General features: G+C 39.4%; 5 protein-coding genes and 2 long non-coding RNA genes across 9 annotated transcripts; 5 read left to right on the forward strand and 2 right to left on the reverse strand.

The window, feature by feature from the left end:
* The first annotated feature begins 1,082 nt into the window (after positions 1 to 1,082).
* LOC109203682 (uncharacterized) lies at positions 1,083 to 6,661 on the forward strand. The gene is made up of 3 exons (XR_002063439.2): positions 1,083 to 1,390; positions 1,489 to 1,644; positions 6,236 to 6,661. It is a non-coding gene; the product is annotated as an uncharacterized LOC109203682 (long non-coding RNA).
* A 13,437-nt stretch (positions 6,662 to 20,098) lies between these two features.
* Positions 20,099 to 23,186, forward strand: LOC100696237 (ladderlectin). Of its 2 annotated transcripts, none has more exons than XM_019363421.2 (6): positions 20,099 to 20,627; positions 20,698 to 20,733; positions 21,883 to 21,992; positions 22,096 to 22,230; positions 22,577 to 22,688; positions 22,826 to 23,186. In XM_019363421.2, the coding sequence occupies exons 1-6, from the start codon at positions 20,558 to 20,560 to the stop codon at positions 22,891 to 22,893; spliced, it is 531 nt and encodes a 176-aa protein (XP_019218966.1). In that variant the 5' UTR covers positions 20,099 to 20,557; the 3' UTR covers positions 22,894 to 23,186. The 2 variants fall into 2 exon arrangements, with proteins under 2 accessions (XP_019218966.1, XP_003459283.1); XM_003459235.4 differs by having other exon boundaries at positions 20,107 to 20,618.
* A 7,282-nt stretch (positions 23,187 to 30,468) lies between these two features.
* On the forward strand, positions 30,469 to 41,818 carry LOC109203514 (uncharacterized). Its single transcript, XM_025905020.1, is given in 7 exon segments — positions 30,469 to 33,397; positions 33,400 to 33,813; positions 33,816 to 34,375; positions 39,258 to 39,312; positions 39,473 to 39,532; positions 40,853 to 41,119; positions 41,385 to 41,818. Coding segments are annotated over 7 exon segments (4,719 nt in total).
* A 4,471-nt stretch (positions 41,819 to 46,289) lies between these two features.
* LOC102076688 (uncharacterized) lies at positions 46,290 to 47,056 on the reverse strand. Its single transcript, XR_268049.4, has 3 exons — positions 46,865 to 47,056; positions 46,545 to 46,771; positions 46,290 to 46,464 (listed from the first exon to the last, which is right to left on the reverse strand). It is a non-coding gene; the product is annotated as an uncharacterized LOC102076688 (long non-coding RNA).
* Positions 47,057 to 60,340: 13,284 nt separating this feature from the next.
* On the reverse strand, positions 60,341 to 71,210 carry LOC102076758 (butyrophilin-like protein 8). The gene is made up of 6 exons (XM_005464662.4): positions 70,598 to 71,210; positions 66,268 to 66,618; positions 63,980 to 64,193; positions 63,182 to 63,246; positions 62,512 to 62,628; positions 60,341 to 61,055 (listed from the first exon to the last, which is right to left on the reverse strand). Exons 1-6 carry the CDS (start codon positions 70,644 to 70,646, stop codon positions 60,397 to 60,399), a joined length of 1,455 nt encoding a protein of 484 aa, XP_005464719.1. The 5' UTR covers positions 70,647 to 71,210; the 3' UTR covers positions 60,341 to 60,396.
* A 1,982-nt stretch (positions 71,211 to 73,192) lies between these two features.
* On the forward strand, positions 73,193 to 79,843 carry LOC100696502 (butyrophilin subfamily 2 member A2). 2 transcript variants are annotated; one of them, XM_019363437.2, is made up of 7 exons: positions 73,193 to 73,255; positions 75,289 to 75,388; positions 76,186 to 76,527; positions 76,713 to 76,790; positions 77,400 to 77,681; positions 77,759 to 77,849; positions 78,172 to 79,843. In XM_019363437.2, exons 2-7 carry the CDS (start codon positions 75,343 to 75,345, stop codon positions 78,221 to 78,223), a joined length of 891 nt encoding a protein of 296 aa, XP_019218982.1. In that variant the 5' UTR covers positions 73,193 to 73,255; positions 75,289 to 75,342; the 3' UTR covers positions 78,224 to 79,843. The 2 variants fall into 2 exon arrangements, with proteins under 2 accessions (XP_019218982.1, XP_005464720.1); XM_005464663.4 differs by lacking the exon at positions 76,713 to 76,790 and having other exon boundaries at positions 73,194 to 73,255.
* Positions 79,844 to 89,343: 9,500 nt separating this feature from the next.
* LOC100695187 (aggrecan core protein) lies at positions 89,344 to 99,367 on the forward strand. Its single transcript, XM_025905024.1, has 16 exons — positions 89,344 to 89,423; positions 89,518 to 89,595; positions 89,701 to 89,751; positions 89,998 to 90,107; positions 90,208 to 90,342; positions 90,711 to 90,822; positions 91,163 to 91,189; positions 92,535 to 92,659; positions 93,880 to 93,942; positions 97,437 to 97,464; positions 97,540 to 97,611; positions 97,699 to 97,749; positions 98,341 to 98,450; positions 98,537 to 98,665; positions 98,772 to 98,883; positions 98,986 to 99,367. The coding sequence occupies exons 2-16, from the start codon at positions 89,535 to 89,537 to the stop codon at positions 99,066 to 99,068; spliced, it is 1,269 nt and encodes a 422-aa protein (XP_025760809.1). The 5' UTR covers positions 89,344 to 89,423; positions 89,518 to 89,534; the 3' UTR covers positions 99,069 to 99,367.
* Positions 99,368 to 102,186: the final 2,819 nt, after the last annotated feature.

The following is a 102,186-nucleotide window of genomic DNA, read 5'->3' on the forward strand; positions in this document are numbered from 1 at the left end:
GCATCCGCCTGCACGGAGCTAGAAGCGCAAAAGCTTAGGGCTGTTCGATATAACGATATATATCGGATGACGATAGAAAAACGTCTATCGTTTCATTTTACGCTATCATTTGTTTCGTGGTGTCGCAAAATAAACTGTTTACGGCAATATTTTTTCATTATTTTGATGGTCACTGTAGTGGCTATATTAATTTCCTAAAGTTCTCTCTTTCTCTTATGTTTAATACAACCACACTACAGACGGACAAGCGCTTGTTTGTATGCGTTGTCGTTAGCAACAACGACGGTAAAACCACCTCGTGTCCGCTTGTTTATTTTCCACATAAACCTTTCACAATAAAGCTCAAGATCCTGTTGAGACTTTTCAAAATAAACTGAATCACGTGAAAGATGCAGAGTATTTACGGATGAGAAGCAAAAAAGAGCCGTCAGGTGCTAAAAAATAAACCTTAGACTCAAACGTTAGAACAGGCTTTTCCCCGCAGCACGCTGTGTAATAAATACTCACAAAGAAAACGGCGGGTGTTACAACCTATGTCTAAAAATGTATCGTTTCATGCATCAGTTAAAACACTCGACTCCAGGTACGCGACGCCCAGCTGGAAACACTTCATGCAAGTCGAGCTGCCCGACATTCACAGAATTTACAGAAAATGTTACATTTTCGTGATTTATATCGTTATCGGACGATAGATGTCTTAATATCGGGATATGAGATTTTGGTCATATCGCACAGCCCTACAAAAGCTGTTGTGGAAGTTCAGTCCTGTTATGTGTTCAGCCACGGAAATTATATATTCTGTGAAGAATATCCTGGTGAGTCTCGAATTATGCAAATTGAATTGTGATTCACAGTCCGGTTTCTGTTTTATAAACCAGTCAGGATACGATGTTTGTCAGAAATGTGATTGTAAATGCTGTTAACTATTGCTTAGCTGTGTTAGCCCTGTAAAAAGTATGCTAGCGTACCCACATGTGCTCCCTGGGCTAATGTGCTTGCATGTGAGGTTTTAGCTAACACACCACGTGAGACAGTTTTCATGGTTCATTTGATTTGCACTGAAATGTATTTTTGTTCTTGATATATTGTTATTGGTCAATAAGATCTGTTAGATGTATGATATGTAAAGACAGAAGATAATACTTTAGGACATATGACTTTATTTTTATTTAATTATATACAAATGAGATTAGGGATGATTTGTTGGTAGAGATACATGTTTTATTTTACAAGTGAAGTGATTGCTCTCCAAATTTTGTGCAGGCTGTTTTTTTATGTGTTAGAAATCTCCTGCTAAGGACCGAGCGGTGCCATCTAAAGACTGGATGCCACTGGAGATGTTTGCAGAGGACGCTCTCAATCTGAAGGTCACCTGTTTCCTTGGAGGGTGGTAGGATACAACGATTTGCAATTTTTTTTAAAGGATTAACATTTTACTGAGATCTCAGGACACTTTATGTTGCTACTTTTTCTGTATTCTTGGGTCAGACCTTCTGGCATTCACACACAGCAATAAACCAAGAGAACACAGGTTGCTGGTGAAAGGACAAAGGGGAAATACTGGATATCAGCGGCAGAGAAGGCAAACTAGCAGCCACCGCATGGTACAAGGTGGTGCATTCAAGGAGCGTCAGCATAGACATGGTGAGTTCAATGACGTAGGACATATCAAATTGCACAGCGAAAACACTATCAATAAATGAATCACGACACTTCAACCAAACAAACAAAGTGAAAACAGTGGGCTTTCTAACAAGCAGATTCCAGATGTTTATTTTTCATTTGACTTTAGATGACAGATTACTGTGTATTTGATTATTCTGACTACTCAATAAAAAAGGGTGACACCTGGATTGATTTCAACAAGGTCTATGACTCAATGCCACACATGGATCCTGGAATGCCTAGACCTATACAAGATCAACAGGACCCCAAGAGTCTTCATCAGGATCTCAATGGGGATGTGGAGTGCAACACTGGAGGCCTACTTCAAGCCCATAGCACAATTACCATCAAGTGCGGGATCTACCAAGGGGATGCTCTGTCCCCACTGCTGTTCTGCATAGACCTGAACCCCCTCAGTGAGATCATTAACAAGCCTGGCTATGGATACTGACTATGGACTGGAGCAATTGTCAGCCACCTCCTGTACATGGATAACGTCAAGCTGCATGGCAAGAGTTAACGAGACATTGATTCACTGATCCACACCACCAGGATATACAGCGATGACATCGGAATGTCGTTCGGACTGGAGAAATGTAGTTGGATGATAACGAAGAGAGGAAAGGTAGTAAGAACTGAGGGGATTGAACTACCAGAAGGCAACATTGCAGACATAGAGGACAGCTACAAGTACCTGGGATACCACAGGCAAATGGGAACCATGAGAGGCCGCTAGGAAAGCTACATCCACCAAGTACCTGCAGAGAGTCAGGCAAGTCCTGAGGAGTCCGCTGAATGGTAAGAACAAGATCTGGGCTATCAACACCTCCGCCCTGCCCGTGGTCAGGTAGCTTGCTGGGATAATAGGCTGGCCAAAGGCCAAATCCATCACCCTGAGGCTGTATGCTAAGTGGAAGGAAGGAGGCCAGGGACTGGTGAGTGTCAGCACCACAGTCCAGGATGAGACAACGAACATCCACAAATACATCAAGAAGATGGACCCAACTGACCGCGTGTTCAGTGAATAACCTAGGGCAGCAGAAACCCAAGAAAGAGGGGGAAGAGGAGGAACCATCATGGAAGGTCAGGCCCCCGCACGGTATGTACCACCGGCAGATAGGAGGTGGCTAATATTGATCTGATATCCAGAAATCCTACCTGTGGCTGGACAAAGCTGGACTGAAAGACAGCACAGAGGCACTAATCATGGCAGCACAGGAACAAGCTCTGAGCATAAGAGCCATAGAGGCTGGGGTCAATCACACCAGGCAAGACTTCAGGTGCAGGCTGTGTAAAGATGTCCCTGAGACAATGCAGCACATAACAGCAGGATGCAACCTACTAGCAGGCAGGGCATACATGGAAGAAGTTGCCAGCATAGTATACAGAAACATCTGTGCAGAATATGGCCTGGAAGTCCTGAGGTCAAAATGGGAGACGCCCCCCAAGGGTGGTGGAGAATAACCAAGCTAAGATCCTGTGGGACTTCCAGATATAGACGCACAAAATGGTGGTGGCTAACCAACCGGACATAGTGGTGGAAGACAAGCAGAAGAAGACAGCTGTAGTGATAGATGTATAGATGTAGCGGTTGACAGCAACATCAGGAAGAACAAACACAAGACGTTTGAGAAATACCAAGGGCTCAGAGAAGAGCTCGAGAAGATGTGGAGGGTGAAGGTAACAGTGGTCCCAGTGGTAATCGGAGTACTAGGTGCTGTGACTCCCAAGCTAGGCGAGTGGCTCCAGCAGATCAAACAACATCTGAGATTTCTGTCCAGAAGAGCGCAGTCCTAGGAATAGCTTAGATACTGCGCATTATCAGCTTATTGTAAGGCTACTGAAGTTTTAAATTCTGTAACAAGCTAATATAAACTTTTCACATTATTTAAAATATTATTAAACAACACCAGCCACATTATTTATATTTATAAATTAAGAAGTGTTGTACTAGTATAAATTTAAGGATGACAAAAAATAATTTAGTATTTAAGTTCCATTAAATTTGTAAGAAGCAATATTAAAAATGGTAAGTTACCACAAAATGTATTTTCATGTAGCTGAAATTAAAATGTTTATGTCAGTGGAACTGTATCATTTAGTTATTGCTCAGTCAGAAAAATCAAGTTATTCCATGTACAATGTACTTATAATGACTAACTTGCCCTAACTTTGTCATCTTAAGTAAATTGTACATAGTTTTTCTAATGCAAGAGTTTTGCATATTTTTTTTTTTTTTAACTCTGGGAACAAATTAGATTGGAATTACTAAATATATTAGCTAATAAGCATGTGCAATGCAAATTTTCAAAGTAAATTGTAAAGCATAGTAAACTGCTACAATCCTGGTATATTTTTTCTTAACCCTCTGATGACAACCCTACCCTAACACTGTATTTTTGAAAAGGGCAGAAAGGACCCCTTAAAAAAAACAAAATTTCTTTCTTTAGTTTAATACAAATGACAACCTCAGAGGTTTAAAATAATTAAACAATTCAGAATACAGTTCTTCTTTTGCTCAAATTCTATTTTTAATCATTAGTTGAAAAAAAAGAAAGAAGTCTACCTAGAAGTCTTGTATAACTTTGTGCATCTTCTCATTTATTTCACAGTGCAAATGCATTTCCTCATTTAGTATGTTTTCATGCACAATTCTTCTTTTCTTTTGATAGTTTTAGTCCTTCCTCTTTGTCTGTGAGACAGAGAGCTAAAATAGGCTGAGAAGTGTAGTTCAGAATTAACATTTCGATAAAAGATTAGATTAGATAAAACATTATTAATCCCTTGGGTGGGTTCCTCCGGGAAAATCAGTAATACTTGTTTGTAACACAATGTATGAACTCATTTAAATGAATTCTTGGTTTCTGCTAGAGATGGACCAATCCGATATTACGTATCGGTATCGGTCCGATACTGACGTAAATTACTGGATCGGATATTGGAGAGAAATAAAAAATGTAATCTGATCCATTAAATATCAAAAAAGCACCTCAGAAAACTTGCGACACGGCGTAACTCGCCTCATAACCGTAGCACGTCGGAGCAGTATGCTCATGTGATTGAGCAGCTGTGTGTAATTGTAGCCTCGCTACCAAACCAGCATTTCATCTCAGAGGGAGTGATCCCAGAGAGAAGTAAAGCAAGTGTGTAAGTTCATCTCTGAATGTTTGTAAAGCGTACCCACATTAAGCTTAACAACCGATACATGGAGCGACTGCATCTCTCTCCCTCACCTTCCTGCTGCTACTTCAATCGTGAAACTTATTAATGATCAGCTGATCGGCTTTTCTGTCGCAAGTCCATCTCTCTTCTTTGTTTTTGGCCCAATTTGCACCAGAAAGAGGAAACCAGCGGCTGAACAACAGCAGCACGTTTAACCTTGATAAGCTGTCGTTAGAATTTATTTAATATTACTTTCTAGACCAGGATCCTTTTCTACGTAGCTGACGGCTGGTAACTGTGCAGGGGCGGATCTAGCAAAGTTTAGCCAGGGGGGCCAATAGGGCATTAACAGGGAAAAGGGGGGCACAAAGACATACTTTTCTTTCTAATTCTCATTTAAAATGTCTAGCTTTTAATAAATAATTATCTGAATCTTACACCCAAAGTTTTAATCTGATGTAAAATGTATAGAAGTCCATTACTGTATATAGTAACTGTTAAGTCTAATATACCCTAGTAAGCTATAGTACTTTTTCCTTTGGGAAGATACCATCTGTGCAGTCTGCAATTCTGTTGAAGAAAGATGTTGAATCTATTTAATTATTCTTGAAAAATAATTTATTTCTGTGCATTGTTTTTCACACTGCATCAAATTGAAGTTGATTACGTCGATTAAGCATCATGAGGCGGAGGGTGGGTGGTTCCCTATTTTTTTTTTGCTGGGAGTTTGCAACCCTATTAGTTAGGTTGCTTAATATTTCTGCTAAGTACTCTTTAAAATACCAGAGTAGGGAGGATGGAGTAGGTTTAAGTTTATTAGATTGATCAGTGTTGCTGAACTATGAAATATTTTGGGTGCAGTGTATTTTTTACATACAGGTATAACAGAATAGCTTTCGTGTTGTTGTTTATTTAAACTTGAGTATGAACTTATACAAAATGCAGCAAGATATTAAAAAAAACAGTTTTATTGATTAAAAAACTCACTATATCGGATTCATATCGGTATCGGCAGATATCCAAATTTATGATATCGGTATCGGACATAAGAAAGTGGTATTGTGCCATCTCTAGTTTCTGCACTTGTTCTATGTAGGATTTGAACAATCCATTTCAAACAACACTCCAAAATAGGAAAATACATATTCAGTTACACTGTAAAATCTAATATTGTGTTTAATTAAAAACATTAAGTAGACTGAACTCAATTTTTATCAGTTTGTTATTAGAACTCAGTTTAAGTAAGTTACCAGTACTTTTTATTCAAAAAAGCTGATCAGCTCAATTTATTTGCATTGTCTTAACTCAGAAAAACTAAGTAAGCTGGAAATTTTGCTTCTCAGTGCAGAAGGATAAAACAATGTGGTTTGAAAATGCCACGTCACTACATTCCTCCTCCCTCTCACAGATCAGTCCGCATGTTCATGGTGCCAGCATTTTTTCTGGAATACGCTGAGCAAACCTGGAGAATCTTCAGCTCAAGAGATTATTCTTGTCGTTGCTGTGGATCTTTACCTGATACGCCGATTTGGTGAGTACATGTTTACTGACTTTGTGGCTTCCCTTAGGTTAGCACCAGGTTTATGAACTTGCTAGCTAGCTAGTGTTAGCCTGGTGTTGCTGCTGCTTCTGGACTCATGTTACTTAAAAAATAACCCCACAGCTTTAAAAACCCTATATAAAAATCTGTCTGTGAAATCTTCTGTTGATTTTTTGAATTAAAAAACGATGCTCCAGGAGTTCGCTGTTCTCGCTGGATCTAGTGAGCCTTTACCTCCCGGTCAGCTGTCGCACTGGTGGGTAACGAAGGTATCCTGCTCTCCTTGTGTGTGTATGCTACACAATTCAGCAGTAGCCTAACTCCACTTGAAATAACGCGCAAAGTCAGGATGTAGCGTCCAACTCCTTTTAATTAGTAAGTATTTCCTCATGGAGTAAAACTGAAATACAAATAACATAGCTAAAATTAACTTAGCATCATTAGCACAACAAAATTAGATTCCAATACACATCCATTAGCGTTAGCACACAACTACTAAAGTATTCATCTACAGCAAATATTTCCACAAAATATACATAAAATACAATCCTACAATTCAGTACAAATGAAAACTTACAGACGGTGGTGTCGATGGCACAAACAAAAGGCAGATGTTGCTGGATCAAATTTCCCCACATGTGATCCGCTAGGAACTAAACAAACATGGCTGACTTCCCGTCACTTCCCGAAACTGGTTTTCAAAATAAAACGAATTTCAAAATAAAATTAGCTCACTACAAAGAGCGCCTATATTGCAGTAAAATTAAGAGCGGAACAGAAGGTCTCCGAAAACGTCGGAGCAGTTTTCCATATATGTGGTATCTTAATAAACTTAGCAGATATTTGAACTTTACACAGCTACATTCCCAGATAGCAAGGCGACATTGAATTGATGTTGATTTTTCATCCTATCCGTCGTATATGGTCGGGGTTGAAATGCCAATGTTGTAACAACGTTGAAATACTGTGGTAAACCGACGGTCTTACTATACGGACGTTGTAATGATGTTGATTTAACGTTGTTTTTTTGTCATTGATATTTGATCTATTTGTAGTCGACCAGGCGACAACAACAACTTCGAGAAAACGTCTATTTATAGTTGACCATCATTCGGCGCCGGCCACCATCAAAAAGCCATCGATTTGTAGTTGAGCGTTAAATTGCATTGCAACTGAGCGGGTATAAAGTACCGGAGAAAGTGGATTTATTGATCTTTTGTTATCAATGATTTCTGGTCTAGTTCACCAGCTTTAAAAAATCATGTCGATGTGCAATTTGTGTATAGTTGACCGGGAAATTAAAGCAGCGATCACTTGGACTATTCCACAGCACCCCTCTCACATTGGTACATCCCTCCAGGTAGCCATTGTCTTGTACAGTAGAGCGGGACATTTGATTTACTCTCAGCGGAATTGACTGGAGATTGCAACAGTTCATGCACTGCACTGGCCTGCACCACAATTAGTATAAGGTAAGAATGAATGAATTTTGTTCTATTCGTTATTTCCACGGTAGCATATGAATAACAGTAAAAAAAAAAAAAGTCGTAAAGTACAGTTTCGGACAAAATGTGGGAGCCAGAAATTGTGTCTACTTTCATCTTACAACCCGGCAACAAATAAATTGCACTGCGAACAAAGTATATCAACAAAGAAAACATTTTCGTTTCATATTTTGCCGTTATATTCCCTTACAAAGCTAGCTTTAACGCTTCGAGGGTTCCTTTGTTCTTGCCGTCGCCTCGGCGCTTGACCCAGACTTTCGGTCTGTAGTTGCTTTTTAGCATAGTACTACAAAAAATGGTAAATCTGTGATATATGATTGATAAACGTAAAGTTAACTGTATAAACATGTTCAATGACTTTGTTACTTTTAATGATTCAATTCGCACTCAATTCAAACTTTACGTTGCACACTCACTTAACTTGCGTTTGCACCTTTTGTCCACACGTAAACTGCGTTTCCGCTAACTGAAAACTGAGATTTTTAAAGACGCCTGCCAAGGTGGATATTTTCGAAAACCACATTTACGTGTGGACGAGGAAAACAGAGAAAACGCAGCGTCAAAGGTCTGCGCCTTTTTTGACGCCACACTGTGCTATTAATTATTATTTAGTTCAGTCAATAGATCAAGTTTTGTAGTGACTATGAAATATATTGTAATTATCTGTTTCCTGTTTATCCTAGACAGGGCAAAAAAAGACTCCAAATTAAAAAAAGATGAAAATGAAAGACTGGTGCATTGTGCAGTTCAGCACTGGTGGTACAGAAATAGTCCCTAGTTCATGAATAAATGGGGAGAAATTGTCATGGTCTCCATATCCTCCGCAAGACACATTCAGGATCCACGCCGCAGTAAAGAGGAGAGTTCATCCTGGTGCAATATGGCTCACCTATGCACCAGTCCGACTTCTAATAAGCCATGGTGGGTATCATCTGGATTGGTGTTGTATAAATGTAACAATAAGAAGTTTTTCGTGTCCTAATTTTTGTCTGGCCATACATTGTGTTTGTACTTCCAGACACATTTCACGAAGCAGAACGCAGTCTTCAGAAATATCTAAGTGAACACTGTGATACGTCTGACCTTCAGTCCGAAGCTGAAACTCAGACCAGTCATAAAAGAAAGCACAAGTAAAACTTTTTTTATTCACAAACATATCCTTGATTGCTAAAAATTTACGATCTTGTCTTTTGTACATATCTGTGATGCTTGCATACTGCAATATCACCACATAATATATTCCAAAAAGTGGAAGTTTGTAAACTTTTTAAAACTGCAAAGCCGTGTACACTTGTGCACTTCAAAAATTCATTGTATACTGTACCTTCTTGCACATCTCCGTTTCCTGTGTGTGTGTTAGTATAAATCAAACTGTAACTTTAGGAAATAATATTCCAAAAGCACATTTGTAATTACTTATGACCGTTTTCAACTTTTTTTCTTTAGACCGAATCCCCTGTACACATATAGTGACTCAGAGGATGAGCAGCCCACAAAAGAATGGTTTCCCCAGGCACCTCGAGTGAAAATACCAGGTAATAAAATACTGTCTAGTGTCTTTGTACATATCTGTGTGTGACACACGGAAACTCTTTTGCCAAGTTGTCTGTATTCCTAAATACACCTTTCACCACTCTGGCAGAACACACAAAACGACACAACTCTGCGATCTCCCCAGCATGCAGAGTCTGATGTCGAGGCCTTCCCTATAGATGGTATTTATAGATATAGATAGTTTATTTACACCTACAGGCCAGTGGACACTCTTTCAACGATGAGGATGTACACATCCTGGACAGGGAAGAACGCTGGTTTGAGCGCGGAGTCAAGGAGGCCATTTACATGAAAAGGGAAAGACCATCTCTGAATCGAGGAGGGGGCCTAAGGGTACATCTTTCGCCATCTTACAATGCTGTGATTGCAGCCATTCCCCAACTCTCTGTGAATGGCCATTGATCAGTGTTCTTTGATCAGTGGGTTTTGGTCAGTGATTGTTGATCAATGGTCATGGGAATTTGCATAATTATGATTAAGGAACTGACCTCACAGCCCATTGTTCCTTCAGTGGGCTGGTTTCAGTCATTATGCAAATGTACTGGTTATAAGGTTTGGGGAAACCTGCAGTCAGCTGAGACTGAAGAAGTCACTTGGATGAGTGACGAAACGTTTTTCCCACAAAACGCTACGTCCAGATCAGGGTTTTAATAGTTTTGCAATTTTCATTAGTTTTTATTTTTATTTCGTTTTGACTTCAGATTTTCAATTTTATATTAGTTTTAATTAGTTTTTACCAATTGTTTGCTAGTTTAGTTTAGTTTTTATTTTTTTGAAAATCCTTAGTTTCAGTTTAGTTTTGATTAGTTTCAGTTATAGTTTTAGTTGTGTTTGCAATAAAGTGTAACAAAATCCCAGTTTCATCATATCAGTCATTCTCTTCTGCTTATCCTTGGGTATGTTGCTATTCCAGCTACCATACCCTGCACCCTGGACAGGTCGCCTGTTTGTCGCAGGGCTAACACGCAGAGACAGACAACTCACGTTGCCACCTATGGGTTCTTTAAATAAATAAATAAAGGCAGATGAACAACCATTGATACCAGGCAACTATAAAATGTATATCTTGGCCCCAATGAGACTATTAACTCTTGCAGCACCGGGTATTAAGGCAATTGACTCACACAGTTATGTAGATATCCCAGTCCTGTTGTCTCGGGATGCATCACGCTGCCTTGCCTGGGGTTAGCTTCTGTTTCTGGGGATGAGGGTTGAGTGTGCTCCCTTACCTTCTCCAGGTAAGCTAGATTAGCCTTCTTGTGTGAGCTTTTCAAGTGCACTTTAAGGTTTGTGGGATTTTTTTCCCTTTAGAAATGTCCCTCATAATTTGTCTCGTTCCACTACAAGACACTTGCTTTATCCAAAACAGTCATATTCAAAGTAATCCCAAATTGGACTCTGGCGCTTTCTCCAGACTTTTCCTGACATGATTCTGCGCGTGGACGGAGCACCAACACAGACGACTCGACTAACGTACTTGCCACCTGCTGGCATAATGAGACACAGCAAGAAAAAAAACCCTGGAAACTAAACTTCTTTTTTACCCTTGACTATTGTATGACACGCACACATCAACGAAAACTCAACACATTTTTGCTATAAATTCAGTTAATTTTAGTTAGTTTTGTGAACACTCATTACAGTTTTAGTTAGTTTACCTTTTTTTGTTTTCATTTTTATTTCCGTTAACGAAAATGTTTTTTCACTTCTAGTTTTCGTTATTTCGTTAGTTTTCGTTAACGATAATAACCTTGGTCCAGATGAACAGATTCAACTTTTGGAGATATAGATGGTATGCTTTTAAAATTATTTTAAAGCTGAATCACAATGTCATTGTACTCTTATCTTCAAAACACCAGTTTATACTCCTGAATGTCATCTTGTGATTTGTTTTTCTGTAGATTCCAGAGAGTCTGTGAGGCCACTATTACAAGGCAAGTTTGAAAATCTTGGAATTTCAGATTTTTAAATGGTAAATGGCCTATATTTGTAGAGCGCTTTAACTAGTCCCTAAGGACCCCAAAGCGCTTTACACATTCAGTCATCCACCCATTCACACACAATTCAAACACTGGTGATGGCAGCTACATATACAAATATCAAATATATGTGACAGGCAAAAACCAGTAAACACTTTTAGCAGTTAGAACAGCTTATACTTGAATGCAGAATGTTACACCATCACTTATGGATATATTAGTTTTTCGCCTCTCACTGCTTAAGCCATTAATCTTTCTAGAATTGTTCTTTGAAACAGATGCGACCTCACAAAAGATGTTAACTATGCTGTCAGACCTGACCAGAGCAGTTAACGAACTCCGTGAGGAGGTCAGAGCCATCCGCAACACCGGCTGCAATGAATCGGTAGATGCTGGGGTACTGCCTCTGGATTGGCCCTTGCACAACATTGAAGAGCTAAATAATGCAGAGGCAGCTCTTCAATCACAAGAGGCAAATAAGGCAATGGTAAGTATATAAAGGTTATGTACACTTTGTAACTATAAAGTGTAATAGCTGTCAGATGTGATTTAAATGCATAACGACGGCATGTTGATTACACACACAAGCACTTGCATAAACATTTAAGACATGAGACATGCTAATTCCATCTCTTAAAATGTGTCTATAGGTGAGACGCTTTGCCTTGATTGGAGGGACCACACTGGAGGTGCGAGTCCGCCGTGTAATGGCTTATGCCATTACAAACGAGCTGGCCTCGGTACTAAACTGGGCAGGGAAAAAACCAAGGACCAGACAAAGCAAAAAAGGGTATTTAAAGATACAGCGCTGTGCAGATGCATATTTGGTAAGTTTTACCGTTTATTGTAGTTTTATGAGCCTAAAGTGAACAATAAAGGGATCGATTGATCTGCTGGGTGCATTTCACATTTCCTATGTCCGGTTTTTGCTATATTACTTTGTCTTTTTTAATAACAAGACTTTCATGTCCAGTTAATCTGGAGATGGAGTCTTTGGTCTTCAGCTTATTTAGTCCTCGGGTTGTAGTTTGTACAGCCCGACGACCCCATGTTTATTTTGTTTTAAAGGATACACGACACACCATGCTAAGACTTATCACTTTTTCCACTCATAGCTCTTTGGGAATCAAATGTGGCAGTTTGCAGATTTACGCCTGGCGACTTTCATGTTTATCAGCCTGGGAGTTTACATACTTTCTCCCCGCTGAAGACAGTTAACAATAGCTTATTCATGTGCTCTAATTCACTTTTTTTCTTTGTGTGTGTGTGTGTATTTTTGTCCTAGATGGCCTGACACAGCAGTTAGGGGCGAACTCTATGTCCAAGTTTGTCTTTGCACAAGCAGTCCAGAAATGGCTCCGATACGCCCCAGATCGTATGGGTGGCGCAGGACGCACATCATCCATCCCCATCCCGGAGTAAAAACTAAAAACTTATGTGAAACATATAAATTTAAATAGGAAACTGTCTTTTAATAAAGTATTTGGCAAACGAAACATGTCTATTGCCCTTTTTTTGTTTAGTTTTTTTCTCTCTGTTACATCACATGCAATGCTTTCTGATTTTAGGATATTAATATTGACATGATATATTGTGAAACATTTGATTTTAATAAAGGGTGTCCAATTTGAGGAATAAGTACAATTATGTGTTTAGGTGGTTTAAGTATCTATGGAAACATGCAGTAGTTTAGCATTGGTTAAAATACCTATGAAGAAAGATATATTTCCAGTCATGATTTAACTGTTTTGATAAAAAGCAACTGCGAAAGAGGTGGAAAATCAACACCATAGCTCAACAGTGTTTCAATATCAGAATCTGACATTGTTTCAATGTCAACAGTGTTAGAAAATATAACGTCGAATCAATGCCAGGTTTCAACATTGACTCAACATCAAAACCTGACGTTGTTTCAACATTAAATAAGGGTGCAAGAGTGACGTTAGGTCAACGTCACACTTCAACGTTGATTCAATGACATCGCCTGATATTGACTCAACGTTGTTTCAGTGTTTCCTTGCTATCTGGGTTCTCGCCTGAAAATATCTTAAAAGTTTATTTTGTGACCAAGAAAGAGAAATAAGAGTAATATAAACCTAAGTTTCCTTCTGGGGAAAAGGAGGACGCATTTGTCGGAGCCTGTGTATGCGGTCTTGTGTGTACTTGTGGTCTCGTGGACCTGTGATACGTCAGAGACCAAGTACTGTTCCAATTCAAAGTACACATCAAGCCGAGAACACAAAAAATTCCAGCATGTCTTGTAATTCTACAAGACATGCTGTGTAAGTAAACAAACAACAACAGGTCCGCATTTATTCAAAGATCATATCCCACAAACTTAGTTTAGAGGGTCTACACTGTATATAGTGAAGTATATAGTGCTCTTTTTAAAAATATACATGACATTATTGTGTGTGGGGTGGTGGTCAGGGCTATCCAGACTGACAAGTGGGGCATTGAATGTCACCTCTCCGGTGGGGAGAGAGCCTGAGATCGTCTAAATTGGGGTCCGTTCTATAGTAAATGCAGAAAAAAATGTTTTAAGAAAGTAAGTAAGTTCGTGTTCCAAAAAATCTGATTGTTTGCTTGCAGGACACCAGGAGAGATGAGTCCTCCGTCACAGATGGTTGGTCAGTGAAGATGGTCGCCTGCAGGTTCAAGCTCATTGCATCTCCAACCCACATCCACTGCCACTGTACACTGAAAAAAAGGCCATGTTGGATTTACTTGATTCAATAGTGGACATCGGTTGCACACAAATGTTTTGCTGTGCCATTGAGAGCATCCTCACTGGATGCATCACCACCTGGTATGGCAACACCACCGCTTACAACCGCAAAGCTCTCCAGAGAGTAGTGCGGTGTGCTGAACGGATAATTGGAGGTGAGCTTCCCTCCCTCCAAGACATCTACAGGAAGCGGTGCCTGAGGAAAGCGGGGAGGATCATCAAGGACTCCAGTCACCCCAGCCATAAACTCTTCAGACTACTTCCATCAGGAAGGAGGTTCTGCAGCATCCGGTCCCGTACCAGCAGACTGAGAGACAGCTTTTTCCACCAGGCCATCAGACTGGTGAACACGTCATAGACACCTCACCCTCACTACTGGAACTTCAACATTATGCACTCCATACTGTACATTAATGCCACTGTTTTGCACATACCTACCTCTGTATATTTTATATTTTATATATCTTATTTTATTGTTTACTCTATTTCATTTGTAAAACATGTATATACACACTCACACACACACACACACACACACACACGTAGAAAAACATATTTAGTACACACATTCAGTAATGTATATACCTTTATATATGGTACATATATTTATTACTTTTTAGATTAACCATTTTTATATTTTGCTTGTTGCACGTTATTGTATTTTGCACAACTCTGTTGCTTGTGAAGCTTGCACACAAGAATTTCACTCGCATGTACTGTACCAGTGTACCTGCACATGTGATGTGACAATAAAGGTGATTTGATTTGATTTGATTTGCTTTGGCAGAAACTTAAACAATTGAGTTCAATCAACACAACTTTTTCATATTCAATAAACCTGTGCATTTTGTGTTCATAAAACGCGATTGAAACATGTTTAGATGAAGTAAGTTGAGCTCTTGGAATATTTTAATCCTTCACAATTTTGTCATTTTATTTCAACACTATTCAATAACTTTTACCCCAATACTATTTGGTCACTTAAATACTACATGTTCTCTTCATATTATATAATGTTCAACAAAGTCTAGATCCTGGTTACCATAAAAATTGAATGGATGTACAACAACTACCATCCTCCTATCTTTATCCTGGTTGCAGGGGGGGCTGGGAAATAACCCTGAAGTGATAGGCAGGGTACACCCTGGACAACTCATAAGTCTATCACAAACAACCATTTGCACTTACATTGACAGGTAATTTAGAATCACCAATTAACCTAACTCTGACAACTGCATGACTTTTAACTGTGGGAAGAAACCAGAATACCCAGAGAGAAACCAGTGCAAACTAGCCAGACTGTGGATTTGAACCCAGGATCTTTTTACTATGAAGCAACAGCACTAACCACCATGCCACCAATCCAGACTTAACAAAAGCAGGAAAGCTATGATTTCAAGGCTTGATGCAGAATTTTTTTGTACGTTTTTGTCCTTGACAGGTTAAACCACAATAAATAGCAATAGCATACACGTGGTGTGTGTGTAATTGTCTGCCTCTTATAACTCCAGTGATTTTCCTGCAGTTTGACATCTCGTGCGATCTTGTGAATTTCATGAGTTCAGCAACTAACCACTCTTACTAGATTGTACCATGTCATCTCAACAAGAACAAGTTGTTGGATTTCATACAGATCCTTCATGATTTAATTACGTTTATAGAAACATGATATTATTGTGTTTAAATTACAAGTTAGACTTTTTTAATGTAACAACCACCCAATTTGCTCGATTTGACTAAGATGGATGCCTTCCTGAAACCACGATCCAAAGCGTACGAGACTGAAAGTTATTGACTTACTTCACTCGAACATGATATGCACAATTTAATCTAGCCTCTCTGCATATCATGTAGTTTCTACACTATATAGTTACACTTAACTTTAAAGCATGAGGCAATTGTGTTAAATACACGCAAGTTGCTTACATAAATCCAAGAGCTGGCCAATCCCTTTTTTTCAGTGTACTTAAGGGAAGTTAAAGACTTTCTTCTGCACTTATATTTGGATCACCTCGATCCATGACAGTCATTCGGGCAGTACTGCCTGGACTGGAAACAAGCCATCCTTAAAATATTACAACATACCAAACTCCTGTGTTTGAATGCAAAACAAATGTGTTGTTTAAACTAGAGACTGCACTTGTGACTAAACAATAAATACATTTTATTTTGATTTTGTAAGTAATGTAAGTACAAAACAAAGTTGTGGAAAGCCTAAACTTAGTTTCAGAATAATTAAATCTGAGACTTTGTTTCACTGTAAGATTATAACAACGGTGACAGTATAATTGTTTGTTGTTCAGCAGAACAGTGTCCAGTATGTTGGCTGTTATACTTTTTTGCATTTGAAAATAAAAGTTGGGCTGATTGTAACATCATTACAAAAAGTTTTGTTATTTTTTTTTACTCATAATCAGGTTACCACAAATTGTTTTTTTTTTTAATTTAGTTGAACTTGAAATGTTTGTCAGTGGGTAAACAATTACTATTGTACAGTCAGAAATATCAAGTTATTCTTAATACTGCATACTTGCAATGAATAAGTTGTCCTAACTTAGTCATCTTAAGTAAACTTTACTCAGTTTTTTTTTTGAGGCAACGAGTTTGCATAGTTTTTTTGAGTTCTGTGAACTAATTACATTTTACAGTGTAAGTCCAGTTAAGTTTTTTGGACATTGACACATTTTTATTTTATTTATTTTACTTGCTTTTTTTGTATTTTTGCCTCTGTATAATGCAACACTGAATTTAAACAAAACCATGTCACTGAAGTTGTGTTTTCTTCTTCTTTAATATACAAAACATAAAAATAGGGTAGGAACTCATGTAGGTCTGTGACTTGAAGATAAACTATCTTGGTTTCATCAGTTATCTGACAGCTTTGGTAACATTTTGAAGAAGTTGGAGTTTTTAAAACCACTCTTCAAAACTGAAGTTGAGACATGTCACAAGAGTTTTGGTGGTATCTTTACCACATCACTTTTAACTGTGTTGACAATGGGTACATAAATGTTTGTGAATTTAGTTTTATTATGCTTTAAAATTTGTGATAATTTTGTATGAAACACTCGTGCACTTGAATTATCACACTGAATCTAAATCATACTGAACATCACTGGGGAAATTTTGAATAAATTCAGTTTCAAAATTTTTGCATACTGCACAAACAGTCATGACGATCTTTGTCTTTCTTAAAAACACTGGATGCTACAGCTCATATAATTAGACCAATTGTAGTTTTGTTTTGTTTTGTTTTTGTTTTTTTGTTCATAAACACAAAACGCCCTTAAGCTACATACACAATGACTACATTTTAATATCTGGCACAAAACCACATGGCAGCTGTAAAAAGCTCTTTAATCACTCTTTTACTGGAAGTGGAAATGAAGGCTCACAATATCTCTTTGTATTGTAGTATATGTAGCATTACAGAAAAATACTAAATGATTAAAGCAGACAAATAAATCCAAACACTCATAATGGTTAGTTGAAGTAAAACAGGAAAGACATCCACTGAATTTACAGACACAGACTCAAAGACACGGGCTTCACACAGAGACAGGACTGACTTGGAAACAGAGGAAACATAGAGACAGGGATGACTAGACCAACACTAGACAGGAGATGTGGGACCAGGACAGGCACAGAGAAAACATGGGGACAGAGACTGAATGCGGAAGAGTGTCAAAATTAAACACAAAGCACATGACAGGTAAAGAGACACAGACTAGATACTGGTGGTGGGCAGATCGATCCAAATATAGATTATATCGATACCAAGTCGGCATCGGTATCGGATCGATACTAGCCTGGTGAGATCGATTTTTTACTTTAAGTTCTGCTCTTGTTTGCAATGCTGTGCTTTCCGCAAAGACGGAACAGCCAGGCTCCTCCTCCCTTCTATTGTGTTTAGATGTTGCGCTGTCACGTGACGTGACTTAGACGCTTTGGGGGTTGTTAAGTTGTTTACATATGATTGATATTTTCACCAGTTGTTTTTGTTGTTGAGAATTTTGATTTTAATTTCATAAAAAACTAAACTTAACTAAACCATGAAAATGGCAGACCCATTTTCATGCTTCGCAGCGTCATTTATTCTTACAATAATCACACAGTTGCTGTAACAGTACATTCAGCAGCTGCAGCTCTCCCGCTGCCAGCCGTACACATCACCAACAGCAACACAAGCAGAGCACAGGTTTTAAGCCGGCGAGGCGTGATTGTAGATGCGGTGTAGGTAGGTGAGTCCATCTCACCTGCAGCAGCATGGCAGACCAACCACAACAATAAAGCATTTTCTATTTAATTATAAACTTTGTCCTAATTATTTCCTGGGTTTTAACTATTTAATAATAAAAAAAGGAAACACCACAAAAAACACTTAAGGTCATGAAAATTAATTGAGATTTAGTAATTCAATGACGCATCCACCCTATTTATTGAAAAGTATCGATATCGGGGATACTGGCCCGTATTTACTTGGTATCAGATCGATACCAAAATATGCAGTATCGCACACCACTACTAGATACAGAACAAAGGGAGAACCAAAACCTAAGAACTAGAAAACCTAGCAGAAGACATAACCAGAATAAAACCGAAACATAAGATGGTATTAATTAAAACAAAAACACTGAGTCATCAGACTCAGGACCATGACAAATAATACCTTTATGTTCAGTTTATTTGGTATAAAATTAAACCAAGATTTCAATGTTTGTTTAGTTTAATGAGTTACCTTAAGGCAATTTTGTCTGCCTTTCAAACAGGCTTCAAGGGAGGAAGCAGACTGTATGAGGACACTGCAGACAGACCCACATCCCAGCACCAGCATGAAGTCACTGTAAATTCTAATTAGTTCCCAGAATTAAAAAAAAGAAGAAAAAAAGAAGAAAAAAAGAAAACTCCATGCCTCAAAAATAAGATATTTTTGAGGCTTAAGATAACATTTCTATCTTATTACTTATATCTATCTGTCTATCTTATCTTATCTTATCTTATCTTATCTTATCTTATTAATTCTGAGTGGGGCACACTAAGCACAGAAGGACCTACAGGGTGCCCATTGTGCATGTGCAGGATACTAAAGAGCCACACTGTAGTTCTGTGCAGTGTAATATCATTGTGGATTGTGGATTTTCATTAAACTGGCTTTGCATTCCTAGGCTGTCTCATCAACCTTTATAGCTTTTTGGGATTTTTTTGTGGGGTTTTTTTTTTTTTTTTTTTTTTAAATTTTGGGTCCCCTTTGGGTGCAATTTTATGACAGTGTCTTTTAGATCTTCACCTACATTGGTTGAGTTAAGCAATCAATCTTGGCATGTTCAGCTCTTCAATGTTCTTATATTGACCAAATATTATGATTCTATCACGTTGCCTAGCAACCCATTGTTTAGAATAGAATAGAATAGAATAGACCTTTATTATCCCACAGATGAGAAATTTCACTGTTACAGAGCTCTTATGGCAAGGGAAAGATAAGATATAAAGGAAGGCACAAGTTGTCCTATATACATAAGCAACCAAAATTCGAATATACAGGTAACAATGTACAGAATATGTATAGAAAAAAATAGAAATATTGTACGGACGTATGTATAAAATGTACAGTAAACAGTCAGGCAGGTGGGTCAGATGACCAAAGGGATGTTAAGCTGTGTTATAGAGGCTGACGGCTGCTGGTAAGAATGACCTGCGGTAGCGCTCCTTCCTACACTGTGGGTGTAAAAGTCTACTGCTGAACGAGCTGCTCAGTGCTCGTACAGTCTCATGCAGGGGGTGGGAGGTGTTGTCCATGATGGATATTAGCTTAGACATCCTCTCCTCCCCAACCTGCTCGATGGACTTCAGCGGACAGTCCAGGACAGAGCTGGCCCTCTTGACCAGTTTGTTGAGTTTCCCCCCGTCTCTCTCTGCCATTCACACTGTACATTAGCACTGTATATATACTCTGGACATGTTTGTATAACAAATCTTGTTATCCGATGCCTGATTTTTGTTTTCTTTTACATTAATAGTGGCCATTTCCACCATAAATGCATTTAGAAAAGGTGCAAAGAGATACATAAAAAGTCAGTACAATGCAGTGGAATGCCACAAATCCCACAAAAACAAAACAAACAAACAAAAACAGGAAAAAACAAGCAAAAATATGTGGTGTTGATTAATAACTTCATAGCTGGATCAAACATTCAAAGCTCCGATCTTACTTTATCTAAAATGCCATTTCTTTGTGTTTGGCTGTGTCACTTCCTCATTTTATGATAGATGCTGAGATAAGAACCTGTATATATTATCTGTGCTTTCCCTTCAAAGTTTGTAGCTACAGGCTGATACTAAGAAAGAAGAAGAGGCGGTCATTCTGCATCCCCTCTGCCACACACTTTCTGATGTTTCATAACTTTGCTGTATCATCTGTATCACCATGAAGATGTTTCCTGTGTGTGTGTTTGTTTGTGCTGTGATGACTCTGTCCCATGCTGCTGGTGAGTATTGTGAGTATTTCACTGTACAGTCTTATTTGTAAATGGTGGCAAAAGATTCAACAAGTGTCCTTTTTTTCAGTTCTCCCTGAAGGAAGGACTGCAACTAATCAAACAGGTCAGTCAGCATACTGCAACATTTTTGCAAAAAGTTTTTGCCTAATTATATAATCATCTGCAGTTACATAACATGATTTTATTTTCTATTTACATGATGTCAAATGGCTTAAGGATTTAACATCAAAACATGTTATTTCTATGTCACCTTATTGGGTTAATAAGAAAGAAAGATATACATGAATAAATAAACAAATGACAAGAAAAAATACATCTTTAAGATTTAGATTAGTCATAAATTGAGGAGAAAAAGACAAACAAAAGAAGGGCAAATTTATGAGAAAAAAGAAAAAAACTGTGTACAATGATGGACTACAAATAAATTAAAATAAAGGCAACTAATGTATAGCTTAAACTGGCATAAGGAAATGATTCTCTTGCTACACAGAATTTAGAGCTCCTACATTCTGATGACAATACATTTTTACACATTTGTTTTTTCTTGTTAACTTTTCATTGTTTCATGTAACTTGGTATTTGTTTTCTCTAAAAAAACAAAAACAAAAAACAAAACATTAGCTTAATGTTATTTAATCAGCAGTGTGTTGTGAAATCTTACTTTTTATGTACCTCAGCACTGTAACTATGTGCTCTGCTACTTTGTGGTTGAGTAAACGCTTTGAATTTGGAATAATCACTTACAACTGATTTGTTTAGGAGCATCTATAAGGTAAGAGATTTAATGAATTGGCTTCTTGCAAAGCTGGCATCCTATTACTGTATCATACCTGACTTCAATGAAGTCTTTAGAGTAACCCATCCTTTTACAAATGCTTGTAAAGGCAGACTGTAGCATTGCTGATCCAGATATGGACAAAAATCCAACCATGCAGTTTGAATTTAAAAGATACTGAGCTGAGTTGAAAACAGTTCAGGTCATGGAAGTTTAGAGAAGTTGAAAAAAGAAGGCAACTGGACTTCTTTAAGTTTGTGAAGACATTTCACCTGTCATCCAAGAGGCTTCTTCAGTTCAGCTGGACTTCTTCACAAATCTAAAGGGGTCTACAGTTTTGTTCTCTTTCGTAAACGATATGACCCAAACACAACAGGAAGGTTAAATCCACATCTGGGTTTGAATTAAGGCTAGAGAGTGGAAATGTTGATCTCTCGTGGAAAAACCCAAAGTGTACAACTCATAATTTTCCCCCAGTCAAAAGGCACCTGGCCAAGAGGTCTACTGATTGTCCTGGTGGTTGGACTCTGTTGAGTGGTCGCTGCTTCCTCTACGTTCCAGGACCCATGACATGGGCTAAAGCAGAGGTAGGTTTATTCCATTTGTATTGTCATCAACACTTGATTGATCCATATCCTTTTACTGTAACTGAGTCCAGATGTTGCTCCATGCTTTCCATCTCCATTGAAGAGAAACTGCTTGTCCATGGGGGCCAACCTTGCATCTGTGCACAGCATCACAGAGTACCATGGGATTCAGCACCTTATAGTGATTGCCAGTCATGGCTACCAAGAAACCTGGATTGGAGGAAGTGATGCACAGGAGGTATTTTGTTTAGCCTTACACTATTTCTATTAATTTATGTATGAATGACTCTGAACTAGACCCTCCCTGCTATTTTAAATGAATATATGTAAAGCCTACAGCAGGGAGAGTATTTACAATGAAAGAGATAATAGATTAAATCTGAAACAGCATGGAAGACACCTGAGGTGGAGGTAGAAGATGTAGAGAATGCAGAAACAGTACACTGGCTAAAGCAGCTTTAATAATGTATCTGTGAGATATGATGTGGGCTTGCATTAATGATAGCTATTCTGCTGGGACAGTGGCTAGACTTGATGATTTGGTGTGAATAAAATCTGTGCTATGCGCAATTTCTCTCATCTAGGAGAATGCCTGGTTATGGACTGATGGAATGAGTTTCCAATATTCAAACTGGTGCCCAGGAGAGCCCAATAATTTAAGGCGCAACCAGCACTGTCTGCAAATTAACCATAGCGGTAAACCAGTACATAACATTTCACAGGATTTATAAATGTGTGAAATATTTTTAATGATAACAAGTAAAGGTCAAAAGGATTGTCTCAGGTTTTGATTTGTGTAGAATTTTGCTGATTTCTGCTTTTGGATCTCACAGGTTCCAAGTGCTGGGATGATGTAGGGTGTCAGGTACATCGACCTTCTGTTTGTGTTAAGAAAATGTGAAATTTCTGTCAAAATACACACTGTTTGGTGTGCAATGACTTTTGTTTTTCTTCTTCATTTGGCTTTACAATATGTGTTTCATCTTTTGTCTGTAACAAAAAATTTTTGCAACAAAATAAAAAGTCTATGTCATGAATAGTAGCACTCCCAACTCCAGTACTCAACCCTAAATTTTAAACTGTGGAAAAGTAGTTGTGAATCTTTCAGTAAAAAGTATTGCTCATCTTCGCACATTTTTTCTCTGTAAACTCTTCTTCCTTTGCAATAATAAAACTCTTAAGCAGTGTGTTGCATCACTTGTGTTTTAGTAATGTGTGTGTGTGTGTGTGTGTGTGTAAAGCCACTTGTGTGTGAAAAACTCAAAATTTGGTTAGCTTTTTTTAAATATACATTTAAGAAAAACTATATATCTATGAGGGAAAACCTTGCATTTGTGCACAACATCAAGGAGTATCATAAGATTCAGAAGCTGATTATGACTGCTACACATTTATACAAACCAACCAGGATTGGAGGAACTGATGCACATGAGGTGTGTTTATCATTTAAAAATGATAAAAATTTCTTGAGATGCAGGGTGTCATAAAGTTTGAAACAGGCATCAAAGTACTATTGTTAAGACAATGTGACAATGTACATCAAAGGCATTGCACTTTATAAAACAGATAAACCTAATTAAAACGGGCACTCACTAGGAGACATAGCGTGCATGGTGCAGCCGGAGGTCAGAAGTGTCACTTTTTCGGATAAGTGAACGCACAACATGTCAGTCCTGGAGGTTGCTGATGGGGACCGACTGCTCGGTCTGGTATTTAGCGCATCTGGTATTCTCACCAATCCCTCACTGTGCCCCGCTCATTGTATTGGCCCATGTGCCTGTTCATCTTAGCCTCTATGATGCCTGACAGGAGCTTCCATGTGGTACTAAGGCAGGTTATTGGTCTGCTTCTTGTGGCTGTTCAACTTGTAGCTGCCGTGGTGTAGATCAGCTTGTTAGTCTCAGTAATGGTGGCTGTAGGTATCATCTGTAGTGCTGCATTCACATCATCTCGCAGATCTTCCGAGGTAGTCTTGGTAACTGGCTATGGAGGATCCAGGTTTCACTATGACTCTGTCTTAATCTCGGGTGGGGTTGATGATATCTCCCCCCTGACCTGTCGTCCTGGCTCCAACTTGCCGTAGCATGTGTTTTGTAACTCTTCAATCTCTAACTGTGAGAGCAGTGCCTTCTTCCGAATGTTGGAACACTAAGCTACTAGTTGTTTTACTGTCAATGTGGATGTTGGGTAGCGAAGATTCCACAGGTCCCTCATCCTATTCATATAATCTCTTCTGCCAGGGTTACTTGTGTAGTAGCATTCCAACAACGCCCTATTTTCGTCTCTTGCCCACCAATGCCTTCTTGTTCCAGTAGCCCACTTCTCATCAGGGTGCCGTGGTTCCTCAACACCTGACGCGGACCATGTTGATCCAGCCGGCATGCCTTCATATTTATCTGTTTCGCAAGAAGATGTGGAGAGTGAAGGTAACAGTGGTCCCAGTGGTAATAGGAGCACTCAGTGTAGTGACCCCCTAGCTATCTCCAACATCCGAAATCTCTGTCCAGAATAGCACAGTCCTAGGAACAGCATAGATCCTCAAGCTCCCAGGCCTCAGGTAGAGCACCCAAGCTTGAAGAATTGATCACCCACAGGGTCGAGAGGGGACTTCCACCCCCCACGGGCAGGTGGGTCAGCAGGTGGGTTTGTGCTGATATGGACGACACGGGCGGTTGCCCAGGGCGGCATCCGGCATCGGCAAAAGAAAGTTGCTCGCACCCATGCTGCCCCGACATCATGCCAGCGCATTTTTGGGATTGCATGGGCACCGATCGGTTTTCTATCGCCCATTTGCAAGGAGTAAGGGCGCCCTCCGTTTGCGAGGTGCACCTGCTGCTTGTGGCACAGGGAGGAGAGGGCGGGGCGGCGGGGATTCTCTGGCTGGCTGAAACAGCACCTAATAGCAACTCGCAAAATAAAACAAAATAAAAACAAACCAACAAACATGAAAACACCAGACATTATGATACAGACTTATAATCTGCACTTAATGTACCTTTGCATTTAATTTTTTTCCTAAATTCTATACGCGAAGAGTGAGCGCGACAGCCCTCGGTGCGCCTGCTTACTGCTGTCAAAGTACTGAAGTCAAAGTAAACTTTATTATCATCTCCGCTACATACAGTCCAGTATATAGAGAGACGAGACGACGAGGCTCCAGTTACAGCAGTGCAAGTAAACAAACAATAAATATAAGAAGAGTAAGAAAATAAATATACACTTTAGGACTCGGGGTAAAGGGATCAATAACAGTTTAAAATTTATAATTTACAGTTTGATGATTTAAAGTCTCACACACAACCTGTCAAAAGCAGAGGGGGCCGGCTGCTTCCAAATAGAGCACATTTCATTCATAATGATGTAAATCCAAGCCCATTATGTATTCATGATTAGTTCCTGGGTTGTGCGAAATCCCAGAAATACACCCTAGACAAAGCGAATCTGTGAACTAAGCTGTAGGTCTATTAGGTTATGTTGTGGTGATCCCCGGGTTGGGGGATGGGTGTTCATACTGTAGCGCAAAATTAAAATCAATGGAAGATGGACAAGAAAAGTTCAAAGCCATCAGCTGCTCAGTTTAGAAAAAAAAAAGAAAAGAAGAGGAGGAGAAACGAGCAAAAGATACAGGTAAGCAGATGTGTCATTGGATAATGGCAGGTCATTCTGAAACAATCAGAATCAGAATCAGAATACTCTATTCTGATTCTTCCCTAAGGAAATTATGTGGGTTACATCTGCTCCAAGAAGAAATGGTAAAAATAGTAACAGTAACAGACTAAACTCCAAACAATACAATATGTTACAGATTTTACACATTTAAGAAATAGCACTAATAGTCGTTTGGGGGTAGGGGGTGCCAGAGGGAGTGTTCGCCCAGGGCGCCAAACAGGCTAGGACCGCCACTGCTCAAGTACTTTGAGTTGTGTCTGCTTCTGGGTTCATTCCTGTGCTCCCTGTGACAATTATTACACTATTGCAAAAAACTGTAAATCTGGCATAAAATAACATTAATGTTATGAAAGCACATTTTTAAAAGTATTAACACAATAAAATATTGATAAAAATACTCCTTTATAAAGACATCTATTACTATGATTGAATGTGTCTCATTGCCACCTTCATTTTTTTGTTTATTTGTTTGTTTGTTTTAATTTTAGTACAAGCTAAATTACACTACCTTTAATAGACACGCTGATCCACTGTGTCCATTTCAAGCTTTGTCTCTCCAAAGTGTAAAATGTACATGTATCCAGAAGCTGCAGTATCACCATGTGGAACTAATGTGTTTAACCCTTTAAAACCGGTCGGAGCGGGCACGCTCTGTTTTGCGTAACTATTTTTAAATCCCGGTAGCACTGCACCCATGTAAGCTAGCGCAATAATTTTTTTTGCATATGAAACCGGAGGAGTTGTACTTACATCTCATGCCGTCAGCTTGTCCTAGGTCACAGTTTCCTTCCACATATGGCTTTGCAAAAACTGCATAAAAAGCGCTTGGAGCAACAAAAACATAATATTCCAGAAACACGCTTTGCCGATCCGATCAGCTGTTCATAACACTTCCTAGGTTGGAATAGACGTCAGCGCGAACTTTCGCATGTCCGCCATGACCTGCCCGAAACCGGAAGTGACGTCATTTTCGCGGAAATGTAGTTTTTTACCATCAGGGCCTCATGAGCCTGTACTAGTGTTTTTAAGTTATCTTTGACTTTATGACTTTCTGTGTCGTTTCTGGGATGCTTTGGACTCATATTGCACTGCTGGAAATAGTGTATTTTGATGTATATGCTGCTTTTTTGCAAATTTGCACTCTAATATTTATTTTCGTTTTTCCTGCACTATATAAAAATTGGTGTATTTCAAAAATAAAACTATGAAGACACTCAAAATAAATTTCCTGTGGTGGGAAACTGTTTTGTGCAACTTTTTTGTATTTACAGTTTTGAGGGATAAGCCTCTTACATTTCTCTAACTAGAAATATATGTAAAAAAAAAAAAAAAAAGATTTTAAATTTTTTTGTAGTTTATTGCACTGTTTTGCAATTTATGTAATTACTATGCACTTAATGCATACATATTATTAAAATTCGGGCTATAATGGTTGCATTGATGTATAGCAACTTGAAATGCTCCCAAAAATGGCACTACAGCATGTAAAAATATAAAGATAAGCTCTGGCAGACTTGGTTCTATGGTAGGTCTTAAAGGGTTAAAACCAATAAGTCTGTAGTTAGTAAAAAAACATTTGAAGTACACTTCAGTTTTCTTCATTGCTAGAAATGATTAAGCTAGGTGGCTTATATGTATTTACATGTAAATGTGTTAATAATGTCTTTTTAAATGTTTTCTCGTGATCACTTTCATGTTGGCTTGAAATAAAATGTCTCCCTCTACTGGTGTTGCAGCTTACTGCAACTTCTGCATGTGTGTCCATTTAACACAAAGGGATAAGTGTGAAATGGACAGAACAGGGAAATACTATTGGGCAGTGGCATGTGGTGACTTTCAGAGAAAGGCAAGCAGAGATCCCCACCCCCACCCCACCCACAAATACATACACAAACATCTTCCTCCAATATTTGCCAATTTAACAATATTTTGGATCAGATTAAAACTATTTGTGCTGGCTATCTCTACTATACATGGACATCTTCAGCTTTCTGCACTGTGCTGACTGAAGAATTGTAAAATATCATTACTACCATAAAAGTTGAAGTACTGTTTCAACTTCATAGCTCAAGTAAAACTAAAAAAAAGTATCGGCTGTCAGAGGGCTGGGTCTGTGACCGAGCATTTTGAGTTTATTTTATATTTTTGATTTTATGTTAGATTGTAATAATATTAAGTTCTTGTGTTGTTATTTAGTTAGGGTTTAGTTGAGTGACAGTGACAGGCCTCTAGGTGAGGTGATGGTGGTTTGAACTGGAGTCTTTGACTTGTGGTGAATGGGAAGAAAAAAGTCTGTCTCACTCACCATAGGAAACTGCTCTGAAGGAGAAGAGCAGCGACATGGGGAGGCTCGCTTCCTCTTGGTGGAGAAAGCAGGGAGAATGTATGATTGAGCCACCTCGAGGCGGAAGAGCCGATTGGTTAGGAGGCAGGCGGACGAGCAAGGAGCAGAGAGGCGGGACAGTAAGCAGCCAAAGATCAATGAGGGGCACCCACTCTCCAATGTGGAGGCTTGAGTGCAGGCTGAGCAGGAGGTGGAGAAGCGCGGCACCTTCGAGGACTCCCAAGAGCCAGATGAATCCCATTGAATGCGTACTCATACTCAAGGATGAACCTCAGCTTCCGCTCCAGGGGGGAAAGTGCTGCTTGCTGCCACTCAAACAAGTCAAAGTCCACTGGGTCCATTTCATGTCACTAGTCACGGGTCTTGTCTTACTGTCACATTCAGGTGTATGGTGAATGGAGAGAGGACCTAAACGCAAGACTCATTGGCTGGCTGAGAATGGTGCACGGTTTTGTTTTACGGCTAGATGAACTGAACATGAATGACTGAACTAAACTGGAAATACACACGAGGGGTTGACAAAGACGAGAAAAAGAACTGAGGGCTTAAATGGATTAGACAGTGAGGAGGATTGGAAACAGGTAAGAACACAGGTTGGATAAATCTAACTGATGAAACATGAGGAAGCAGAACTACACAGAATGCACATGTACAAAAAGCTACCATAATAAAACAGGAAACAGATATGGGAAGTCTAAACAATGAGAAAAGTCCAAACTGAAAACACTTGGTCAGTGACTCAGGGATACTGACAGTTATAGTTAATGTAATTTTAATCTAAAGTTATGTATGTAATGTAATATTTTTAATGTTACTTATAGTGACCCATCACACTCAACCTTTTTGAGGCAGCAGAGCACCTTCTCCCTCAGACTGATTCCTCACTGCCAAGAACGCTTCAGGAAATCATTCCTATCATTCTATATAAAGCTGTATAATAACTCTTTTTGTGAGAGGTGAACAAACCTGTAAGAGATAAGATCTGAAACATACTTTATGTTAAACCTTCATGCAGCTTTTTCTTTTTTTTTATTTCATTTAGTGTACATCTTATTTACTAATACAAAAATACACACTTCTCTTACCTAATGTCAGTCTTACTTTTACTGTTTTAACTAACTTTATTTTTACTTTTCTTAGTTTTTTTTTAAATTACTGCTTTAAATATATAAATTCAAATATATAAATTCCTGCACCATTCTATAAGGCCCTCACCAGGCGTTCATTGTTGTGTATTGTATTGTGTATTTTTACTCTTTATCATTTTCCTGTAACACAGAAAATGTTTTATTTTTAATTTATATGGCTAATTTATAGTGTTAATTCTTTTCCTTTGTTAAATACGTTTTGAAGAATCAAAACAGAGACCTTTCTATGCCATCACTGCTGTAACCTCTGCTGTGTCGTTGTGGTTTGTTGGGCTTCTTGTTTCTAATGCTCTGACTGCGTCATCTCAGCTGAGTGATACTTTCAAGTGTGTGGTTTTGAAGAGTGCAGCCTGGTTAAATATGCCCAGCTGTTTGGTGTTACAGCTGCTGTATTTGCACAGGGAAGGAAAGTCATATGTTGTTGTTTTAACAGCGAGTGAATATCACTGGATATGAGTATCACAGACTTTGATATACTCTGCATGTTAAAAATGAAGTAAAAGACAAAAGTCAAATAAACATTAAATTTGACTACTGCATTCAAATTTGGTTTATGAAATATGCAAAGAAAAAAAAGGCGTAATTAATTATTTTTTAAATCAACTAATGGAATAAGTTTATAAATGTTTGTTTGGTTTGTGCAATCTCTGCACACATGCTAACCCATGCACCTAAATATAAGCTAGTAAAATGATGTTGAGAAGGTATTTGAGAATTATGACCCACTTACGATGTGATATGGATATTCACAAAATGTGTATGAAATACTTTGCACACCTAAACTTTTTTTTTTTTTTACATATCCTGCCTCATAAAATCACAAACAGAATAGGCCCATTGCAATTATCAGCAAAATTGTCATTTTCCAAGCAGATCTATTCAAACTGAGTCAACTTCTAAAAAACTGGATGAGTATTACAGAGAAACAGAGTTGAAAAGCTCATTTTTGTCATTTTTGTCCATTTTGATCAAACCATTTTCTATAAAAAAGTACTGTATTTGTATTCCATTATGCAAAATCCTAAAAAAATACTGCTGCTTTGTGACAAAAATGTTGTGGCTGTCTGAAAATTCTATGTTGTAAGATGAAAAGCTGAAAGTCCTGCAGTTTCTATGAACATCTCAGGATTTCACAAAAGGTAGAGTGTGGTGGACCACTAGAGGGCTCCACTCACACCCAGTGTTGAGGAAGTGTGTTCCTCTGTTTTGTGGCGCGATATGAGCAGTTAATAGAGAGACGAATAAAGAAGGAGTGAGAACTGAGAGCTCTGTGTCGTTGATGCTTACCTCCACATTGGTGACCCCTGACGCGAGCATGCAACGGGCCGCAGATAACGCAGACTCCGCTATGGAGGCATCAGCGGACGCCGGTCCTCCGCCTCCTGTTGCAGCTACGTTCGCTGTGGCGCTGAAACTGCCGGACTTTTGGCTCCATGACCCCCCGTCATGGTTCGTACACGTGGAGGCTCAGTTCGCCCTTCGCGGCATCTCGGCTGACGACACGAAGTATCACCATGTAGTGGCCTCGCTCGACCCGCTGGCCACCCGTCGCGCGATGACGCTCCTCCGGGACCCACCCGCTCAAGGGAAATACGCCGCCCTTAAAGAGCTGCTTCTTCGGCGCTATGCCCTCTCCGACGCTGAACGAGCCGAAAAGCTCCTCAACCTGTCAGGCTTGGGTGGCGGTACCGCGCTCGAGCTCATGGAGGACATGCTATCGTTGCTCGGGTCGGATGACGGGGGATTCCTCTTCGCCCACCTCTTCCTCCGCCAGCTACCGGCCGCCGTGAGAGCTGTCCTCGCAAACTCCCCGCTTCTGCCTGCGAAGGATTATCGCTCCCTGGCTGAAGAAGCGGATCGCATTCTCCTGGCTGGCCGCACTTTCAACGTTCACGCCCTGGCTATGGACTCGCCGGCGGCGCCTTCCACGCCTCCACCTGCCTCCCCGGGGCATCCGCCCCTTGCTGACGGCAGGGATTGCTACACGCCGGCACCGCGGAAAGAACATCTGTTTCTACCATCAGCGTTTTGGCGACAGAGCGCGTCGCTGCCTGCCGCCTTGCGCTTTCACGGCCCAGGGAAACGGACCCGCCAGCGCGCTGTAGCAGCCGCGACCGCTGGCAATACAGAAAGGCTGCTCTTCATAGAGGACTCGCGCTCCGGGAGACGTTTTCTCGTGGACTCCGGCTCCCAGAAGAGCCTCCTTCCCCCTACCGCTGCCGACGGACTAGCAGCGAACTGTGGGCCGCAGCTCCTGGCAGCTAATGGCTCTCCCATCAAAACGTTTGGGGAAAGGTTGGTGACTGTTTGTTTTCATGGCCGGGATTTCCAGTGGAACTTTGTTGTTGCCGCTAGCTCTGTACCTATTTTAGGTGCTGATTTTCTGTGCGCTCATGGACTGCTTGTCGATGTTGCTAACAGATGTTTAATTGATGCTCTCTCGTTTTCTTCGCTACCCTGTTTTACTCGGGCTGCCGAGCCCCTGATTCGGGCTAATGTAGTGACCTCCGGGGATGCTTTTCAGCGTTTGCTTTCAGAGTTTCCATCGCTGTCTGTCCCTGATTTCTCTGGCACGGTAACGAAGCATGGGGTTGAGCATTATATTCCCACGGTCGGGACCCCGGTGTTCGCGCGCGCGCGCCGCCTTGACCCCGCGAAACTGTCCGTCGCTCGGGAAGAGTTTGCAGCCATGGAGCGCCTTGGCATTGTACAGCGTTCGAACAGTGCATGGGCCTCTCCGCTTCACATGGTGCCCAAATCGGACGGTCGGTGGCGGCCATGCGGAGATTTCCGCCGTTTAAATAATGCCACGGAGAATGACCGTTACCCCATCCCCCACATTCAGGATTTTTCTGCCAATCTTGCCGGAACGTCGATTTTTTCTAAAATTGACTTGGTGCGGGGGTATCACCAAGTTCCTGTGCGCACCGAAGACGTTCCTAAGACCGCTGTCATTACCCCCTTCGGCTTGTTCGAGTTTTTGCGCATGCCGTTTGGCCTGAAAGGTGCCGCCCAGACCTTTCAGCGGCTGATGGACTCAGTTTTGCGTGGGCTGCCGTTCGTTTTTGTTTATCTGGACGATATATTGGTGGCCAGCTGCTCAGCGAGCCAGCACGAGTCCCATCTGCGCCAGGTTTTCCAGCGTTTGGCAGCGCACAGCCTGATCATCAACCCTTCCAAGTGCCAGTTTGGGTTGCCTGTTCTGGATTTCCTCGGGCACCGCATTTCCGCTGGAGGTGTGGTTCCGTTGCCCGACAGAGTCCAGGCCGTTTCAGCTTTTCCGCGCCCCACGTCGGTTAAAGCGATGCAGGAGTTCTTGGGGATGATAAATTTTTACAACCGCTTTCTCCCCAGAGCTGCCCACCTGCTACAGCCGCTCTATGCTGCCTTAAGAGGTAAAACAGCCAAAGATCCGGTTGACTGGCTGCCGGAACGCGTCCATGCGTTTTCCGCAGCCAAGTCTGCGCTGGCTGACGCCGCCCTGCTGGCACACCCGCTTCCGTCGGCGGAGATCGCGTTGACCACCGACGCGTCCGACGTGGCAGTGGGTGGGGTGTTGGAACAGCGGGTTTCAGGTCTCTGGCAACCGCTCGCCTTTTTCAGTCGTACGCTCCGGGATGCCGAACGCAAGTACAGTGTTTTTGACAGGGAGTTGCTGGCCCTGCACCTCGCCACACGACATTTTCGTTTTTTCCTCGAGGGTCGCAACTTTACTGCGTACGTTGACCACAAACCTTTGACGTTTGCGATGTCCAAGGTCTCTGACCCATGGAGCGCACGCCAGCAGCGCCAGTTGGCGGCCATTTCAGAGTTTACCACAGACATTCAGCACGTGGCTGGTAAGTCCAATCACGTCGCTGACTGTCTGTCACGTGTGTTGGCTTCTCCGGTGTATGTCGACATCGACTACGCTGCCATGGCCGCCGAGCAACGTGCTGACCCGGACATCCTGGCCCTTCAGTCAACGAAAACAGGCCTCGTGCTGGAGGACACCCCGGTGTGGGACGGCGGTCCGCACCTTCTTTGCGACGTTTCCACCGGCCGCCCCCGCCCAGTGGTTCCCCTTTCATGGCGTCGTCGTGTTTTTGACTCGGTGCATGCCCTCTCTCATCCCGGCGTCCGGGCCTCGGTCAAGCTGGTCAGCGCCAGGTTCGTTTGGCCGGGCCTTCGCAAGACGGTGAAAGAATGGGCAGCGGTTTGTATCCCATGCCAACGCTCGAAAATCCACCGGCACACACAGGCACCCTCGAACCTTTCCGTATCCCCGGTAGGCGTTTCGATCACGTTCATGTGGACCTGGTTGGTCCCTTGCCGCAGTCACAGGGTTTCACGCACCTTTTGACTGTGGTGGACCGCACGACCAGGTGGCCGGAGGCGGTACCCCTGGCGTCCACGACAGCGGCGACGGTGGCCAGAGCATTTTTGTCGACGTGGGTTTCACGTTTCGGTCCCCCTGCTGACATTACCTCAGACAGGGGCCCCCAGTTTGTTTCTGAGCTTTGGTCTGCCATGGCTGACGGCCTGGGGGTCAAGGTCCACCGCACCACAGCATACCACCCGCAAGCTAACGGGATGTGCGAACGGTTTCACCGGTCTCTTAAGGCTGCGCTCCGGGCTTCCTTGACAGGTGGCGACTGGGTCGACCGTCTTCCGTGGGTTTTGCTGGATTGCGTAGCGCGGTTAAAGAAGACCTCGGGGTTTCCCCGGCTGAACTGGTCCTCGGCCAGCCCCTCCGGGTCCCCGGGGAATTCTTGCCTGAGAGCCCTCCCCCATGTTTTGATGCCTCTTTGTTGCCTTTTCGCCCCCCACGAGACTCATTTCCTGTTCCTGGTCCTGTGCACCACTGCCTGCCTGACACTTTTGTTCCGAGTTCGTTGGACTCTGCTCGTTTTGTTTTCGTCAGGCACGATGCCCATAGGACTCCGCTGCGTCCACCATATGACGGGCCATACAGGGTTCTTAAACCAGGCAACAAACATTTCATTTTGGACTTTGGCGGTCGGCAGGAGGTTGTCTCGGTTGACAGACTTAAGCCTGCACATGTTATGCATGAGGATCAGGTGGTTCCGGCCCAGGCCCCTCGCCGCGGCCGCCCACCTGCCACCGGGCTGATGGGTTCTTTTTTTTCCCCCAGGAGCGACCCACAATCAATGGAGTCCGAGTCGCCTGCAGCTTTTTCTGACCGCCAGTGGCAGCCTCGCTTCCGGGCTGGGTTGCCCTCTGTCAGTTCCCCACCCCCCGGTTCAGCCGTTCCGGCCGTTTGCTTAAGCCCGGGTCCTGGACTAGTTCTGCTGGGTGTTTGGGGGGGGGGGGGGGGGGGCATGTGTGGTGGACCACTAGAGGGCTCCACTCACACCCAGTGTTGAGGAAGTGTGTTCCTCTGTTTTGTGGCGCGATATGAGCAGTTAATAGAGAGACGAATAAAGAAGGAGTGAGAACTGAGAGCTCTGTGTCGTTGATGCTTACCTCCACAAGAGCGTATTAACTTTGAGTGCCATGACACTCAGAATTGAGCTCAGATGCATTGTGTTTCCACTGATCGTCTGTCAAATGTTTTTACAACTTGATTGAAGTCTACCTGTGGTAAATTCAGCTGATTAGAGATTATTTAGAAAGGGAAACACTTGTCTATATAAGATCCCATCATTGACAGTGCATGTCAGAGGACAAATCAAGTCCATGGAAGCATCTGTAGACAGGACTGTATCAAGGCACAGATCTAGGGAAGGGTAAAGAAAATTTCAGCAGTATTTAGTCTCACAGTGTGCATTGGCTTCCATCATTCATAAATGGAAGACGTTTTGAACCACTAGGACTATTCCCAGAGCTTGCCACCAGCCAACCTGAGCAATTGCAGTGAAACTAAGAACCCAGTGGTGAATGTGACAGGCATCCAGCATTGCTCTGTTAAGCACAATCCATGCTCAACAGAGCAATCATTTCAATCAGAAACAACCATGCAGTACTACACCAATCAGGCCTGCATGGTAGAGTAACCAGATGGGACGCAGCTCTACATATATGTTGCCACAAATGCACTCTACAAACAATAAGTTGACTAGATTTGCTTTTTTTTGAAGGTCAAGAGCTTCGTTCGGCATGATTGTCTGGATTGATATATTGTAGGAATGATGTAAAGTGCAGAGGGATCTGCAGCATGCTTACACATACACATGATAATGATTACAGGGATATTTTCTAGTTCACGAAGACCGAGCAATATGTCCTTAAGTAGCAGTAGGATAATATTAAATAATCAAGAAATAATCAAGGCTAGGCAGCGAGGTGTTTTTCTTTTCTGGCTCTTACAGAGGAGGGAGCAGATACCAGACACCAGGTTACGGACTGTAGAAGATTTGTAAAGAGAGGACAAAACTGCCATGTCCGTGTGGGAGCCAGAAAGCCATAATAATAATCTTTGTTTTTTCCCCACTATATAAAGCTGTACAGCCTGCTAGAGGGTTATCCTTGGTGTGAGGCTGACTGAAGTGTCATATCACGGTCCAGCACCGTAAACTTATAATTTCAACTGCCAAATCAAATTAAATCTTTTTAAAAGACAGATATTTTCTGCTGAAATTCCTTCTGAAAAATTTTTAGTTTTTATGGGCTGATGTTTTTGTTTTTTGGGGGGGGGTTGTTCTTTTTTTGTAATGGTATAAACAATGAAAGGTGGTGGATTGTCCAGATGCTGGCCGGTGTGTAAAAATAAGTCAGTTGTTTGGTGGTGGCTATGGCGGAGCTTCCACAGAGGCCAGCAGGTGGATGAGGGAAAGGGTAGGCAGGAGGAGGAGAGACCCGAGGCGGCCGCCGGTCCGAGTGTCAGGTGAACTGAACTTCAGGTAAGAAGTTATGACCTGCAGTCTATCTGGGTCAGATATAAACCAAGTTTAGGTGGAGTTTATTTTCGTTGTGCTGACTTCTTACAGTCAGTTACAATAACTCGTACTGCGTACTAGCTAGCATGACGGAGTTTCTATACAGCTGGGTGGGCGCTGTGATGTTACTGATAGTGAGCTTTATTTTATTCATAAGGTTAGTTTGTAGAGTTGCCAACCGTCTCTTAAAAAACGCAATTGTTCCGTATTCAAAGAAAATATTACGCGTTTCGCATTGAGCTGAAAAGGAACACAGTTTGTCCCGTACTTCAGCCAGGATGGAAAAAGACACAAAGCTGAAGTTATTCTGCGTCTTTACGCTGTCAGCTGCCTCTTCTTCTCTCATTCTGCCCCCCTCCCTCTCCTGTTGCTACTTCAGTCTTGAAACTGATCAATGATCAGCTGATCGGCTTTTCTCTCTTGTTTATTTATCGCCCACTTTGCGCCAGAAAGAGGAAACCAGCGGATGTCGCGCTAAACAACAGCAGCACCTTTAAGCTCGATCAGCTGTTGTTAGAATTTATTTAATATTAATATATAATATCAGCGGATGTTTGCTGGAGCCACAGCTGTAAAAGCTGCTGGTCATGATATCGGTTTGGAGATGTGGTGAGAGGGAAACATGAAGATGAAACCAGGAGATGTCCTTACTGGATCATCAGAGCTGAACAGGTGATGGAGAAACAGGTTTACCTTTTAGGTGACATGAATGAGTTGAAGGGAAGTTATGAACTGTTTCTGAGAGACAAATAACACCAGGATCCTTTTCTACGTAGCTGACAGCTGGTAACTGTGCAGGGGCAGGTCTAGCAAAGTTTTGCCAGGGGGCCAGGTAGGGCATTAACAAGGAAAGGGGGGCACAAAGAAATACTTTCTTATTCTCATTTAAAATATCTAGCTTTTAACAAATAATTATCTGAATCTTACAACCAAAGTTTTCATCTGATGTAAAATATATAGAAATCATACATATACCAACAAGACAGTGTACATCACTGTCACAACAGCGTTTGTTTTTACTCAAAGGCTTTATGGCTTTTCCTATAATACCTGGTGGGTAGTCAAAATTTTTTGTCCCAGTCCAGAAAACTAAACAGCAGGGACGTTTGTAGGGTTACTGAAGTTGGACTAGCTGGTATATAAAGATTTGCTACATGATCGCTAGCGACTAGGGATGGGTACCGGTGTCCAGTGCCATGATGGCACCGGTTCTGACATAAACGGTAGTAACCAGACCGAAAAGCAGCGCACATTTCGGTGCTTTATTTCGGTGCTTTTTTTTTTCCTGAGCCAATTCTAGCCAATCATTTTACGTTTCCGAGGATAGTAGGCGGGGCCAGGTACGTACGTTCTTTTAGAGCAGAGCTACAGATTAAAAATGCCCAAGGCGAAGCGGTCAAAGTCTGGCTGTACTTCACAGCAAAAGATGCAAACTCAGCAGCCTGCAACAAGTGCTTTAAGCTGATACTGTGATACTGTCAAAGGAGGTAACACCTCAAATCTGATGAAACACCTGGCGACGCATAGCGGGGTTTTTTTTAAAGTCGAGAAATGCGCAGTATTTGATCGCTTGTTGCGAGACCTCACACCGTGCACATCTACTGCGGGTGTGGTGCCTGTTATCGGACCCGGAGTTAGCAACATCCCCCAAAAACCCGAAGAGGAGAGTCCTGGCCCCTAGCCCTGTCAGCGTAGCAGAAATGATGACGGATGGCAGCAGCAGCCGTTCTCCTCTGCGTGAGTAGCTTCATGTTGTTTGTGTGTAATTAACGTTGAGTAGGCTAACCACGCTATTACATTAATGCATGTAAGGTGAACTAGCAAACCATGTCGTAGTTACATGCGGCTGTCTTCTTGTTTGATGGCAGATACTCCCTTCACCCTGGCCAAAAAGGCTAAAATGACCAAAGAAAAAGTGGAAAACAGTTAAACATGAGAGGTTTTTGGACAAAGTTTGTGTTTTTTCCATTGTTTAAGCACTGCTTCCAGCCAAGAGTGAGACCATATATGCCCTATAGCTGCAGAAAAGGCTAACATTGTTATCTTTTTACAAAAAAACAGTTAAACATGAGAGGTTTTTGGACAAAGTTTGTGTTTTTTCCATTGTTTAAGTACTGCTTCCAGCCAAGAGTGAGACCATATATGCCCTATAGCTGCAGAAAAGGCTAACATTGTTATCTTTTTACAAAAAAAACAGCTGAACATGAGAGGTTTTTGGACCAATTTTGTGTTCTCCATTCTTTAAGCACCGGTTTGACCACCGTTTAAGCACCGGCACCGTTTCAAAAGTACTGGTTTGGCACCGGTATCGGATAAAACCTAAACGATACCCATCCCTACTAGCGACACAGATATGTTAGCATAACATAGACAGTGAAGCTGGAGGATGAATTCTAACTTTTTTCCACTTGATAAAAGTTAACGTGAGGGTTCCCGATGGTTAGGGACAAATGCAATCGCATGGCAGGATGCTGTAAACGGACCAAACGTCAGTCAGGAGAACAACTGAGATAATCCATCCAAAATATGAGGTTAGTCATTAATATACTGCAACAACATGGGAATAGAGCAGCTGCGAAAGAATTCAACATTAATAAATAAATTGTACGGAAGATTTGTCACCTAGCAGAAAATGCTACGCTTTGGGAGTGAGAGCATGTTGGGAGAACATGGAACTCACCGGGAAATTATTAGCAGCTCACAGTGACAACTTCTAATGTTAGATGTCAAAACAGGTCAGATTTGATCCAAAAAGTATGTTGTTATACTCCTGTTGCTGATTAACAAAGTGTAAAAAAAAAAAGGAAAAGGATTAGCTCTGGAAATATCTGGAAACACAGAATGGTTGAAATTTTCTCAAACTGCTTTAATGAAATTAACAACAGGTGCACAAGAAAAGCTTAACTGGGGAACATGAGTTGTGCTTTCCAGTTATACAACACACTTAATTAAAAACCTGTCAGATCTTCTCTGCCATTGCCGAACAGCTTTTTCTGTTATTGTGCTTTTGTGCTTATTCTGCACACAAACACACACATGCACGCACACGTCAGACAAACTCGAAATAATTTTTAACCTTTTTTTTTCTTCTTATGTTATATAATGAGGAATATATATCTGTTAGAAGGGTTTCTCAGATAGGAAGACCTGCTGCTCTCTCAGTCACCACAAGAAGCACAGGAAGAGGAAGTTCCTATGAACAATAGATTTTCTTTCAGTCTGACAGTCACGCAGTCAGCAGCAAGACAACATGGAGGTCAGAGCTCCCAGCATCAAACTGCGTGAGTACTGAGTTTGCCTATCTACAAAAAGATATTTAGTCAGTCATTCAGAAAACATGTGCATGCAAGTGATGAGAGAAATATAAAAGAAGAAAAAACTCAAAAGAAAATATTAAAAATATGACATTTATGCTATTAGCATGTTTCTTAAGTTTTCCAGTGATGAATTTGCTGTTGCTGTTGGTGACAACAGTCAGATTTGGTGATTTCCAAAGACATGGTAAGTAGTTAAATGTTCGTGGTGATGTATTTCTAGCAAAAATATAGTTCAGCCTCATTTCTAAGAAAAAAATGTCTCATACTCACATATGATATTTATAGTCTTTTAAATTATTAAATTGAGAAAAATTACCATTATGAGAAAGAAAAATAACATTAACTCATTTTAAATTTAATGTCAGCAACACATTTCAAAACAGATGTTGCCCACTGTGTAGCACCCCCTTTCTTATTAACAGTAATCTAATAATGTCTTAACGTCTGGGAACTGAGGAGACCAGTTACTGGACTTATACCATAGAAGGTGCACATCAGATAAGAATATTTTCCATTTCATGATGCACCAAATGTTTTCAGTTGGTGAAAGATCTGGACTGAAGGCAGGTCTATTCACAACCTAAAATCTTCTATTATGAAGCATGCTGTTGCAAAAGATGCAGGATGCAGTTTTATTATTGTCTTACACAAATATGCAAGGCCTTCCTTGAAAAAGACCTTGTTTTGGATGGGAGCATATATTGATGTAAAAGCAGTATAAACATTTCAGCACTGATGGTGCCTTTCCAGATGTGCAAGGTGCCAGTTTATAGGCACTAATGCAGCCCCATACCATCAAAGGTGCAGGCTTTTAAACTGATTGCTGATAACAAACTGGTTGGTTCCTCTTTTCTTTAGCTTAAAGGATGTGCCATCGAAGTTTTCCAAAAATGATTTCAAATTTATATTGGTCAGACCACAGATTAGTTTTATACTTTGAGGCGATTTTAAATCAGCTTTTCTTGAAAAAAGATGGATGCTTTTGTCAATCACGTTCACATGTGGCTTCTTCTTTGAACAGCAATTTCAGAAGGAGTTCATGCTTAAAGATCATGGGGATCCAGTATTAATTTTTCACCTTGTCCTCTGGACACAGAAATTTCCTCAGATTCTCTGACCCGTTTGATTATATTATGTACTGTGGATGATGACACATTCAACGTTTTTATTATTTTACAATGAGTAACATTATTAATTTGTTCCACAATTTGTGTATGAATGTTTTTTTAGTAGATTGGTGAACACCTGCCTATCTGTACTTCTGAGAAACTTTGGCTCTCTAAAATGTTCTTTTCTAAATACCCAATCATGTTACTGACCTGTTGCCAGTTAACCTAATTAAATCCAAAATGTTCCTCCAGCCATATGTTTTAGTGCCTCTTTTAGCAGCCTTTCAGAACTTGTTTTATATGTTGTCATATTCAAAAAAAGTTATTATTTTAAATATTTTTCTGGATCATTTTTTCATTGTCATCTTCAATTTATCCTGTGATTTCTGTCTCAGATTCAGCTTTTCCTCAGGTTGTTCCAAATAGACAGCAGTTCTTTGAACTAGAGTCAATTTCTATTAGCTGTGAAGGACTGAATGGACTGACTGGATGGAGGGTGATGAAAAAGACAAAGGGACATGTTAGACAATGTGCTTCTACCTGGGATACATCTACTGGACCTTGCAATATTATTAATGCTTATCCATCAAGTGACAGTGGAGAATACTGGTGTGAAATGGGAGGAATCCAAAGAAGCAACTCTGTCAACATTACTGTAACTGGTATGCAAAGAGGGAATTACCCCTTCGTATTTAAACTTTACAGACTTTGTAGGTCAATATGTTTCACATTTAGCCAAGTACGTAATATAATATTTACCTTTTTTGTTGTTGTTTGTGTTGTTATGTTGTATAAACACAAATTTATGTGCACTCTAATTAGGGTAAATGTGATAAGTTTTACACTAAATTTTATTTAAAATTATAAATAATCTCCTGTCTGTTGTAGGTAAAACTTTTATATGTTAACAAATCATGTGCCATTTAGGTGGTCCTGTGATCCTGGACAGTCCTGTGAATCCTGTAACGGAGGGAGATAAGATGACCTTACACTGTAGAAAAAAGGACAAAAATTCTAACTTCACTGCTGATTTCTATAAAAGTGGCATCTCCATTGGCCATAGTCCAACAGGAAACATGATGAACCCCTCTGTTTCCAAATCTGATGAAGGAGTCTACAAATGTAGCATCTCTGATACTGGAGAATCAGCAGAGAGCTGGCTCATTGTTAGAAGTCTGGGAACTCGTGCTCAAACTGAAGAGAGTTACTTTCACCTGTACCTGGAGCTCTGCGTTGGTGTCGGTGTTTCTATGATGGTTCTACTGCTGCTTCTGGCAGGCTTCCTTCATTGGCTGAAATATCAACAAAACATCCAAGGTCACACTGAAGAAATGCCACTGACGCAAAGTAAGCGTAAGTAGTTTTGACTTAGCATTCATACCAGTAATTAACAAAGCTAGTCTGGTGATAATGGAATTTATATATATTTGACTGTTAACCTCCAGTCCCGCTCATCCCTATACACAGGTGAGGAAAAATACTAAGTATATGTAGGTATGAACTGCTCTCATTTGTTGGTTTGTGGATTTTGTAATATTTTAAATCTGACATTGTCCGGTAATGAACTGTATATGTAATAGTCAGCCTGATAAAAACTCATCAAAAGAATTAAAATAGAGATAAGCACATTTTTCATAACAACTTTTTGCCTTTGAAGTTTCTGTTTGTACTTATGTGTAAGGTATTATATTGGCTCTAGAGAAGAGCACAGACACTGGGAAACACACATCAGGAGCGCACACAGGGATCAGTTGTCGTATTCTTATTTACTGCACTGTAAATAAACACAGTGCCTTCATTCAAAGAGTCCAGCGTTTGGGTCCTGTATCCTCAACCTTGACATCATGAAGCTCACTGAGAGAAAGCCAACAGTGTGCAAAACAGTAATCAAAGCAAAGGGTGGCTATGTTGAAGAATTCATCTTTTGATGCGTCTAGCGAGCATCTACAATGTAAATAGTCATAAAAAAAAAATGAAAAGGTGTGTCCAAACTTTTGACAAGTAGTGTGCAATGTGTTAGTGTAAAATATCCATGGATAGATTCATCTTTTAACTGGCAGCCTGGCATACCTGTTGACCATCAGAACCACCAATCCACGTTCATCCACTGGCTTTACTGCCATCAGATATCACCTTCTGAATCAGCTGGTATTCCTCAAGGCTGTGTACAGATGCAAGGTTTGCACTCATGGATTGACAGTTTCTCTACAGTGGACAAAAAACCAGAAGAGTTACCAAAGAAAATAAAAAACCTTCAAGATTACACCACAGCAAACATACAAATAATAATAAAACATACAAAGAAATAATTACATTGACAAATTATTTATTTTAATTAAGCATTTTACCTTGCAACAAACAATAATAAATAGTAAAGTTTTTTTTTTAATTATTAATAAAATTTAAATGATTAGTAATTAATAAATTTACAATAATTTATAATTCAAAATTATTTTATGCAGTTAATGTTGGTGGCTAAAACCATTTACCATTTACTGAACTTATTAACATTAGTTTTTATAACATTTTTTTTAATAACATTTGCTTTTATAAGCTTGGATGTATATTTAATAATAAGTATAAGAAGCAAAAACTGACAGGTGATTTATCCATGACATAAATTGTAGGAATGTGAAACTGGAGACTTTAGTTTGTTTGCTTTTTTGTTAGTTTTGTTTTTTCTTTACTTAAATTGTGTTACTGTTTAAATAGATATTAGAATAAATTGTAACATATTTAAGAATCAATAAACTATAACATTAATAATGATCAATACATACTATTATCATTTTAGACAAATTGTAACAGTAAAATGGCTTTAATAAAATTGTATTAATTACCAATTTAAAATTATTAAAAAAACAAAACAAAAAACCCCTGGTCATTATAAGGTCTTATCCAAATATCAAAGAAACACAGTCACAGTAACTGGTGAGTCCTGATCACTGTTATTACCTGAGCATCACCCGAGGCTACGGGTGCAGAAACATAGAAGAAACATTGGTCGTTGTACTCAGTCCAACCGTAGGGACAAGATGCAGACTTCCTGACAATATACCACTCTTCAAGACAAAGCAAAAATACTGTGTGACATAATGCTGACTCACTTCCCCCTTTACTAGAATAATTATAATTATGGTCATTAACTTGTTTGTATTGGCACTAGTTTTACTTTTTCAGCAGATTTCAATTGGAAAATGTGTCATTTTCTTACTTTAGATTTCTATTTTTAAATACCCATCTATTTAAAAATAGAAATTATTATTTGGTCAGCTTTATATAGCCAATTGACATACAAAACATTAAGTATAGTACTGGTAACATACTTTTACTTACTTACCATCAGCGGCAGTCAGAGCCATCATTGCACACAGAAGTGAAGACGCAGTGAGCAGCTTCATGATGATATTTAGGGTCTCTGTAAGAAACACATGAACGAAAGTGACTGTTAGTTCAATAAAGAAATAACAGAAGATCCTCAGGATATTTGTAACATACCTGCCTGTAGATTCTTCTACTGTTTTAACTGTCAGTCTGTAGCTTCAACCCTCCAGTGTAGAGATGAGTACTTATATACACTTTCTTATATTTACATTTCTATACCAGGAAGGAATGCACTAAAAATACACAATGTATGTTTGTTTTGATTCCATGCTTCACAGCCCCTGTCTTTATCAACCTTACACAGTTTTCTCCACCCAGCTTGAATTTCATGGCTATTTAATTTCATATATTGACTGTTGGTCAACACAGATCAGAATCAGTATCAGAATACTTTAATAATCCTTAAGGAAATTATGTGGGTTACAGTTGCTCCAACACAGTAACAGTAACGGACTAAACTAATTAAGTAATACAATATATTACAAAGTTTACACATTTAATTAAGTAATAGAACTAATATATAAAAATTCCTCAATTATAAATATCAAGAATATTACAGAGGTGAAATATATATGAATGACATTTAATTCTAACCTGTGAACTTTTTCATTTGTTATTTTACTGTAGACCCAGTGTAAATATGTTTGTACTTTTGATTCTGGTTTGTTTAATATTCTGTGGTTTCTTTACCTCCTTTTTCTTTATTTGCTTCTTAATTCAGATAAAACTGAGGTTATTGTTCTCAGCCCTGAAAATCTTAGAAATATGGTTTCTAACTCTGGATGGCATTACCTTGGCCTCCAGTAATGCTGTGAGGAACCTTGGAGTCATTTTTGACCAGGACATGTCCTTCAACGCACATATTAAACAAATATGTAAGACTGCTTTCTTCCATTTGAGCAACATCTCTAAAATTAGAAATATCCTGTCTCAGAGTGACGCTGAAAAACTAGTTCATGCATTTATTACTTCCAGGCTGGACTACTGTAATTCACTATTATCAGGAAGTCCTAAAAACTCACTGAAAAGCCTTCAATTAATCCAAAATGCTGCAGCAAGAGTCCTGACAGGGACTAGAAAGAGAGAGCATATTTCTCCTGTTTTGGCTTCCCTTCATTGGCTTCCTGTTAAATCCAGAATTGCATTCAAAATCCTGCTCCTCACATACAAGGTCTTAAATAATCAGGCCCCATCTTATCTTAATGACCTTAATGACCTAGTTAGGGCTGGACCAGGTGACCCTGAATCCTCCCTTAGTTATGCTGCAATAGGTGTAGGCTGCTGGGGGATTCCCATGATGCATTGAGTTTTCCCTTTTCAATCACCTTTCTCACTCACTATGTGTTAATAGACCTCTCTGCATTGAATTATACTTGTTATTAATCTCTGTCTCTCTTCCACAGCATGTGTTTCATCCTGTTTTCCTTCTCTCACCCCAACCGGTCGCAGCAGATGGCCCCGCCCCTCCCTGAGCCTGGTTCTGCCGGAGGTTTCTTCCTGTTAAAAGGGAGTTTTTCCTTCCCACTGTCGCCAAAGTGCTAGCTCATAGGGGGTCATTTCATTGGATTTTCTCTGTATGTATTATTGTAGGGTCTACCTTACAATATAAAGTGCCTTGAGGTGACTGTTGTTGTGATATGGCCCTATATAAATAAAATTGAATTGAATTTATGGTCCCTCTGTTTAGATTTGTTTTCTTAGGTCTTCTTAGATTTGTTTTCTGGTCTGTAGGTGTTTGTTATCATGGAGCATGGAAAAGGGGAGCCCCATGTTTACTCAGTCTTATCCCTACGTTTACTCTTGTCTCTGCATTCAATGTACCCTGTCTTGTTCCCATGTCTGTTTCTCTACCGGTCTCAGTGTCATGCCTTCATTGGTTATGTTGGAGTATTTCTATAGAAAACAAAAGACTCAAAGTGACTGACAGATCATTAAAGAACTTTGTATAGTCGTAAAATACACAGTACTGTTTAAAAAGAAATTGAAAGGAACACTTTGAAAACACATCAGATTTGAATGGGGGCAAAATCATACTGAATATCTATGGACTACGTAATGTTAGGAAATAATGGATGTCACATTGTTTGAAGGAAACAAACTATAGACACCCCAAAAATCATAGTCAAAAAATGACGCAACACGGAAGGCCATTAGGAAAAGGTTGAAGCCGCAGCTCTACATGTAGTACAAAGAACAACTGTACTACATGTAGTACGTGGCCTTCATCAGAGTCATGGGCATTTTGTCAAAGTTTCATTGTGGCAACTCAAAATGGCACTCAGTAGTTTTTATAGCCCCAACATTCTTGTATGCATGCACAATAGATTGTGCCCTGTGAGGATATCCTCCCACATGTGGACCATTGTGTCACAGCTAAGAGGCCAGACCAGGAGAAAGGACTCAAATGCAGACACAGAGGGAGGCTCAGATTAACTTGAAGACCATGCTTTATTTACAGAGTGGGAGAAAATCTTCGAGTAACAACTATGATCTGTGAACTATGGAACAACCTGAAAAGTCAAAAACGTGAAGCTTAATCTGTGAGCTAAGGTTAATTCAAAAGTCCATGAAACAGGCTCAAGGGGAGAAGGGCCTGTGGCTCGGGTGGAGGTGTCCAGAGTCACTGCAACAAAAGGAGACAAAGAGTCAGCTGGTTCCAGTGATTAATGGTAAGTAAGGTTGGAAGTGTTTCTAATGGCTTACTCGTTCCAGGCAGAGAACGACATGGAAGGAGGGTAGACCAAAAGGTCCAGGTCAGGTTTGAGTCCAAATGTACAGATCCAAATGAGTTTCAGAAGCTGTGACAGGGAGGCAGACAGGTGGCGTGTAGAGAGGAATGGAGCGTAACCAGACTGCGTAATTGCAGGAAGACCAGCGTCCTAATGAAGGTAAGTATTGCTCAAAAGTGAAGTGTGATGACAGGCAGGTTACTAGAACAAGGAGACAAAAGTTAAGCAAGAATGCTAATTTCAACAAGAGAATCACAAGAGAATCACAAGAAAACTTGGCAGCCTGATACTAACACTAACACTGGTTAGATGTAGATCTGGCGCCGACATGTTGAGTGTGCTGGTCTGAAGTACTGGTAGCTTGATTGCAGACAGGTGAGACTGCTGAATGGAGATTGCACCCGGAAGTGGAGCCCCTGCTCTATGGAAAAACACTGCACTCACCCGGACCGTGACACATGGCATGATTGACCAAGATTAAGCAGTTCAGTTAGTTATACAGTGGCTTGCAAAAGTATTCGGCCCCCTTGAACTTTTCCACATTTTGTCACATTACAGCCACAAACACGTGAGAAGTGGAATGAAAATCATACATGATTCTAAACATTTTTTACAAATAAATAACTGAAAAGTGGGGTGTGCGTAATTATTCAGCCCCCTGAGTCAATACTTTGTAGAACCACCTTTTGCTGCAATTACAGCTGCCAGTCTTTTAGGTTATGTCTCTACCAGCTTTGCACATCTAGAGACTGAAATTCTTGCCCATTCTTCTTTGCAAAACACCTCCAGCTCAGTCAGATTAGATGGACAGCGTTTGTGAACAGCAGTTTTCAGATCTTGCCACAGATTCTCGATTGGATTTATATCTGGACTTTGACTGGGCCATTCTAACACATGGATATGTTTTGTTTTAAACCATTCCATTGTTGCCCTGGCTTTATGTTTAGGGTCGTTGTCCTGCTGGAAGGTGAACCTCCGCCCCAGTCTCAAGTCTTTTGCAGATTGCAAGAGGTTTTCTTCCAAGATTGCCCTGTATTTGGCTCCATCCATCTTCCCATCAAATTAAACCCCCCAATTGACTTCACAGTTTGCAACAATTCGTGACACGGCCTCCTGCCGCAATTTCTACACACCACAAACATACACTTTTAGACACAAATTCTTTTTGTTACTTTAATTGACTCCCATACGAGACACAGACTCAAACTGCGCTTTCACACACACTACACAGTCCTCTTTCTGCATCAGGCACTGGTTCAACTCAGCTCGGAATCTAACTGGCGAAAGCAACCGATCCTGCTTTTATGCAGACTTTAGACTGTGACAGGGACTTCTACCCTGACTTAGTTATTTAGGAGTCCCGAATCCCCAGGTTACCACCCTGGATCTCCTGCCCCCACAGGTCTCACCCCCATGTCCAGGGATAAGTGGAGCTGCCAAGCCCGGAACACACACGGCCCTCAGCCGGTGACAAGGCCTTAAACCCCGCTTTCTAACTAAATAGTAACACATGTCTCCTGCTTTAACGCACAGGGGCGGATCACAACACCGCCACTTTTTTCCTAATAACTAAGACGGATCAAACACCACTTCTTTAACCTACTGAGTGAATTTACACTGGGATACACTCAACTTAGCGAACAGATAATTTAGGCTTTATCCAGTATGCTTCGAAAATAAACGGGTCGTGCTTACCTTTTAATCATGTGAGCTAGCTCTCTGTTCGCCTCGTTTCACGATCTCAGCTCTGCCAATTCATCCTCTCTGGGCCTCGAGCGAATCCCGGGTTATCGGCACCAAAACTGTTACGAAATCAGTTTCACCCCGGTTCTTTTTTATTCCTCGAGGTATCCAGACACGGCACCGGACTCAGTAGTCATTTCACAAAACCTTTATTCATCTTTATTCATCTTCATTTAAGCATGCATCTTCTAGAAGGGGAGACGTGCAAGGCCGGTGTCCCTCTGCAGATCTTCCACTCCTTTGTTTGTTACAGTCAGCTTTATAGAAGTGACCCCATCATAAAACCCCCATGGTGTGCTGCAAACTCTGTGTCTGTGTGTGTATGCACGAGCATGTGAGTGCCTGTGTGTGCGCGTACCCGTGTGTATGTGTGAGTGCACCTGAATGAGTGTGCATGTAGGTGTGTATGTGGGTGTGGGTGCGTAACAGTTAAAGCACTGTGTGTGTGTGTCTCTGTGTATGTGACTTCCTGCCAGTCATAAAAGTAATCTCCTCACTCAATCTACACCAAATTCCTTTAGACAACATACAAAACACAGTTAACATATTACAAACACTGAGACCCCCACTCTACATCCACTGGGCCGTTGGCCTCTTGCTGTCTTACATTTACAGATAAGCATGTGGAGAGTCTCCTGCAAACCTACTTCTAAGTTATAACAATTATGAGTTTTTATTAAAGGTATGAGCATCAGCATCAGCAACCCCCAACTGTAGCTTCCTGTCTCCTTTTATGACAGCAGACCCCCAGTGTCCATAAATTCCTTTCCCTCTAAACAATTACACACACTCTCAGGCTACAGCTAAGCCAAACTGAAACACAGACAAATCCTTCCCTATTGTTCTGATCTACTGCTGGACCCTCTCATCTAAGCAAATTTAACACATTATATTCTAATAATTGTTTTCTTGTACTCACAGTTGTCAGCCAGAAAAGGGTGGAGTGCCCACTCTGGGTGAGGGACGAGTTCCTGCTCCAAGTGGAGGAGTTTAAGTATTTCAGGGGCTTGTTCACAAGTGATTTCAGTGATGCAGACACCGTAACGGTCTGTTGTGGTGAAGAGAGAGCTGAGTTTAAAAGTGAAGCTCACAGTTTACCGGTCAATCTACGTCCCTACCCTCACCTATGGTCACGAGCTGTGGGTAGTGACTGAAAGAACGAGATTGCAGATACAAGCGGCAGAAATGGGCTTCCTCCGAAGGGTGGGTGGCCTCTCCCTTAGAGATAGTGTGGGAAGTTCGGCCATCCGGGAGGGGCTCAGAGTAGAGCCGCTGCTCCTTCACATCGAAAGAAACCAGTTGAGGTGGTTCGGGCATCTGACAAGGATGCTTTCTGGGTGAGGTGTTCCGGCTATGTCCTGCTGGGAGGAGGCCCTGCGGCAGACCCAGAACATGATAGAGAGATTATATCTCTCGCCTGGCCTGGGAACGCCTTGGTGTTTCCCTGCACAAGCTGGAGGCTGGGGAGACAGAGGTTTGAGCTTCTCTGCTTAGGCTCCTACCTGCGACCTGGCCCTGGATAAGCGGAAGAAGATAAATGGATGGATAGATGTTTTGTAACAAATATGAAAGATCAAATATAATGATGTACGGGAAAAAAAACTGTCTGCTTGTGTCTGTTGTACTTATCAAACATGGTATAAAACTTCTTTTATGAAGACAGGATCAATTTAATAGAACCAAATTTAAATGTTTTTTTTCGCTGCTCCCTTTAAGGGTCACTGCAGCGAGTCATCCGTGCACATCTCACCCTATCCCTAGGATCCTCCTCTGACACTCATCTCCACCCACACCACTCTGCCCTTGCTCTTTTCTTCACATCTCTTGTGCACTGTTCATCGCTTTGGAACTTTAAGACTTCATAGAGAGAAATGGGTTTATACACAAGAATTTTACCTGTAAAGAAATCAGAAATGCCAATTTCCAGTCAAAATAAGGTCATAAGATTTCAAACTATTGCTCTTCACATGCTCTGCACTGATGATGTTTTAACTCAACAACAAGTCTGTTTCATGATGCATTTGTCCATGATGTACTACATCATAACCTCTCGCATATACAACAGCAACTTGATGCGTCTAAGAAATGTTTTGAGGCATAAGGAAAATATTTTGTTTATGTTACAATAATGTAAGTTGAACCTGCTGCTTTTTTCCTGCAGAGTAACTCTTTGTTTCACGATGAAATGTCCGCTGACATCTCAATCTATTTTTCTTGAGCAGTCTTGAGCAGAGATGTCGTTTCCTTGGTGGTCCAGAAATATTATCTGAGACTGTGTTGGCCAGCAGTTCACCTCACACTGCAGAGTCACCCCACCTCCTTCAACTGAAACCACTGAGAGCTTTGGCTCCGAAACTGCCCCTGTAAACCAAAAATATCTGATTGCATAAGGTGTGCCAACTGAATGTTTCATCTGTCATCACTTCCTGAATAACCAGCTTAATTACTAGTTTTTATGTGCACAATTCAAGCCATCATCTGCGCTCTGTCAGACATTAAATTAAGCTTCGGGCAACCTGTTATACAAAATGTAGTTGAATGTGAGCAGCTAAAGATCACCAAATTATCAGTGAAAATTGAATCAATTAATCACATAAATTTGATAAACAACTTCAAAGAGATTTTTATTTATAACTCTTTGGTGCAAACACGCTTCGGTAAAAATGAATCCCTTTAAATGCACACTACTGTCAGGTTGTTAGATCATCTTATTCCTCACTTCATGATGGTATCATGTTTTGTTGTTTGTTTTTCCAATCTTCATATAATTTATAGAATAACTACACGGAAAAAATTTGTGTACACAGTTTGTAAAGTACTCGAGAGCACACGTAATGAAGACATAATGAGGACAAAACAAACCAGTTCAACCTGAGACGCCACACCACCCACGCACACGTGTGCACAAACTGAACTCTCAGTCTTTGTTGACACACTACTTCACACAACTTCAGAAGTCTCAGTTACTTCTGATCTTATCAATTCACAAGTTTAATTCTACATAAACACAGGTTCTTAGTATTGTTGCCTCGCAGCCTGCTGCACTGCAAAAAATGTCTATCTAACAAAGTGTTACAATCTTACAATCAGCCAAAAAATCTTTTTGATGTTGTTTTGAGAGTGGAATACTAAGAAAGTTATCCTCTTTCATTATTTAGACGTGACTTGGCTTAATCCATCAAACTGATCTCGCTGGGTCCATTTGGAATCTAAATATCAATAATTCACAGAAAGGTTTAAAAGGAATCCTTCACATTACTTGGCTCGCTGAGCCTATAATTGATAAACTCGACAAAGTCCAAAACCTGCTCAGCATTCCTAGCTTCAGTTATTTAATGAACTTGAGAGGACGTACCAACAACAAGCTTCACTACTGTGACCTCCCGAGGAGCATTCTTCCAGAGCTTGAGGCATTTGTACTTCCCTGCATCAGACATTTTCACATTGGAGATCCTTAATGAAATGTTTCCATCTTTCAGTTCTTTCATGATCAAGCTTGTCCTGTACTCAAAGACTGGATTCTTTATCTCGTAGGTCTCACAGCCATCCCGATACAAGAACACCACATATGGGTTCAGACCTTCTTTGGACCACTCAGCAGTCGGAAAGTCAGTGCTGTCAGAGATCCTGAAGTTGCATGGTAGAAAAACATCTCCGCCAGCAAATGCTAGAACCTGCTCCTGTTTACCATGTGCACCAAAAAATAAATAAATATCAATAAATGTATTCATTTTATACTACATTTTATACTACTTATCCATCTCTGGGTGAGGGAGGAGCAGTCTAAACAGATCTGCCCAGACCTCCTTCTCCATGGCATTCCCAAACCAAATATATGATGTAATTATTCCAGTGATTTTCAGGTGTGTCCTCAGGAATTCCCATACCTGAATCCACCCACACCCCACCTAGGAGCCATCCATTTGTCATCATAATTACTTCAAACGTCTTCTTTGAAGGAGAAGCAGTTGTGCTTTGACTCTGAAGACTTGAGTTCTTATTCTTTCAGTCACTCAGGTGTAATTTTGGCTATAAATGAGGGCAAGAGTAAGGTATTATATATTTACCATGCCTGTAACAGCAAAGACATACAACCCTTGTGAATGTGATGTGCAGAATATTAGAAGCGGTTGACAACACTGATGAAGGGTTGTTTTCATTTCTTTAAGTTATGCAATTAACAATCAGACAAAAAATAAAACAAAGACATGATTTTTTTTTTTAATGAAGCTGCACTGCTGTGACATTTGACATTTTACCGAATAGTGCCGGTATTCCACTGATCCCTATAGTGTGAACTTGCTTTCTTGCGCAAGAACAATGGTTTGCTTATGGAATCTTGTGTTTTTCCTTCCGTGATAAGGCAGCAGATATCAGATATCATGCCATCATGATTGTCTGATCAAGCTGCACAAATGTGAGAAGATTTGCAGCCACTCAAGGCCTGAGTGACTTTCTTTGAGCAATACAGTATCAGGCATAAATGGCAGTGCATGACCAGATGAGGTAAAAGAGATGGTTTATTAATGATGATCGAGGACTTACGACAGCTGTAAAACCAAAGACAGACTCTAGCACCTCACGTGGCAGATAGACAGCACTTCCTCATACTTTGAAAACCAAGCAGTATAAACAAAAGTTTTGAAAAATTTCCACTGCATCAGACTCACAGCTTCATGATTTTATGGTCTGATAACTTAGTGTAACAATGCATGTAGGAGATTAAGTAAACAAGATCCTTTTTCACTTGTGACATAAGGAAGATAATGAGATTATTGTTAGTAGTAGTAGTAATAGTAGTTAAACAGTAAAGCTATGGGTTTTTTACCTATAGCACTCATTCGTAATCTGAGACTGATGGAAACTCCAGAGGAATGCAATGTAAATGTGCACATCTAGGAAATTTTCCCATGGATATATCTTAAAAGGATTTAAATCATACAAAGGTATGCTAACATTTCTGGCTGCAATGAAAATGCTTTCACAATCAGCTACATTTATTTTTTAAGAATCTTCAATTAGCTATACTTCATTGATTTCCGCAGCATTAAAAAAATGCAACACTATACTTATTATTACCAACCACGTCACCAGTGGATTAGCTAAGCTTGTTTGTTGTTTAAGCCACAAAAAATGTTTTCAGATAAAGATCTTACATTTCAGAAAGAGTCCCCAATTGTTTGGTTTTACAGTTGTGTCTGTTAAATGTTTTTCCATAAACAGGTGAAAAGTCTTTTTAAAAAGGCATAGATGTCTGGGATGTCCTTCTCACCCAAGCTCTAAGTGTGACCTGATTAATGTTGATTAAAGTTGCAAAATTTTCCCATAAATTTCCATTAAGGATGCTTTGAGTGCTCGATCTCTCTTGTGCCTTTGTGAAGTATTTGTATTTTGAAAGTGAATACGTGTGACTGAAACGAGACTTGGACATTCATATTTATGGCTCAGTGTCAGAAACAGGGGCGATTCTAGGATCAGAGCTTTGGGGGTGCTGAGCACCCAGAGAGCTGCCCAGCCAGGCAAGATAAACGTTACACATCACAATGAGACTTCTTCCCTGTCTCTGTCAGTCCCTGCATCCTTAAATGTCTCCAGTTGTCCCGAGTTCCCTCTGACTGTCTCTTTGGTGCATTTAAACCCCTGTTCCTCCCTGTCCTCATCGTCTGTTGTCTTCGTCTCCGTTATCAGTCATCATAATTTTACCATCTCTGTGCAAGTCTGCAAATTTCTTTATTAAATCATAAGATTCTTAAATTCATCAAGTCTCTCTGTGCCTGGGTCCTCGTCACAAAACATGACATCACTGTTTTGTACATTTTAACACAATTTAATCCCAACATTTGTGAAAGAAAAGCAAAACACTTTTTTAAAAGTCTGTAACAAAACCATCAAATCTGATAAAGATTATTTAAATGCTGCAAACGAAGAATGGGTTGGAATATAAAAAATACATATTCTAACCTTAATTACTGTGGGAAAATGATGAATGATGATCATAGTGAGTAAGAAGTAAACTGAGTGCATTTTTTGGACAGAGATTCACTTTTAATGTGTATGTATAATACAATACACTCAATACACAAAAAAATACACAAAATACACTCCAAAAATAGAGTCCTTGAAATGTACAAATGTACAAAATATTGATTAAAAAAATTATAAAAATGGAGGCAACTTGGCCTATGGTACAATGTATACAATGTATGAAAATATCTTTACTGCAGATACTACTATGGCTCTGCAGATTTTTTATTTTATTTTAACCTGTGTCGCCTCACCTTGAGGTTGGCAAATCTGTCTGTGACTTTTTGGTGATCAACTCTTTCAAGCAGTTTAACAGTTTCTGTTTTGCCTGTCACTGTTCCCTGTCTGTTTTCTTACCTGGTTCTTCCTGACCTTGTACTTTCTCCTCATGTTCCCCTCTTTCCTCTCTCCCTCTTTGGACTGACAATCATACACAAATAGATTGTATTCAATTAGATGAAAAAATTACATTAATATGAAAAAAAAATATTATTAAGATCACTAATAAAAAAAACTCCTCTCTCAGTTTACTTTCAACCAAAAGACAAATAACCAAACCACATGTACATCTAATAAAAGATATAAATATTGAAACACTGATCCAACATTATCCTTTATTGACGGATCATTTATTCTTTCACTTTTACCTGAATGTTGCTCCTGGGTTTAATATCGGCACATGCACATATGACAAAATAACCAGCTTCTCTCATTCCACTTCAAACAGGACAGTGGTAACAACAGTAGGCTAAAACAATTTTACATTTTAAATAGGCTGTATAAATTTCAATGGGAGCAACAGGACGGTCAAATGTCGCTGATTTTACTACAGAGCAGGACGGATTGTAGGGTAGCAAACATTGCCGCAAAACACGTTTTCAACACAGCAGGTTACCTGGTGTAATGTTTTTCAGCTAGAAAGAAACATGACTCCTATCTAACTATATAAAGAGTAACTGAAGGTTAAATGCAGCTAATATGTCCTGTTTTAAGCCAGGCACTTACACCTCCGCTCCGCTGCGTCTCAGCTACCATGGCTCAATGGCGCTAGAGCCAGAGTGGCTCAGCTGGAACAAACCATTTTGGGAGGGGGGGTATCTATACTATACACCCCCAGAAATGGGCTAAAATTGCCCCTGGTCAGAAACTCAAACAACTCTGCCATAAAAGGAACGCAGTATGATAGGGCACAATAACAGGAATCATTGTAAACACACAACTATTCAGAATCTCTGGGCAAGGGACCAGAGATGTGGTGCTGCACACTTTCTGGTTTCCTGGTTGGAGTTCTGTTGACTAATCATAGGTGCACCAAATTTCCCGGGCCACCCATGAGGCCAAGAAAAGCTGGCTGTTGCCCCAGAATTAGCAGACTAACATGGGCTCTCAGATGACAGTAGTAAGGAATAATAGTAGCAGTAGTAATATATTAAAATATAACAATAATGTAAACTGTATTATCGCAGTGATGATCACATGAAACAGCCGGAGGCATAAAGCCAAATCTGGGCTCCCCGCAAAATACTTCTTACAAAAGAACAATGATTTGTATTGTTGACATAATAACCTTTTGTATACATCCTACCACAAGATATAAATGTGAAAACAGGTCTTAAGTTAATCCGACTCATCAGTGGAAACTATGCAATAACTTGTTTCATATTCCAACACTGTGAATGCAAGAATGCATGACTCATATCTCCCTCTTATCACTCCGTGAGCCTATAATTACTATTATAATAGGAATAACACCTTCACTTCAATGCTACCATAAAACAGATAATTCTTTTATTTCATCTGAAGCACATTTTAAAGTATAGAAAGCAATAACTAAAAAAAAAAAAATGAAAAAAATGTGGGTAATGAATTTTTTTAGTCCTAAGCAAAGGAAGTAGATGGATGAGTTTGTAATTACATTCACATATAAACATTTTGCACTTATGAACAGATTTAGGAAAATCCGATTAGAATCGGGGACTTTGTTGGGACACTGGTGACATATTGCGATGTAAAGTAAAGAACAGAATAACATTTTTACATGTTATGTTGAGAAAATGTTCAACATACAGGTGTGACAAAAACATAAAGAAAAGAGAACAAAATAACTGTAAATATTGGGAAAGAACTAACAGCTTGTTGAAGCTGCTGGAAGGTGATTTTGGATAGCTTGCTAGTTATTTGGGGTGTGAGTAGAATAAAACAATAATTAGAAAAGAATGTGCTTAGGTTTGCTTATACAATAGGGTTTGACGCTAGAATCAGTTGGTTTAGCTATAATTCCTGGTGTGTAACTGTATAGTGTGAGGAATTTATTGACAGTGGGGGTCTGCTTGTTGTAAAATGAGGAGTAAGAGCTGCCTCAGCTAGGTAGTCCACTTAATCTATAAAGGTGTATATGAGGAGTGCTCCTCAGATCCACTTGGTGTTTGCTGTGACTACATGTAGTGGGATCTCCAGCCTCATCTGACCCTTCTTCTCCAGCTGGGATATCAAACGGATCGGTGAGGTCAGGAAGAAGTGAACCTCAACAGGGGCAAAAGGCTAATGTACTTTGACAACTGGTTAAAAACTGTTAAAATGGTCACTTGGTGAGTCTGTCAATGCCTACTGAGACTCAAAGACAATTAGTAGACAGAAAAGTAGCTCAGATAAAGAAAAACAACTAACAACTAACTGTTACCGAGTAACAATTATTACTCGGGTAGAAAAGGAGAATACAAGTCTGTCACATGAAACCATTTAAAAACCAATAAGTTAATGAAATAATAAATAAATATATTGTGGTTAATGCAATACTACAACTCACTACATTACTAAGTGAGGAAAGCTGGAAAAACTGTCAAACCTGAAGCGCCACGTACATTTCATGTTTGAACCATTGTCTGTAAACCTCCGTAGATGGTTGAGTGGAAAAATCCCAGCAGATCAGCAGTTTTTAAAATACTCAGACTAACCTGTCTGACACCAACAACCATGCAATGTTCAATCATTGTAAATAACTGTGTAATTGTTCTTTTTGTTTACTTTTCTGCAGTTCTCGTTACACAGAATAATTTTTATATCACTCTGTTTTAGGCCTTTACACTGGCTTCCTGTCAGGTTTAGATTTCAGTTCAAAACCTTGGCTCATTCTTTTATCCTTTATGGCTTTATGGGGTGAGGTCCCCACCTCTATGATTATTCTCCGAGCTGGTTTCTTAGGTCCTCTTTTAGGGGCGTCCTTGTGATTTCATGTGCCCGTATGAAAACTATAGCTCCAAAACTTTGTATAAACTTGACATATACTCTTGGCCTCCTTCACTCCCTAGGCTGAGTGAAGGAGGCAGGAGAACCAGCCTAAAACTCATCTGTTCAGACAGGCATGTAGTAGTGTTTGTGTTTAGTTTTGGTTCATGTGTATCTACCTGGACTTTTTAAAGCACTTCTTTACTGTTCCCCTGTCTTGAAAAGTTCTGCTTTAACAGATTTCAGTTATTTACTAAAAACAATTACTGTGACGTGACGTGACACTCTAATATGCTAAGCACTCTACAGAGGAAATGACTTTTCTGGCTCCATGAAATAGCTTCACTCACAGCAGCAGAAGCCAGTTTGTCCAAACAACAGTGTTTCAAGTCTAAGGAATGAAAGGTCCAACTGAGAGGGAAAAAAACCCCAGTTAAAACAAGATTTCAATCATTATTTGGGGGCTGCAACGATCTTCTTGCTGTCATGTTCCCAGAATCTAAAGCTGGTAAAACGAGTTTGGCTTATTTCTTATTTAGCCTTAAACTTTGTGTTACTCAAACTTACAAATCATGGACATTTGCCACTTTGCTCTTCCATTTAACTTCATTTACAACCCTTTTTGTCATTACTATTGGCATTACATGCATTTGCAGCTCATTTGTGTAGCTATAAACACATGTAATATAATGTAATAATAGCAGCTGAAGTAGTATTCCCCTCCTTACCTGTACAAAATAGCAGCAGCCCAACCCACAGGAAAAAACGCTGATACGTCACTAAGGGGCAAAGGCTGAAGTTTCCCTCTAATCAATGAAACTGTGTAAAAGTTCATCTAAAGACAAGTCTGAAAACAGAATGAGCCCATTAAAGACAGTACAATAGATAGGACACACAGAGAATAGCCTGGAGTTCATTCACTAGGTTTCACTATCGGTGTGTGTGCAGTGCGTTCAAGAACAGTGCGTGTTCATTGTTTCCTGAAGTCCTAACCTGTCATTAGAGTATGAAATAAAATACAGTGATAAAAGCGTTTCCCAAGTAAAATGTGAGAAATGTACGATAAAATCTTAACAAAAAAAAAAAGGAAAAAAAACTAAAAACAGATGCACCATACATTCTCTGGTGGGATTTGCTGGTTTAATAGACATAAAACAAATAAAATGAGCAAGTGCTACCAGTTTAACTGTAACACAGTGGACACACAATGGACTGAACTTGCCACTTGAGGGCTTGACCTTTTTTCTCTCTTTCTTTCTATGTGTGAGTGTGAGTGAACATTTTCTTCCCGCACACGAGGGCGCTCCAATCCGAATATATACACACGGATAACACAAGTCACATGACAATGCTTTGGGAAAACATATGAACGGGTGCAAGTGGTTATATTTGACTTTAAATGCCCTTCAGGAAGCCTGGAGAGTATTCTTGAAGACTACCCAAAGAAATTAGAAGAAACATTGCCTAAGAGAGTTTAGACTTTGATACATTGAAAAACACAAACACAAATGGGTACAGTCTTTGTCGTCTGTGTGTGCAAATTCAACAAATGTCCTACAAACTTTACAAACTACAACTTTTTAATAATAATAATAATAATAACAACCATACACAGACAGTTGAAGACATAAAAGTAACACTAAAGATTTACATCAATATACATTATAGATACAAAAAAATACAATAAAATAAATAAACACTTAACATCTGGGTTAGTGTTCCTGGTGTGATCATCTGACAGTTAAAATCTGGGCAGCGATAAAAGCATTTCATCAGTATAAAGTGAAGTCAGTGAAATGAGCTCTGATTCATGCCAGCAGAAAGAACACTGGAATAATCAAGGCAGGAAACAAAGGCACAAATGACCTTGTGCAAAACATTAGCAAACAATAATGATATCATTTGGATTTTTTTTTTTTTTAAAGATAACAGAAACATTTTCTTTTACATCAGCTACTGACACAGAGCTCAATGTCTAAAGTTTCAATTATAAAAATACAAAGACATCAATTTCCATTTGCACAGTTTATGCAAAAAGATATTTGGAAATATTTTTAATTGAAGAACAAAAAGGTTAATGTATCAAACGCATTAATATGTAACACTATGCACAAAAATACAATAACAAGCAAAAAAAGGCTTGAAAGTGAAAGAAGAAAGTGAAGTAAAATTATTTGGTTTATTGGAAAAGACACTCCTGTATGTTAACAAAGTGTTAACAATGTTAACAAAGAACTTTTTTTTTTCTTCCCCTCAAAACAAACAATAACATACAAACTAGCCCCAATCCTTAATATAAAAGTTAAAAGAAAGAGCCTTCTATATATAAGCAACAGAATCACAAGCACCACACATCATGGTTGGGTCCCATTTTATGACTGGTATCGCCAAAAAAAAAAGAAAAGAAATCATGCTAAATATTAAAAAACATTCAAAGGACAAGCCTGTACCTGTATCAAGTTAGCTTAGTATACTAGAAACACAGGTAAACCACCAGGCTGGCTCAGTTCTTTTCAAATTATATGTCCATTTTTCTGCTTATTTGACTCCAGGCCCAGAGGCAACAGTTTAAACAAAGATGCCCAGCTCTCCTTTTTCCCAACCACCTTCTGTAGATCATCCAGGGGCAACACCGAGGCACCACAAAAACAAGTGCAACATTTACATCACAGCAGACACTGAAGCTGACTGTTAAGTTCCTACTCATCGCTTCCATCACTGGTGTTAAATTTCAGCTCCTAGTTATTGCTCAGTTAAGGAGTTTTAATCATTTGAACCAAGTGAGTATTGTCTTGCCATGCACATATGCTTGCAATGTACAGCTTACATTTCCTTTACTTTTCATGTCTTAATAAACTTTTCTGTTCATCTTCTTCAGGTAAATTTCTCAGGAGGCTGTGACGGTTATTACATTCTGCTAACTGTGGAAGTACTGAGTGCCTACACTGAGGAAGGCGGGTGCTTTGATGGGGTGAGACACTGGAATAGGTCAGATACCCATTGAGAGCAGAATAAGAGTTGGATGTTGCTGAATGTAGTTGGAAAATATCTGGACTGCTGCAAATGCAGTGCTTACTTTGAGATCGGTGGCCAGGTGCTGGAAAGCTGTTTTGCCTATTGATAGCAAAGCTTGAACCCCAGCTTTTGGGTAAGTTGTCAGATTTTAGAGTGTTAACGCTGGTTGAAGCTGAAGATGAGTTTGGATTGTGCACACTGGTCAAGTTTTTGTTGTCAGGGCCATGAGTTAAGAGTAGTTTGGAGGGTTTTGAAATGTCTGCTGTGGTTGTGGAATGGCACTGGACAGTTGTTCCACTGTTGTAGAGAATAACTTTGTTGTCCTGTAGTTTTCGGGTCTCATCTTCCATAAAAAACTCCAACTCTCTTTTCATCTGCCCAGTGCTGCCATTTACCAAATTGTCTGTGCTGTTAACTCTCGTTGGTTGGACAAATCTTTGATTCAATGGCTTTCTGTTGACTGGCTGCTTTACAATAGCTGTGTAAACAAAGATTTTTAAAAAAAGAGATGAATCATCCTGTGGTAAATGGAATTCAAATTGTCAAGATGGCTATAAGAAAATTATCCTACTTTTCACTTGATTTATGACTTCAGTAAAAAAAAAAATGTGATCACTGTACAGACAAAGGAATGCCAAGAAATACACAGATCAGGCAAATCAATATGATCACCCATTGAATATTGTTTTGGTCCCCTTTTTGCTGTCAAAACAGCCCTGACCTTTCGAGGCATGGAATTCACTAGACACTTTGTCGATGTTAGCAACACACAAGATGTTAGCAAAATATCTTTTAAGTCTTGTAAGTTGTGAAGTTGCTCCTCCATGGATTGGACTTATTTGTCCAAACATGTCCCACAGACGAACAGATTGGATTGAGATCTGGGGAATTTGAAGGCCAAGTCAACACCTCCGACTTGTTGTTGGGCTTCATAAACCATTTCGGATCCATTTTTGGTCTGTGGCAGGGATGTATTACGTTGCTAAAAGGTTCAGGGAACCATTTCCATGAAAGGGATGTACATGCTCTGCAAAAACAATGCTTAGGTAGGTGGTACATATCAAAGTAATATCCACATGGATGGCAGGACCCATGGTTTTCCAGCAGAACAGTATGACACTGCATCTGCCGGCTTGCCTTCCTCCAAAAGTACATTGTGGTGCCAGGTTTTCCCAGGTAAGCAACTCAACCCATTGTTGGTGCTTTCAGTGGTGGACAGGGGTCAACATGGGCACCCTGAGTGGTCTGCAGCTATGCAGCCCCATATCCAACAAACCATAATGCACCTTGTATTCTTACACCTTTCTACCAGAAACAACATTAACTTATTCTTTAACTTGAGCTCCAGTAGCTCATCTGTTGGATTGGATCACACATCCATCAGCGAGCCTTGGCTGACCGTGAACCTGTCGCTGGTGTACCACTGTTCCATCTTTAAAATATTGACCACTGCAGACCAGGAACACCCCAGCTGTTCTTAATTTTTTTTTAAAGATGTTCTAACTCAGTTCTCTAGCCATCACAATTTGGCCCCAAATTAACTTGCTGAAATCCTTACGCTTACTAGTTCTTCCTGCTTCTAACATCGAGTTTGAGGACAAAATGTTCACTTGCTTCCTAACATATCCAACCCACTTACTGGTGCCATGTCTGTGATCATAATGTTATGCCTGATGAGTATATAATATTGAGTCAGTTGCAAAACTCCTGAGTTTCCACCCCTTACACACATGCAATCTTGTCTCTGTGCTCTCTCTGTAAACAGCAACTACAGTTTTCTCTTTCTTAAAAACAGCAACAAAAAACAATGCAAAACAAATCACCAAAAGCAGTTGGTGTCATTACAAAATGTTTCTCAACTGCTCAGTAGCAGTCTATATCCAAGGCCCTTGCTTTGCATTTTTTTTTTTGTATAGTTCAGAACTGTGACTTACCAAATCTGAAGCATTTGTTGCATAAAAGGGCAATGAAGCCACCTGCAACTAAGAAACACACAGCTGTTCCTCCGATGGCGATGGCAATAGTTTGAACATCAGACTTCATGCAGACACCTGAAATGGCATAACATTGTGTTGAGATATGAACAGATAATGCATACTATTTAGTTAATATGAAGTACCCTATATCTAGAAGTTTTTCTTCAAGTCTAATGAGTCCTTATTGGTAGGAAAAAAAAAACATCCAATGCTCAGGCAGGCTTATTTATTAGGCTACGAGATTGGCACAGTGACACTTGCTAAACTTTACTGCCAACAAACTCCAGACAATGTCAAGAATAGAGGTGATATGCAAATTGGCAGGCATGTGGTACAAAGGTTGTATGCAGGCTGTATTGTAAAAAAAGATATAATTTGATATCATCATCTCTAAGTATAGATAATAAAGACGCAGCAGTCACTGTTAGGGTGTCAATCCTGGTGTGAAGTGACATGTGGAAAGCAACACGAGAGCAAACGGTTAACATAGTGGTCATCTGTTAAAACTCCACACACGGTAATTTATAGAAATCCCAATAAAACCTACACATAAACCCCACGTGGATAGCAAATGCATAAAAAAATGTGAATATGGGTGTTTGCATGTACACATGAAGATCTGGCATACCTGTTATGAGGATCGTTGTTTCCCTGGTCTGGTTAAACTGTGGTTGATGAACTCTGCAGGTGACACTGTTTGACAAATACACAGTTTATAAATTAATTTTAATTAGTCTTATATTAGTGAAAAGCAAATTTTACGGTTAGTTGGTGGGTATAAACATTATCTGCAGTATTGTGCACAAGTCTTGAGCCAGTCTGCTTTTCTTTACCTGGGGAAAAAGTGCAGTGATTTATTGAAAAGTACAAACTCAGATGGGAGGGTGGAGGTTCAGTTTGTAAGCAGTATGCTCCACTGCTTGTATGTTTAATTCGTTGTTTGTGATTGTACAAATATTTCTTTCAATAAAACCACTTTGATTAGAAAAAGAAAAGTACAAACTCAAATGGGCACACAGTCTGAACTCTCTTAGACAATGTTTCTTGTAATTACTTTAGGTAGAAGAATACTCCTCGGCGTTCCTGAAGGGTTCTCAAAGCTCTTCTTTGGATGTTCTCACATTGTAATGATGATGATCTCACATTGTGAATATAGAGGTCCTGGCTCTCAGGAGGCCAGTCCATGGATGATTAGTGTTACACTGTGTGAGAACTATTTCTTACAAACTTACTTAATGAGATTAGAGAGAGAAACAATGAGTTCTGAGGCTGTTTTCATGTTGTTGTAGCAGAATATAAAGAGAGGGGCTCAAAACTTTTGCACAGTACTGTAAAAAAAGTACTAACTGGATAAGTATTGTTTTAATTTCTAAACCACTTTATAAATGGTTTATAAGATGGTGTACAGTAGGTATATAATTATAACCTGCTGGTGGCTCTTTGCAGAGTAGCTCTTCGTGTCACAGTGAAACATCCACGGGGATCTTGTTCTCCTTTGGGGTTTTCCCCATAGATGTTGTTTCCATTGTCATCCAGAAATGTTACCTCAGGCTCTGGCAGCCAGCAGTTTGCTTCACAATGCAGTGCTATGTCACTGCCCTCCGCTGAAATCACTGAAAGCTTTGGCTCAGAAACAGCCACTGTAAAAACAACAAAACCAGAAGGTGTGACCATTATATCTGCCATCCCACGCACGTATCCTTATTTCTGAATAACCTGTTATTGTTTTTATGTTAAAATGACATCCATGACGTCTAACCCTAACTCTTTTGACCACTCTTGGCTTCTGAAGTAGAATGAAAGATGCTCCAAGTGACACACACACACACACAATACAAACTGCTCTTACACAATTTGATTCAACTATTTATATAGAGTGCCAAATCACAACAGCAGTTGCCTCAAAAGCGATTTAAATCGTAAAGCCAAGACCCGACAAAAATTTTAAGGAGGTGTGCTTTTCATCAAGCAAAAAACTGTTCTAAAGCTCCTTGAAATAAGGTGTTTAAGTAGATGACTAGTTTCTCCTCCTATAAAAAGACTCTGGTTCCTGAAAGTCTCTTCTTCTGACAAAAGAAAGGTTATCTGGACTGAATCGATCCTTAATCATCGCAACTTTTACAGGACCGTAAACGTTACATTGGTCAAATATTATTAATATCATAATATGCACTTCTGAAAAGTAATAAAGAGCAACAGCAAAACATCTGCAAAAATCACTGCAACAATATATAACTGGCCGTATGCCCAGTAAAATAAATAAATAAATAAGGCTTTATCATGCACGATTTACTATACAGAAACCCCCCAAAAAACATGGTGGAGGTATTATCATGGTTTGTGGTTGTGTTACCATTTTTCAGTCATTGAGAAAAAAAAAATTCAAATTAGTGGTGTCAGCGTTAATCCAGTAATACGAAGTTAAAGGCATAACCGCGTTAACGTGGAAAATCCCTGGTAGCTCATTAACGCGAATCTGCCCATCTGATGGCTGCACGGCGTCAACGCGTTAGCGCGGTTAGCTCGTTAACCCGTTAGCACCATGCAGCCCTCGCACAGGCTGATCCCCGTTAACTCGCTAACTTGGATTTGCCGCGTTAACGCTAATACTCAGGATATTGCCACTGAGGTGTGATATATATAGCTGAAAATAATGGCTTGTTATGTTCTGTTCCTTGCATTTAGAAATCTGTTTAAAGTTTCCTTTTCTTTGTCCTATTATGCTATGTTTTTATCTTTGATCTTTGAGAGCAACTTTGCATATGTCACAGTTCAAAATAGTCCCTACTCCTCTTTTATTGGTCGTTGGTGCGACTCTTCTGTTTAGCTCCACTGTCTAAAAGAAGCCAGTTTCCCCTGTTTTCTATGTTTTCTTCTGTTTGACCTCCATAAACAGAACATTTGAACAGAAAGAAAATTTGCTCTGTCAAGACAGTGGCTAACTTTATCAAGCAATAAAGCTTGATACTCCAATTGAGACTCATTTAACTATGGACATATCATTGATTTTTATTCAATTTGGTATATGAAAAATTAACATACGACCCGAAGAACCGCTTCCGATCGTTAGGTATAATTAACAGCTCAATTGTTTATTCAAAAGTAATATCGAATAGATTGATAGAAAATCAGATGACTAAGAGATACGGATGAAGAAAGGAAGCAGCCCACAGATACTGTCTATGTTTAAAGCCAAGTTCTGTGCTGGTAGGGGTAGGGTCAAGCTATTTTTCCGCCATATGTTAAACAAACATAGTTTCAAAAACTAGAAATTGTTCCTTTTTTTGAAATTTATTTGGCCTTACAGTTCTTCTGTTATGAGATTTCAAATTAGGTATGACAAATTACATATATGTTGAGTAAACCAAATGAGTAAATGCAGCCCTAACCTTAAAAAAGGTCACCAGCAACAGATGATAGCAATTTGTTAAATTCATACATCTCTATGAGACCCTTTTGGAATAATTTGGTGTGTGTTTTTGTATGTATTTAAGAGACATCACACATACAGCAATCTACCTGAGTATACATTTTTTGGAGCATGGTTTTTCCTCCTAGAATTAAAAGTTGTGCCCTTTCGAGGTCTGACTCTAAAGTAAAACCCAGATCCTGATCACATATTAAATGAATTGAGCTGAATTGGACAAGGACCCATTGTTTAAGTGGGTGGAGCACAGGTGATTTTTGTGTGGAAATGAACATGAGTGGACATACCCACATCCAGCGCCACTGTTGTAACCTTCCTGGCGACATTTTTCTGGAATGTGAGGCATTGGTACTTTCCAGTATCAGAAACCTGCACATTGGAGATCCGTAATGAGATGTTTCCATCTTTGAGCGCTTTCATGATGAGGCTCGTCCTGTACTCGAAGGCTGGATTCTTCATCTCGTAGGCCTCACAACCATCCCGGTACAAGAAGACAACATCTGGCTTCAAGCCTTCCTTGGACCACTCAACAGTCGGAAAGTCTTCCTTGTCAGAGATATTGAATCTGCACGGTAGAATAACATCTCCACCAGCAAAGGCAAGAACCTGCACTGGCTGACTATGAGCAGGGGTTCCACCTAGAAATAAACCATAAATGGTAAATGGTCTGTATTTGTATAGCGCTTTACTAGTCCCTAAGGACCCCAAAGCGCTTTACACATCCAGTCATCCACCCATTCACACACACATTCACACACTGGTGATGGTAAGCTACATTGTGGCCACAGCCACCCTGGGGCGCACTGACAGAGGCGAGGCTGCCGGACACTGGTCCCACCGGGCCCTCTAACCACCACCAGTAGGCAACGGGTGAAGTGTCTTGCCCAAGGACACAACGACCAAGACTGTCCGAGCCGGGGCTCAAACCGGCAACCTTCCGATTACAAGACGACCCCCCAACTCTTGAGCCACGATCGTCCCATAAGAGGAATAACCGACCATATTTATATTAATAAAGCTGTGTGCAATATGTGTAAAACTCTGCTCGGACGTATTCAATGCCTCCATGTGGATTGCTTCCTGTACATTATTCTATGTGTTATAGCTGAAGAGAGCACAGAGCTCCAAGGCAAACTCTGCAATTTACCAGTCGTTTATAAAACTCTTCAATACTTTGAGTATTGACCAGCAGGATTACAGTTACATTACAGAGACAATCAAGTCTATCACATACAATTTTAACCCCACATTAAATCTGTAAGGGGATAAATTTGTAACAGCAAAAGTGTGACACATAGAGGAGAAAGCCTTTAATGAAAGAAAAAAAAATTCTGACACATTAAACTGTTTTTTTGGGGGGGGGTTAATTTTTTTTTAATCTGTTTGTTTGTTTGTTTGTTTGTTTGTTTGTTTGTTTGTTTGGGGGGGGGGGGGGTCTTTTTCTCTTATTCAGGTTTGGACATCTTATACCATGTTACATTATACAGCTTTTGAATCCCTATAGGTCTAGAAATGTAAGTTAATTTAGGTAATTTATTTGAAAATTACCACACAAGTAAGACGCCCAACAGAAAAATAAGCTGCATGAACTGGCAAGGTTGTTTTGTTTCTGAGGACTTTAAACACTACAGTCAGCTGCACTAATTATCTTTTCACCTGCATAACATTCCAGCTGTACTTTCCTGTGACGCAAGTGCTATGGAGGATTAGTCATTCGACTATTTCCTCATCCAATTAATCATGAACTTTTGAATGCACTGCATTTCTGATGGCATGTATTTAAAATGCATAGTATTTGGTTCATGATACAACTATTGCCACAAGTCCATGTGAAGTTTGCAGTGTCCCTGATTGCTTAAGGGTGACTAAGATATTGGCCACTGATGAAAACACAGGTTGAATTAGAGGTGCACATCAGAGAAAAACACTTTTCCAATCCTTGACAGAAGAGAGGAATAGTTCATGAGGTAATCTGGGGAAGTCCCCAAACCTGTAAGATGTATAGTTTGTACTAGAGATGGACCGATCCGATATTACGTATCGGTATCGGTCCGATACTGACGTAAATTACTGGATCGGATATCGGCGAGAAATAAAAAATGTAATCCGATCCAGTAAATATAAAAAAAGCACCTCACAAAACTTGCGACACGGCGTAACTCGGCTCATAACCGTAGCAGTCGGAGCAGTGTGCGTCACGTGATAGAGCAGCTGTGTGTATTTGTAGCCTCGCTAGCAAACCAGCATTTCATCTCCGAGAAAGTTATCCCAGAGAGAAGTAAAGCAAGTGTGTAAGTTCATCTCTGAATGTTTGTAAAGCTTACCTGCGTTAAGCTTAACCACCGATATATGGAGCGTCTGCCTCTCTCTCTCCCTCCCTCTCCTGCAGCTACTTCATGAAACTCCTTAATGATCAGCTGATCGGCTTTTCTGTGCGAGTCCGTCTCTCTTCTTTGTTTTTGGCCCACTTTGCACCACAAGAAGGAAAACAGCAGCTGAACAACAGCTTAAGCTTGATAAGCTGTTGTTAGAATGTATTTAATATTACTTTCTACACCAGGATCCTTTTCTACGTAGCTGACGGCTGGTAACTGTGCAGGGGCGGATCTAGCAAAGTTTGGCCAGGGGGGCCGATAGGGCATGAACAGGGAAAAGGGGGCACAAAGACATGCTTTTCTTTCTTATTCTCATTTAAAATGTCTAGCTTTTAATAAATAATTATCTGAATCTTACACCCAAAGTTTTAATCTGATGTAAAATGTATAGAAGTCCATTACTGTATATAGTAACTGTTAAATGTCTAATATACCCTAGTAAGCTATAGTACTTTTTCCTTTGGGAAAGTACCATCTGTGCACTCTGCAATTCTGTAGAAGAAAGATGTTGAATCTATTTAATTATTCTTGAAAAATAATTTATTTCTGTGCATTTTTTTTCACACTGCATCAAATTAAAGTTGATTATGTCGATTAAGCATCATGAGGTGGAGGGTGGGGGGTGGTTCCCTTTTTTTTTTGTGGGAGTTTGCAACCCTATTAGTTAGGTTGCTTAATATTTCTGTTAAGTACTCTTTAAAATACCAGAATAGGGAGGATGGAGCAGGTTTAAGTTTATTAGATTGATCAGTGTTGCTGAACTATGAAATATTTTGGGTGCAGTGTATTTTTTACATACAGGTATAACAGAATAGCTTTAGTGTTGTTGTTTATTTAAACTTGAGTATGAACTTATACAAAATGCAGCAAGATATTAAAAAAACAGTTTTATTGATTAAAAAACTCACTATATCGGATTAATATCGGTATCGGCAGATATCCAAATTTATGATATCGGTATCGGTATCGGACATAAAAAAGTGGTATCGTGCCATCTCTAGTTTGTACATACATGAAAATGTCCCACACTGCCTCACACAAAGATATTCTATGTCCCACACTTTGTTAGGACTCAGAAAACTGTGACATTTAAGCAAGATACATAAAAATATCATGTCAATAACACAAGTGCACCCTCACCAGATACTTTGTTAGGTACACCTGTTCAACTGCATGTTAATACAAATATTTATTCACACAAATCACATGACAGCAATTCAGTGCATTAAGGCATGCAGACATAGTTAAGAAAACCTGGTGATGTTCAAACTGTGCATCAGAAACTTTGAACATGATTACAGTTATGCAACAGTTAACAAACCGCACATTTCATTCAGGTATGTAGTGTGAAGCTGTGCAATTAATCTTCAACAATTAAAGTTTTTCTCTTTCAAGTCCCCCAAATTCACTCTGCACTAGACTGTGGCATGTTTAATTCACATATCTTTTATTTTCTCTTCCTCTCTTATGCATTTGCAGATGTATTATATTAGAATTTGGGGTTACCTTTGAATGCATTGTGGGGTTTTTTTTTTTTTTTTTCAAACTTTGTGAGTAATCACGTTAAATAATTATAGGTTCAGCACTGGTCAAAAATACTATGATTACAACTTTTGTAGTAATTAATTATACAGCGCCACTACAGTATATATAATATGAAATCCTGTCTATAATTTTGAAAACTACCTTTTCTGCTTTTATCCAGTCTTCTTAACAACGTCCTCAGATCTCTGCAGATTTGAATCTTGAGCTAACAACGCCGAGATTTTATTTTCCAGCTAACTGGTTTGGCATGATTTACAGAGGTGGCGGCACCATGTGAAGTTTAAACAAACACTTTCTCACACTAGTGGAAGATAAACACTAGCAGTATTGCTTGTATATGCGGTACGTGCAGTGAAAGGTCCTGTTGAGAGTAAGTATCCTGCTGACGGCCAGGAATCACAGTTCACCGCTTAAAAAAAAAAAAAAAGTTACTTTAAAGAAATCCTGAAAAACGTGCTTTTTTTTTTTTTTTTTTTTTTTAAATCGGTTGGCTCCTGTGATATTTATTCTGATAACAGCGATGATTTACTTTGTCATCAAAATGCGTTTTGCGGTTAACCGACCTTTTATTGTTGCCTTTCAATAAAATCCCTAATGTTGTTTCGCGCTTCTGTATTTACTTTTCTCGTTGACTTACTGAAATTGAATTAAATTGGTGTTCGAAATAAAATCAGCATAACCCAGCTCTCTTTCTTACCCATATAAGAGGACAGCAGACTGGCAACCACGAAAACACGATGATACATCACCAAAGGATGAAAGACTTTTTCTCCTCTAGTATTGAAGAAACAAACTAAATGTTTTGGAAGTTATCATTTTCTCTGCAGACACCAGCGGACCTTCCAGATCAGTGTGAACGGCCACACTGACTGACATTCACAACTTCAGTTTTTTTCGATCTGGGGTTGGCTGTGGGCGGTGCCGCACTTACGTCATTTGTCACCTGCTAACACACTGACGCTTCAACACACACACAGACACACACACACAAAAGGTTGTGCTCCTGAGTCGCCATCTGGTGTTCGAAATAAAACATTACACTCGACTTACATAGCAAAGCAGGCTGGTGGTGCTTCATCCAGACAGCTATCAACTTTCCAGCTGCATAGTTTGACTCATTGAGTCTGCCAGAGTATATATTACCCTTGGTGAAGCTCTAAGTATTACTATTATTAGTATTAGGTCTGACGTACTTTCAGGCTGGATTACAGAACAAGCAAAGCACATCTGCAAAACTTCATTGCAATTTTGCACTGATAACGTTTAATTTTTAACACGAGCCTTTCTAATATGGTCCTGATCCTATAGAGAGAGACTCTGTTCAAGTCCAGGGGCCTGTTCTTCGTACCTCGCTAAGTAAGTTAGCCGGATTTGAATGTTGACGATTTGGCGTGATCTTGGATCGTTCGGTTCTCCGAAGCTCATCTGGGACTTGCTGTCATAGCAACAGAGCCGTAAAAGTAAGCCTGCTCGGGAGCAGGTTTACTTTATGTAAACAGGATTAGATCGCGGCCACTCAGGTATGTCCGCTGCAGTTATATGAAAGCAACAGCGATATTTCGCCAGTTTTACCATAAATAAATATTATCAATGTAACTAAAGATAATGCAGTATTTGATGCTTTATTGCTTTCATACAGATACATACAGGTCATTTCAGAAAAAAAGGAAAATGTATTATTAATCATTCTATTACATGTATTTGATCATTCCAGATGTAATTCATATTTTAGAGTAGTAATAGTAAATTACTACGTGCAATCAAGATCAGAGACCACGGCTACAAAAGCGAAGGTGGAGTTGGGAAGTCTGTTGCAGCCATGTCCTGTCTGTTTGTACGCGAGCAACCCATTGCGGAAGGTGCAAGATTGATAAGGAGGGTTTACAGAATTCAGCGTAGATTGCGGGATAGACGGGATCCTTTAGCTCAGCGCGACAGTTTGCTCATAGAGAGATATTGATTCTCCCGTGAGGGTATTATTTACTCTTCTGTCTCTCTCTCTCTCTCTCTCTCTCTCTCTCGATCGATCGATATATATATATATCTCCCAACTTACTGTGCATGCTTCAGTCACCCCTTGCATGGGAACAGGTAAAAGTGATGGAGTGTTATGTCGAACTACACACAAAAAACCCACAATGTCAATAAATGGCACAGTACGTAAAGGGGTGTGACGAGGGGGTGCAGGACCACCACCTGTCTTTATGTGCTCTGCCCTTTTCTGGGTTGCTGTTATGAACAAACAAACAGATTATTCCAGGGTCATAGACTAAAAGCAATATAAGTGATAAATATTACCATACTGTAGAATATTCCTATATTTCACTTTTACTTGTTCCCATGTTCTAGTGGGTCCTGTTGTGGCTCTAATGTGGAAGAGGATATGGTGTAATATAATATAATGTGGTATAATATAATATCACATGATATAATGTAATATCATGGATCACTTACGAGTGTAATTTGTCAGCAACTTTCTGCCAGCCCTCTCTCCTTGCTTTTGCAGCCTTTGCAGTGTTCCCCTGCGTTTTAATTAAACTCTGAAACTTCTGATATCCCAAAATCAAGAGTTCTTGCTCTGCTGCCGTAATACACTGAGTGCGCTCCTTCCACATCTTCGCCGACCAATCACAGGGTTGCCGATCAATGTTTCTACTATCGATGCGTAGCCCCTTTTAAGTCACCCAGTGATCTCAGATTACTTCATCCAGCTGTACTAATCGTCAACAACAGGTGCGTTCGGAGAACCGAATTAGCGAGCTCACGGTTAGCGCGATGATTTGATCTTGGATGTGTCATTTGATCTTGGATGTAGTAAGCGAGGTACGAAGAACATCCCCCAGTTTCACGTTTACAAAAACGTGTTGATTTACCCCCAAATAAAATTTTAAAAAGTAAGTTATTAAATAGATTTCTTTTACAACCTTCAGGTGTACCCTGAAGAGAAACTAAAACTTCGGTAGAACTTCAGACAAATATGTCAAAATATGAAAATGATAAAAATCAAACCCCACAGTGTGTGTATATGTGTGAGAGAGCGTTACAGAGAAAAGTGACACTAGAAATGCAATATCAAATTAAGCGACGTCAGTGAAGGTGCACGGTAACGTTGAGACACGAGGTTTCATATATCTATATCTATATATGTACATATATGTGCTATGTGCAATGTTTCAATGTTTAAAATAATAATAAAACAAACAAACAAACAGCGTTTAGTTTGAAAACACTGAGCTATGTTTATCGTCGTCATGACTTCCTCGTTTTATACACGTTCACGCGGCTGATCGCACGTGACAGTATAAACAAACAGAGCTCTTGCGCAGCAAGTCGTAGAGCTTTGTTCGTCTTTAAGGTAAGTGTTTCTGTTAAATACTTTTGACTATGCTCATGAGAACTGTTATAGAAGTAAAACAGCTTACAGTGTTGGTGTAAAGGATTTCACTTTTATGTACAATGATATATATATATATGTTTATATATATACTGTGACAAATGATACAAAAACAAAACAATCAAGAATACAGTGAAAGTGAAAGCGGTGGAAGGCAAACCTAACTTTCGGACGGGAGTAGGTTCAGCTACAAAAAGAGCATTAATGTCTTATAAAATATGAATATAAGTAAACAAGGAAACAACAGCAGCGTTACGTAGTCGACTTAATCCCAAAAGTAGAGACGCAGAGTTTTCAGTGGGTAAACATTTCGTCACTCATCCAAGTGACTTCTTCAGTCGATTTAAATGTTAAAGAGTTTTCTCAGCTGATGGACGTGGAGCGTCAAAACCGCAGCAGTTCAGGGGATTTTCAAACCGTTCAGCATCGTTTATGTGTCTTTGTCGTTTTCTGGCTTTGGGATTAAAGCAACAGTATAGAATAGAATAGCTTTGTTCACATTATATGACATAATAAAATCACAGGTGCATCTCCTTTTAAACATCAGTATAAAATATCTAATTAAAATCGACAATTATTATTATTATTATGTATATGTAACGGAGGGAAGGTGATTTTAGCACAAGTGTTATTAAAGGAGGGAAACCCTCCTCAAAAACGGACGGAGCAGTGAGCAGCCAAGGGAATGCACTAAATTAAAAACTGTATTTCTAAAATATAATTTATTATATTTAAACAGTTAAAAATATAAAAGGAATTAAAACAGCCCTGGCCAGGGAACAGCACAATAAAAATCAATAAAACACAACATTAAAAATCCAGTGGCGTCCGCCACGATATAAAAGTCACTAAAAATTAAAAATCCAGGCAAGCGGTGCAGAAGGGGGAAACCCGGCGGCGTCCTCGCCGTCCTATCCGTATTCTCCGCTCTGGCGCGCTAAACAAAACAAAAAAGGGCAGCGACAGTCACTACTCTTTTAGGGGGTACCGTTAGTTAGAGTGGGATAAGTCAGAAGACTTACCCCGGGTGGGCAGAGCTCTCAACTCTGCCCGCCGCTTCCTGGAACACGCCAATCGGCACCGGCCCGTCTCGCCGCGGAGGTAGAGCACTGTCTCGCCGCCTCTAATTCCCCGCAGAAGCGTGATCTGGCCTCCTGGTACTCCAGCAGCCGCTTCCCTGCTCGCTGGCGCTGTCTCCTCGTTCACCGTTCCACGCCAACCTTCACCAGCCCTCGCACTGACGCCAACTCCGGCGCCGCCGCCGCTTGCGGCCGTCACCTGCCACTCCTAGTCTGCCATTCCTGCTCCTATAGCCTGTCAAGCCTCCCCGAGCCTCTCTTTCAGTAGTCTGGTAGGCCCTCTTATTGGCCTCTGGGACCTCGTAGGTGTAGCAGGTTCATAATTGGGGAGGGGCGGAGTCTTTCCGGACAAGTCACCAATAAATACCATAAAAATATGCAATAAAGCTCAAAAACAAAACACTGTACAATATTAAAACACAGCAAAACATGCACAATAAAAAACCCTATAACTTGTCCATTTCAACCTCGTGACATATGTGCTTGCCTTAAAGCATTAAACTGAAAAAATGATGAGCTGGGTGGAAGAAGTCTTTTAATAACTGGAGATATATCTGATCAAGAGTTATTTGTGATTCTAAGTTTTGATTTAACCTTGCTATTTAATGGCATTTAACACAACAGCAAAACAACAAAACTCGTGACTGCAGAGAGAAAACTGAACGTGACAGGAAGCCTGTGCAGAAACTTTAACAATGAGTTTGTACGAGAAGATATGTGAAGGGGAGCTCACTGTTTTAAAAGCAAATATAAAAAAATGGATTACACACGACAAGAAGAAAGAGTTAAAAAACATTCAAAGATGAAGAAAAGAGGACAAAACAAACAGTAAATGCTTTTTACTTGGAGGGAAATTGGATAATTAGCATGACTAATTTTGAAGGTTGCCTTTAATGTCTTTGCTTTTTCTTTAAGATTTCCAAGATGAATCTGCAGAGATATAAATGATCCTTGAGAGGCTACAGAGTCATGATTTTACAGCACATGATAATCTGCCTTCTCCTGATACCCAACGGTGAGTTCATAGTTTCATCAACGTGTTGCCTCTGCTCTTCACATTGCACACGCTGCCTCTTAACTATGTGCTAAACATTTGTGGTTTTATGAGTTCAGTAACTTCCTCCTAAGAAGCAAACAGCCAACCCACAAAGCACTTCACACTACAACCCCCATCAAGCATTTCTTTGTGTAGTCTTTGTGGTTTGTATACTTTGTTCAACTGAACGCTCCTTTGATGTCGCCATTAGATGCTTATTAGACTTTTTTAGTGTGTAATTGTCAAGTGCTATATGTTTTGTTTTGCAACCTTTTGTGTTTCCCGTCCTTAAACCTTATTATTAAGAAAAAAAAAGAAGTAAAGACCACATTTTGAAGAAATCTTTTGATTTCGGTTGCCTAAATTGCTATAATTGTTGTGATATATAATATTTTCTTCTTTTTTTTTGATTAAAGAAGTAAGTTTGATTTGATTTCTAAGGATTAAAGTTTCAGTGTCTTGGCAACCTCTCTATATAATCTAATATCAGGCTCCTGGGGTCGGGTCATGTGGTTTGACTTCAGTTTACAGTTTTCTTCTAGTGAGCAATAAGCAATAAATATTTTCATATTTTTCTGTGAGCTCAGTTTCACCAGTGGTTTTCATTATTGTTCTTTCTATTATTGTTTTCATTATTCTTATTATTCTTATTTCCATTTTTGTCTAATTTTATATAAACTACAACTTGTTTGTAAACTGTAAGAGGTTTGACAGTAACTGTGACTTTCACTGTCAGGAATGCTCGCTTTACTCTGCTGTTTCCGTTTCCTCCTCAGGGCAGCCTCTCGTTGTCGTTCCATCGAGAGCAGTCATGGCCACAGTTGGGGAAGAGGTTGTTTTGCCGTGCCACATTAAACCAGAAATGGATGCTAATGGGATGAGGCTGGAGTGGGCGAGACCTGACCTGACGCCCGGGTTTGTTTACGAGTGGGCAGACCAAAAAGAACATGTAGTGAACAAACAGCCGTCATACAGAGGAAGGACATCAGTGGTTAAGGAAAAACTGGAACATGGAGACATTTCACTGAAAATCTCAAATGTGACCATCTCTGATGAGGGAACATACAGATGCCTTGTTCCACAAGTGGGTCAAGAGGCCTTCATTAAGCTCATTGTTGGTAAGTAAATACACATTATATTATTTTTTTATGTCCTTTCTTTATGTATTAACGTGTTTTTAAAGTACTTTGAGTGCTTAATTTGAATCAAAAGATGTTATGTAAATGAAAGAAAAGAATGGAGACACTGTCTTGTTGTTCTCATGAAAACATCACAAAGTAGTTCAGATCATGTTATCCCTTAGTGTCACGGGACCAAATCCATGGAGTAGAGGGATTTTTCAGCCTTGAGGGGAGAAAGCTTGGGATCCTCTTGTTAATAAGTATGACATGACTCAGAATATAATTAATTTTTTATCTGTGATTTTTGTGGGGCTTAAGAGATTAATAAATGAATAAATGAATGGTCAGCATGCTGTTGCAGTGATACCTCACAGTAATGTTTTGAATATTAGCTCTGATGGGTTTGACTAGTGTTTTCAGTGTGGCGTTTATGTGTTTTTCCCACACTTGTGTGGGTTCTCTCCCAGTACTCCCACCTCCTGGAGTCCAAAGACATGCAATTAGTGGGGTCAGGTTAACTGCCGATTCAAAATTGTCTGTAGGTGTAAATTTCTTTCTGACTTTATGTCTTAGCCGTGTGACAGATTGACGAACTATCCAGGGTGTAATATTTGCTTCAAAATGCAGCACTATGATAGAAATTTGCTTTGGTAATAACTAACTTCTATAATTAAATTAAGTGTATATATGTCTCTTTGGTTATTTTCCATTCATTTCCTTCTGCTTATCTAGTTCACTTTTCTGAATTTCTAGTCTAAGCTCCAGGTCACACTGATACCTTTTACAGACATAATCAACTAATAACCACAATGTTGGCACTGTGAATTTAAAGTATCTCTCCTGGTTTTGGTTTTCTTTTCTTTTTTTAGGTGCTGTGTCCTTTCCTACAGTTACTGTAATAAGCAAAACCAGCAGCAGGGTGGTGTTACAGTGTGAGTCTGCAGGCTGGTATCCAGAGCCTGAGCTGCTGTGGTTGGACGGTGAGGGAAAGCTCCTCTCTGCTGGACCTACAGAGACCCTCAGAGGTCCTGATGACCTCTATACTGTCAGCAGCAGAGTGACTGTGGAGAAGAGACACAGCAACAACATCACCTGCAGAGTCCAACAGAGGAACACCAACCAGAGCAGAGAGACGCACAAACATGTTCCAGGTAGATTTTATTATGAAATGCTTCATATGCTATATGTGAAACTACTGTGGCTAATAATGTCACATGATATCTTCCAGTCCCGTCCTGGTATTTGAAATTGGTCTTGGTTCCGGGCTTACTCGCTGTGTTGGTGTCTGTTCTGTTGACCATTCACAGATGGCGACTGAGGTAAACATGTCTCTCTTTTTTTAAGTTTCATTTTAAAATAGTGTTTTTGTTATTACAAGAACATGAAATTGTCTCTACTGAGATCTGAGAAACCATTGCAAGTATGTCAACAATTTGTCATGACCCTAAATTTCTTTTTTCAATTATGAAGAATCAAAATAAATCAATTCCAAATTTGGGGAAAATACTTTAAAAAGTGGGATAAACTGAACCTTTAAAGAAACACAAGTGAATCCTCTCCTCTGTGAATTGTATACATTGTTTTATGTGATCACAAGGAACACAAAATGACAAGTTAACACTGTATTTTTTTTTTCACTAGGATTCCTGAAAATGTTGAAAAAGAGGCGATGCTCAAGAATCCAAATGTGTAATTACCACAAGGAACAGCTTTGATGGAGAACCACACAACTCCAAAGGGACAAGAACTTCAGATCAAGTAAGATCAGGAAGTGGAGCTTCTGAAATGCCTGCAGGAAGCAGGGGAGCAGCTGAAGAAGCCACACATTTCAATGACAGGAAAATAGGCTTTGAGAAAGAGTTTATGTGAATACAGTGACTAGTATTGTCAATATTCCTGAACAAAGCATATGTGCTTAAACAGTCTTCAGCGTGGCTTTAGTCTCTCAGTCTGGACCTCTGTATGTATTTCTAAATGGTGATAACTCAAACGAGCCTTCAATTCATCTGTACAAATTGCTTGTTACACTTCTTGTTGTGTTAGAGGACCTCTAGCATCTGTAGTGCTGTCTACGACTGTTCCACAACCTTAAATATGTATTTATTATTGTACCAATGATGAAAAAGGCCCTTTGACCTCCAGGGATTACCTATGAAAGAAATCTTTACAGAAACTAAACCACATAAATTGTAGTTGTGAATGTTCACTATTATACATGGGAAAGTTTCACATGATGAGGTCATGTAATCACTTTTATTCCGTTATAGAGAGTGTTTATCCTCAATATTTTCATCTGAGACATGCAGTTCTAACCGTGAGCACAAAAGGTCCCCTCACCACTCAAATCTTCAGTTTATGAGGGAAACCAATCAGATGAAAGTTGGCGTATAGGGAGAGGAGCCAAGAAAAGACTGAAGATGAACTGAAGTATAAAACTGAGGCTTAAAATCAAAGATAAATAATTGATTATTTTGAACTGTGAACCACCCGAAGCTGCTTAGGAGTCCAAGAATAAAACATATTGTGTTGGAAATAAGCAGAATATGCTTCATTTCCCATTTCAATGCATTATTGAAACTTTCTAACTCCTTCTCTGGTTTTAGATGCACTATTTCAGAAAAAAGCTACTTTGGGTCTGACCCAAAGTCACAGACTGACAATCCTAGTGCAGCTAATTTTGGTTAAAAATGGTCAATCAGGAGCAGTGAGCCTCAGGATTGGATCATCTCCACGGCCATAATACAGGAAGTAAAATTAAAATCACTGTAGAAACCTCAAAAGACCCAAACTGTTTTAACTTCCTCTAGGCAACCAAAGAAGGGCTTCTTACCTCTAACCTACAGTTGATCACTGTCACTTTCATCAGCTGTTAAATTTGCACTGAGTCCAATAATCTGTGATAGCTACAATGCTAAATCAGAAGCAGCACTTTTCTGTGAGGCACCATTCATAAAGGTCTTGTATTAGAAAGAGTTTTCATAATGAATTTAAGTGCCATGCATGGTAGAGTCAATCTGATTAATAAGAGCTAAACAACATAGTTTTAAGGTCTAAATAGGCTATATTTATATGCAGTCCAAATCAAGAACACTTTATTTGCAAATGAGGAAGCACATCTGTACAATATATAATATGCAGATAAATAATAAGTTAAGTTTTATTTATTTTGGTTCTCTTTGCATTGACCTATTCTTAATTGTTGTGATAGTCTTCCTTGTTTAACTGTATGTACCTCTGTCTCTCTCCTTTAATATCAAATTAATGTATTTCTATTGAAAAATAATACTTTTTAATACAATCTCTTTAAATAATACATTGTTTCTCATTTTTCTTAAATATAAGCCTATTTATTTACTGTGCATGTATCTTGTAACTCGAGCAGGTGCAGCTATGTTACAGCTGTGCTACTTAGTGGTGCAATAAGCAGCTCAGTTTCAAGTGGAACTGCTCTCTTATTTTATACTGAGAGAGGACGAGTTGCAACATGTGTCTTGTTATCTGGTTATCTGGTTTCATTTTTTCTTGGAATGAGTACAGTTTGGTCTACCGCATGCTAAGCCCTGCTTCACTAATGTCATTTTTCCTTTTTTTAATTCATGCCCTGTCTGGCAGCTTTTGCAATCAGAATTCTGATCTGAATGCTTGTGGGGCCAAACACATTTTACTTTTGGAAGATCAGCTCTATACATTCTCTATAGCCTCCACTTGTGTTTCTTTTATCTGTTTATTTATTCATTTGTATTTGTTGTTTCCATTATAAATTTTTTTATGGTATGGAGTATTATAATGTCTAATCAGGGACAGGAAGAAAAAAAATCTAGGCCATCCACAGCCCCCCAAATTACCGAAAACCTGAGACCGCACATTTCTTCGACATCCTGCGAAGGAGGAGGGAGGCGCCAGATGGGGCAGCCATCCAAGAGGACCAGAGGCAAGGGAGGGCTGTCGGAGGGGTGTTATTAGTATCATCATTATTTTCATTTCTCTATACTAGAGTGGAGCCATTCATCCTGTTTTGTATGTTCCATTATGTAAACTTTAGGTCACAGCTCATACCGTCTTCCAGACTGTCAAACAGACTATACTATGATGCAAAGTGTAGTGCTATGCTAACATTTGTATTTTTGCCTAGAACAGGCAGATTAGCAACTTTTATAAAATGTAAATACCTTTATTAAACAGTACTGCTATGTAAAGAGTGGGAAGCCGTTTTCTCTTTAATTTAGCAAGTTAATTAAGTCGCCTATTTCTTTGTGTCTTCATTTTTTTGTGTCATGACCCCAGTGTTAACTAAACATTCTGTTTTGGACCCTAGGTTTGGCTGTAACATTCATACTTTTAGGGAGTTGGAAACAGCTGAGTCATATTTGTATTATTCTCGTCTTTCCTCAGGCCAGGAGGTAACATCCTTCAATAGTATTACAGCATGATGTAATAACTCTTTATTTTTGAAAATGTATACCCATTTAGGTAATCAGTTGCATTTCCTGAGTAACCTGCTTTTTCCTCCCACTGTCACAAACTGTTGCTTAAAGCAAAGAGACATATGTGCAATCCCTGCAGGTATTTGGTGTCACATGATGATTGCTTAAGTAGAGGTTTCTGTGTTAAGTAAACTGTGCTTGACAGGTGAGTGCCCTTTGCCAACCTGCCTAAGGACAACGTCTCCACAAATATTGACATTCACTGGTTGATTTATTAGTATTTGTGTAGTGACAGTGTCTGCTGATCCATATGAAAGAATGCAGCAACATTAACAGAATATTTACCCACCAAATTGCAGAAGATTTTTTAAAAAAAGAAATCTTGGCAGCTTTAAAATTTTGGTTTGGAAACAGAGATTAATTCGTAGCAAAGTGTTACTGGAGCAGGGCATGGGTCAGTAAGGGAAAACTAGGAATTAACAGGTGCGACTGGAACGAAGCGGGTACATCTGAGAGGAGAAAAGAACGAGGCTAGGAAGGTGAAGGACACTGGGGGAAGACCAACGGATATCAGGTTCCTGATGGAATTTCCCAGTCATACCTTCGGATCATGACACTTGGTCTGTGTTACCAAAAAAGAACAACCCCCCCCCAAAAAAAACTCGTCTTCCAGTTCCTGCTGCTGATACACATAGTGGTAATAGTATCATGCAGTAGGGCATGATACCACTACCACTATGCTTCACTGTGATGGTGGTAGCCACCTGATGAACAATCAGTGCCTTTTGTCCTCTAGACATATTGACCAGCAAATTTTGTTTCTCATGGTCTGGTCATGGTTTCTCTAACCTTAACCCTAAAATATGTATGAAAAACATTACATTACATAAATAAATAAATAAATATATAAATTTCAAAGAGTCAAAACATTTTGTATTCTGAATAATCAGTGTTGTGTTACATTGCACTACAATGTGTATGTGACAAGCAAGGCCACTAGAGGGAAGCAGAGTATCAGAATGATAACCAGGGATTTTCATTAACTTGGTCTTTTCTAAGAGTGGAACAACGATTAGTTTCATAAGAATTTAAAAAGACAGATTTTAAATAGATATTTAACTGACCTTGTTTTCTTTGTTCTTGCTTTCCAGCAATTCACAGAATAAACGTATTCGTGTAAAGCTTCCTCATTACTGTCAACCAATTGGCCTGGTTTGCTGTCTGCTTGGGGCAATCTGCTGTGGGAGCGATAGCGGTTGCTAACCTATGGCTGCACTGATTACACAGGCGTGGCTAGATACAGGTTCATTTGAAGTCTTTTAGATGCTGGTATGGTCCTTGTATATGCATCCAGTTATCTCAAATCTCTGAATGATTTCAGACTGTTTGTTCTAAAATAAGATGAAGCGAGAATCCTTGAAAATCTGGTAAGGTCAGAAATTACAAAGAATAATTCTGCATGTTCTTGAACTCTTGCCATTTACCTGCAAGCAAAGAGTGGAGTAGAAGATGTTGTGGTAACTTTATTTTGCTTGTTTGTTAAGCATCTTGCAAACAGTTATATATTAACCAGTTAAAGGAATTTGAGACACCAGGGCTATTATATTTTTATACACCAGTCACCACCCATGTAAAATCTAGGAGGACTTTATTTTTTTGTCTGTGAAACACAATATCATTCTTTTCTTAATAAAAGTGGCAAATAAAAGCATTGATAATGGAGAATAAAACTTTTTAATCATTACTTTGTTTCAGCATGGCTTGTATTACTACAACCAGTCACCGTCTGATAACCCCCTGGTGTGTTACTTAAGCTAAACATTCAATTTCCTGTTTTTAAAGCACTTTCATCCAGTTGAGGAAAACTGGTTTGTATAGCATCAAAATGATCACCCCAATGTGAACTTTAGGCCAGTTTTATTGTGACCAGTCAAAAGTTTTGATCAATCACTGCAGAGGTGCATTTTTCCCAAGTAGTAGCAGGTGCATTTAAAAAAAGAGGAGCCACTCCAGATGTTACTTTGAAGCAACGCGAGGAGTAGGTATGCTCAGCTGTTACCCTTCAGGTAAATTCAGCTTTCATTCTTATTTAGCAGTTTTTAAATGAAACAAACCAGACCAGAATGCTAGAATTGGCTATCTTTGATTTGTGGAGAAGAAAAAGACCCAAAGAAGACAAAAATAAAAATTAAATTAAAAAGTTGAGCCTTTGGTGTTGATCTCTAGTTTCCAAACTATAATAAAAGAGAAGCAAAAAGTCAAAATTCCTTCTCCACCAGTTCTTTCAAAGCTTTGAATTTTTCAGTATGCAAGTAGGTAGCTTGGTGGTGCAGGAGAGGCTGGATCTTTGGATGGTTAGAGGTCAAGTATTGATGAAGGTGGCACAGGACAGTGGTGTTGCACCTTCCACAACCCTGAATTGGACAAGTGGGAGAACATGGATGGCATCTCATTTTTGTGTACTGGACATTTTAAATATGTGTTCCCCTTTCTTTCCTACCAGAAATATTTTGAAATACTTTGAAATATTTGTCAGGTTGGCAATTGTATATTGTCAATTTGTATTTATATTATATTGTATTGACAATTTTCTGGTAACATTTCTGTAAACAGACACTCTCTATTTTATAAATACAGGACAGGTTGGGCAATGAACTACCAATTAAAGAAATTAAAAATACTTTATCATCTGGAAAAACTGAGACACAGCCACAACTTTACTTTTTTGTGGAGCACAAACATTTTCATCAGAAGGTGGCAGCAGAGATCTCTAATCTGAATCTCCTCTTTTAACTGACAATTTTACAGTTTTTACAGATTGTTCTCTCTTTGAAGTTTAAACATGATATTGAAAGAACAATTTATACTGAACTGTCACACAGTTAGTCTGAGAAATAAAATCTGCATACCTACTGACTACTTGTGAGATAAAGCAACAGAAATTAACATTGGAAATATAACGAGACGTTTCAAAATAGATCAGTCATACAACAAAGTACTCAGTTATTAATGAGCTGTGATGACATTGAGCTGTGTTTGTTTAATAGGAGTTGGTAGCAAATGGAGAGGTGATTCTTTAACTGATACAGTGGCTTTGAAAACATTCTCATATTACAGTACACAGAGTAAGTCATATGTTATGCACCTCAAGCTTCTCGAGGCGACTGCTCTTATGAAGTGACGCAATGTAAATAAAACTGAATTAAAAATTGAAATGAATCATTCTGTGCTGTAGTTGTGTTTAACTCCTGCATCTCTGTGATCACTTCTAATGACACATAAATCAATGTTCAGAATTCATGAAGTTCAGAAGTCATGGTATTGCTGGTTGTGAGAAACTGACAGAAAAGATCATTAATCTCTTTGTGTCTCTTCGTGTCTTTTGAGCGGCTGCTTTGATAAACTACTTTTGCTTCGATTGTCATGATCACCATTGCTGTCTCTCTCACTGTCTGTGTGTGAGAAAATCTGGATTCTGTTTTTATGTGAATGACGCTAATCTCCCATCTGTCTTTGGCACTGCTGTCATGTGTTATCATAATCTGTTATCATTCCAGCACTGAAACAAACTAACAGTTCACCTGTAATTCAGTTATTTTGTAATCCAAATGTCTGAATTACAGATGAACGTGATTGGCTCAGACGGCTAATTTTTCTGCATTTTTATTCTCTCTTTTGTTCTGCAGCTTAAGGAATGAAGCGGTGTGTGCATTAAACCAGAGATTTAGATTTTCTTCTACTTTTAATAAGCCTGAATAAAAAGAATGCTTTCTACCCCACTCTATTTTGCTTTTAACTGTGGGTTTTTAAAAAAAAAAAAAAGAAATAAATAAAACCATTTAAGCACAAACATCATAAATTATCTAAACATCATATATTATCTGAGGAGTACCAGCGATATATAGTCAGGGTCAGCTTAATGCACAACTTGGGCTCTGGAACCAGTCCCCTGGAGAGCCAAAGTATAAAATTCCCACCTTTATAGCACAAACAGGCATGTTTGTAAACAAAATAATTTCTGTCTGTAGCCAATCTAACCCTTTGTAGCATATTTTGATTTAACTAATACTTTTGCAAACCAGTGAGTGGCTAATTCTGTCTTTTGTAAAGATCAGGAAGAAAGATCTTTTGAAAGTTATTTCATGTCTTTTTCCATCCATATCTGGCACAGACAAATGCATGTTGCTCATCAAACTCTTTGTTCCAGCATTAAACATATCTCAAAAATATTATTATTATTATTATTATTAATAATAATAATAATAATGATAATAATAATAATAATAATAAAACATTTAATAATCATATTGTTATTATGGTTATAGCTTTATAACTGTCATTCATTTGTATTACCCCCTTATAATCATCAATAACATAAATAGTATATCATTCTTTTCTCTACTATCCAAAGCAATGTTAGTTCTTAACAGATGTATAGCAATATAGTGTTTCTAGTGAAGGTGTCAGTATAAAGAAATTTAAAACATTGACGCACTGATCATCAGACACCTTCACTAGACAGTGACTAATAAATCAAGCATGAGTATGAGTACGCAAATATTTGTGGAGATTTTTTTCTGAGGTAGGGTTACACCGAAGGACTGCTTTGTCACTCACTCAGTAACAAAGCAGTCCTTCATCAGATGAACTAGTGACCTGTCACGGATGTGCTTATAGTGTTTATTATTGCTAATCAAGCCAGAGAAGTAAGATGTTCTTATACCATTTAGTTAGTTCAGCAAGGTTAATAAGGTTTGTATTTTTCCACATCTGTTCAGCTTTTCTACATTATCGTCAGTGAATATAATCATGCATCCAAGAGGAAGGATTGACGGTTTGAATTATTAAGATAATTAAGGTTGTCACAGATTTTTTAAAACTTGGATGTTTAGATGGATAAATAACTCCAGAAAGGTGCAGAATTCAAATATAGCTTCTGAATTTTAGAATTAATTCTGGAAATAGTAACTTGGTGGAAATTGAGTATTTCTTACAAGGGTTGTTTTTGCTCTACCTGAGCACTCAAACCACTTTATACAACACTAATTGCACGCGCTTTTTTGCTATAGTTAAGTGTTTTTTGTATCCCACATTCACACACATTCACACTACAGTGGAAACACTGGAGAACAACTTGGGGTTAGTATCTTGCCCAAGGATGTTTGACATGCAGACTGGAGCGCACAGGGATCAAACCCCAACCTTCTAATTAATAGATGTGCTACCTTCTGAACCGCAGCCACCCTATGAGATCATATCCTTCTAAGTACAACAAATTATTTTTTCTTGCCTCAGTAGTTGGGATAACGGGCAATGAGTAAGACTGAACATAGAGAATGGGGGGAGCTGGTGACTGCATGAAAAGCCAAATTCTGTTGAATAATTACAGTAAACATTTAAGACTGTTCATTTCTTTGTAAGCAAACGTTCAAATTCAGCAGGGCCTCAAATAATATTTTCTCCCACTCTAGTTGAATAGCTGGGTGGAAATGCTTAGAGAAGAGGAGCTAATGCTACTATCTTTTTATCTTTTATGTTGTTTTAGTGTAACACTGGGGCCGTGAGAGCACTGCAGTTTCAAATTCCTGTTTATTATCTGTACATATGAGTTTTGACAATACAGATTACTTTGAATTGGCAAAGCTAGTTAGTTTAGGCCTTTGTTGATTTCCATATTATCTCTGAGCAGCAACAGAAGCACTATTTAGGAAGGAAATAAATCTCTGACAGAACGAAGTCTGGGAAATTCAACCATCTTCCTTCACAAGTTGGGAATGAGGTGAGAGTGATGAGAGAAATAAAGAGCTTTTAGAAATAACATTCAATAAACACATTATTGGGATGAATTCCTTTCACCCTCTGTGCGATACACATATAACCTTGCACAGACACGCACAGCACACACTGTAGACGCAGGCTGAGTACACACATGAAATGAACACTACTAGCCTTGGGTACATTTGAGAGCTTCAGATATATAGAATTACTTAAGATTATTGTTGAGTGTTAGTTAAAGGCGTATACGTGACAGGCGAGTACTCTCTGACTTGATATGTTTCTGAGGCCAAGGTAAGAGGCCCAGCTAGGCAGCCAAGACCAAGAAATGGACCCAACAGACCAGAATTTCTATATGTAGCAAAGAGTAGCACTTTCCATTATGAAGGACATTTGCAATAGCAGGGGTGGCGAGCCACTCTTCCACGGTACTGATGTGGTTCTGGGGCACACCACTTTTCCTGGCTGCCTGACCCACGTCTTCGCCTTTCACCTTGAATCATGTACGCTGAAGGCTGTACTTTCCATGTCTCACCTGTGTGGACAAAACAAAAAAACAAAAAACAAATCAACTGTTAGACAGCCTATATGTTTGTCAGCAAGCTGGCTTTATTGTCCTTATTAATGTCACAATAAGGACATAGTTAAAGCCTTGTTTTACTGAGCGAGCTGAATCAGTCACTGTATCTGGCATTGATTCAGTATCCTTTTCTGAATTGCCTCCAACACCTTTATGGCATACAAACATTAGATTCAATCAGAGACTATAAACTACCCAAAGACTGATTATTTTTAGTAGCCACTTTCCCAAGGAACTTTTGTCTCAACTCCTGAGTCTGCCTTTTCTCAGCCTTTTATTGTTTCAGTTTTGAACTCAGTCAGTTAGCTGTCCTACCCCATGTGGGGTTACACCAGAGCCTGTGCCTAACCCTGCACTCATCCTTGCTCCAATGGTCAGGGTGGTCAGGACGCAGTCTATTGTTGCATCCGTACCTGCTCCTCAGGTGCGAATGACTACTGTCCAGCTAACCTCTGCACCCACACTCTCCCAGGGTAAGGGCATGCTCCAATCACCAGAGGAAGCAGCTGAGTTCAACCCCTGACTATGCATCCAGAGCTGTCAGAGTATTCAGAACAGTTCCCAAGGTACTGTAGGAGAAATATCAAATGACAAACAGAGACCCAGCAGAGGCGTAAAGCTTCATTTTATCTTACAAGAGGAGTAATAGCATTCAGAGTCAATGCAGAAACCTGAATTGGGGAAGTCTGTCACTCTTTTATACACTTCTCTTTCTTAGATGAAAATCATTATTCCATAACTATTCTAGCAATTTCCTATCAGTATCCAGAGTATCCTGAGCAACCTGAGCTTCCTGTTCAGCCAAACCTCAGCCAGAGACTGCTGGTTCACCTGTGCCTGCTCATTCCAGACCCTCTCAGCCAGCTTTGCCATGGTTGTTCCAACAATTGTGCCTGGTCCTGCTCTGTCTGGCTCTCCACTTGTGAGCCCTGCTGGGCAGCCTCCGCTCACACATGAGCTAGAGTCTTACACCATGGGTTGACGTAGATTCGTATGGGTCTCCTTTGTTACTTTTTCATTAGCACTCTTTCCAGCCAACTCTAAGACTACTAAACACACGTGGCTCAGTGGCACACAAAACCATTAAAGCTAGGAAACACGTACTCCAAAAGCATATGCTTTAATTACAATAAGAAGCTAACATTTTTGAACACTCTATAGCTCACCTGAGTGCCTGCATCATGCACAGTGGCTGCGTGTTCAACACTGAAGCCCACACCATTTACTGCATGTCACTGACTAATAATCTGAAAATAGCCAAAAAGTGTGTGTGTTTTTCAACTGAACACCACCCTTTTGGTTCTTTATTTGGCAATATTAAGAATGAGTTTGAAAATCATCAAGATGACATTTGCCATAATTTGGAGGTACTTAATGAAACCAAGAAGTACAAAGATGCTTCTGTCTCCCTTTTACAGAGGTTTTTGATTTCCAAGCAGTTTTCAGCTGAGTCATCTGTGCTGCTGTTTAAAGCTCCATGCTTGAGTTAGGACTTGGATTTTGTCTTCTTCTACAAAAAAAGTTGGAGAGCCCATTTTTTATTTTAGTTTCCTTTTTCTTTTTTTGTGTAGAATTTTTGGTTTTTAGGCCTATTGCACACTTGAAATGTATATGGTTGGTGTACTAATAGACAATCTAATGACTTTTATTTTACATGGAAGTCATTCCTAACTGTCCTTTTCTGTCTCATTTTCCAAATGGCTGTTCGCAGAATCGCTGTTCAGGTTGCTCCTCAATTTCAGGTCAATACTGGGAAGAAAAAAAGAAACATACTGTTGGCATGTTTTATTTCATCTACATTCACCATGCAAAAAAAAAAAAACAAAAAAAAAAACTGTGACACATAGATGAGGTTATGTATCTCTTTGTTGAGTCAATGTGTCAAATTAAACAGCAGTGAAATTTAATCTGGGTGGAGGTAAAAAAGATGGTTATAAAATGAAATGCAAGAAAGCATGGAGCTAAAATAAATAACAGTGTATTTTTAGTGTGTTTGTTCCTGGTTTTGAGTAAAGGTACAGAAACAGTATATAAGTGCTGGTGTCAGGTTTGATCCACACCTCCACACGGGAAGGCTGAAGATACAAGCTGATACTGATAAGAAGGAAGAGAAGGTATTATATCAAAGGCTTGCTGGAAACTGTCAGACTATTGTCTATCTTTTCTGTAATAAACTACCAGCCACTTTGAATTTTCTTTTTTGTACAGAGAAACTAAACATCACCATGAAGCTGCTGACTGTGTCTACACTTCTCTGCGCAATGGTGTCTCTGGGCACTGCTGCTGGTGAGTATTGCAGTGTGCTGAGCATCACCTATACATCTTATGCATGAATGTATTAAATTGAAAATGAATGATCAAAATCAACATTTGCTGATGTAATTTGTTTAGCACGTCGAGCTAAAGTGGCCAGTAATGGGACAGAGCCATTAATTCCAGCAGGTCGGTGGACTTTTTTTTCACTAAAACTAATCACATTTTTATCATGCTGAACAGAACAAGAGTACATCAGCTTTCCTATATCAGTTTTCATAAATTAGTTTTCATGTATGATGGACAAGTACGTTTATAGCTAAAAAAAAAGTTCATCTTTAACACTTAGAAAAAAACATATTTTTCATGAATTTATATTTTAACATTTTTTTTCTGTTACAGTAAAGTAATTCAGTATTCTTTGATTGTCTTCAGGAGAACATCATGTTGCAAAGAGAGCAGCATCTTGTCCAAGCGGCTGGACTCAGTATGGGAATCGATGCTTTCTCTACAATAACCATCAAATGACTTGGTCTCAGGCGCAGGTAAAAGCAGTGATGGGAATTTATCATTTAGTCTTTGTGAAATCTTAAATCTTTCTGTTTACATTGTCATTTCTATAAACTCTGTTGATTTCCATTGCAGAGAATCTGCCAGACCATAAATGCAAACCTGGCATCTGTACACAGCTACGAGGAGTATCAGTTCATTCGAGGCGTCATATCTAGTGCCACTCATGAAAGTGGACTAACATGGATTGGTGGCTCAGATGCTCAACAGGTATAATATCACTTATCATTATACAAGGTCTGACAGTTGGAAGATGAGTCTACCCTTTTAAAAAAATTATATGGTGCAAAATCACAACAACAGCTGCCTCAAGGTCCTTTATATTGTAGGGCAAAGACTCCACAATAATACAGAAAAATCCAACAGTCAGATGATCCTCCTCCATTAGCAAGTACTTGGTGACAGTGGGGAAGAAAAACATTTTTTAATAGGAAGAAACCTGAGGCCAAACAGATGGGATCTGAATATTCAACACTTTTATAATTATGCTTGATATTATTGTCTATAGGTGCACATTTAGAACTTGGAACTGTAGCTTAATTTTAAGTGTATTCGTGTCTGCTTTTTCTGTTTTCTAGGAGGGTTACTGGTTTTGGATGGATGGAACCCGTTTCACATTTACGCAATGGTGTCAGGGAGAACCTAACAACCATAGGGGAAACGAGCATTGCTTGCTGGTGAATTTTTCAGGTAAACCTTCTGTGAAATCCCTGGGAGTACAATGTATGAGCACTATAAATGTTAAAGAAAAAAGGAAACAATACCCAGAATCTCCCTAATAATCTTTATGCATTTAATGTGACAAACAGTAATGAGTGACACAAATTTAAAACAAATTGTGTAATTTATTTTTAACAAGGCAGAAGTTCATTTTTTTTATCATATTGAATATTTACATAGTGTTTTGATGACACAGTAGACAAGTGTGCATCAGATGCTATTGTTATACAGAACAAAATAATTAGATATTTCGTAACCATTTCTCCATGTGATTGTGATTTTGGTTCATGATGATTTTGTGTATTTACAGGAAGCAAGTGTTGGAATGATGGGACATGTGACAGCCGATTCCCCTTTATTTGTGTCAGGGTCATCTGATGATTCCTTGGCTGTCATGAAAGCATGGCCCACCTGACGACAAAGCAAATAATCTCATATATCACAAAAATAATCTGCTTTTGATTTGATTTACTTCTTTTCTTTTACTGTAAAGCTGCACAAGGAATGAAGCGACAAGTGACATAAATTGGAGTTGCTCTTTTAACAGCAGCAAATTGCATGTGTACTTGAAAGAATGCTTTTGGCAAATCTTTATTTCCTAGAATGAATTGTTGTTTTTCATCTTCTTCATCATTAAAATCTTAAGCATTGAATCAAACTGGTCTGTGCATTTAAATGCTTAATGTACTCTTAAATTTCACATACATCAGCACTGTAAAACCAGACTAGTTCTCTGAGCTTAAAAAAAATATGCAAACTCATTAAAAAAAAGAAAACTGAGTAGAGCTTACTCAAGATAAGTAAGTTAGGACAACTTAATCATTGTGAGTACAACGCACTTAGGTATAACTTGATTGTTTTTTTCTGAGTGAGCAATACTAAATGTTTACCCACTGACAAACATTTCAAGTTCAATTACATTTAAAAAAAATTGTGGTGATTTACTGTTTTTAATTTTGCTTACATAAAAATCAAATACAACTGAATAGCATTATGTTTCATCATCCTTGAACTTGAGAGTACAACACTTTATACAAACATTGTATTTAAGTATGATTCAAAAACAACAATTAACAGCATTTCTTGTAATGCAGTTAAAGTCAGTCCAACTTTGATTTTTAAATGCAAAAAAGTACATCAGTAAAAATACTGGACATTGTTTGGCTGAACAACAAACAAGTGTATTCTCACTATTGTAGCTTGTGCTATTTAATAATACTTTACAAATGGCATTTGTATATTTATATTTATATGTTGTATATTTATATGTTACATAATTAAAAACTTTAATAGCCGTATAATGAAAAAAGTCTTAGATTTAATTATTTTAAAACTAAGTTTAGGCTTCCCATAATGTTGTATTGCAAGTTACAGAGCAGCTAAATCACATATAATAATAATCATAATAAGAGTCCACACTGCTCATGAACCCTGGGTCCCTCCAACACGTTCTCACTCCTAACTCGTCAAATGTGTGACATGCTGGTCCCTCAGACCCAGGTCCTTGACAAGTGCAGTCTCTAGCTCAAACAACACACTGGTTTTGCATTCAAACACAGAAGCTTGGTATGTTGTAAAATTTTATTTAATATTTTTTCTGGTCCTGGCATTACATCTTGAATCCAAATACAATGGATTCAATTCTGTAACATTGCCCCAACTTCTCTTAAGTACACTGACAGTGGATCTGGGTATGACCCCCCTGCCCCCAGCCACCTTCTCCAGCTATCCAGGGGATTTCCGTGCATCCTGGGTGTGCTCCGAGGCCTCCACCTGGTGGAATGCCCAAAAGAACCTCACAAAAAAGGTATCCTTTTGAGATGCTCAAACCACCCTAACTGGCTCCTTTCGATGTGGAAATGTAGCTCTACTCTCAGCCCTTTTGAAGGACTTTAAGGACTCTTCACCATTAAAAAAATGGTGCACCGGCGGCATCGCTGCAGCTGAAGCCCCATTTTGTCTGCCGATCTCTCATTCCCCTCTCCGCTCACTCATGAACAAGACCCTGAGATACCTAAACTCCTACACTTGGGGCAGTAATTCATCCCTGACGCAGATTATTCCTGCCTCTCCACATTCAGCTATGAACTGCTCCAGTGAGAGTTGGAGACCACCGCGTGATGGTTAATCAAGCCCCAAAGACAGATGGAGGTGCAGGTCATTGTTCATTCTGACTCAATGTCTCCAGCCTCCCTCAGAAAGCTTACAAACTTGGAGTTTAAGATCTCCTGAACTGGGACATCTGCCAGGCGTCCCAAGTGAACCCTCACTATATGGTTGGGTGTGCTAGGTCTGTCCGGCATGCTCCTCTGAAACCTGATCCAACTCGCCACCAGGTGAGGATCAGTTAAAAGCTCAGCTCTCTTCTTCACCTGATTGCTTATAAGATACAGCTACAGATACCCAAGCTTTGCTTTGAGGTGAGTATCTCCTCATGCACTAGCTCAGGCTCCCTCCCCACTGCAGAATGCTAAAACAAATTCACGAGTGGGAAAATTAAATGAATTGTAACTTCAGCTGCCAAATGACCGTAGTTGGTTTTAGGTCATAAATACTGGGCTTTGCTATTTTAATCTAGTTTCACATTTCCTGCGTTAGTAACAAACTGGGATATCAGCAAGAAACTGGAACTTATGTTGCAGGCAGTCTGCAAGTGAAGAATAGCCTACTGTGAAAACATTCTCATCTTCAGTTTGAACTTTAGACCAACCTGTTTTACTTCTTTTTGGATGTTTTTGCTTTGGCTTGAAGAAATTGTTTCTTTACTGAACGTTTCCTGTCTTCTGTTATTAAACTTGAGATATGACTACACTATGCTGTTGCTGTTGACTAGACATGCCATATAAGTAAGTACAAACAACGGCAGTTTGATCTGCATTTCTTGAAAGATCATATCCCAACTTAGTTCAGAGGGTCCCCACTGTCTGCACAGTGTATAGTGATGTCTGCATGTTTTTGAACAGTGACATTTGTTTTAAGAAGAGCAAATAACTTGGTGTTCTAAAAAACATGATTGTTTCTTTGCAGGATGCCTGGAGAGATGAGCCCTCCGTCACAGATGGTGTGGTCAGTGAAGAGGATCACCTGCAGGTTAAAGGTCATTGCATCTCCAGCTTACATCCGCTGCCACTGTACTTAAGTGAAAGTGGGATTTCCCTTAACTACTTTAGATATCAAAGTACTCCTTCACATCTTTCATGACCTTTACCAAAACCAGCAATAACAGCAATGTTTGAATCTCCTATTCTCCTCATATATTACTAATACATTTTATTTTCCTCCAGAAAATTGTTTACAGTGCACCAACAGTAATTATTTAGATAGAAGGCTGTCATGGAGGCTTTTATAGGTTTTTTCCTCCTTTATTTTGCATGAGCTATCAATGACCCTGGGGGGAATTCCCACTCACCACCTGTTGTGGATTTTCTGGATGACATGTATACCACATATCTGCAGTAAGCATCATCAGATGTGTTGCTCTCATACAGCAACCAAAACCTGTCTACAGTCAGAAGTTATGACCTATTGTGATAAGGCAAAACAAAGGGTTAATCAAAGGCGGCCCATCTACAGATAAAGTTTAGTGATAGGGACCTTGGTACTTTACCCTGCACCTGCTGTTTTTGGCAACTCTGCCCTGGTGCCTGTGCAGCCCCTGGTGAGCTGGCTGTGGTGTCTATAATGGCTGGAACCTGTGGAGAAAGCCCAGAAGAAAAGGGGTTAGTCGCTTGAAAGACCTCCAGGAAGGCCTGGAGAAGCAGTTTCTGTTATAGAAAATGCATTTGTAAAAGTCTGTCCTGCTTGTTCTTCAAGAAATAGAGCAGGCCAACCCCCTGGATTTCAGAGACATTGGACTCCATCTCCCAAATCTCCTTTCTGCGTAGGGAAAACATGACATCTATAATTTCTCTCGAGAGTTGCATGTTTTGTTCTCTCTTTTTTTTCATTGCATCAGTCCAGATACTTATTGTGGCCATCCCATGCAACATCAACGTACGGTCATACCTGTCCAGTTGGACGGGGACAGAACAAAACTAAAAAAACCCTGATGTTAAAGACGAATGTATAATTTGAAATGACAATTTTTGATGTTGCTAATAATGAGAAGCAGGAACCATTTCCCTAAACTGGATGAAACTGCTTAAAAAAACAGGAAATTGCATATTTTGGTTCCTAAGTAATTCACTAGAGGGTTATCAGAGAATGACTGGTTTAATAGTGATGCAAGTAATGTTGAAAAAAGGAAGTAATAATTTAATTGGTTGAATTTTTGATTAAAAAATAGATATGTTTTATCAATACTTTGATCAGAATTAATTTTTAAGAACAGAATTACATGGTGTTTTATAGCTGCGCAGTACAGTATTGTGGTGGTGATTTGCATTGTTGCCTCACAGCAGGAAGAATCCAGCATATAACTGGGGCATTTCTGTGTGGACTTGGCATGTTCTTCCTTTATCTGTGCTCATTCTGGGCACCTTGGCTTCTTTCCACAGTTTAAAGATATCCATGTTAGGATACATCTACATCCATAGGGATGAATGTGAGCGTGAATGTTTGTTTGGCTGTCTGTGTTGAACCTGTTACAAATGGGGTACCATGATGTACCCTACAACTCATGGCATCACTGATCTCCTTGACAGTCTGAGGAGCAATCTGGTGGCGTTAGATGGACCGAAACATAACGTCCTAGACATCTTTCATTGTTTTCCAAAAACAACTTGAATTTGTTGGACCACAAAACAATAATTTTGCAATTTTGCCTGTCATTTTAAATCAGCTTTGGCCCCATGTTTGTATGTTTTCTGTCCTCAGTTATGGATAAAATCTGGGTTTGTCAGTTCGAAAATCAATCAGTTATTTCATTTTGTTTATTTATTTATTTACTTACATTTTATTCAGCATTGAAACTTCTTTGGAACTGGGGTTGTACAATATCTGTCTAGACAATATGGAGTTTTGTAACTTCTGTTTTGTTTGACAAAGGGAAATTAATTTCATCATCGCTTTTATGTACACAACAGTTCTCCTTTTCACTTGATAGTTTTATTAATTCATTTATAAGACAAAGAATTAAATTGCCTGAGAAATTTAGTTCTCATATTTACGATATTCTCCTAATTGAAATAACAATACAACTGAGTAACAGGTAACAGTTGAATCAACTTCAGATATTATGTCTAGTTCATTTGTCATGAAAGAATAAGGGAGTAGGCCTCATCTGGCCATGCTTATCAGTCAACTGTCCCATTAAATTTGAACTTTTGAAAATGGTGAACTGTGTATAAAAATGGTTCTGATTGTTAAATAGATCGTGCAAAATGTATGTAAAACCTCTTTAGTTAAAGCTGAAAGTCTGCACTTCAGTCACATATTGATTGTTTGATTTACAATCCACTGTGGTGATTTACAGTGGCAAAAAATGTGTCTTTGACCCAAACATTAGCAGGGTCCTACATAAAGACAAAATATGCTTAGTTGTAATATTTGTTAGTTTGGCAAAACTGTGAGAGTCAAAAGTCAAACCTTCCACACAGCACAGTGACTTATTGTCAATGTAAATAAAGTTGTGTAGCTAATGATAGGGAGCTATGGAGAAAAAAATGTCCTAAGGGGATCTCTTTTCTTCACCATACAGTTTGCCAAGAAGAGCATATCAAAACCTATGATTTGTTCTTGGTTGGCACCACTGTGCCAAGATGCTTCTGGTAGATAAAGTTATTGTGATATTTTCTTAGACATGCACTTGAGGTATGATAATCAAACCCTTTGACCTTCAGTGTACTGTGGGACCAGAGACCTCCACTCAGCAGAGCAACAATTATGTTCCAATGTGCAGCAGAGAAATATTGTGCAGCAGAGGGCCCACTTGGTTTGCTACCATATCCTCTGACCACAGCACAGGTGATGCTGTACAAATTGCACTGCAACCTCAGCTTCCTGCACAGGTACTTACAGTGGCTGATATCCCGGGAAGGTTTGAACGCTGAAAGACTGTAGTGGAAGATTGTAGCAGAAGTTAAAGGTAAAGGTTTTGTGGGTCTATTGGACCCAGTTTAGATGTTGGCTCCAAAAAGTGAAGAACACCATGTAGAGCAGGGGATTAGGGAACATGATGAACTTTCATTTACCAATTTATATATAAAGGCAATGATATTTTCAGTCACAATGATGACATCAAGGGGTGGCAATACATTTTTTGACGTTTAACCAGGGAGAAGAAGTTGAATTATATATTGGATCTCTAGAAACATAATAATGACATAATGTCAATAATTACAATGTGTTTTAATCTCCTTCAACAGAGTTTCTCCTTCACACGGTAACTTTTCCTGTGAAACAAGAAAGCTTTATAAGGTGTTCTGTCGTTGGACTCTTTGGAACCTTTCTGTCAACCATCAGTTAATATGTGAAATTAAATCAGCATGAAATCAAATTAGGGAAGAGGCAATTATTTTTTATTTGGTTGAGAAAGAAGTTGTTATTTCCTGATTTTGCAACTATGTGACTATAAGAGTATATAAACACTGGTACCAGAGCTGTTCATAACCTCCACGGTGAAGACTAAAGCTACTGGCTGACTCAGAAAAGAGAGAAGACCATCTACAAAAGGTCTGGTACAAACTCTTTAATGATCTTTTCTCCTTTCTTTAAAGAATTGACAGTAATTAGATTCTTCTGTTTTAGACAGAGGCACCATGAAGCTGCTGCTTGTGTCTGTACTTCTTTGTGCAGTGATGGTTCTGACCCCTGCTGCTTGTGAGTATTGCTGTAAAGGATGTAAGTATATGTCATTTTGTACCTCTTTACATAATAAGTCACCATTTAATGTTTTAAATTGTTTAGTTCTTACAGATAAAGTTGACAGCAGTGGTGCAGGGGATTTAATTCCAACAGGTCAGTGGACATTTTACTGATTTTAACCAAAACTAATCACATGTCTAAAGACAAGAAGAAAAAACACACCTGTGTTTTGCATGATGTGCTTCTCGTTTATAATACTGATGATATATTTTAAGAAGAGAAAGGACAAAAAACCCAACATATAATATAGAAAAGAATTATATGAGCAAGATTATCTTTGTTATTTTATTTTATTATTATTATTACTTTATTCTTTATTTATATTTATACATTTTAATGACAATTTGTGTTTTGAAATTGTGTTTGCAACTTACTTTGTTCAACCTCACCTTTAAACCTCATTCTTAAATTTACCATCTTTCTTGATTTTGATTGTTTGTAAAAGGACTTTCTAAACTTTATTCAAAATAGGGGTATAAACAGATTAGGTGTTACTGTAATAACTAGAATTATATGATTAATAATTATGAAAAAATGACACTTGCATACATATAATTACACTTTATAACTGTGAAGGAGTAAAAATGCCCCGTTTTCTTCTTTCATTGTATTTGTCATTATCTAAAATAATGTAAAATACGATTTCAGCTGGAGTCACATATAAAACTATCTATTTTCCTTCAGGAATAAGTGACCAGGTCAACATGTCCTCTTGTTGTCCTCATGGTTGGACTCGGTTCAATCGTCGCTGCTTTGTCTATATTCCAACAGCCATGAACTGGGCTCACGCTGAGGTAAGTTTCTCTTAATTGTGTTGCCTTCAGTACTTGAGAAAAACATCTTAAACCACATTTGCTCTCTCTGTCTCTTGCCATTGAAGAGAAAGTGCAGGTCCATGGGGGCCCACCTTGCATCTGTGCACAGCAGCAGCGAGTACCATCTGATTCAGAAGCTGACTGGCCCTTATGGCTACAAAACTACTTGGATTGGAGGAACTAATGCATCTGGGGTACTTTTATTCAATCATTACAATATTTTTTTCTGTTTCACAAGACTTTGGTTAGGCAGAATCTTTTGGCCTGCCTGAAATAATGCAATCAACTTCTGTCTTCTAGAAACATGTTTGGTCGTGGACTGATGGGAGCTGTTTCAGCTATACACACTGGTGCCCAGGAGAGCCTAATAATGCCTGTGGCAATCAGCATTGTCTGCAGATAAATTATAGTGGTAATTCACAGTACAACATTTAATATGAATGCTTAATATATGAATGACTTATAAAAAAAAATAAAAACACATTTACTGATTTCTGCACTTGTACTTTCTTAGGTTCCAAGTGTTGGGATGATTTGCAGTGTGACTCACGTCTGCCATCTATCTGTGCCAGGAAAATCTCAAGACACCTGGGCTGAGACTGAAGCATGAAATTCCTATAAAAACACAAACTGATGTACAATAGTGTTTGTGTTTTGCTTGCTCCAATTTCTTTATTTCATTTTCAAGCATTACATTTTTTCTCTCATTGTAGCACCCAATTAAAACATCAAACGACAAATCAACAAAAACTGCATTGTCTTTTAAGACCTTGTGTCTTTAACAAGAGCAGACTGGTTGTGTTACTACAGCGTTGATTTTAGAAAACTGTTCTTTCTTCTGTTTTTCATTTTTTTTCACTTGTTTTATGCAGCAATAAAGCTTTTAGTCAAGCATCTGTCTGTGTTACATCTCTTGTGTTTAGGAATATACATATTCAGCACTCATAAGACACATTCATTGAAGTTGGAGAATTTAACATTAACCTGGACGTCCTGGTGTAAAGTAGTGGTGAGGTGACCATGAGGATTGGCTTTTAAAGGGAGATCACCCACCTGTTCTCCATTCAGACATTGTTTCCCTTATGCCAGAAGCTCCTAAACTCTCAACACCATCAGCCGCTGCTTACTTTAGGTGCTGTTACCCAGAGTTGTTCATTCATCCTTCCTGTCCGTGGATCACTCATAACACAGTGCACTGGGTGTTAGTAAAGTCCCTGTGTCCCTCTGCCAACTCATCGCTAGCCTTTGTCGACTTTGGGTCTAGCTAGTTTATCGCTAAACGGGCGCACCAATTTAATATTAATAATCCGTGGGCATCCTCCCGATTGTGACAGGATGTCTGAGCCGCACATAGACCCAGCAGGATTCGAACAATTAAAAGCCCAAGTGTTGTATCTCCGTGATGTGGTAGATCGACAGAGCACTGAGCTGGAATCCCTCGCTCAGACGATCATCCAGCTTTCTGCATCCATCACCACATTGCAGTGTCAATCCACAGCGTTGAGCGAGGAACTCCGGATTGCACTGCTAGATAAGTGGAATGGAAGGTTACTTGTCACTCTGGATATGCTTTTTGAATGTCAGCCTTGTAAATACTCCACCTCCCACGCTAAGGTTGCAATGTTAACCCCCCTCTTGTCTGGTCCAGGAGTGGACAGCAGCCCTTTACAATGGCAAGTTTCATGCCTGCAGTAATTAAGCCTTGTTTGTGGAGGAGTTAGAGAAAACCTTTGTTCCCCCCTTTTAATGAGGTATAGGTGGAGTCACAGTTACTTCATTTACATCAGGGTAATCAGTCCGTGTGCCACTTTATCTCACAGTTCTGTGCTCTAGCTGCTAAATTAACCTGGGGAGATACTGCGCCCTGGTCAATTTTTATGGAGAGGTTGGCCAATAATATTTCCACTATGGAGCTTATGCAGCTGGGGAGGCTATCCAAAGAGTAGAGTAAAAAGAAGCTGTGAAGGCCTTTGTGCTTACTGTTGGTTGGTTTGACATCTCTGCACCTAACAATCGGGTGACTGAGAGAAATGCCTGTAGTTATTCACTTTGGTAATTGTGAACATTGAAGGAGATGTCCTCCATAGTCACACTTATACTCGTATTTCCTTAACTTGCATCCAACACTACTATGTTCAGTTTAAATCCAGTTTTCCTTTATGGTTTGAGGGAAACTTTTGTTAAACCATTGCTCAACGTATGTCTGCATGAGAGCAGATAATTCTGACGTACTTGTAAGAAGACTTGATGAAAAGGAAACCGAGCCTGTAACTAATTGAAAGCAGGTCACAGCTGCGTTGAGGGCTAATAAAAATAAGACCATGTAGTGTCCAGTGTGACTACACGTGCAGTGGGATATTCCAACACTGATTGTGTAACCCAGGAGGCAAAGATGTTGTATGGTTCAGTCCTTGCTGCCAGTAAAACCTGTTGAAAGCAGCGATTCTGAGAGTCTTTGGTCATTTGCTTGAGTGTTACCCTAAAGTGTAAAATCGACAACCCCAGCATCTGGTTTATTACACATGGGCCAGAAGTGTAAGTCACTCTTTACTGATGTTACGATATGGCTTTATGGAGCAGACATGACCCCGCGTTCTCAGGTTTCTGCCATAACTTTCATTATTTGCAAAACATCTCCCCCCTCTGGCTTCCACATGAACTGCATCTGATTCAACAAATATTCATGCATATCATGACATCCCCCTTTTTCCTTTTTTATTGATAAATACAAACTGATCACTGATCTGCTGCTGTTTACTTACACTATTGATAAATACCACTTCAATTACTATTCATAATACAACTAAGTAGTTATTAAATACATATAGAACATTAAATAACAGAAAACATTCCTCACTTTTTTCAATATTGACTATAAAAAAATTAAGCTTTTACAATGGGTCACCAAAAATGGCAATTTTCTGCTAACATTACTGTACACAGAAATTTTATAAATACAGGACAGGTTGGGCAATAAAATACCAATTAAAGAATTTACCATTTCTTTATTATCTGGAAAACCTGAGACAGCCACAACTTTACTTTTTTTGTTGAGCACAAAGTATTTTGGTCACAAGGTGGCACCAGAGATCACTAATCTGTCTCTTTGAACTTTAAAGAAGATATTTAAACAACAGTTAAGCTGAATTGTCACACAGTTAGTCTGGGAAATAAAATCCGTGTTCCAACTGACTACTGGTGAGATAAAGCAACAGAAATTAACATTGAAAATATAAAGAGACATTTCAAAATTGATCATACATACAGCAAAGTACTCGGTTATTAATGAGCTGTGCTGTACAGTGCAGAGGCATCCTCCACGGCAGCTTTGTGTTTTGATCTGTGAAGTAAACAATAAAATGATACTACTATTGTACACGAAGTATTAAAACATTAAACTTGAGGTGCAGTTATCCTGTGTGAAGAGCTGCTCACCTTCTAGCACTTCTGACATTCATGGTGGAGTATATAACACTGTCTTCCTGGTATCTGTCACGCTCAGGTGAGCTGAAGTTGGAGTTAGCAACGTCTGGCCGGGTGGTAGCAAATTGTACAGCAGCATATTGAATTTCATCCGTCTGTCAAACACATGGATGAACATTTTTTAGGGCTTTTTGACTTTTTGCAAATGGAACTAATAAAATAAAACTGTTAAAATCATAAAACTTTCTTCCCTCCTCCCCTCTTACAGTTAAACATCTGTTACTACCTCAAG

The sequence above is a fragment of the Oreochromis niloticus genome, linkage group LG3 (assembly GCF_001858045.2).
Source record: "Oreochromis niloticus isolate F11D_XX linkage group LG3, O_niloticus_UMD_NMBU, whole genome shotgun sequence".
NCBI lineage: Eukaryota > Metazoa > Chordata > Actinopteri > Cichliformes > Cichlidae > Oreochromis > Oreochromis niloticus.

Excerpts from the sequence above, each read along its gene's own strand:
- LOC100696502 (XM_019363437.2), top strand. The coding sequence starts at position 75,343 with ATGATTTTACAGCACATGATAATCTGCCTTCTCCTGATACCCAACG. Across the intron at positions 75,389-76,185 it reads CCTTCTCCTGATACCCAACG|GGCAGCCTCTCGTTGTCGTT; the intron begins GTGAGTTCATAG and ends TTTCCTCCTCAG. Across the intron at positions 76,791-77,399 it reads TGGGATCCTCTTGTTAATAA|GTGCTGTGTCCTTTCCTACA; the intron begins GTATGACATGAC and ends TTCTTTTTTTAG.
- LOC102076758 (XM_005464662.4), bottom strand. The coding sequence starts at position 70,646 with ATGTATCATCGTGTTTTCGTGGTTGCCAGTCTGCTGTCCTCTTATATG. Across the intron at positions 64,194-66,267 it reads AACAGTGGCGCTGGATGTGG|TGGCTGTTTCTGAGCCAAAG; the intron begins GTATGTCCACTC and ends TTGTTTTTACAG. Across the intron at positions 62,629-63,181 it reads AACAACGATCCTCATAACAG|GTGTCTGCATGAAGTCTGAT; the intron begins GTATGCCAGATC and ends ATGCCATTTCAG.
- LOC100695187 (XM_025905024.1), top strand. The coding sequence starts at position 89,535 with ATGAAGCTGCTGACTGTGTCTACACTTCTCTGCGCAATGGTGTCTCTG. Across the intron at positions 89,752-89,997 it reads AGAGCCATTAATTCCAGCAG|GAGAACATCATGTTGCAAAG; the intron begins GTCGGTGGACTT and ends GATTGTCTTCAG. Across the intron at positions 90,823-91,162 it reads CTTGCTGGTGAATTTTTCAG|GAAGCAAGTGTTGGAATGAT; the intron begins GTAAACCTTCTG and ends GTGTATTTACAG.
- LOC100696237 (XM_019363421.2), top strand. The coding sequence starts at position 20,558 with ATGAAGATGTTTCCTGTGTGTGTGTTTGTTTGTGCTGTGATGACTCTG. Across the intron at positions 20,628-20,697 it reads CCATGCTGCTGGTGAGTATT|TTCTCCCTGAAGGAAGGACT; the intron begins GTGAGTATTTCA and ends CCTTTTTTTCAG. Across the intron at positions 22,689-22,825 it reads TCTGCAAATTAACCATAGCG|GTTCCAAGTGCTGGGATGAT; the intron begins GTAAACCAGTAC and ends TGGATCTCACAG.